The sequence below is a fragment of the Amphibalanus amphitrite genome, unplaced genomic scaffold (genome assembly GCF_019059575.1).
Source record: "Amphibalanus amphitrite isolate SeventyFive unplaced genomic scaffold, NRLGWU_Aamphi_draft 000007F_arrow, whole genome shotgun sequence".
NCBI lineage: Eukaryota > Metazoa > Arthropoda > Thecostraca > Balanomorpha > Balanidae > Amphibalanus > Amphibalanus amphitrite.
The window spans coordinates 1,438,073-1,559,968 of record NW_024881503.1 but is presented as its reverse complement, the minus strand read 5'-3'; the positions used below and the strand labels follow the sequence as shown (position 1 = coordinate 1,559,968).

Genomic DNA, 121,896 nt, shown 5'->3' with positions numbered 1-121,896 from the left:
CCCTCCCCCACGCACACACACACACACACCTCCACTAACGTTAACTACTGACGTTAACTACCCCACATGAATGCGACTCCCTCCCCCTAACACTAACCCACCCATCCACCCACCCACTCACACTCACTCACTCTGCCGCCTCGCTCCCGCCCTGTACGCCGCTCGCCCTCAGCAGCCGCCGCGCACCGTCAGCAGTCCCTGCACTGTGTCCGTCTAACTGGGCGGTGGTGGCGGCGGCGCGGCCAGCAGCGTCGGAAGGCCGGCCTGCGCCAGCATGCTCAGGTCAGACTGCGAGCGAGGCGGCTGCTGTTGCGGCGGCGGCGGGGGCGGAGGCGGCGGCGGCGGAGCGGCAAACTGCCCCCACGGCGGCGTACCGTACATGTTTGGCGGCGGCACTGAGGGCGGACCGACGGGCCGCGGCGGTGGCACCGGACCGGGCGGCGGCGCCGACATCGGCGGCGGCTGCTGCTGCCAGGGCGGCCGCCAGCCGGCGCCTCCGGACGGCGGCGGCGGCGGCGGTCCGCCCGACGGCGGCGGTCCCTGGAACTGGGACGGCGCGGGCGGCGCCGCCGAGAAGTTGGGCTGGCCGCCGGGCGGCGGGCCCTGGCGGCCGGTCGGCGGCGGCGCCTGGGTGTTGGCAGCGCCGCCCCAGCCCGGCGGCTGCCGGCTCGTGTTGGTGCCGCCCGCCGGCTGCGACTGAGATGGCGGCGGCTGCGACAGCGGCGGCTGGGTGAGCGGCGTCTGCGACAGCAGCGAGCGGATGGGCCCGGTGGGCGGCGGCACCACGGAGCTGGACCCCGAGCCGCCGCCGCCGCCGGCGCCCCAGCGGTTGTTGCCGCCGCTGCCCAGCGGGCTCGAGTTGCTGCCGGTGAGCGGCTCCATCAGGGGCCGCGGCGCGGCGCGCGGCTCGAACGCTGTCCGGCCGCTGTAGCGCGACAGGTTGCCGCCGCCGTACCCGCCGCCGCCGCCGCCGGCCGAGTCGTCCTTCTTGACCGGTGGCGGGCCCTCGCCGAGCTCGGCCATCAGTGACATGTACTCCTCGTCAATTTTCGCCCGGTCTCCACCATCCCCGGCACCCATACCGCCGAGCCCTCCGGCGCCGCCCAGACCCATGCTGCCGCCGCGGCGCAGCCGGCAGTCGCGGGCGATATGGCCAGCGCCGCCGCAGCTGTTACAGATCACGTTATTGGTGACGTTGGGCTTGTCGGGACACTGCCACGACTTGTGGTTGTTGGCGCCGCAGTTGCTGCAGCGCGGGGTGTCCTGCTCGCGGAGAGTGCCGTTCAGCAGGGCCAGCTCGCGCAGCTGGTTCTTCCGCAGGTCGTTCTGATCCTCCGGCACCTCCACGCCCTGGCGGATGATCTCCTTGATACGGTCCACGGCCTTCTTCACGCACGCCGGGTTGATGGAGGAGATGATGGCGTGAAGAGGCTCATCCTCCCCTGGCATCGAGTGGCCGTCCTTGCGGCTCACTTTGCCCTCCTTCACCGAGCCCTTACCACGAATGATGATCTTGGCACCAGACTCCTTCTCCAGCGCCTTCAGGGTGTTACCACGCGGCCCGATCAGCAGACCGAACAGGTTAATCTCGGGATGCTCCTCCTGCGGGATGACGATCTTCTCCGTGACGAGCGTGGTCGGTGGCTTGTAGTCGAGCGGCGGCTTGTAGTCGGCATTCAGCTGGTACATCTTCTGCACCAGCTTGTGCCGCTCGTCCTCGAGTCGGCGCCGGGTCCGGAACTCGCGCGTGTTCATGCGCTTGCCGTCACTGCTGTATATGGGCTCCGGCGACGGAGAGCGCTGCGCCGGGTCGGCCGGGATGCCCAGGTCGCCCGAGCGCAGCCGCCGACTGAAGTCCTCGATCTGCAACTGTATCAGATACGCCTCCTCCTGGTTCTTGTTGAGGTTGGTCGGCAGGATGGTCGGCATGCCCGGGATGAACGTCTTGTCGTTCTCGTCGCCGCCCCAGCGCGAGCGGCGCTTTCTCCGCCCTCCGCCGCCGCCGCCGGAGCCGGAGTCGCTCGAGCCGTAGTCCTTCCGTTTGCGGTCTCCGCCGGAGTCGCGGTCCCGGCTGCGGTCCCTGCTGCGGTCTCGGCTGCGGTCCCGGCTCCGGTCGCGGCTGCTGCGGTCGCCGTTGCTGCTGCCGCTGGTGATGGCTAGCGGCTGCTCGGGCTCACCGGTCAGGTAGCTGGGTTTGAGCAGAGAGCCGCCGGTCGGTTTGCGGCCGCTGCCCAGGATCGGGTTCAGCTTGGCCAGCCGCACGTTGTTGGCGCCCGAGCCGGCCATGGCTGCGTCGGTCGCTGGCGCCTGTACGGGCTGAGACGGCTGAGTCGCGCGGTCCGCACGCGAGCACGGTCAACTGCTGGGGGGTCACAAAGAAAAAAACACGACACACAAAACCAGGTTAGCACGTGATGCATAGACCTTCTCCAACACTACAAACTTACCTTTTCAGTTGTGACCTCAAGAGTCCAAATTTTCTTTTTCTTTTTAAATTTATGTTTGTTATTTATATAGCATAATAATAGCTAATGTTTTATTGAATGATGTGATGAGGAATAATTTGGACGGAAATGTACTCTTCCGTTACTCTGTTTATGCATCGTAATAACTGGGAACCGGGAGTAATTTTAGAGTACTTGGTCCCATACCGACCAGCCTGGAGGGGGGGGGGGGGGGGGGCAGAACGGCGACCATTTTGTAGGATAGCTTTTATTGAACACATCAATTGAAGGAGATTGATGCGCTATTTTCTCAATGCTACGTTGACGTTTCTTCTAACAGCGTTGGTTAAAAAACACCGTATGATGACCCAGGACTCGAATGGATAATATTCAGCAATAGCATAGTTAAATTTTTCAACCTTATGTCTGCCAATCTATCGTAGCAATCGGTTGTAATAAAGGAGACGATTTAGGGTGTAGAACGCCTAGACTGCAAAAGACATCGGCGCATCTGCAGCCCATCGCTCGTATCTGCCCATTCTTTTTTTCTATCAGTTATCACCTAAAGTCAGTGGTGAAATGGAAGCTTCTGTTGTGGTGTAACCTATATTAGGTGTTATAAAATGTAAGCGTTTGAAATACGGTTGACTTGCTTAACATTTAGCCTTCAATACGGGATGCTTCGACATTTCGACGGAGCTTTGAGCCGAAGTCTTGGAACTGGCTAAAAATGGTGGTCACTTTTTATATCCTGAAAGCACGGAACAAATAGTGCATGGACGCGTTTCGATTTTTTAATCTTCATCAGCATGACATAAGCACAAAGAAAACAAGATATAAGTTATGTCTTTTATTTGTGCTAATGTCATGCAGATGAAGATTTCAAAATCGAGACGCGTCCATACACTATTTGTTCTGTGTTTTTCTACTTGTTTCTATCAATATACAATTTCATAACCCTACCAGCAGACAAGTGAGTTAATAAAGAAATATTTCATGTGAAGGAATGCGTCTAATTGTTTTATGGCAGAAGTTATCGAATAGTTGATACATTGGAAATGGAAATTCAGCCCGTCATTTGCCAACTTCACACAATTTAGAAGACGATGCCGTGAGAGGGGTTAATGAAAGCTGCCACCCCCCCCCCCCCAAACAAACATAATAGCCGGATCTGTGGAGCAATTTCTTGATCAATAGGTTGGCTGTTTTCATTAGGCCTGGAAATGAACCAAAAACCGCACAGAAAGCAATGAGCGACCGTCAACAAGATTGCTCGTGTGATCAACAAAAGAAGTCTCTTGATATTTCTGCACCAAGCTCCAAACTACGGAGAAGTTTTACGATTTTTCATTGCCTGTAGTCGGGAGGGCCGTTGAAAAGAGAACACTGAACTGAGCTCTCGAATTTCCGACTCGTTTTACTATTCCCTCATTGATAAATGATACTTTGTAATAAAACAAAACTGAGAAGATGGTGAGCAGATGGTGGTGAGAAGAGATGAGCTTTCTTTTTAGCTGGCTATATTGTTTGACTTTTTCGACACATTTCTCTTCTCTGCTCTCGCTACATCCTTCACCAGTTTACCGGCTGGGAAAACATGGACGATATTCCGAGTACTTGATTAGAACGACGTAATCGTAAGCGTCAATCTTTTTCAATATAAAGGAAGGGAAATATGCCTAGCAGAAAATAACGAATGTCATCCTTACGCAGCAAGCATGCAACTCTGCCTGCAACTGGGATGAAATTTTAATAAGAGATTTTAACAACGTCCGTCGGACTGAACTAAATTCATCGAGGGAAGGACCATGTGAATTTTCGAAGAATGCTTTCGTTTATAAGGCATGCCCATTGGAAACAGCGTTACAGTAAGCTGTCGTCTGCAGCAATTTAGCAGCAAACAGTGTTTTTTTTTGCGAACGCTTCCTTCAATTCCACCCCTACAGCGACCAGAACAACCCCTCGATTTCATCCCTAAAGCTGACGTAAGCTGAACCGAGTAGCAGCTGATAAGGAAGTCCTGCAGCGCCAACCTGTGATCGCCGCCGCATGCTAAAGTCAAAGACTGTCGGGTTTGGCTGTGTCCACCGACCAGTGGCCGCCTCTAACCGTGTCGCCGCCAGTGCCAGGGCCCGCGTCGCTCGCTCCGGAGGCCGCCGGTCGCGGCGCCACTCGCCGGGGCGAGTCGGCCGGCCGGGCCGCGCCGCCGGGGCAGCGCCCTCTGAGAGCAGCTAGGTCAGCCGGGCCGTCAGTTAGTCAATAAGGGACGGACAGTACCAGCCAGCAGCCGGTTCAGCCTCCGGGTCATCCCCTGTAGCCGGTTTGAGTGGGTTTCTAGCGACTCCTGGTCAGGCAGCGGTCGACACGAGATCAAGACAGGACACTGGTCAGCGCACAGTTCACTTGGTCAGTGGAGCTGCGAGTCTCTGCCGGGCGGCTGGCGTTCTCTGCCGCACAACTTTGCAGGCTGGATTTGGAACCCTTTGGTCAGATGGTTGGCTATTTGTGAATGGTCAGTGGGTCATTCAAACACTCGTGGTCTAGACTAGCTCACGAGCTAAAAGCTGCGCTTTCCACTGAAAGGTTATCAGTCAATTTACTAGCAGGGGATCAGGCGGTGTTCGAAGCTTCCTCCTTGGTTAATGGTCAATTGAAGATCGCCGGGTCAACTCTGAATGGTAGGAGTCACACATTGAACATCGTTCAACAGCGACAGTCAACCAACAGCCGAGAGGGTCAGCCTAAGACGGATCGGTCAGCGGTGTCCATTCGGAAAATATGGTCAATCGGTTAGTGACTCCTTGGTCATCAGCTAGGCTGGTTGGTGAGCTGCGGGCTCCTGATACGGGCTGGCTGGTCCGCCGGTCAGTGCTGGCTGACGGTCGGATCTGCGTTCCCGGCGTGCCGAGTCGGCGGCTAGGTCGGCTGAGTCAGATTGGTGCTGCCACCGGCCGCCAGGTATCCGGCAGACCCGGCGGCCGGGAGACGGGCGGGCTAACGTGGAAGGTCATTCGCTGCGGGGTTAGGTTATCTGCATCGCTGCCAGCGGCCTGTCAGACTAGCCGGGCAGCTAAAACAGGGGGACTGTGAAGTGACTGCTGGTTTCCCCATACCATAAACTATACCAGGATGAGTGTCATAATCTGTCGGTACCCACATTCTGCAGAGCCACGCCCCAAGGGTAATGTCAATTCATCTTTATACATATGATGGTTGGTAGAGCACCGAGGTCGTATAAAAATGTTAATTGTCCAACACACTTTAGACACCAAATTAAAAGAAACCAAAAATAAAACTCATTAAAACCTAAATTCCATTCAGGAACATTGCTCAATAGATGTACTCAATAGATGTAGGTATGTAGAAAGAAGAGGTACACAAGCACTAGCAATTATTACTAAGAAAACAAAAATCTAAACATATTAGATATTGAACATTTTAAATTGAAATAAAAGGGATGAGAATATAAAACATGACATTAACCTTTTAGTTATAAGTATTATCAGTTTCAAACGCACTGTCTGGTTAAGATGAATTTTGTTGGTCATGCACTGGACATTGCAATAAGAATAATTACAAAGACTGACCAAACTTTTTCCATGTGAGAAGAACTGAAGGAATGTTCTAGGTCGTGTTTGGACAAAAAACTATGCATATTGCAATCAATTACCAACAAAATGATATCGATGTTGGATACATCAAGAAAAATAGCATTGCCCTCTAAAAAATTGTGCACCAAACATTTACAGGAAGATATTGCTAATGTCTGGCAGATTCTTCATACTAGGAAAAATTAGACTATTATATAGAAATAAATATGATATACAACTTTGATATTTTCTGCCCATCATCACTGCATAGTAATAAAACACACAAACATTGTTTCTGAGTCATTGACACCAAGCATACACAATTCATAAAGCAAATGTGAACACTTCTAAGAACCATTGAAGCATACACATCAAACTTGATATTGAAAAAATCACATTGAAAAAATGCAAGAAAGCAAGACACAGCAGCAATCCTATGATGAGCAATGCACTTGCACACTGCACATCATGAGCTCTTGCCACCGGACACAACCTTCATAGAACATGTTGCATATTTTTTAACTGAATATTATAAAAATTCAAACCGTTATACAAGAATTGCTGGAACAGAACATAAGACAAAATCAAATCATAAATCACACAATCAAAAGAAGAGAAATATTTGTACTAAATAACAACTTTAATTGTATACCAATTACAATATATGTATTAGAAATGGCTAAGTGACCATTACCAACATATTTTTCGAAGCTAGTGGATGACAACCTCACCTGGCAATAGTCAGAAACCGAGAAACCCAGCTGGGGAGGACCTTAGATCAACTTCTGGTACTGCAGGTAGGTGTAGCTCTGGAACATTGGAATTAATTGTAAATGCCGTGGAGCTGAACAGTTTGGCTTAGTTGCAATATGACTAAGGCATGTAGTGTAGGTACCCACAAGGGTACAAGTCAGACTAGTTGATAATACATACTGGTAAAGTTCAGCCAACATGAAGTGCACTGAGATAGCAATGGCACAACAGACATATCAATCACAAACAGGTTTTTCTCAGCCTCTCATTGGGGCACACCTTACCCCATATTAACTTCACAAATAAGAATCCGAGAAATGCCAGACAAATGACAAAAAATATTCATGGCACATGTAAGATTGAATGCAATGCTTCATGCAAGCAGATCAACAGTAAATTTGATTGGTACCAATTGAAATATGTTAATATTAACTAAATCACTTCAAATACCAAAAACACATCAAATGACAGGACCACAGGGGAGCACTGCCGCTTCAACCCTATTGGCCGTAGTGTCTAACGGTGGCGGCCATATTGCGCAGACCAGGAACCGGCTGCCGCCTGTGTTGAGGAATAGGGAATTCGGGACCTCGATTTACGTTTGCAGCCGCCGCATCCGTTACGTTTTAGTTACGTAGATACGGAACCCGGCATCTTACGCAGAATTGAGTGGGGAACACGATCGTATCTTCAGAATTCCTCAAATTCACTCGCCGGACCTACATTTGCCCCGGCCGAGGGGGTTGATTGAACCCACCTCACTAATGCGCCGCTAATTAAACTAGAATTAAGCGGTAAAGTGGTCGTTTGCGACAAAGTATAATGCAGAGTGACTGGTAGGAACCCACTGTAAAGGTCCTGGGTCAACCGGTGACCTCTGAGGTCAGGTCAAGTGATCTAAGGCACGGGTTCGGTTTTTGGTAAATAACTTCGCCAAAAATGGCCGTAGAGCCGCGATTTTGGCATCATCGTGTTCAGCTAGCTCAGGCGCATCGAGTGATATACTTTTTGTTCGGTTCAGGTCAACTTAGGGTGTTGACCTCAGGTCAAGGTCAGGTCAGCACCCCCAGGTCACGAAGTTGGTCGAAAGAGGTCATGTCGCATATCATTCGATTCGGCAGGTCTTCCTGAGTCCATTGGTGGCTTTTCCGACTCGCTAGCTCAATTTGATCGGGAGTTATTGAAGAAAAACTGTGACCCTTGTGACGTCACAAATGACGTCACGCAAGGGCAACAATGCAAATATGAAGCATAGAACCTTGCAAGGAGTGCATGAAATCATGATTCTATATGCTTGAGATAGTTTCAGATCATTCTCGGCGCCAAAATAGCAATTTTCATATTTCCCCATTGACTTATAAGGGTTTAACGTATTAGTTCCTTGTAGCTGATAATTTTTTAGGATTTCATCTTATTTTCCACTCAATTCTGCGTAAGATGCCGGGTTCTGTGTCCACATAGCTTGAACGTAACGGATGCAGCGACCGCTAACGTAAATCGAGGTCCCGAATTCCCTATTCCCCAACACAGGCGGCGGCCGCTTCCTGGTCTGCGCAACATGGCGGCACCGTTGGACACCATCTGGCGACCGATGCGCCTTCCACATTTTAGAGTTCAGTGGACAGGACAAGTAGCGTGCACATACAATTATGGCGCACCACGTTTATCTAAAAAGCACTCAATATTACATTCCAAGGCACCAATGTGACATTATTGGACAAACCTAAATTAATTGGGATAAGGTATTATCCACTCGTTACTCATCTGGTAGGAATAGTCCGGCAGCAAAGCTAGCCTTGAGAGACTTCTTCACAATTAACAGTGCTCTCAAATCATTCGCCATTGATTCTCAATCCAGGTACGAGCAGGACCTAATCAACGACCTCAAAACAGCCCCTAAACGGTTTCATGCTTACCTGAGGCGTAAAAAAGTTGGTTGTCCTAGTGTTGGACCCCTCCGCCTTGACGATGGCAGTCTTTCAGACGATCCTGGTGTATTGGCAGAAGTATTCGCCACTGCATTTGCCAGTGTTTTCTCTACTAACCAAGCAATCTGTCACTCTAACCCTCCAACAGCTCACCAGACAGCGTCGAGCCAAATGGCAACCATGGACATCTACCCACAGGATGTGCTGTCTGTGCTACAGGCCTTGGACATCAACTCAGCAGCAGGCTCAGACGATCTTCACCCCATGCTTCTCAGGAACTGTGCCACTGGGCTTGCCTACCCACTCTACCTGCTATTCCAAAGGTCCCTCGGAGAAGGCAAACTCCCAACTCTGTGGAAGTCATCGAGAGTTGTCCCGATTTATAAGAAAGGTTCAAGGTACGACGCACTCAACTACAGACCGATCAGCCTCACTTCTGTGACGTGTAAATGCTTAGAGAGAATCATTGTTCGTCATCTCTCAGCTTACCTGGAAGACAACGGCATCCTGACTGACCACCAGTTCGGATTTCGAGCAGGCAGGTCTACCATGGATCAACTGCTCCTGGTGTACAATGAGGTGTCACTTCATGTGGACAGTGGAAGTGTCGTTGATGTCGTGATGTTCGACTTCGCCAAAGCGTTTGATGTCGTTTCTCACCAAATCCTCCTAACAAAACTTCGTCTCCTTGGTATCCAGGACAGCCTGGTCCGATGGATCGAGGACTTCCTAGTTGACCGACAAATGGCCGTACAGGTGAAGACAAAGCTGAGCAGCCCTCACCGTGTCACCAGTGGTGTCCCCCAGGGCTCTGTTCTGGGACCCATCCTATTTCTGATATTTGTAAACCACGTTGCTAGCAACCTGTCATGCCGTTACAAGGTTTTTGCAGATGACCTGAAGATGTACATGAAAATTCGTTATATCCCGCATGCCAGCTATGACCTCGATTCACAGATGTGCCAGCGTGACATTGATATGCTGCAGAGCACTGCTGAGTCTTGGTGTCTTTCTCTGAATGTTAAAAAGTGTGTTGTCCTTCGTTTTCACAGGAAATTCCACGCTCTCCCCCCTCCATGTTATCACATCTCCAATGCCCCAATCCAGGTTGTCCACTCCCACACCGACCTTGGCGTTTTAGTTGATTCAGACTTGAAGTTTCACAATCATATTACAGCAACGATTTCAAAAGCCGCGGGTCTAACTCAGAACCTGCTTAAAGCTACTGTTTGCAGGTCCCCGGACTTTATGATGACACTCTTCAGCACGCACGTAAGGCCTTTGATCGAGTACTGTTCTTGCGTGTGGCACACCGGATACGTGGGTGACTTAAGGCTCCTCGAGTCAGTCCAGCGGCGTTGGACGAAGCGCGTCCATGGTCTCGGCAACCTAGATTACTACTCTCGACTTAAGGCCCTGAACCAATTTTCGGCCAAGGGCAGGCTCCTCCGAGCTGACATGATACAATGCTGGAAACTCTTCCATGATAAATGCTCAATCAAACCATCGGATATATTCGTGCTCTCGCCATCCTCTGGAACCCGAGGCCACCGCTTTAAGTTGCCACACGTCCGTCCCCAAACAGATTTACGTGCTAGATCATTTGGTGTCCGCTGTATCACTCCATGGAACTCTCTACCGGACGAAGTAGTGTCTGAACCAGATTTAACCAGGTTCAAATCCATGTTATCTGTGACACTGGGTGATACCCTGTTTGTATACTAATCTCTAGTGCGTATCTAAATGAATTGTGTCCCATGACCGTTAACTGTGTTCCGATTATAATGTTGCTGTTTGTATCTTGTCACTCTTGTAAACTCATTCATTTGGCACTTGTGGGCTCACTTTCCCGTTTGGATGTGTTCTCATCCATCGGGCGAGCTCTTTCTATGCGGGTTCCTTCCCTTCTCCCCATCCCTGCATTCATTTTGGCTACTCTCAGACCAAGGGAACCCCAAACAGGTGAGTTAAACAGGTGAGTTAATCAAACTGCCAGTGATCAATTAATTCAATTGATTAGTTCAATGGTCACAACCTTTCACAAATAATTACCAAATTTCGTGAAAACAAAAACTAACTGCGTAACGTAAAAACAAACTGCGGCAAACAGCGACGCAGGCACACTCGGCGTTACAGCCAGCAATGCGATGCGCATGCCAATAACTAAATATAAGAAAGCAAAAAAACATAGCAAACATAAAAAATACTAAGTAAGAAGCTCTGTTATCACGTACCTTATAGAATTCCAACGACTTCGCAGCCAGGCGAACAAAAAATGGCGGCCAGCGGATGACGCGCGTCAAGGCTGAAGATAAAGAATGGTATAAATGAAGCCAAACTCTTTTACTGATGTCTCACTCTTATGACGTAGCCATGGCAATCAAAATATGGCCGGTTGCGTAATCGACTCGTGGCAGGTAAGAAACGGTGCCAAGAGTCCATAGACTCTTCGGTATTCACCACCTGTGCGACCATGGAGCCTCTTGACCGTTTCATCACGAACCTCTTATTGCGTGACATGACCTTCAGGCTTCGAGTGCGTGACGGGAGCCCCAGAGCTACCGACGGACTTTCTGAGCGAATGGAGCCCTCCGATATGCCTACTGCCATCTCCTCACTCTTCAGAAATATGAGGAATCTTTATTTGATGAACATCAACATAGGCTTTCTTGTCAGAAGCCAGGCTAAAATATCCAAGTTGTCACTTCCCGTCTAAGGCGAGTCTTGAACACGAACCTGGCAGCCATTGCCTCGCAGTACCTATGAGAACCCTGGGCCCTGTTTCAGCGCGTGGCGCTACCTGACCCTACCAGGCATTGGCGCTCGATTTCCCTGGATACGTAATTTCCTGTTTTTGCTTACGTTTCCAAACAAACCGAAGCCAATACCCATGGTAGCGTTAGGTAGCGTCATGCGCTGAAACAGGGCCCGACTGCGAAAAAAAAAGAGAGGACGTGATGTTATTTGCCAAAAATTCGGACTGAAAATGGTATTTATTTACATCGAGGATGAAAGAAAAACACCCGCTTTGCTCCTTTCACCACCCCATCCAAAGTGCATCTGTACAGCAACGTCCAACTGACGAGGTAATTCACGCCTGCCAAGCAGATCATGCACTTCACTAGGCCAGCATGAGCATATAACAATATATCACAGAATCCAAAATATACGCCGACAATACCAAGAAGCTAGCAGAGTTGTGAACCCCGTGCTATCCTGGGTCTCTATGGCGTCAGACAATCCATCCATGCGCCACAAACCGGCGAGTACAAAAACACAAATCGTGTTGCAAGCGCATCTCACACCATCCGTTGGGAATGGAGCATTCACAGCGTCAGTCTTAACGCTGTATCTGGAACCATTCATTAAATGACGCGGTCGGTGCCGCTGACCGAGCTGACGTCACGACCTATCGCCGAGCACCTGGCGCACTGCGGCCGTCTCGGCGCGGCTCAGCGGCTTCAGGCCGAAGCCGACCACGTCGGGGCGGCCCTCCAGGTCGTTGAGGCGGTTCACCTTGCCGCGCAGTCCATCCCGCAGACCGGTGATCTCTTTGTCCAGCTCCAGCTGGTCTGAAATCGGCCCAGAACCGGGAACGTTGTCACAGGGTGAGAGATCTAACACTACTTCATACACAAGGCACTGATTTATAGTATAAAACGATACAATTAGACGACAGCAGTAACGTTACAAGCGCGTTTGGTGACAACTTAAACATATGCAAAGGCCTATACCTATGCAACCCATGTAAGTAAATACTGTAATATTTTGTAATGTAACACAATATACATGCATCAAATATACGTCTTAAGTTGAGGCGGATTCGTAGATGAAAGCAACAACATTGTTTTGCACACTCTTCAAAATTGCTTTGTGATCAAGGAAAACCCATCGATTGTGGAAGCATAAACTAAATACCGAAGTTTACCGTAACTAGACATCATTCCGCAGAGTCTGTAATCGTAGACGATCCCACCAACGAGTGTACATTCCGTCAAGGGACTCATATCGAAGGCCTGGATCATTCGATTTGCGCCTAGGCTTAGAGGTACTGCCGGAGTTCGGTGCTTATCAATCATACTACGGAACGGATAATGCTACCGAAAAATGAGTTCATTACAAACGCAACGAGCCGTATCTCTTTCACTTACCGTCTTCAAGAAGACTCTTCACCTTCGAAGCGGGCAGCTTGATAAAGGTGTTGCCGGCAGCCACCCAGGTTTTGCACTCGCCGCGTGATTTGATGAGTGAGCTGACCGCGCGAGATGCTTCACGCAAACCACTTTGCTTTCGTGACAGGTCCACGATCTGTAAATGATCAAAATACATTAGCAAAGCTTCCTCAATTCAGACTTCAGCAGACCAATGACATGCACATATTTCATAAAAGATGCAGGATACAGCAGGTATAAAACCTCAGCGAAATATCTGTGTCTCATCAATTTAGCTTGAATGTTTTGAATGGACAAATTGACAAAATCGGAGCCACTGCAAGGCATAGGTTACTGCACTCGCAAACGCTCCCACCGCTTGATCGGGTGAATTTCTGGTTATCGAGTGAGTTCATGTCCTCAATTTGACTGTGCGAATGAAATAAGAGGGCACATTGCACATGGTCAATACTCGCGAAGCTTGAAGAAAATGAGGATTTGCTACCATGTTTCATGTTGTATGAATAGCAAGTTCATTAAAAACGCTGTTTTTCACGTTTAGCATATGCATCGTCAAACATATCGAATGGTTAAGCATATCGTTAAAGGGAATAGTTCACTTTCACGAAATTAATTTTTTGGCTATGGATTTATGATTTTTATGCTCAAAATGATCAGTAAAGGAAATGAAAACTTATATAAAAAAAATATTTTTTCGATATTTTAATATAGGAATACTATTCAGTTTTAAAAGAGGGAAATGACCCCTGCAAGACACACATTCCTCAGCAAGGCAACTTTTTTCGGGACATTGACGAAGTGTCATTTCTAATCTTCCTCAGGTAAATGATAGTAATTCGTATTCGTTTCGGGCTACACTGAGGTAAAAAATTGTTAACAATTTTTAACAATTTTTTACCTCAGTGTAGCCCGAAACAAATACGAATTACTTTTTTCGGGCCGAGAAATGGAATATCTTTGCCTAGGGCAGTGGTCGGCAGGTCCTCTGGGGTCATGCCCCCTTTTCCGTACCCCCACCTACCAGACACCATTGCATACACAACCAAGTTTAATGCCATAACTTTCCGTGACACATTGGTAATTTGGGGTATTGTTATGTAAAAAGCGTCGGATCACGACAAAATTGTACCCTCGAGCCGATAATTTTTTAACTGCCCTTACACATTTCATGACCTTTGCACAAATAACAGTTGACTTGTTATTGAATTCATAAGTTCTTCTTGAGATCATGGTAGGCCATAGAATCTCAATTCAAGAAGTTAACCGGGTCCCGATTTTCTCGACAATCGTCATGGACCTGTTGAAAGTCACCCAGTGGCGGCCAAGGAACTTAAATTTGGGTGGCAGCGCTTCCTATCGTCACGGGTAGCACGCTCGTTTTTTACCGCAAATCTCCAGTTCAGAGGCCGAGAGGCTGGGGGTCCGATCGCCCCCCCCCCCTACATTAGCTGTTGTGAAAACGCCAATAGACGGGCGATGGTTAGCGTTCGGCCTGGACTTGTCTTTTCTTTGAATCCTGGGGACAATCAGTCGTGATGTCTGTCCCATCAAGGGAGCCATTAATTCTAAGATGAAGCTTTCTCAGAGGCCCTCATTACCCCCTGCCGAGGGACTCCATTACTTTGGGGGTAATGCCCCACCATTTGCCGACCCCTGGCCTAGGGTGATCGCTGGGCCGTAAAAGCTCCTGATTTGTGCTTGTCTCAGCTCATGCTACGGAACTGCTATTTCATTTCAAAACCCCATGCTAACAGTGAACTATTTCCTTCAGGGTTTCGAAGTCGGAATCGGAGTCGCCCGGAGCCGTGGCAAGCAGCCAGGAGTCGGAGTCGGAGTCGGAGTCGGTCCAGCTGCCTCGACTGCGACTCCGGAAAGTTGACTGAAGTCAATAAGTGCTCTAAAAAGTTAATTGTTTTCAAAACGGGCTTCGCTGAGGAAAACTAAATATTATAACCAAATATTTCGGCTTTATTGATCAGCCTTGTTCACAGGTTTGAAATACATTTGTATTTTCAAACCAGTGAAACCAGTTTCAATTTCAAAATGTATTTCAAACCAGTGAACAAGGCTGATCAATAAAGCCGAAATATTTGGTTATAATATTTAGTTTTCCTCAGCGAAGCCCGTTTTGAAAACAATTAACTTTTTAGAGATCTATTAACCTGAGGAAAAGAATAATGACGCTTTGGCAACATCAATCCGTGCTATCACTTTTCAGTTGTTTTTGACCAGTGGCCCCACGGCAAATTTCGCTTCCGTTGATCACAAATAAGGCATTTTTTCACCCACACATCTTGTTTTTGTTCTGAAAAGCTAACATTGCATCTTACAAATTTCAAGTTACGTCATAATTTAGTAGGCAAGCATTTTGTATTCGCGTTATAACTTCTACTATCCAGTGTCAAAGAGTAAAGACTTAAAGGGACTATCCCACCTTTAACATGGGGTTTGAGTTGAGATAGCCAAGTTTGCGGCGAGGTTCAGAAACCACTATCTATCTAGGTTGCAACCCCCGCGGCCTCTTGGTGTTGAAGAAATTCGTTCCCTTCATTTGAAAATGGGCCTTGCGCAAGGCCCTATCTTCAACATGGAGCGACCGTTAGTGTGACGTCACCTCGTTTAGTCATTCTGATTTAAATGGGTTTGTTCGTTGAAAAATCGCTTAAAACTTGGTCTGAACTTTGTTGTGGTGCCTACAGAGTAAAAAGAATCAGCTTTATGACAGTAATGTGGCCTGGGGAAGGAGGTACTTTTGGGCTGTGACGTCACATATTTGAAAGTTTGTGTTTGGAATATGGGAATCCTAAGATGTTTAATGAAAAATAAATGCCAGAACCGTGTTCCTGGTCATCCAATCTATAAAGTCGGGCACAATTTAACTGGTTTTAACAACATTTTAGAAGGTGGGATAGTCCCTTTTTAAATAGTCGTAGGCAATTTCCGCTGTTTCCTTCGGATTCTAGCGGCTCAACAAAGGAATTCCTCCAGCTTGAATCACAATCTCCCTCCAATGTATGACGTATATGTATGACGTCATCTGATCAGTCTCGATCTCAACGACAACTCAATCAGAAGAGCGGCCGCGTAAGCGTAGCGTCAATAATGTATTCTCTGCGCCAGTTCTGTAGTAATTTCGCAGGCTTCCAAAGTGGCGGCCATGCTTGTAGTGGTGGTTCGCTCATGAAAATGACTCGCTCATGAAAAAATATTTTTCACCGAGTTCGGTCCTCAAACTATGTTTTTCTGATTCAGAAAAATAAGAAATGCTAGTAAAAAAAAAATCAGCTCCATACATTTATTTTTTTTCGACGATACTGTCCCTTTAAAGGGACCCTCCCACCTTAACATTAGTTTTGAGTTGAGATAGCCAAGTTTGCGGCCAGGCTCAGAAACCACCATTTATCCTGGTCGCAACCCCCGCAGCTTTATGGTGTTCAAGAAATTTCTTCCCTTTACTTGCAGGGTGGGACCAGCGTGGTCCCTATCTCTTAACCATTACGGGAATCTGATGACGTCATCAGGCTTTCGAACGTCCGTTAAATGTTTGACTAAAACGTTTTGTAGCACGCGGTGGTATATGCTGCGTTGCGCGCAACAAATGCCGCACTTTTAAATAAAGTCGCTAGGAACGGCGGAGATCCCAAAAAGTAAACAAAAGTAAAAGTCTAATATCTTGAAAACCGGTGAATATTTTTCGGTGAAATTTGGTAGATATTCGTTTTCGCTCTTTCTGAACCGAGCGACATCACTTTCATGCCAATTCATAAACTTTTTTTAAGGTGGGAGGGTCCCTTTAAAGGGACCCTCCCACCTTAACATTAGTTTTGAGTTGAGATAGCCAAGTTTGCGGCCAGGCTCAGAAACCACCATTTATCCTGGTCGCAACCCCCGCAGCTTTATGGTGTTCAAGAAATTTCTTCCCTTTACTTGCAGGGTGGGACCAGCTATAGGGCTATGATTTGTATCGGAATTGTTTATGTAGAGCTGTGATTTGTATCGGAATTGTGTCGCGTCAGCGGCCACCGGGTCGGCGCAGACGGCGCCGTGCAGACCGGCTGTGAGCCGGCGGCCCGGCGCTAGCGTGTGCTGCGCGTTGTTTTTGTGCGGGTTAGGGAGGCGCATAGGAGGCCAGCGAGACCGGAACCGTGCGCCGCCGTCAACCGATTGGTTTAGCCTCGGACCGGCTGACGGGGGCGTATCCGCCTCGAGCTGGTATGTAAGCGCAGCGTGGAAGCAAAGTGGGGCTTAGTGTCTGCAACCCGAGGTGGTGGCAACACTGGGCACCCGACCGCTCTTCACGCTGCTGGCATCTGGCTCGAGGTAGGTTCCGACCCCGCAGGGATTGTCGCGGGCTCACGGACATCCCTTAGCTAGGTTAGGAGCATCCGGGAGGAGGGTTAGGTTAATTCGCGTGGCGTAGGGCAGCGTTAGGGTAAAGAGTCATGGTTGACGAATATTTCACTCGGCAGTCTTTTATCTTGATTTCGGCAATTTGATAAATGTGAATAAATGGGGGGATGAAGCGATAGCGTCTTTTGGTAATGAGATGAGTCGAAGGAGAACGGAGTTTGAGCGGAGTCAGATTCATTCGGTACCTTAGTTAGTCATCATCATGGCTCAGGAGCTTAGCTCCAAACCCACGAGGGTTCGCTACCAACCGCGTGTGCCCCAAAATGGCGGAGTTATTCACCTGAACCACGATGCATAGTTAGTACAATTAGTGTAGAGGACAGTGGCCCGGGTGGCAGACGGGTAAAAGGCTGGGAGACGTCCCGGCCGACCACTGATCCTGTAGAGTAAAGTAGAGATCCGGAGGGGAGGTAACGAAGGGCCTGCAGGACCGGCCTAAGCCCCCCTCACACAGCGTGGTCCCTATCTCTTAACCATTACGGGAATCTGATGACGTCATCAGGCTTTCGAACGTCCGTTAAATGTTTGACTAAAACGTTTTGTAGCACGCGGTGGTATATGCTGCGTTGCGCGCAACAAATGCCGCACTTTTAAATAAAGTCGCTAGGAACAGCGGAGATCCCAAAAAGTAAACAAAAGTAAAAGTCTAATATCTTGAAAACCGGTGAATATTTTTCGGTGAAATTTGGTAGATATTCGTTTTCGCTCTTTCTGAACCGAGCGACATCACTTTCATGCCAATTCATAAACTTTTTTGAAGGTGGGAGGGTCCCTTTAATGACAACTGTATATTTACTTTCTTCTTTTATCGCTCGGAAAAGTGCCTAACACAAACACAGACCGACATGATGGCGATGCCCATTGCCCGTGGTCATGATACGGTCACACTCGTGCTTCTCGGCGGGTTTTCAAGCTGGCCGCCGGCCGCTGGTCTCTAAAGGATTCAGCTGCGTCCACGTGGGAGAAATGGTGTCCGCATGAACGAAACCGGAGCGATCTCCCGGTGCGCGAACAGGGTGCCCGGAAAGTTCTGGCGCCTCTTTTGGACGTCGTCTAACGCGCGCTGTGATTATTGGACTTTCAACCAATCACCGCAGATATGACCCCTCGTTCACCGCTCAGCTACGGGTCGCGTAAATATGACCTTGAAACCGTTTTCAGTGCTAGGTATATGGGCGAAGATGCGCCTTATCGCTGAGAGCCCGCGCGCGGGGGCCCGGTGTGGCTTGAACGAGGCGCGAGTTACAGCGCGATGCGGCGTTTCCCGGCGAACGGTCGGGCAGGCAAAGGTGCATTCGGGATCGGAAATTTCTTAGAAAATATTCTCACTCAGGAACAACCACGGTATGCCAAAGCTGCTGAGACTGAAGCAGCATTTCAGCGGCAATCGAAGAAAATCTGGGGTCTGATGGACACAAATGTTCCATCATTTTCGTCAAGGTCAAATAAATGACTGACAGGCTGGTCCACGACGGGTTCCTGGACACGAAAATCAAGGCGACTTGCCCTAAGGGCCATTTCGCACTTCAACAGCACGGAGCGCCCTCCAACAACGCCGCTGCCGTCCAAACCAAACTCACAGGGAAGCTCGGCGGACCCGATCACCGTGGTGAAATGAGATTAGGCCACCTTATTATCCCAGCCTTAACCCGCTCGACTAAGGCGTGCTAGCGTTTTGCAGAATAAGCTCTAGGCCACCTCTCATCCCAGCCTGGAGTCGCTGAAGACTCGCATCATGACAGCATGGGAGGACAGGAGATGTCCTGCATCGTCAAAACCCGCAGGCGTTTCCGCCCTTGCGTCGAGGCTGTCGTCGGCACAGACGGTGGTTACAATGAATGGGCACTTAGCAGAAGCATGTGGCTTGGTGTTCCTGGTCATTGTTTTGTTCTATTGTTGAGTATTGATGGACCAAAGGCATTTATTTTAAAAATGTTGAAAAGCGCCAGGACTTTCCGGACACCCTGAAGATCTAACAGGGCGCGTCATATCACGCGGAATTTTGGCAGCCACCATTGCCCTTTGTATCAGACCCGGAGTCAGAGTCGGAGTCGGAGTCGGTCAGGACTCAGGAGCCCAGAGTCGGAGTCGGAAGAGCACTACCACGACTCCGAAACCCTGATTTCCTTTAAGAATTGTTCAGAATCAGAATAATTATCAAAGATCTGACATCGACTAGGATAATAATAGCTTGCTGCAAAAGGTATATACCGCATCGTACTCTAGTACACTCAGGGGCAGATTGAAGTTCCACTACTCCCTACCCATCGGGCTCCCATGGCTCAACACTGGCAGCGGCCAGTGGCAGCACTGGCAGCACTGGCACTGGCAGGCAGTGTTGAGCAGTGCTGAGGGCAGGCAACACTGGCAGCGGCCAGTGCTGACTGCTGTGCCATGGGAGCCAGCAGTCAGCACTGGTCCAGTCACGTTTCCAGTCAAGGAAACGTGCAGTTCCCGATTTTCCCGATGGTAGTGCTTTGTGACTGTAGGGCGCTCACCCGATTTTCACGACGTTTGGGTAATTGACCTGACCTGAAAGGTCAACTAATGACCTAGGACCTTAACATTGAGCATCATCGGCTTTCTGTCGTCGTGTGCAGCAGGCTGTTTTTTCTGCGTAGCTCTATCTTGATCGTGGGCCGAATGGCTGGGTAGTCCAACAACCTCCCCCCTCCCTCCCCTTCCTGTACGGTAGCGGCTGGGAAAACGCCCATACGGGCGAGGGTGATTCCAATAACATATCAAACTGTGTGGAATTCATTTTCAAATCTGCCCTTGTTTAAGGCCCCATGCAAACTCATTCAAGCTTTTTATGGGCTGATGGCTACTGGCTAGTGAATGACAAAGCATGCCAAACAATGAATATTGGCATGTTAGCTTAAAAAAGTGTGGAACAATAGAACCAACCTATGGAACTATCGTGGACCTAAAGGCGAATAGCAGAACCTTGGAACTTCCAACCTATAGACAATGGAGCAACAGGAACACAAGACTACCAGAAAATCTAGCACAAGTCACTCATCAAGCTTACAGCTAGGTACTATATGCAAGAAATCTGTGCCAGATCAGCTTAGGACTTAAGCTCATAGCCCTTCACTGACCCTTCCTCCCCTGACTCAGAGGGTAGTTGCAGATCACTGACTACAAGCCAGACTATTCCCAGAAAGACAAACAGAAGATGCCAAGCACTGCCATGAACTAGGTACCCATCCAATAAAAACCATGATCGTTATCAGCTGTTTGAACTAAGCGCCTACTGTGTGGCCCAGTAGATTGTTCACACTGAACTCACCTGTTGTTTATCAGTCAGGACATCCTCTGCAGCTGCCTCTACAGCCTCCAGTTCACCAACCACCTTCTGAAGGTGGGGATCCATTGTGGCTGTAACAAGAGGGTGACAATCAGCTCTGTCAAAGGAAGAAAAGTAATTGCACTTGTCACCTAGGCTGTCATAGTTATAGCTGGAGGATGATCCTCAGTTATTTCTTAAGTTTGTAGTGTCACACCTATTGTACCTATTTCAATAATTCAACAGAAAAAGCATCAACTACTACAAGCCTTTTGATCAGACATTTGCCACCAAGTTACAAAGCAGTGGACAGGGTCTTGCAGTGAGAACAGAGGTCATCAGATTATAAAGGAATAAGGAATAGGAGTGGCAGGGAATCCCCAGGTTGGCCCCAGGGAAGGAGGGTTCAGAGTAGAAATTGAGCATATCAATATAAAACAAAGCTTATGTAGGAGTAGGTGGGTAGGGATTAAGAGGTTCAATGCGAGTGGAAAGGAGAAGAGAAGGACTGAAGAGAATGTGGCTAATTAATAATGCAACAAAATGCTCATGGCTGGACTAGGAACATGAATAAGGGAAAACGCAGATGCGAGAAAACCAAGGTTGGTTGCTTTAGTTTAAGCACAATATCCAGTGGACCAAGTGCTAGCCGCCAGACTGCAAAGTATGGCACGCAGGTCGACAAGGCGCACCGGCCCAAGTTCAAAATCCGCACCAACCCTTCAAACTGAGCCGGAAAATCCGCACCGGGGCCCTGTTTCACCGGTGATAGCAGCACGCTGCTTTTACACGTGTCAAATTGGGTTTCCATTGAAACATCAACAGGACCATTGCTCCAACACTACCACAAGTGTGACGTCAGCTCGCGCAATTTGATAGCAGCGTGGTAGCAGCGTCCCGTGAAACACCGCCCAAAGCGCGCCGAGAGCCCAAAAAATCCGCACCGAACCCACAGGCAATTATAATGCAAGGGGCTTAATTCATCTCACTATAATTACTTCCCGTCCAATTTCAGTTTCACTTACCTCTTGAGCAAGGCTCACCACGGGACCACGCCGCGTACTTGTACCGGAAGCACTGAACTCTATAATGACCGGAAGTTTGAAATAGAGCAAATTGGAGCAAGTAGACGAACGCCGGCGAAAATAGGGCGCCAGAGGATTTAGCGTAGTTTAGCTTTCGCTTTAATTGTTTATTGACGGCGTCATAAGACCAAAAACACTTACCTTACCTTACCTTACCTTGAAGGTCATCGGGATAGAAAAGGCCACTTGGCCTATAGGTCCCGTTCTCACCGAGTTACTTGCAGAGACATTCAGGACTCGTAAGGTTGTGGCATGACATACATTAGGTGGGTCCAGTGATGGTCAAGTCGTGCCTTGAATGTCGAGAGTGTTTCGGCCGATACGACCTCAGCAGGTAGAGCGTTCCAGTCGTTGATGATGCGGACGCTGAAGCTGCTTCGTCGGGCGAGAGTCACGGCTCGGGGTTTGAGCAGCTTCCACCCGTGTCCTCTCGTCAGCTCGGTCTCGTTCTTGGTGAAGAAGGTCGTTGGCGGCACATCGATTCCACCGTGGAACAGCTGGTAGACCGTCAGCATGTCTCCCCTGCGGCGGCGGTAGAACAACGACGGCAGTCGGAGACGCTCCAGACGCTCGGGGTAGGGAAGGTGCTTGATGGATTCCACCATACGCGTGGCGCGTCTCTGGACCTTTTCTAAGCGTTTCTGGTCTCCTTTGCTGAACGGTCCCCAGACGGCGTTCCCAAACTCCAGAAAGGGGCGGACGAGAGCCTTGTAGAGCAAGGGTAGGGTCGTCTCCTCGATGTGAGCGAAGGATCGCTTGATGACCGCGAGCAGCTGCGAGGCTTTTGAAACGGCCGCGGCCGTTTGCGAGTGAAACTTCAGCTCAGAGTCGATTATGATCCCCAGATCCCTTTCTTCGTCTACCACAGCGATGGGCGTCCCGTTCAGCCTGTATTCGTGTGCAGGGTTTCTTGAGCCCATGTGCATCACCTTACACTTTCCTGCGTTGAACGGCAGCAGCCACCTTGAGGACCATCGTGCCAGAGCGTCCAGATCACCCTGCAGGCCAGCACCACGATCGGATGGATTTTTCAGTGGCTTGTATAGCTTCGTGTCATCCGCGAACATCTTCATATTGCTTGAGACCTCTAGTGGCATGTCGTTGACGTATATTGTGAACAGCGTCGGCCCCAATACTGAACCTTGGGGGATACCGCTGGAGACAGGTGCCCACTCCGAGTTGCAGCCCTGAATCAGCACCCGTTGACGACGGCCAACTAGGAAGGTCTGTATCCAGGTGAGAAGTTTACCTCCGACACCATACGACCTCAGCTTCTCGAGAAGACGTTTGTGCGGCACCGAGTCAAATGCTTTGGCGAAATCTAGGTAGACCACATCCACCGGGGTTCGGTCTTCCAAGGCGGCGGTCCAGTCTTCTAGTGCCTCAAGCAATTGGGAGCTACACGAACGCTTCGCCAGGAAACCATGCTGAGCTCTGTGAAGCAGGCCGTTTACTGACATATGGTGCAGGAGCTCATCCCTGATGACAGATTCGAGGACCTTACAACAGACGGATGTCAGGCTCACCGGTCTGTAGCTGGATGGTAGGCGGCGATCTCCTTTCTTGAATATCGGAGTCACGTTGCCGATCTTCCACTCTGGGGGGACATCCCCGGAGTCCAGCGATTTCCTGAAGATCCAGCTCAGTGGGTGGGAGAGGACGGCTGCATTCTCCTTTAGTACGCGAGGGTGAAGGCCATCGGGTCCTGGTGAGCTGTGTGCCCGCAGCGCTGCCAGCTTAGTGTGTACCCGTAGCGGGGAGATTTCGATGTCCTCCAGAAGCGGTCCGTGATGGGGGCGCTCCAGGACAGGGATGGTGTCTGACGCTTCTTCGACGAAGACGCTACTGAAGTATCTGTTCATGGCGTTAGCTTTTGCCTTATCAGAAGACACCGTTTCTCCATTCTCGTCTTCTAGGTCGCCGATGCCGTTTTTGGTCTTGAGGCGTGAATTTGCATACCGCCAGAAGCACTTCGGGTTATCTTTGATTGACAGTACCAGCTTTTGCTCATGTTGTCTCCGGAGGGTCATGTTCCTCAGGTCGTTTCGACACCTGACGTACCTGGCGTGATCAAGTTCATCGTGGCTTCGGCAGTAAGTGCTCCACAATAGCCTTTTCCTTTTCCTTAGTTGGAGGGCTTGGCGGTTCATATATATGTTATGGTCAGAGGTCTTCTTTCTGATGCTGGAGCATGACTCAATGGCTGCACGGATTGACGAGCTAAAGAAGGTGTGAGCTTCTTGAGTACTCATGTTCCTCATCACCGCCCAGTTGCACGATTCAAGCGCATTAGTCAGGGAACGATAGTTGGTGCGAGAATACATGCGTGGCAGCGAGGATGGCGCAGGTGCGTAGCACATCAATGTGAAGGTAAGGATCACATGATCACTTCTACCCAGGGCAGGGCCATACTCAAGGTTGCGAACCATACCCTCCTCATTGGTAAAGACTAAGTCCAGAGTACTTGGCCTCTCTCCAAGCCTGTAACGTGTGGGCTGGGTAACATGTTGGAACAGGTAACAGTCCTGGATCGTCTCCACAAAGGAGTGTGTGGCTGAAGGAGATGCACCAGTTGCCCAGTCAATGCCAGGAAGATTGAAGTCGCCAATGATGACAAGGTGTGAGAAGGGGGCTGCAGCTGCTTGGCAAATCAGCTGCTCCAGCCTTTTAATGCTTTCTTCTTGGGAACCAGATGGGCTTCGGTAGATACACCCTATCAAAAGGTGGTCTGTTCCTTGTAGCTTCAGTCCAACCCAAACATCTTCAATCATTGATTTGTCAAAGACTACCTCAGAGACGCTCAGATGCTGTGCTACATACACACAGATACCTCGTAATCCAGAGTTGCCCAGGTCCATCATACCTGGATTGAAGTTGGTGAATAACAGGTATCCTGGAATGTGCAGCAGTGATGGGGCAATAGGCAGTCTCTGAGCTTTTGGAAGGGTCTCAGTGAGCAGCACCACATCTGGCTCCTCTCCACATATCCTCATGCTTAGCTCATCCCTTTTGTTTATGAACTGGTCTGTGTTTGTATAGAGCACACGAAGATTCCTGACAGTCTTTTTCCTCTGGCTCCAGGCTACGTTTTCTTTATCTAGTCAGTCTTGCCGAACTGGCTCTCTAGCAGTGCCATTCTGGTTTTCAGGCTGCTGAGTGTCCACCACAGCAGAGCTGTCCTCCTGTTGGCGGATGTTACCTGTTCCAGAGCCCGCTGATCCCCCAGCGGAAGGAGTGGGTTGTACATCTGCAGAGTGTCCAACAGGTCTCTCCTGCTGCTGTCTATTCATCCCATGAGCAGGGTTTGAATCGGGTTCCCGAGCTCTATCAGTGCCTGTTGAAGATGCAGCATGTTGGGGCAGCTGAATCACTTTGCCACCCCTGATGACAAGGTTGTGTTCTCCCGCCTGCCTGCGGGTTGCAAGTTCCTCTCTCAGTTTTTTATTTGTTTCTCTCTCCTTCTGCGTCATGTCTGGGGAGATGTATATGTTACTGTAGTTCGCTGTGTTCCTGAGCCATGGCGCACTACGCAGGATGTCACCACGGACGGATGGGTTTCCGAGTGTGACTATGAGTAGTCTTGGTTTGTTGGGAAGTTTTTTGCCTGCTCTGAAAGAACCAACTGCTGTTACATTCAGTTTCATCACATCCTTGATAATTTTCACTACCACTGTAGTGTCCTTTGCAGATCTTTCTGTAACAGTGTCTCCTTCATGTTCAGGAAGGTTGTGGACCACTATGTTTGCCTTGCGCCTTTCCTTGTCGGCAAAGTCATCGAGTACCTTTGACATGTCCATAGCTGTCTTAGAGCTGCCAGTTGTAGGAATTTTTGGGAAAGAGTCAAGTTGTTGTTTTACCATATTGGTAACTTCCTCACAAGTTCCTTTCACTGCATCTGCATAGGATGACTTTTGCTGTTTCAGAGTTGTCTCAATGGCTTTGGCTTGGCTTTGAGCATTTCTTTCGCAAGTTTCTAAACACTTTTTGAGTGCATCAAGGTGGCCACTTGCCTCCTTGTCTCGGGTCTGAAGAGACTCTTTAATCAGGTCTGATTGTTTAGAGACTGATGCCTCCAGTTGGATGATCCTTTGCTCGAGAGATGAGACAAGATGGTCGCATTGCTTTTTTTGTTTCAGATCTACTTTGCATTTGTCACAGAGCCACGCAAGGGTTTCATACTTGTCAAGTGCCTTGACGGCTAGCTTCGGAACCCCCTGGCAGTGGGGGTGAAACCAGTCATGGCATTTGTCACACATCAACATAATGCCTGGTTCACCATCCTTGACAGGGTTTCCACATGCTTTTACGCTCGGTCCACCCCTGCAAATAGCCCCCTCACTGCCTGTATCACTGGATGACCGCGAGAGAGAGCTAACAGAGCCAGGCCCATGACCAAACAGTTTATACATGCTTTCATCCAACTTACCGACAGTTTTCTTGCTCTGTTCCGTGTCCATAGGTGGGCACGATCCGTTCCTCCGTTCCTCCGTTCCGGAACGCCGTTACAATTTTTAGGAACGGAGGAACGGACTCGTTACATTTTAAAAAGGGTAACGGACCAAGTAACTTCCGTTACATTGGTTGTTCGTTCCTCCGTTACAAGTTAACAGTTTAGTCCGTTCCTTCGTTCCTCCGTTACTTTTCGTTGTCCGAGCGGGTTGATCTTTCAGCTAACCCACAGACATTAATGCAGCAGCGGAATAGTGGATTATTGAGCAGCCCTGACTTGAAGACGGAAGATGGCCTCAGTGTACAGTGTACTGGCCTTCCGCAATGAGCCGGCGTTGCAGTATGTGTTCGCAAAGTTCAACACGGGCGTCCCTTCAAGCGCCTCAGTAGAGCGCATGTTCTCAATGGGAAAAGATGTGCTACGTGCAAAAAGGGCTACCCTCTCAGAAAGTGGCAGCGGAACATCTTCAATTAAGGGAGAGGGGGGGGGGCACTGCCGACTTTTTGTCCCATTCTTTCCATGCAACGCACATAGGGCTAATGTTAAAATGCCAAAATCAAAGGGGGCACGGTGCGCCGGTGCCCCCCCCCTTTCCGCCGCCTATGCTCTCAGATGCCAACCTGGAACGTCTAGTGTTCGTGAAGGGCAACCGGCATCTGGCCGGGGACAAGTGATGCGCATCAGTACCACCAGACGTTCCAAGGTTTAGTGTCCAATCAGTGCCCACTGTCTTGGAAGATTTGGTGGGCATTCCGCTTTCTCGGTAGGTTTAGTTTGTGTCAGAATGGTCTCAAAAATGTGTGAAATACCCAACATTTTAACGTTTTTTATTTTGCTGTAACGGAGTAACGGACTAAAAGAACTTCCGTTACATTATATGCAGAGGAACGGAGGAACGATTAACGGAAGTCACGTTTTGAGGGAACGGAGGAACGAGTAACGAAGTTACAATTTTGGGGAACGATGCCCACCTATGTCCGTGTCCATACCTGTATTGTCTCCGACTCCGCTCTCTTTCACTTCATTCAGATTCTCATCTCCACGGCTTTGATTCCCACCTCTCACATTTCCTCGTGGCGATGAACTCTCTTCGGTTTCGTCGTTCGTGTTTTCAGCGATGACCTTGGGATCGTCGGTTGCGGAATCAACGCCGGCTGCCTCTACGGTAGATATTTGTCTCGCGCGACGGGCGCGAACATTTGCCGGTGGTGAATGCTCGACGGGCATTTTGAGCCGTTCGTTGATGACTTGAAGATATGACGATGATCGCGTATTTGTGAAGAATGGAAGCTAGAAAAATGAGAAGGTTCCAAAAAGGACGCCTACCAGGCGTTGGTTTCCCGCCAAAAACACCAGGGACACCTATTGGCCAGCTGAGGAATCAGGAACCAGGAGCTCGGTGAGACACGTCCGACCCGTATCAAACTTGCTTGCCCTCTTGCCCACTTGCCCTCTTTTCAAAAGTTACGTTTCAAGTTACCTAGCAGCTAAACAGGTATGTATAATTTGAAAGGTCAATTGAACAATAAATAAAGAAATTGCTGTTTTTGAATAATCATTTTTGGAGTTAAACGAGGAAAGACGAGTTTTATTGATCTTACTGATGACTTACTTACTTACTTACGATGTACGAGAATTTTGAAGGCCCTTAGGCCTGTGGGACTCTGACTTATCGAGCTCCATGACGATATCACTGCCTCAGTCATTGGAGTGGATGGTGTAGAGGAGGTGAGACCAGTGGCGGTCGAGCCTGGACTTGAATTCGTTCAGGGATCGCGCTTCAACCACATGAGCAGGAAGAGCATTCCAGTCATTGACGACCCGGACGCTGTACGCGTTTCGCCTCGATCGGGAAGACGCTCTCGGCTTCAACAGCTTCCAGGGGTGTCCTCTTGTAGTAGAGTCAGCCAACTCAAAGAATGACTCAGGATCGAGGTCAACACCCCCGTGGAAAAGTTGGTACGTCATAATCATGTCGCCGCGGCGCCTTCGATAATAGAGAGACGGGAGTTTCAGCGAGCGTAGTCGTTGGTCATATGGTAGGCTCCTCAGTGATGGGATCATCTTCGTTGCTCGTCTCTGGACACGCTCCACCTTTTGCTGGTCAGCGCGATTGAAGGGGCCCCATACGATGTTGCAGTACTCGAGGTGCGGTCGTACCAGGGTCTTATACAGAAGCGGTAGCGTGGTGGCGTCGATGCGTTCGAAGGACTTGTGAATCACCGCGAGCATCTGGGAGGCTCTGGATACCGCTGCAGCGGCTTGTTCACGAAACTTGAGGTCCTGATCGATTTGGACGCCTAGATCACGCTCAACTTCAACCTCAGCAAGCTGGTAGTCTCCAATGACATATGACTCATATGGAATGCGCTTTCCAACGTGGATAACCTTGCACTTTTGGGAGTTGAAACTGAGGCACCACTTGCTGGACCAGTCGACAGCCGTGGAGATATCCGCCTGGAGCAGAGCCGCATCAGAGGGGTTCTGAACAGGACGGTAAATCTTTGTGTCGTCCGCGAACATCTGTATCCCGCCTTGCATAAGGCCTGGAAGATCGTTGACGAATAGGACGAACAGAAGGGGTCCCAGGACCGAGCCCTGAGGAACGCCGCTACTGACTGTGGCCCAGTCAGAAGATGAACCGTTCAGGACAACTCGTTGTTTTCTATTGCACAGGAAACTTGTTATCCATCTGAGCAGGTGTCCACCGATCCCATATGCCCTGAGTTTGTGGAGGAGTCTCTGGTGGGGCACAGTGTCGAATGCCTTAGAAAAGTCCAAATAGATAGCGTCCACTGTCTCGCCCGTCTCGATCGCCCTGCTCCAGTCCTCTAGAGTAGCTAGCAGCTGAGTTGCGCACGATCTTTTTGGACGGAAACCATGCTGAGCGTTGTGGAGCTGGCCAGTAGAGACCATATGGTTCATAATGAGGTCCCGAATGATGGACTCCAGTATTTTGCATGGAACAGCAGTCAAACTGACGGGCCTGTAATTTGTCGGCAGCTGCTTGTTCCCCTTCTTGTATATCGGGACAACTTCGCCCAGCTTCCATTCGGATGGAACCTCACCTGATGCTAAGGACATGTTGAACAGCCGTGCCAGAGAAGGGGCAATAGACTCGGCAGTCTCAGAGAGGATTCGTGGGTGGATGCCGTCGGGGCCCGGGGAGCTGGCGGGCTTGAGACCCTGAAGCTTGTTGATGACTGCCTCTGGGGTGATACTTACAGGCTCGAGTTCGGGACCAGAGTACCTCGCATGGAATGGAGGCATAGTGGAGTCTTCGACAGAGAAAACGCTGGAAAAGTACTGGTTAAGAACAGCTGCTTTGTCTCTGTCTTCAGTGGCGAGGGAGCCGTCCGCATGCAGCAGGTGCTCAACCTTGGACCTGGTCTTGGTTCGAGAGTGGACGTATCTCCAAAAGTGCTTGGGGTTCATTTTTATGTCGCGCGCCAGTCTGGTTTCAAAGTCAAATCTCAAGTTTCTGGTCATCCGTCTGAGGTCGTTTCTGACTCGAACAAAACGGGCATGATCTATGGGGTCTTTGGTGTGCAGATATTGAAGCCACAAAGATCTTTTCTTCTTCTTCAGCTTGAGTGCCTCTTTGGTCATGTAAATATTTTTCTTCACTATTCTCCGTGAGACACGAGGGACACACTTGCTGATGAGGTTCATGAGCAGACTCTTCCAGTGACTGCTCCTCAAGAGGCTTGTCCTGTCCAATGTCCCAGTTGGCATTTCTAATCTGGTGATTCAGAAGACTGAAGTCGATTTGGTGGAGGTTAAGACGATTTGATCCTGACACAGTTCTAACAGCATAGCATTCAAGATCGAATGAGATCATGGCATGGTCGCTGCGGCCAAGGCCGTGGTGGTACGTGACATTTTGAACCATCCCTTCTTCGTTTGAAAAGATCAGATCAAGAGTGCTAGGCACCTCGCCAATTCTAAAGCGGGTGGGTTCTGAGACGTGCTGATGAAGAAAGCAGTCCTGAATAACTTCAACAAAAGCATGAGAGATGTGGTTGGGTGGTGCTGATGAGATACCCATTTCCCAGTTGATTTGAGGCAGGTTAAAATCACCAGCAAGCAGTATGTGAGAGTAGTTCAATGATGTCACATGGTGGATGAGGTGATCAAGCATTTGCACAGAAGCTGTTGCATCACCTGAGGGACTGCGGTACAAGCAGCCAATGAGCAACTTGTCTGGTGCGGACAGAGCCAGGTCAACCCACAACTGCTCGCTGAAGGGGATATTACCAAAATTTATCTCAGTTGCCTGAAGGCTTTTGTGGACATATATACTTATCCCTCTCATGCCGCTGCTGCCCAGGCTGCTGTCTTGAGGGTTGAAGTTGCAGTACATAGAGTAACCACTGAGTGCCAAAAGTGCTTCAGGGATTGGTTTTGATTGTGCCTTAGGTATGACCTCTGTCAACAGAATCAGATCCATGACGTCATATGATAAAGTCGAGCGCAGGGGGGTTCGCTCCCGCAGCCCCCGTTCACGAGTCTCAGAATTCCTTTACCGTGACGTCACGTGGGCGGCAAAAATCCCTTCACCCCATAACGATCCATACAAATGAGGCCGAGTTTTGAGCTGGGCTGACGCCTAAGTTGAGGGCTAAAATATTATAAAAAGCATACCATTTGACTCAGTAAGGCTTGATTTTTCCAAAACCGGGCCTCAATAGGTCGAATTCGAATGAACCAAGCATTAATTTTGCCTTTTAGATGAGGCCTGCAAATTTCGATGAAGTTTTTTCTCGTGAAGGAAAAAAAATAGTGCTACCAAATGCGTCTTGCGCCGCTTTTGCAAAAGTTAGATACTAACGCCATTTTCTATCAATAATATGCAAATTTATTATGATTTTGGCCAAATCGAATGGCAAACATTCACTTAACAATAGCAAGACTTCTATGAGGTGCATTGTTTTGGCGAGTGATCTAAAGTATGCTTCAAAAATACCACTGGAACTTGGTATGCCTCATACTGCACTACCAAAGTAACTGAAGACTCGTATCTGAGCCACTTTGAATACAAGATAATGGGCTGAAGTGTGAAAAAGGCTGTGTTATGCCTTTCAAGAGAAGAAAACATGCCAGTATTGGTCTTTTTAGCACAAATATTTATTTCTAGTGAATATTAATAATGTGTAAAATCATAAAATGTTGAAGTTCACTTGATACGAGAACAATCAACAGATCACCAAAGCAAGGGACCTGGTTGACTGGTCTTGTTGAGTCCATTTTTTACATTTCTCTCATCCAATAAGTACCTAGTTAATTGAGTAGAGTATTGTCTACTATTATAATTTGTGGTTAATACCTTAACATAGAACATTGTGTGCAACTGTCGTGCTGCCGCAAGGCGCAAATGAGCAAGCACAAGTGCTACAGTGACATGAATCATGATGAATGTATTTCCAAGGTGGCATGTACAATAAATGTTACAAGGGTGGAGTATGTTCTTTTATGAAATGGAAACCATTTAGAGATACAAAAACATCACATGATTCAGAAGAATATTGGTGAGCTGATGATATTTAATGTTCGTACTTTAAAAGCACCCATAAAAATCATTTTCATTTTGTTGAGCAGTGCTCTTGAGAAAATGGGTGACCGGGACGGGTCAAGCAATTGAGTTGAAGAACTATGCTGAAATATGAATACAACACTAAACATTTTCAGCACAAAGAACCATCACCTTCTTTGTCCAGTCCAAACACATCCATTTTTGAGTGCATATTGCACACTCAGGAAACCTTAATGTAAGGCTGAAGCTGAACTGCAGGTTCATTAGCTATGTTAGACTGTGCCCACTGCCCAAAGTTCCTTACATAAGACCAGTGAGTGATGAAGTTCTAACTTCTAAATCATTGAAGTCACTTAGAAACATGGCCTGGCACATTTTGCACAGCTATTTCAATTTCATATAATCCAGCAAAAGATATATTGAATGTCATATGGAAACCATGAATAATGAATGTGTACTGGAGCAGCCAATCTGCAAATATGGTAACTTCGACGAGATCTTGTTGGTGCGGGCTTATTCGGCTGGTGCGGAGCGGATTTGGCTAATGGCTTGGTGCAGTGCGGATTTAGTGTGGTGGGTAGGTTAACCCAGTACAAAATACCATTAGAAATTACCAAATGGTTCCAAATGGGAAAAACCATTTGACTTATTGAACACTTTTCCAAATGGTTCCAAAGAGGTTCCATTTGAAATGTGTCCAATTGGCCACCAATTGGTACCAATTGGAACCATTTCATGACCATTTGAAATGTGTCCAATTGGTACCAATTGGTGACCAATTGGACACATTTCAAATGGTCATGAAATGGTTCCAATTGGTACCAATTGGTGGCCAATTGGACACATTTCAAATGGAACCTCTTTGGAACCATTTGGAAAAGTGTTCAATAAGTCAAATGGTTTTTCCCATTTGGAACCATTTGGTAATTTCTAATGGTATTTTTTACTGGGCAGCTGGATTACCATTTGAAGATCCTTTTGAAGTCCATGCATTTCATCCACAAAATAACAAACTGCACCGTGAATTATTTTTATTGTTTTACTCTTCAAGCATATACATTTTCATCAGTACGTACCTACCAACATTAGACATTAACTACACATGGACATTGTTGTTTGGTCAACACCACATCGATGAGGCGACCATAGGCGGCGGAACGGGGAGGGCACCGAGGCACCGTGCCCCCCTTTGATTTTGACATTTTAACATTAGCCCAATGGGCGTTGCATGGAAAGAATGGGACCAAAAGTCGGCAGTGCCCCCTTTAATTGAAGGTGTTCCGCCGCTACTGGAGGCGACTGCTATGAGAATCAAGAACAGAATTACAATGTAGTTTTACACTGGGCCATACGTACGCTACTCCACATAGGCACTATGAACGAGGTGATACAATATCATTCCGATCGGTGATACTGTCTGTTGTTCTGACAGATAGATTTCTTAATCTTCCGTGGCGATCAGAATTTTCAGAAGTCAGAACGTAGCTATAATGCAGGCATGCAGCCCATCTGGACCCGTGTAGAACCGGTAGACGGTGTTTGTTAGGTGTAAGTTCGTGCCTGCAACAGTATAGGACAGCACGGGTTAATTGGGCGATGGGGTCATATTAATTACCACACAGGGTCATTTGTCAAATTATCACAATATAGTAAGTTTAAGCTCATGCAACCTGCATTGTCATTTGGGTAGCCTGACCACAACAAATATAGCACTGAAAATCTTCTGTTGGCTAAATTAAATCGTGATCGCAAATTTTAAGCCAATTTCTCACCTCTGTTAAACTCAGCTACTCCTACAAGGATGCGAAATGCAACCGAATTTATTCAAAAAAACTATTTTCAGTATTTGCAGTCGACTAAAACGAATATCGGATACAGAGGCACAAGAAAAGTCACTCACCAGCCGCCTGATTTTGCTCAGCTCTTCATCTTCTACAGCTGGACTGGGTCGACCGCGGGCCGTCCCAAGGCCCTATATACCAGGTAGGGTCGTCCGGCGATTCTACCTTTTCGTGACGTCAGCTCGTGACGTCATTTGGAGTCAAGTCTCGAAGCCCCGTTCAATCCCCATGTAAATGAGCGATTTTCGAAGCACTGTTGAATGAAGTCTCTACAAGATATATCAAACCTAAGTATCGTATCTGAAAGAGCAGACAATTTTCTGCAAGTTATCTATTACGTGTTTTTCGCTAAATCTTTTGCTTTTTTCACAAAAGCGTAAAATGTCCCCTCATGTCTCCGCAGCCTCCCTGCCGCCGGCCGCCGCGCGGTCGCGGTAGTGTAGTGGTTAGCGTGCCCGCGCAGTATTCCAAAGGTCCCGAGTTCGAATCTATGCGGTGCGGAACTTTAATTGCAATTCCAAGCTGAATATACGCACATCCATAATAAATTATTATTCGTATAGCTAAACTGTCACCAAGCTATCCATATAAATTGACTTCATCCAAAATATCGGCAAGATTCTATTAAAATATAAATTCAAATATGGCGGCTTGGACTGCCGCGTGCGTTAGGCTCCGCCCATAGCTCCGCCCACATGCGTGACGTCATTCGTGTTAGTGGACACACGCGGAGATAGGGGACGACATGGGCCTGGGCCGTCCCGGCGAACGCCAAACCCGGTGGCGCGCCGGGCGCGCCGGCCGGCCGGCTGACGTCGCCGATTTGAACTGTGGCGCGGCGCGTCCGGCCGCCGCCGGCGCCAACGGTCGGGCGCCCCGTTAGCGCAGGCACACAGAGAAAAAGTAGTGCTGGTTAAATGAGCGGAAACGGCGCTGATTTTCCGAATAATTATTATTTAATGAAAGGCAAGGCCTTGTAGTGATGCTTATCAAGTATAACCAGTCAAATGTCTTCCCATTACCTTTAAGTCTACGATTTAAGTATATGTTAAAAGACCATTAAAAACCATTAGGGTACCAATTGGGAACTAATAGATACCCAGTCCATACTCACAACACACTTAAAACCATTAGAGACCATCAAGGTAGAAACACTTTTGAAGCACACTTGTCAGTTGTCACACATCTGGAAACGGGGCTGCAAAGTGATGGATTTATGACTCTGAAAAGTGCATGAAAAAGTGTCGAACACGAAATATCGCACATATATTATTTTCCATTTCTTTTGTCTATTATACAATGAGCCAAAGGCCATTACTTGCTTATCTTTTAATCATAATGGGGCTCATTTTCAAAGAAACCCTCAATATCATTCAAGATGAAATGGTTTATTCCATTTGGAACCAATTGGGATCAAATGGAAAACACCATTTGAAATCAAATGGGATTTATTTTCCAATAGGAAACCATTTCAAGACCAATTGGTCCCAAATGGAAAACACCATTTCAGACCAATTGGGAAATTACCAATTGGAAACCATTTCGATACCAATTGGGGACATACCATTTGGGATGAAATGGTTTGATTCCATTTGGAGACCAATTGGACACCTATTGGGATCAAATGGGAAAACACATTTGAGATCAAATGGGAATTTCTTCCATATGGAAACCATTTAGATACCAATTGGGATCAAATGGGAAACACCATTTGGGATGAAATGGTTTATTCCATTTGAAACCAATTGGGATCAAATGGAAAACACCATTTGAAATCAAATGGGATTTATTTTCCATTAGGAAACCATTTCAAGACCAATTGGTCCCAAATGGAAAACACCATTTCAGACCAATTGGGAAATTACCAATTGGAAACCATTTCGATGCCAATTGGGGACATACCATTTGGGATGAAATGGTTTGATTCCATTTGGAGACCAATTGGACACCTATTGGGATCAAATGGGAAAACACATTTAAGATCAAATGGGAATTTCTTCCATATGGAAACCATTTAGATACCAATTGGGATCAAATGGGAAACACCATTTGGGATGAAATGGTTTATTCCATTTGGAACCAATTGGGATCAAATGGAAAACACCATTTGAAATCAAATGGGATTTATTTTCCATTAGGAAACCATTTCAAGACCAATTGGTCCCAAATGGAAAACACCATTTCAGACCAATTGGGAAATTACCAATTGGAAACCATTTCAAATGGTTATGAAAACCATTAGAACCTATTTCAAACCATTTGACACATTTGAAACCAATTGGTAAATCCTAATGGTTTCAAATGGAATTTTTTACTGGGAAGGTGGTAGGTTTTAGGTTGTAGGTTTAAGATTGTAGGTTGTAGGTAAGGTCGGGCCAGGTTTGGCTAGGTTTAGTTCGATTTGACTTGATTAGCTGGCATCTCCGGGTAGAGCGCCTCTCCCTGGTTGGAGAAACAAGTGTGGGGCTTGCTTAACGACTACCACATTTTTTTCTAATGCATGATTTTACTAGATTTTACAATTTGAAACATGTCAAAAAAACTGTTTAAGAGGCAATTGGTGTACATTGCTCAGACCATCACCTTGTCAATATAGCCAATGCAGCATCAGCATTGTTATGAGGGCTAATTATTGCATATCTGATGGCCATGCTCAGCCCAAAATTTAAAAACATTCATAGCTGAATAAAAATTTAATCACTCATCAGCATTTCAAGACAATTTCATTGCGCGATACAAACCAACCTCTGATGAACAGACACTATAAAGGAAAATAATGACAGAAAACCTGGTGATATTATAAGCGATCTGATAAATAAAGCTAGAGTTGCCTGAATCCTCAATAGTCCGATCTAAAATCGCAAATTTGCCCAAGGCCCTATATACCAGGTAGGGTCGTCCGGCGATTCTACCTTTTCGTGACGTCAGCTCGTGACGTCATTTGGAGTCAAGTCTCGAAGCCCCGTTCAATCCCCATGTAAATGAGCGATTTTCGAAGCACTGTAGAATGAAGTCTGCACAAGATATATCAAACTTAAGTATCTTATCTGAAAGAGCAGACAATTTTCTGCAAGTTATCCTTTACGTGTTTTTCGCTAAATCTTTTGCTTTTTTCACAAAAGCGTAAAATGTCCCCTCATGTCTCCGCAGCCTCCCTGCCGCCGGCCGCCGCGCGGTCGCGGTAGTGTAGTGGTTAGCGTGCCCGCGCAATATTCCAAAGGTCCCGAGTTCGAATCTATGCGGTGCGGAACTTTAATTGCAATTCCAAGCTGAATATACGCATATCCATAATAAATTATTATTCGTATAGCTAAACTGTCACCAAGCTATCCATATAAATTGACTTCACCCAAAATATCGGCAAGATTCTATTAAAATATAAATTCAAATATGGCGGCTTGGACTGCCGCGTGCGTTAGGCTCCGCCCATAGCTCCGCCCACATGCGTGACGTCATTCGTGTTAGTGGACACACGCGGAGATAGGGGACGACATGGGCCTGAATTTGCCCACTATCACCACCTATTTTAAAGGGACCCTCCCACCTTCAAAAAAGTTTATGAATTGGCATGAAAGTGATGTCACTCGGTTCAGAAAGAGCGAAAACGAATATCTACCAAATTTCACCGAAAAATATTCACCGGTTTTCAATATATTAGACTTTTACTTTTGTTTACTTTTTGGGATCTCCGCTGTTCCTAGCGACTTTATTTAAAAGTGCGGCATTTGTTGCGCGCAACGCAGCATATACCACCGCGTGCTACAAAACGTTTTAGTCAAACATTTAACGGACGTTCGAAAGCCTGATGACGTCATCAGATTCCCGTAATGGTTAAGAGATAGGGACCACGCTGGTCCCACCCCAACACATCCTCGAACATAATTGGCAGCTGCCGGACATTGGTCACGTGACCACATTTTCCGTGTGACCTTGAGTTGGCACCAGATTTTGTCGACAGACGTGGCGCAGCTTATTTTACTGCATTATTTTAGATACTAAATATTTAGGCGTGTGGTGGTAAATGATACCGTGCAAATAATATTGAATCATCGGTGACATAGTTCAACCATTGATACTTGAAAAGCATCAATAAAATGCAATTAATCTATTATTACTCTTCCGTTGATTTTATTGTGTTTGCAGGCATAGGTAGAAACTGAAAAGCTGCCTGAGCCTGCAGCTTACAGTTGTTCTATACAGTAGCGGCGAAACACCTTCAATTAAGGGGGGGGGGGCACTGCTGACTTTCGGTCCGATTCTTTCCATGCAACGCCCATAGGGCTAATGTTAAAATGCCAAAATTATAGGGGGCACGGTGCCCCGGTGCCCTCCCCGTTCCGCCGCCTATGGTTCTATAACTCTTAATGCATAAATCAATGCTACTGAGGGCTGCAAATTTGTTTTTTACCTATCTTTAATAACTGATGCCCTACCTTCATCTACCATTATCTGTAAGAATCTTGCATCAATCATCACCAGACTTCTTAGTTTTTTTTTTACATACCTACGCCCCAGCCGCGAGAGTGGGCGGGTACGACTCCCTCGCCTTATAATTGAGCTAGCCTCGCGCGAAAAACGAGCATGTGTGCCGTTACGGGACCGGGGACGCAGCGATTGATGCACGGTTTAAAAGTCTCAGGTCAACTGATGCCCTCTGAGGGTCAGGTCAAGTGCCCCGAGGGCCAAAATACGATTTCGGGTTTTGAAAAATAACTTTGTCAAAAAAACGGCGCAGGGCTGCTATTTTAGTACCATCATGTTTGTCATGCTCCGGTGCGTCAAAATGGTACACTTTTGTTTGGGTGGGGTCAACATAAGGTGTTCACATCGGATCAAAGCCAGGTCAGAGGCACTCAGGTCACGAACTTGGTCGGAGGAGGTTATATCGCATATCATTCGATTCGGTAGGTCTTCCCGAGTCTATTGGCGACTTTTCCGACTTGCCAGCTCAATTTTATCAGGAGTTATTGACGAAAAACTTGTGACATTTGTGACGTCATGAATGACGTCACGCGAGGTTAAAGATGCAAAAGTGAAGCATTGGACATTGCAAGAATTGCTTGAAATTGCGATTCCATGTGCTTGAGCTAGGTTTAGATCATTCTCGGCGTCAAAATTGCAGTTTCCATATTTTCCCCATTGACTTGTAATGGTGACGTCGCGCGATCGGCCTGACCTCATGTGACCTCTAGGAGAAATCTGAGATATACAAGTTTTGAGACTCCTAGAGGATACTAGGTCCTGTAAGTATCATCTCGCTGTGACAGCTCCTCTGGCACCGAGGGCGTTGCGAAGTTTCGGTATTTTGGGACTATTGCAGAGGTTCACGTGTGACGTCATAAGTCAGTGACCTGACCTGAGACGGAAATGCAATTGGTTTCCAAAGATGCGTATGGAAGCAAAGATAAGGTGTGCCAAATAGCAGCCCTCTAACTGTAAGGTGTTTTGAGCTATCGCCAAAAGTCGTGAGTGGAGCGCTACTGACTCCTCCGGTCGGCCGCCGGGGGTAAGGAGGCGTGCAGGGTATCGGAAAACCACCTGGTACTTCGCGAATTTTGCCGATAAAAATACGTTTCTTATGCCAACTTGTAGCCAAAAGACTACTGAATCTCAAACCAGTCGTATCCTTGCACTAAATGGCTTGGTTTAGACACGATAGGTCTGAAAAGAAAAGGTCCCATGTATTCTCTATGGGCGCCGCGAGGCCGTTGGCACCAGAGTTTCGGGAAGTGCCCTCGCCACAACCGCACGTGCAGATTTGGTCACGTGACCAAGCGCATTTGCCGCCACTGTATTTATATACACTGTGATAATTGGTAAGGATGTCTACCAAGGGGGGAAGGATTTATTGGTGCGATGAGCGACCAATGAGGGAGCTCGTTGGTGCCCGATAGTACCAATGCGCAGAAAGCCAATGGGAACGGATAGGATGCGCATGTACCGCAGAAGGATACGAAATATGCGAAATAGTGGCGGGCGGCGGCGGCGCAGGTGCGGTGTGGGGTGTAGAAACGTGGGAGAGATGGTAGGTATGGGCAAGGCTATAGAACCGGCCTACTTCTCTCCTTGCTTTTTTGCTGCTGGCTGTATATATTCCTCTTGCAGGATTTCTGACTCACCTCACCTAGTGAGAAACATAAATTGTACCGAAAAACGGGGTGAAGTGATGCACTTTTTATTTTCATACCCCGGTAGTTTTGAACTTTTTTTTAAGAATGTTCCAAATGTAGAGTTGTGGTCTCTATTAATGATTCGTAATGATTTAACCCTATTGATGGTGGGCTTTTTGGACTACGTTAACTGGACGCTGGTGGGGGGGGGGGGCAATTCGGCCCCCCTTCGATATCTTGAAAACTAAACGTTCGATCTTGATGGGTTGAAGGCCATTTGATTCCTCTCATTGTGAACTTTCAGATTGACTAACAAGTAAAAAAGGGCTCCTGGAAACCAGAAAATTCGAAAATTGCATTTTATACCTCATCACTAAAAATGCTATAAATTCTTTCTTTTTTTACTGTTTTTGGTGAAGTTTTAGGGGACCCTTCTTCATGAACAGGGTCTTCATATTGATATATATTCCAGTATTTTGGATATTTTAGAAATCATAGGTGGATTCAGGTAAGCTAACTTGGGATGATGTTTTGAGATTTTGTCATGGGTGGTGTTTAACTGGTGATAGCAGCACGTTGCTATCATGTACATTTTGTGCCTACGTTGCTTATTTTGCATGATATAAGACACATCATGTCATAAGACACATGACATACCAGGGTGGTGTTTCAAAATTTCCAACAGCGCTAACATCTTCATTTTTTAAGGAATCAAGACGTAACAAAATATGCGATCGGACCGCCTGAATACAATTTTCTAGGTGAGGACGTATATATATATATATATATATATATATATATATATATATATATATATATATTTACAGTGTACAGAGTTTTGAAGTTTGTTGTAGTCAGGGTGCCAAGCCAAAGGTCATTTTAAGAAGTTTCAGATAAGGTCATTTTAAGAAGTTTCAGTGCTGACATGGCTTTGTTACTGGCCTTCAGCGAGCTAGACACCAAAACTCCCAGGTCTTTCTCCATCTGTTTCTATAAGCTTCAATGCCTCTCCATTTGGCTGTTTCAGATGCCTTTCTGTGGGATTTCAGGTGCCAAAATGCATTACTTAACACTTCATCGCATTGCACTGTAAGAGCCACTTTTCGGACAAGCAGGCTAGTGTGTCCAGGTCAGATTGGAGCACTTCTGCATCTTTCTTGCTTGACACCAGTCGATACAGCTTTGTGTCATCAGCATATAGTTTCATTTTGCTGTGGACAAGTCTTGGCAGTTCATTGATGATTTTCATTCAGCAATGAACATTCGAACATTCTAATATTTTCATTGCAAAATGATGTCACATAGGCTATAGGTGCATTACATATGATGGATGGTGCCACTGATCACCAGTACAAACCTAAGTAAGTCGCTGCTTAGCGGCAAATGTCTGAATAGTCAAGGCTGGACCAAAACTGTCCCTGAGAAACTCGTCCTGGACGCCTCTGTGCAAGCTAGAAACTAAAAAATTTGACACAATGTGCCCGATGAATAGCAAGGAAAAGTCACCATGAGGTGGGGTGAAGTGAGACACTGACTTTTTCATTACCATATAGCTCACTTAGTGGCATTTTAGACAGGCTGTAGGAACAGCATGCCCTAATTAAATCGAGGGAATCATGCAAAGGTATCCCTTTAAGTGGCAAGGGGGTGTTATGTGCCCATGCAGTGGGGATCTCTCAGACCCCTGAAAGCCCTCTGCAGTCTGATACTGGCCTTAAACATCAGTACTTAAAAGACTGCTTTTTAATAACATTACAAATTATGACATTGCCCTAAATATGCCCTGGTGCAATACATAGGTATATATGGGCGCAATTGAGAATTCATCACATGACGGGAAAATATTGATAATGCTGCACATGAAGCATGTAGGTGCTGTCTTGTCCTTTGTCTTTCCATGCTTGACACACTTACCAAAACACCTTACCTTACCTTACCTTACTTTACCTTACCTTACTGTTCGCGGGACTTTGGGAGGCCGGAGGCCTTTTGGACCCATTCTCATCAAGCCCTTTGGATCTCAGTCAGGTATTGCTCTAGCTTAAGTAGGAATGTGGTAGATATGATTGGACTAGTGACTATCAAGCTGGTTCTTGAACTCCTTTGTCGAGGTCGCCGCCACGACGTGGGAAGGCAGGAAGTTCCAGTCATTTAGTGCCTGGATGCTCCAGTTGTTTCTCAGAGCTCTTGTCCGTGCTGTTGGTTTAGCTAGCTGCATGGAGTAACCTCTTGTACCAGTAGAGAGAGAGAGAGCCGGCTGGAAGAAGTTATCCTTTGTCATGTTGAGGTGGTTGTTCATCAGCATGTACACCATGACGTCCATGCTGCGTCGTCTGTGTAGAGGAGAGTGTAGAGGAGAGGTGGAAGTTTCAGTTTGCTGAGGCGCTGCTGGTACGGAAGATGACGGACCTCCGCGACAAGACGGATAGCTCGATGCTGTACTCGCTCCACAAGAAGCTGGTCTTCCTTGTTTAAGGGTCCCCAGACAATGTTCCCGTACACCAAGTGGATGCGCACCAACGTCTTGAAGAGAAGGTGTAGGTAACGTCTGAGTGTCCAGTTGCTCAAAAGAACGCCTGATGATCCCCAGGATCTGGTCTGCCTTCGTCATGACATGACCGTAGGCGTAGCACCCTGCTTTCGAAAGTTCAACTGCCCATCGACAATGACTCCCAGGTCCTTCTCATCCACAACTTGTGCTATGGGGGCTCCGAGTAGGGAGTACTCGTGTATGGCATTGCCAGTCCCAAGCTGCAGGACCTTACATTTTTTTCTGGTTGAATGGCAACAGCTAGGTAGCGGGCCAGTGTTCGAGAGTTTCTAGGTCCAACTGCGTCTGGTTGCTGCCCTGGATTTCTTCCAGCCAAGACTCGCATACAGGGTGTAACGAAATTATCCGGACATATATTTTTTCGCCATATCTGCTCACACAGTTTCCTTTTTAATGTTAGAAGCTGGAAAATTGGATGAATGCGTGCCTTTGGTATCTGCTTTCAACTCAGCAGTGACCTGACCTTGCGAAATGACTTTTGCTCTGAGTAAGAGTCGAGTCGCCGACGGGCGACGGGTTCATTTGATAGTTTTCGTTTAAGGCAGTGGAGAGAAGGGAGTACAGTCTCGTTTCGTAGTAAGGCTACGTGTTGCTGGCATGGTGATATGAGGCAGAAGCTGGTCTGTCAGCAGCTGGACATCAGCAGCAGCCAGTAGCACATCTATCTGAGGCGTAATAAGCTGGGACTTGATGGCAGACTCAGACAGTCCTCGATCGCAAAAGGCGCCCTTTGCCAAGTGGTGAGGAGAGTTGTCGAGATAGCGACAAGGAAACGGCACCAATTAATCCGCAAACTGACTCGAATTCTCACCAAGGCAGATAATAAAAGGTCCCACATCATGATTCACCGTTACCCGCCCTGTAGCTTGGTTTTACTGCCCTTCAAACTGAAAAAGATAATGAAATTTACGGGAAAACAACCAGTCCCACCACCTTTGGCCTCAGGCCAGGGCGTGTCAACTGGTCGAAGGAAGACATGAATGAGGTGGCTTACTCGGATGGGAAGCTGTTCGAGCTGCGATATCCGTTGAACCGTCAAATCGGCCATGTGTGGGCTGCCAGCAGCTCGAACGTGCCGGCCGTCGCCGGCGTAAAAAATCCGGTCAAAATCCAGACCTGGAGCATGTTCAGCTGCTGTGTAATATTCAAGCTGTTCATGACGCCACAGAAAACCACTATCAGTGACGAGTATTACCGGCGCAACATCCTGGCTAGCGATTGGTTGGAGCCATTCAACCAGACGGCACAGGAGGGCTCGGTTTCTGAACGTGTACCGATGCCTGATTCAAGCCGCGCAGTCTTCATGCGGGGCGGCGCACCACCTTCAAGTCCCTAGCAGAATGAGAAGTGATGCCGAGATGACGTATTTTTCTTCAGGACTAACGGGCTATGGCTTGGAAATAGTTCTCATCCCAATTCCATCGATATCTTATGGACTATTGTCCAGCACGAGATGAATTAGGGGACGCCCGCCACCAGCGCCGTCTAACTGTGGGCACAGATTAGTAAGGCGCTACTCTACATGAAACCCACTGTGCTGGAAAACTCAGTGGCTGGAATGCTCCAAAAATTGAACCTGCGCTCTTCTGAAAGGTGGCGAAAATATCATATTGTTTTGATCCTTAATTACAGCGCCAAGAAAGATGTCTGGATGATTTCGTTACACCCTGTACAATTTCGTGTCGTCCGCGAATAGTTTGATGCCATTTGACACATTCAAGGAGGTCATTGACGAAGACAACAAAGAGAGTCGGACCCAGGACCGAACCTTGTGGGATGCCGCTCCTTACGGCACAAATTGTTCATTGGTCACAAACTGTTCACAAGCAGGAGCAGACCTGGCCCCGTTCACGACTACTTGCTGACTGGCGACTGAATCCAGTGAGGAAGACCTTGATCCATTTCAGCTGATTCCCACGAACCACAAGGTCGTGCAACTTCTGAAAGAGGCGCTGGTGGGGGAAAGAATCGAACGCCTTTTGGAAATCGAGGTAGGCGACTTCAGCTGACTCCTTATCTTATTCTCAATCAGTTGCTTCCAGTCCTACAGGGATGACAGGATCTGGATAGCACATGATCTTCTTGGGAGAAAACCGTGCTGAGCATCGCTCAGCTGTCCCGTTTCGGTTAGATGCTGAACAAGCCTGTCACGGTCTATTCCTTTAAGTATCTTTGACAAGACTGATGTCAAGCTGATTGGCCGGTAATTTGTGGACTCGTGCCTGCTGCCGCTCTTGAAGATAGAGACTACAGAACCCTTCTTCTACTCGGATGGGAGCTCACCGCTCTCCAGCGATTTCTTAAACAGTGAGCTGATGGGAACGCGCAGTGGGGTCGCTAGCTCACGAACGACCCTCGAAGGGATCTCGTCGGCGCCCGGAAAAGTTGAAGCATTGAGATTGAGGAACTTCCTTTCGACCATGCGAGGAGTCACCTCTACTCTCTCGAGGAGAGGACCTTCCCCTGGGATGCGAGGCCAGGAACATCCGAGCAGTTTTCACTTACGAACACGCTGGCAAAAACTCAGAGAGGACAGCGGCTTTCTCCTCTTCAGAGCAGGTCAAGGAGCCATCAGACTTCTTGAGGTCTTCGATCCACTGCGCCAACCTCAAGCGGAAGACTCACTTCCGCACCGCCCAGCTGCGGAAACTCACCGGGCACTCATGGGAACTCCGAGAGCACCCGCTGCGCGCGGTGGCTAATGGTTACGTCCGCAGCGCCATTGAGTATGCGGCGGCCGCGTGGCTCCCCGCGGGGGCCCGCTCAAACGCTCTCCAAAATGGACCAGCCTGTCGATCGTGAGTGTGACCCCTAGCAGCTTTACGGGGGGGGGGGGGTCGCGCGGACAGGTACCCCAGACACCTTGATGACGGTGTCTTTGGCGTCCCGGCTCCACTGTGACAGCACTATGAACTGGGCTTTCTGGCACGTGATTGGCATCTTGTTCCGCGTCGGCCATCTTGCCAGGAGGTCCGCCGAGTGCTGAGCCGCGGCTAGAGCTGTGGATTGTCGCGCCGGCGCTGAGGGTGGCAGTGCCATCGGCATACATGAGTATGTCCATTCTAGGGGCGCTGCGGAGGTCGGCGATGAGAAATGCAGCCCATAGGGTGTATAGGGTGGGGGCGAGAACCGAGCTCTGGGGGAGGCCTGCTCTGAAGGATACTATCTGTTTCGCACCCAGTTCACCTTCATACAGGCGCGCCGGTTCCTGAGCAGACGGCAGATCCATTGCGCCATGCAGCTGGGGAGGTAGCGCAACAGCTTGGCGTACAGCATCTTGTGGTCATTGTGTCGTACGCGCGCGCGAAGTCGTAGGCGATCAGGACGAATTTGTCCGCGGTGGCGCCCTCGACCGGTCTCTCGTGCCCTCGGCTTGCTTCAGCCGTCCTGGACCAGTCTGACCAGATTGTCCTCCGCTGCACGGCCCCGGCGGAATCCCACCTGCTCCGGGGGAATCAGCCGGTGGAGGTCACACAGGTGGGTTAGCCGGGCCGCCACCATTCGCTCGGCCAGCTTCGCAACGCAGGCTCGGGAACCCAGGTGCTGCAGGTGTTCCGCGCACACTCCTTCAGGGCCCGGGGCCTTCTTCGGCTTCAGCTTCCGAAGCTGGGCGTCGACCTCAGCGGCGGAGAAGGGCTGGCAGGCGTCAGTCCTTTGGTTTTGACAAGTGCAGGGGGCGCGTGTGCGTATCTTCAGCTTCGCCTCGGTAAGTTTGTCCCATTTCTTCCGTCTCGCGTGCTTAGGGCCTCCGACTTGCTGCGGTCCCCACAGCCTCGCGGCTGCGGTCACCGTTGACGGCTTGGCCTGGAGCAAATGTACGTACCGCACCCTTTATTGTTTATTGTTTACGGAGGTATGACATTGGTAGCAAAAAAACACACACACGCACGCACGCACGCACATTAACCCGCGCACCGACGGGGGTCTGCGCCAACTTCGCACCGACGGGGGGGGGGGGTGGATGACCGCCCCCCCCTGAGATCTCGAGAACGAAGCAAGATAGCGACAAGCGGTAAACGGCATCGAATACGCACGGTCAAGATCTACAATTTTTACGAAGGTCATTTTCAGGTCAGGTCAAAGATGACGTCACAGGGGTCGAAAAATTCAAAATGGCGGCGCTAGATAAGGAGAGAGTTTTTCTCGAATAACTTTCGAATTAGTCAAGATAGGAGCAAACTAAGGGCATCATCGTGATCCTCTCGTCAATCCGCATCGAATGATATATATGTTGACCTCGAAAGGTCAAGGTCAAAGGTTGACCTCAGGTCACGTGACCTCGAGGTCATCATGTATATCATTCGATGCGTCTTGACGAGCTGAACACAATGAGACCATCCACGCGGCTGTATCTTGTTCCTGTACGGAGTTATTGGCCAAAAACCTTTGGTGACCTTTGATGACGTCACATGACCTCACAGCTGCCCAACAGCAAAACAGACCTCAAGGTAGTGAAGGTTGATCGTATATGAGGTCATGTATGGTATATGGGGCCATTCCGACCCGTTTTAGTGGTAAAAATAGGGAGTTGATTTTTCCCCCATTGACTTATAATGGGGAGGTCGCGAAATTGACCTGACCTTAGGTCACCGATATCAAAATTCCGAGATATACAAATTGTAGCTACTAATGACCTTATAACATCCTGCGACTTTCAAAGGCCTCCGACATCTACTGTAGCTCTGGCACGGTGACAAAGTTGCAAAAAAGTGACTTGAGGTTGGGTCATTCAAAGTAACCTGGTGACCTGACCTTAAAAGGTAGGAGGTTCAAACTTGCACACCATGTGTAAAATTGATGAGGGAATAGTCGTACCAAATTTCGCGGCGCTACGCGCCGCGGTTTTCCCGCTATTCGCGAAAAACCTCAGGGGGGGGGGGCGGATATCCGCCCCCCCGTCGGTGCGCGGGTTAAATCTGTGGGAAACGCAAGGAGTGCAACTGTGCTCACAACACTGTATTTTCGACTGAATCTTGGACTATCGTCGATGCTTGGACGCCTCGAACACTGGCACATTATACCCTGGTTAACATGAACCACAGCCAAACGAATGCTCCCCGACTCGCATTCCCCGTCCGTCCTGAGCTGGGGCATTCCACGATAGATCGTACCTACCACTTTTTTTCTAATTTGACACCCTCATCTCTTGGATTTTGACAATTAGTCTAAGAGTTACTCACAGGCTTTCAATCCAATTTTACTTTTTAAAAAAACGTTTCCATTGACTTTCCATTTTATATTGATTCGTTCTTGTTCAAGTACCTAGTTGTACCCACTACCCACCACCAACCAGTAGTGTCAGCAATAGTGTCATCACGCTCAACTCACTCGTTTTTTAGGACTTTTAGGACGGAACGCTGCTGCATCAGTGTCTCCAGTCACACCGACCGTGTTGAGACCAAAAGTCATACTCTCAAAAGTCATAAGTTACGAAGGTTGCGTAGGGTTTTTCGAAGACTGAGATGGCGTGTTTTATTTTGCTGAAGTTATTTATATAAACTACCTAGGGGTTCAAAGGGGTCCGCCGCCCCCCCCCCCCCCGTCCATCCGGAAAAGGCGCCCATAGCCCGCTACAGGAGAGGGCGCCCCGGGCGGGCAGAAGAGCGACGCCACCTCAAAATTTGAACAGAAATAGGGCGCCTCCAGCTGACGTTGGGCTCGCCAAGCAGGAGAGGGGCGCCCCATTGGCCATTCCCAGCAAATGAGAGTCGCCCCAGCAGCAGATGGGCGCCCCAGAGAAGGAGAGGGGCGCTCCATTCCCAGCGGAAGAGGGGCGCCCCAGCAGGCAGCAACAGATGGGTGCCCCAGCAAAAAAGGAGAGAAAGAGAGAGGAGCCCGATAAGAAGAAAAAGGGTGCCCCTGGCAGAAGAGGGGCGCCCCCGGTAGTGGACGGGCGCTCCAAGCAAGGGAGAGGTTCTCTCTGCAGACGAGGGGTACCCGAGCAAAAGTGGGGCAGTAATGGGATGCCTCCAGCAGAATTTGGGCTCGCCCAGCAGGAGAGGGGCGCTTCATTCCCAGTAGAAGAAGGGTCTCCCCAGCAGCAGAGGATGGCCCTAGGAGAAGAAGGGTGCGCTCCCGCTAAAAGTGGGACGCACCAGGAAGAACAGGAGCGCCTCTAGCAGAAGTTGAGCGCTCCAGATAAGTGGACCGTCTTACAGACAGCAAATTGGGTGCCCTTGGAAGAAATGAGGCGACGTAAACGTGGGCCTCCCCATGAGGGATTAAGCGGTCCAAGCAGAGGTTGGGCGCCCCCGGGAGAAGAAAAAGGGATAAAAAGGGAGAAGAAAAGGGAAAGTAAGTCATCCCATCATATGTGAGACGCTTCCGGAAAAAGAGGGGCATCACCGGGAGAAGAAGGACGCACAAGCAAAAGAAGGGCGCTTCTTTTTCAAACCTCTTTTGCTGAGTGGCACCGCTCTACGACTTTATTACACTCTCACTACGCTTCACTATGCTTCAAGCTATTAGCAAACACGTAGTTTGACCCCATTTTAACCCACGAGCCGCTGGGGGGCATAAAGTTGCCCCCCCCCTTTACGTTTTGTGGAATATCTCCGAAACCTGATGAGCTACGAACGTGAAACTTGGCATAGCTTCTATATGAATACCTAGGCAATATTTGAGGAAAGTTTGGTTGTTGTAGCACTTATCATGACGTCATAAAGTTTTGTCGTTTTCCGATATGGACCGTTTCTGATGTCGCTAAGCATGAAACTCAACTGTAACTGAACTAGACTGCACCTGCTCTAACATCTAGTTCCTGACCAATAATCGGCCCTTTATATTCGGTCCCATGTACCTGATATATCGTGAGGAAACTGAGAGTCGCAAATCTATAATTTGACTTATGACGTCACTGTGACGTCATTTCAAATGAGATTGACACCAAATTTGGATACAACCTCGGCTAGGTATTCAGGAAGATGTGTGCAAAGTTTCGCTTCTCCATCTCTTTGCGTTGCGACGATATCGTCGCAGAAGTAAAGGGGGGGCAACTATATGCCCCCCCCCCCCCCAGCGGCCGGCGGGTGGCGCGGAGGCCCAGCGGCCGCCGGGTCAACCTCAGTTGACCTGACCCTAGCGTTTGCAGCTTACAAACACAAACTTGATCACGTATTGATATCAATTGAAGAAGAAAAGCACCAAAATGTTGAAATGGAGCGAATATCTGATATCTCTTATATATCTACAATCATAATTGGTCATCTCCTCTAGTTGGACTCAGGTCAGCCGTATGTTAAAATTCGGAATAGATGTAATGCCACTCGGTGAACTTTGCCCATCCTCCAAGTTTGAATCAAATCGATGCAAAACTCTGGGCTTTAAAGAATAAGACGTCATTTCAGTATCACTTTGACAATATACCGGTTTTAGTGACCTGGTGAGTGGGACCTTTCCTAAAGTTACTGGGACTCTAAATTTTCAGGACATGTGCCACCTTATTGTCCCAAGGTGTGTCTAAAATTCGGTGGCTCTACGTACCACGATACTCACGCTGTTTAGGAAAACCTTTGTGATTCCATCGCCGCTATTTAATCCTGACCTGACCTTGTACCGGTTTTCAGACCTAGTGGCCTGACCTAAAAGGACTGCCGACTGGGACTTTAGATTTTAAGGATATGTGCCCGAAGGATTTCCCAGAGGGAATGCCAGAGCACCACCATTTTTATGCTATCTGTGAAAAAATGTAGGGGTTAACCCTCGCCCGTATTGGTGTTTTTTTTTCCAGCCGGGAAAGCGTATAAGGGACCCCCCTTGCCGTTTCGCCCCGGATCCGAGCTAGAGCTTCGCGGAAAAACGAGCGTGTTGCCCGTGACGAGAGGAAGCCGACGATACCCAATTTTAAGGTCCTAGGTCATTGGTTGACCTTCCAGGTCAGGTCAATGACCCAAAAGTGGGGAAAATCGGGACCTGTTAGAACGTCGTAAAGTGTGGCTGCTATGGAGTTTTTCGGGATGCTGATCACGAATATCATGTTCGTTTTGATCACAGATGATGTCTTCATGCATTTAGGCCAGGTCGGGTCAGGTCAGGTCAGGTCATCCAGTAGGGGTCCTGCCGGGTATTCGTAGTAGGTGTCGACCGCCTCTGACAGCTTCGTAACTTGTTACGAAGGCACCAAAACAACTTCGTTAATGTTCATATGGTTGCTAAATTCGAATTCAGCTACAAAAACTGGCCTAGCAACATTTAAAACTCGAAAAAGTGAACCGAGGTCATCAAAGGTCAATGACCTGACCTGACCTTCACGTGACTTTGACACCCACTCTAATGCATGGGTGCAACATCATATCACATGTTTGAACGCTTGAAACCACGAAATGACTGCAAAAGCGCGGCTAATGCGAGCCGACATACGCAAAATCGCGATTCCGGCCAAACATGGTCTCAAAAAGTAGGTCACAGGTCAAAGGTCATTTGGGTCAGGGTCATGAAATTTTATAGTAGTTGTAAAATTGATCAACTCGAGGGTACTGAAAGTTTCGTCGTGATCGTCCGCTTTTACGCGAGTTGTTCGCTAAAAACCGAGGGGGTCCGTTCGACACCCTCCCCCTATACGGGCGAGGGTTAAATCAACCTCCTTGCCGGGGGATGATTAAAAGATGGTTAGAAACAAAGTGGTGTTACGCGTCGCCGTTTTGGGAATTCTCGAGGCCATGGGGTACAGAACATAAAAGTCCCTCGCAAAGCCCCGCTTCGTAAGCCTAAAGATCCTCATCGCGTTCAAATAAAAGTACACTGTGTTGTATTGATTTTGCTCCCCTCCAACAACATTGGTATGCTCCTTCCTCACCATTCCCCAATGCAATATCAGTGAAGCAACCAAACAAGCAAACAAACAACTGACAACATAGGTCCCTGCTTAGTGCTTTATGCGTAGGTATGTGGCGCCCCTTCGGAGGCTATCGTATAAAGCGCCCCCCGTATTGCCAAGTCGCCCCTTTCGATGTGCGACCCCCTCCCAAAACTTTCTGGATCCGCCCCTGAATTACCTATAGCATGTTTACTTTACTTATTGAACGACATAGTATCTCACCAGAAGCTATTACTTTCGTAAAATGGCTTATAATGCCAAAATTAAATAAACGCATCGACATGCGGTGTTCACTAATTTATGCAGGGATGTGTCAATCGAACTAACTGGCCTTTTGTTGCTGACTGGTGTTGCTGAGCTAAACTACTTAACTGACATGGCAACGAGCAGCTGGGTCACTAGGCTGCCACGTGATACGTGTTGGAATAACGTCATCTTTTTTTTAACTACTTGGTGATTCCGAACCTGTTGACGCGTTTTTTTTTCCAAACCCCACATCTGTTCTCCCGTGACTTTCCGGGAAGCACGAAATACCCCTTTAAACCCTCGCCCGTATCGGTGGTTTGCCAGCCACGAACGTCGTTTCGCCCCTGATCGAGCTAGAGCTTCGCAGAAAAAACGAGCGTGCTGCCCGTGACGAGAGGAAGCCGATGATACCCAATCTTAAGGTCTTAGGTCATTGGTTGACCTTCCATGTCAGGTCAATGACCCAAAAGTCGGTTTTTTTTCGGGGTGCTGATCACGAACGGCCGTGATCAGCACCCCGACGGCCGCTTTTTACGCGAGTTATTCGCGAAAAACCGAGTGGGGGTCCGTTCGACCCCCTCCCCCTATACGGGCGAGGGTTAAAAAGCGTCCAATCATCTGATACTGATTAAGTGTGGAATTCTTCTGGCTTTGCTTTGATCTGCCAAGATAAACAAACTTGAGAAAACCGAGTGACTGAACCTTTTAAAAGTTTCTATCCAAGTTGTTCCGCGGGAGAACAGACGTACAGGGTGTCTCAAAAGTTCGTTGACATATTTCCAACGCCAATAACATATAAGAACCAGCCGAAAATATAGGGTTTTGATGTATATGTATAAACTTGACAAAGATGCATGCTTTGGCAACTAATTAGGAGTGTTTGATACCAAATCCTGTGCTGTAGCTTCAAAGATATGTGCCCATACCGATTTGGGTCGCTCCAACAGCTGCCGAAGGCTGATAAAAGGTTTCCTGCTTTTAAACTCTTGCATTTTCATGCCCGACACATGGTCAGAGGTATGCCTTTTTTAGCTCTTAAGGGTCGAATGCATTTGAAAACAATTACACTGCTTGAGGGCGGGTGTTACCAATGCCCAGGCAAAATTTTGACGTTTAATTCCTTGTTGATTCATAATTATTGACGAAAAAGCAAGGCCGGTACCTACATATCAGCGAACTTTTGAGACACCCTGTAGAGTTTGGGAAACAATGCGTCGATGTCATGTCGATTTTGTGTTCGTGAAATTGTTATCGCATGATGATTTGTGTGAGCCCAAAATTTACTTCACTTTTAGCGCTGGATGCCGCAAGCATTGACCCTGCCTCGACGACCGGACAAACCTGGGCCGAACGGCAGGAGTCGGAAACGCACTCGTGGGCGGACATTCGACCGTCTTTATTTGGCGACCTTTCTGTCATCGCACGCGGTTTCTCAGTCAGGTGAGTGTGCTGATAAATTGACCTTCTGCTTCGACTGACCCTACCAGACGTAACGATTCTTCTGGATGCCTTCTGTATTATTTCTATTTAAATTTACAATGCCTGGAAACATATTTCATAACATAATGGAAGATTGGCCGTTTGTCAGCTTCATAATTTGACTTTTGCGTTTGGATTCGAATCTCCAGAAGTTTGAGAAGCGATTTCTTATATTCAATCAATCACGAACGTGCATGTAATTACTGCATAACTACATGCACCAGCTGGCGTGGACTTTGACGTTATTCATGATTTTCTGCAGGAATGAATTGTGGCATTCAAGATTGCGATGCCCCGGCGCTCATCTCGTGTCTGACTTGCGCTGTCGCCGTCTGTCACGACTGTGGCGTCGGTACCCACTCGTTCCAGCCAGTGCACAAACGTCGTCACTGGACTTCGGGTTACCTTGCGCCACTTGAACCCGTCAAAACTGTGACTGAGAATGGAGACTTCATATCATTCGGTATGTTGAAAGGAAGTACCTACGAGAGGTGTTCAAAAAGTTCCGGGCTTTACCATAGAGTTGAAATTTCGGCCTGCACCTCGTTGTGTTCACCGATGTGCTATTGGGATGTCCATTTACGTAGCCATTTGAGCAATCTGCCCTGTGCTTTGTTTCAGGCTGCTAGTTAATCGAAACATAGTTTGTCATTCCCGGTCAGGAATCGGGCGACGCCCAGAGAACAATGATTTGGTTCATTGTTTCGCAGTAAACGGCACCAAGCGTTATTCACGGTAAGTTTCTAGGCAACACATGTTGGGGTTTATCTTTCTTACAGTAGCGTCAAAAAGTGGGTAAGCCTGTTCAATTCTGGTCAACAGACCAGTAACCCGCGTCCAATTAAGGTCTGACAGGTTCCAAGTGCTGTTGAGGGGGGGGGGGGCAAAGGGTCTCTCCTGTCTTATCTCCGGAACCAAAAGTCGGATCAGAAAAATGGCTTAAACCAGGCCCTGGCTGAAATTGGTTAATCATTCAGTGGATATCTCAATAACACACCATTTTGCCGCCAAGTTTCATCCCGAAATTTCACCTCTTTCATGGTCGAGCCCGGCACTTTTTGAACGCCCCTCGAAATACGAAATGCTCGTATTCATAAACGTTTTCCAACATCTTTTCAGTTGAGCGACATTGCTCTCTCTCTCTCTCTCCCTCTCCCTCTCCCTCTCCCTCTTTCTCTTTCTCTTTCTCTTTCTCTTTCTCTCTCTCCTCCCTCCCCCGCTATCGAAACTGGAAGGGGAGCGGGGAGCCGCATCGTTGCCTAAGCTATTCCTATCCTTATGCTTGTTTGTCTCGGAATAGCCCAGTAAACAAAGGAAATAACTTTCCTGATGCAGTGCTGCTACTCCTTTCAGAGAAATGTGTTTGAGGACAGTGCGGCGGACATGTCAGAACAGCCGCTAGCGATTGGACATGACCATCAAAGTTCGCATCCGATCCCTCTATTCTATTATGTCCTCGTGTTACGCCTATTCCAGTCATCTGGCTCTCACCCACGTTATCCGGGGTGGTGTCACCCAAGATTATTTTATTAATAGTTTTAACGAACAAAAGGGGATTACAGGGAGAGCTCGGTAAGGCATTCCCGCTCTGGGAGTCAGGTAACCCGCGCCCTTTTCGGGGGGGGGGGGGGCTATTTGTTGTTCCCTTTCAAGTCTTTTCGCATTATCTCTGTAACTGCTGCGCCGATCGTCGCGAACCTTTCAGTACTCTCTCATACATCACTTTTACACCTTGTGTTCAAAAATTGTTTCAGAGCCTATGATAGGCTGGCTACAAATGACGTTAGAGTGACGTCATGTTCAGCCATTTTCGATCAAAAAAGTTGTGTGGGAAGAGCATCATGCCTACAGTTTTGAAGATACAGAACAGTGTTCAATATCAAAAAGATGTAAAATAAATAGGGCTAAAACTGCTATCTCGTGGTTTTTTAATTTTGATCCCCAAAATTCAAAAAGTAATGTTTGAAATAATACTTTAAAGACAAAACAAAAATCAAAAGACGGAATATATTTTTTGACCAATTAGTCTGCTATCGACATGCGAAATCTGAGCTTGGTAACTCTATTTTGGCAAAGTGTTGGCGAAAACAACTGCTTATAATGGATGACGTCGAATATTCAAACTCAGTGTTTAGCCGTTGTAAACCACGTAAAATGTGGTGTTCTTTAACGGCGACCCTCTCTCCGCAGCAACGCACAGTGCACACGCTGGCTTAGCTTGGGCCCGACTGATGTATTCAAACGACAGGGCAGCGGGACAGCGCTCAATTGGCCGCAGGGCACGGTCAGGCCAGACTGCGGCCAACGAACACCAATAACAGAACATCTGACCCAGCACCCGACAATAACAGAACGCTACACTGCTTCCTTTCTTACAAGGACAAACAATAAGAAAGAAGCGACTCCCCAAAACAACACCTCTGTTAACCCATCAGACACCAGCTTGGAAGAGGTCAGGCGGTTTCCTGATCCTACAGGAACGCCTCAGTGCAGTGGGTCCCCCATCTGTCTCTGCGGTGTAGGCGGCGCCACCGGTCCGGATCCAGTCATTATAGGTGGACTCGAGGGAGCACGCGGGCCCCGTCTCAGGTCGAGAAACTGACGGCGACGGCAGTCGGAGCAGCGGCTGACGAGCGCTGGAGTCCGGACCCAGGGTGGCGGACTCCGTGTCCGGTCTGCTCCCACACGCAGCGCTCGGCTCAGCCGGCTCGAGCGGCAGCACGAGCCGGACTCCGGTTTCCAAAATCTGCTCCGACTCCGACTCCAGACGTTACCATTAAAGTCCATATAATTATAGTAAATTTCATGTCTGAGATCTACTTAAATGATCCTTTGCGCGTTTAAACGCCTTACTTAGCAAATGTAACTTAAAGTAGTAGCAGACCTGCGATGTTTTGCGTTTTTTCTTCTTCTTTAAAACGCTCGTCCAAAACAGGAGCATGGCCTTTATTTCGACACAATAGGGTAAGGGCGGGTAAGAGGACGCGGGCGATAAAGAGTACGCATCAGCTGTTTCGGTTGCTTAGCAACGAGGGTTTGTCGAGTTCATGAAGTGACATGAAGCCGCCAGTGCGTGTTTGTCACCAACGGAATGTGGGGGTTGTGCGGCGACGCTGTTGAGTTTAAGGGTGCGTTTCACGCGTAACGCTATGAGGAACGTTTTTCGTAAATATCTAGAGCATCGTTGCTTCGATTGCCTTCGTTTTTGGATATGTTATGAAGGACGTTAAAGGGACCCTCCCACCTTCAAAAAAGTTTATGAATTGGCATGAAAGTGATGTCGCTCGGTTCAGAAAGAGCGAAAACGAATATCTACCAAATTTCACCGAAAAATATTCACCGGTTTTCAAGATATTAGACTTTTACTTTTGTTTACTTTTTGGGATCTCCGCTGTTCCTAGCGACTTTATTTAAAAGTGCGGCATTTGTTGCGCGCAACGCAGCATATACCACCGCGTGCTACAAAACGTTTTAGTCAAACATTTAACGGACGTTCGAAAGCCTGATGACGTCATCAGATTCCCGTAATGGTTAAGAGATAGGGACCACGCTGGTCCCACCCTGCAAGTAAAGGGAAGAAATTTCTTGAACACCATAAAGCTGCGGGGGTTGCGACCAGGATAAATGGTGGTTTCTGAGCCTGGCCGCAAACTTGGCTATCTCAACTCAAAACTAATGTTAAGGTGGGAGGGTCCCTTTAACCTCGTCATCACAGAGTGGTTACCGTTGTTCTGCAATCCACATATACTGAGCAATTGAGACAAACATATTGCAAAATCAAAATTTCAAACGAATAGAACTCAATAACGGATTCTCGTACGACTGTGATGTTTGCAGTTTTGGACTGAAGCAGTCAAGGAAAACATTTCCTAGCAAGCCTTTTTTCAAATTTTGTGCTATGTTTTGCATGATACAATTTTCATCTTGCAGTGCATTGCATGAAAGCCAAGACAACAATTTCAAAAATGTGGCTGCTAGGAATCATAAAGACATCGATTCTCTACACAATCCTGTAAAGTGAATCATCATTGCATGTATCACTATGCAGTTCTATTCATTTGAAACTCATTGCAGTTGAAAAATCATTGCCTGTCCCGTAGCTCAGTTGGTAGAGCATTGGACTCCCGGTAGTGAGAGCCCGGGTTCGAGACGCTCCGGCGCTCGATATTTGAGACTCCTGACGGGGATGGTTTGCGGTTGGTGGGAGCAGCCGCAGCCAGTTGAAGTCAGTTGAGTGGGGCAGGCCGTGTCCGGCTTTGAAGGGCACGTTAAACTTTGACATCTAAATTCTCCCGATACCCGGAATTGCGCGATCGGACGGTAGGGGTCGGGGTCTACGCAACAAGCTCTGCTTAGCGTGGGCTCCGGCTCTGTCAATCCGTCCATTCAAACATTCGAGCTAAATTTATAAAAAAAAATTGCACAGCTAGTTCATAAAATCGCCGAGAGATGTCTCTGGCTGTATGGCCCGCGCGTTTCGACGGTCCCCTCGGCTCGTCACTCAGCGGCGTTTGTTGACACAGTGTCACACCCATTAGTTACGGCGCTCCGCTGGCGTGCGGCCGCCGTCGAGATGCTCTGAACCCTCCCTGCTAAGTTTCGCCGTGACCAGACGGGTCGGAGACTCATCCCACGATCTATCCATGAGCGGCGCCCAGCCAGGCGTCTCCTATCACGCGCCTCTCACTCTTGATCGGGAGTACGCCGGGAAGAGCTTGTGAGAAACTGACAGCTTTGAAAGAAGTCAGTTTGTGTGAGTGGTATTACGAACAGCGAGCAGGTTTATTTTGACAATAGGTATTTGACCTGACCTGGGCAGTCGATACTGCATAAATAATGAAAATAACGCTTTGTGCGCAACATCCGTCGCACTTTATGGATGCCAAATTATTGATTCCAAATGACGTCGTAGGAACAGCGGAGGTCCCAAAAAGTAAACAGAAGTAAAAGTCTAATATCTTGAAAACCAGTGAATATTTTTTGATGAAATTTGGTAGAGATTCATTTTTGATCTTTCTGATCTTTCTGAACCACGGGACATCACTTTTATGCCAATTCATGAACTTTTTTAAGGTGGGAGCCGGGACGATCCCTATAAGTGTTCCTGATCATCAATCGTGGCCTTTTCTCCACAGTCGACGCGCAACAGACTGGCTGGAAGGATGAATATCACGGTCGCGTGATCTTGCGGACGGCTCGGTGGATGAAAATAGTGGAACCTACCAATCGAATGGTGGTCTACGACTCACTATGTATGTTTACTTAACATGCGAATCACTATGTATGTTTAACCAACTCATTCACCGACTCCTGACCAAGGGATTGAGCGAAGATGGCCTGCATCTCCACATTACGTTTGTGAGGAGTGTTTCTGTTACTCAGAACTCTGCCGGTTGCAACATTTATAAATTACCATAAACTCGCTCGGCTTGGCATGGCTGCCTAATCGACCATCTTGTGCAAGGGCTGACTCAAGCTTGACTTGGGGGTGTACCGGTTTTAGTTTCATTTGCTTGTAAGGTATTTTTATGCTGCCAGTGCTGGTCTTGTAATACTGCTTCCGTATGGTGTTTGTGCTGCGCAACCGTTTGTGCGAATGACGATGCACACTGTTCACTTATCTATAGGAATCCCATTGCGCAAGGTCAGGTCAAGCTGGTCACGTGACCTCGCCGTTATAAGTCGGAGGGAAATATGGACTGTTATTTTTGCCCTCCTTGCAAGGTCCAATATTTCGTTTTTGCATCGTTGGCTTACGTAACGTCATTTATTACATCTCTAAAGTCATAGGATTTTTTCATTATGACTCTCACGATTTTTTCATTATAAGTCCCGATTAAATTGAGTTAGCGAGTCGGAAAAGTCGCCAGTGGACTTGGGAAGACCTGCCAAATCGAATGATACGCAATATGACCTTCGGCTTCGACTGAGTCCGTGACCTGAGTGGCGTAAACCTTACCTTGACCTGAGGCATGCGTTACTTATGTTCATTGTTCATACTTAATTATTTTTGTAACATAATCGCGTAGATGCGCAGTAGCCAAAAGATCTTTTCATTCATAGAATAAAAAATATGGAGACTGGTCCCGGAAGTTAAGCTGTGCCGAAGAATGGATCCCCGTTCATTATCCAACTACACGTTAACCCTCGCCCGTATTGGTGTTTTGCCAGCGGTAAACTCTTCTGGTTGGCGGTGTGGATGATAATGTGTCCTTGTGTGTACCTGATTTCTGACAATAATTGGCTTTCGAGCGTGCAAATAAACTCTCTCTCTCTCTCTCTCTCTCTCTCTCTCTCTCTCTCTCTCTCTCTCTCTCTCTCTCTCTCTCTCTCTCTCTCTCTCTCTCTCTCTCTCTCTCTCTCGCTCTCGCTCTCGCTCTCGCTCTCGCTCTCGCTCTCGCTCTCGCTCTCGCTCTCTCTTGCTTACAACTTAACTTACCTCCATTACTACTCTCTCGACCTGTGTATGGAATAAAATTGTGGATACGGACCCACCGGTATAAATACAAACAACGTTGCAACTACTTTGTCTGGTTAAATATGTAAGAGGGATTGTATCCGGCATACTGCACTTCTATTATGCACATTGCCCTGTCTAGATGACCTGATTTGTTCAAGTAGGGAAGAAATAACATTATGCGTCCGCTGAAGAGGAAACACTTCCTGTGCTTTTACAATATGTGCAGCATTTTAGAGTTTGCGGAGGGAATTCCGGCGTCGTGGGACCGGGCCAGTCCGCTCGGCGCGCGGCGGGTCGGGAGTCGGGACCCGCCTGGCCCATCAACGCGTGGGTGACCGAGCGTCGCCGCGGGAGGTCCCTCGCCGCGCCGGCCGGGGCAGCCGAGTGGACGGCCCCCGCCGCTGAGCCGAACATCGTAGATGCGTCCTTTGTACAAGGGACCAGGCAGCAGCGCAAACCTCGGACCCGCCACCAGATAATACCTCATCAATCACAGACGACACCCCGGCCTCACGCATGTCAGGGACTGGGGAGGCCAGCCCCACCGAGAGGACCCGACGCAGCTTAACCCGCTCGGTGCCAACCGCGCAGGCGGGCCCCTTCAGGTCCGCTCCTTGGTCAACCATGGTTTGATCTGCAGCGGTAGCCCACGGCTTACTCGCACAAACAGCGCGGTGCAGTGGCTCTGGACCGACTTCCCCGTACGTCCCGGCGTCGGGACGGCCCCATTCACGATGACAGCGACAGGAGACGCCCCTCGACAGAAGATATAAAACGGAATAATGTTAACCTTCACAGCAGTACGAGAAGAATCATAGGTATATTTAACCCGGCGGCCGATGGGCCTCCGCGCCACCCGCCGGCCGTTAGGGGGGGGGGGGCATGTAGTTGTCCCCCGGCCCCCCCCTTTATTTCTGTGACGATAGCATCGTAATTAACGCGACGAGATAGAGAAACGAAACTTTGCACACATCTTCCTGTATACCTACTCAAGATTAGGGCTGCGGAGTCGGACTCGCCAAAATCTTACCGACTCCGACTCCGGAGGCGGAGTTAACCCTATTAGTGGCACGGGGGTTGTTTTCATCCACCCCTCAGGTTTTTCGGGAATATCTCCGAAACCGCTGAAGCTACGATGCTGAAATTTTCTGACTTTTCATAAAACTAAATTGGGCACATTCCCTGAAAATTTCAAGTTCATAACTTTACCAGGGGCGGCTCCAGAGCACTGGGAATTGGGGGGTCCTATTCGTGAAGCGAGTCATTTGGGCGAAGACCACGATGCTGATGTATTATCGTCCTGGAGACGCCTCTGCGCAAGATAGAAATTTAAAAATTTGACAATGTGCCCAATGAATAGCAAGGAAAAGTCACCAAATTTTGAGTCCCTAGCTTAGGTCGTTTTCCGTCGAGAAAAAAAAACAGGTGGGGGCCGATTCGCACCACCCCCCCCCCCCCCCCCAACCCTCACCAGTAATAGGGCTAAGGAACGGCAATGACGTAGGTACACCACCCACATAACACAAGTTAATCGAGCCAATGAGTTGATTAATGTTGGCCGTTAACTATCCGAGAACCTCGTTCGGCAGGGGTGTCCCCTACATCTCTTTGTAGGGGCAGCGGCAGATACACCCACAATCCTGAATTATGCCCCCACAATGATAAAAATGCAAACAGGCTCGAGGAAGCTGAGCGGCGCATCGAAGATCTGGATGCGTACAACCGTCGCACCAGCCTGCTGATCACCGGGGTGCCGGAGACGAACGGTGAGGCGACAGACAACCTGGTGCTGGACGTCGGCCGGGCTGCCGGTCTCAATCTGTCGGCCGACAGCCTGGACCGGTCCCACCGCCTTGGACGTCCACAACCAGGCACTGGCAAGGTACGGCCGATCATCGCCAAATTCGCCACAATAAACGCTCGAAAAAAACTATTCGATAAGCGAAAGGAGCTGACGGCTGAAAAGGTGGGTTGCCATCCGGTGCTGACCCGGTCAGTAATTAGCCGCATCTTTGTGTCAGAGTGCCTGACGGCTAAGAACCAGCACCTATTCTTCTTGGCTAGGCAGCTCCGGAAACGAAATTCTCTGTGGGCCGCCTACACGGCCAACGGCTGTGTGCGCGTGAAGAAGACAGAGGGAGACATTGCAGTCTCAATCAAAGAGCCAGCTGACCTTGAAGATATCGTGGGAGCCGACGCTTTTCGGGAATTCCGACCACAGGAGACCGAGCCAGCCCGCTCGGCGCGCCGCGGGTCGGGGCCCGCCTGGCAGGCCACTGACGCCATCAACGCGTGGGTGACCGAGCGCCGCCGCGGGAGGTCCCCCGCCGGTCGGGGCGGCCGAGGGGACGGCCCCCGCCGCTGAGCTAACCAGCCGACCATCGAAGGCACTATGAGGACGGTATGCGCAGCTGCGCAAATACTCGGACTCAGGCAACACCTCATCAATCAGCTGCTCACCCCGCCGTCTCCGACAGTGGGCGTGTCGACAGGGAACGATTCCCGAGCGGTGACCGTTAGGCGAGCCGGGCCTACGCTGTGAGTAGTGAGCACCCCACCTCCCAGACGGGCCGGCACCCCCCCCCCCCCCCCGGGCCTGCGCTGTGAGTAGTGAGCACCCCACCTCCCAGACGAGCCGGCACCGGGCCTACGCTGTGAGTAGTGACACCCCACCTCCCAGACGGGCCGGCACCCCCCCCCCCGCCCTCCCGGCTGGGGCTGGGTTTCCGGTGCCGGTTCGCACAGCGCCGGCCGTACATGCGTCCAGTGTTAACATAACCAAGTCACTCACTTTACATGACCTTGTGTATATTGCACTGGGGGCATTCCACGTCAAATCGAACAAAAATCGGCTGTTTTGCACCTTACCATCAGCGATTTCATTATAAATTTGTGAGCGAGTTCCTGTGTCGCCAAAAACATTACATTGATGTTTTTTGCACATTCTGACCACAGGTCTTCTAAATATAGGGCATCGAATTTTTACAAAATGTTGCATCTTTATATTTTTGAACGACCATAACTTTGGTTGTACTTGTTTGATTTGAATGAAATAAACCTTACTGTTTAGGTAATTTCTTAAGCATTTGTTTAGAATTGCACCTACTTAAATATATGACCTTGAAATTTGCTTAACTCTGTTCTTAAGCACAAAAATTGAAATAGCAAAAAACACGTCACCTTCGATTTGGCTAATTTTCATATATATTATTGCCTACGATATTCTTAACAACCTGTGAAAAAATTAGAGTGGGCCATTCATAAGTTTTGAAGAAAATGGCACATATGCAAACGAATGTTAGCACGCGCAGTGGAGGGGGAAGAGTGAATTTCGCCCCACCCCTCCTGTTTTTCGCCAATATCTCATAGTATTAATGCGAAATTAATTATAGCTACCTGTCCAAAATTGAATTGCACATCTCATCGTGCAAGCAAGAAGAAAATCGGTTCACAACTGGTCTAGTAATAGCGGTGTAAAGTGAACATCCTGTCGCCGCGGCGACTCGGCAGCCGGCGCCGACCGCTAGCCGCCGCCTGAATTGTAGACTGTGCCGGGACGGAACGGAACGGTTCCGTCTTTACATCGCGCTCCTTACCGCTGATTACGTTCGATTCGCGTCAAATTTTGTGAGAAGACTAAGAAATGTACAGGCAATCTTATGGTGTGAGAATTTTGAAAATCGGTTGGTAAACAATTGAAATATGAACGTGTAAACACAAAATTGTGATTGCTGCGTTTCCCGCGTCGGCCGATCCCGCCTCAGCCGGCGACATGTTACTCTTAGCAGGTCTATAACTGCCATATTTATTATTGGATTAACTAGAAATTCCCCATACATACTCAAAAATGTATATTCTTTCGTAAAGTGAAGATAAAAAGACGTGAAGATATCGTTGCGTGATAATGTTTTCGTTGAATTTTTGGCTTCATGATGCATTTCCACACGGCTCAAAATTCAACGCAAAATACCGTTTGCCTGATACACTTTTACTATGGAACTTGAATGCTTGACTACGATGACTATGTATTTCCATTCTCGCAGAGTTTGGGATATCACTAATCAGCAATAATTCATTTCAGAAAGTGTACACAAGCAAGCATGTCTTGACTCTGTCTTTCAAGGTCACGCGCGGTTGCGTGGTGTTGATGCATGAAAACGGCGTTTGCCGCGAGAGTTATGAATGGCCCACTCCAATTTTTTCACAGATGGTTAGGAACATTGTGACGGACATAATATGTAAAAATTACCCGAATCGAAGGTGACGTGTTTTTTGCTATTTAAATTTTTCTGTTTTAATTCAAGGTCAAATGCATTTCAAGGTCACTTCAATTTAATTTTATAATTAAATTGCCGAATCAAAGCCTTATCAATTGGCTACAAGACCCTGTTAATATCATTTTGATACCAGAAAAGGAACCAGAGTTATATACATTTAAAAAATTGATGTGTGGCATTTTTGGCTATATTCGATGACCTATATCTCAGCGATACTTTATCAAATTTCGAAAATATTATACGTAACTCAGTTTTGAACCATGCCCAGTCTGCCTACAAATTTTCAGAAAAATCGAAGGGGATGACGGATTTCGGTGTTTGATTTGACGTGGAATGCCCCACTGAGCAGTAATCGCCACGCACTTTCAGAATGTGGATCGCTCATGATTGTTCAATACAATACAATACAATACATATTGCCCATCATATATTGTCTTGTGCTCAGTTTGATATGATTTCCCACCTGACAACGATGCACGAGTTAACGATAGCTGTGCCCAGTCGTCGTAGTCATTTCTTCTATGCTTTAACGTTTCGGAGCTATCAATGTCTATCGTCTCCGCTTTCTTGATGCACAGAGACGAAAGTATGCGGATGTACTTGCTCATCTCTCAAAATCAGTGTCATCTTGCCAAAAGTTAAGCCATAGCCCACATTGCATATTGTCTTATGTTAACTGTTCTCTCACCACCCGCCGCCAGCCGAAGCGCCTTCCCGTGCCCACAATGCCACCAGTAACTGGCACGCTCCGAAGCGATGGTGTTAAAACATCTCCGCAATATCAACTCTATCACTGCCAACGAAAGGCTACAGGAGCTTCAAAGCTATACCTTGACATTAACGATATTAGCATACTAGCACTATCTGAAACAAAACTTGACACCACTATACATTCCAGTCTTTACTCTGAAAGGTTTTCATGCACCATTAGGGTAGCCTGGGGCAAGACGCCCCAGATAATTTATTTTGCTACATAAATTTTGTCCCACATCACCTGGAAGGCCAAATTTGTACTCAATGCGTTCTTTGGACATTTTACTTTAAATTGCACCCCTCAAACTCATTCACTTATGATCGGACTCCAAGCTAGGAAGTGATTTGTGAAGCAACTGCAAATGGGGCATTTTGCCCCAACCCCAGGGCAAAACGCCCCACGGCCTGGGGCAAGTAGCCCCATACTTTAGATTAAAGATTTAACATGGTAGTTGGCTAAATCTTATGTGAGAGGTCCGTTAGACCTCTGGAGGCACGGCACTGAAGTTAGCACATTCCATCCTGTCAGGTGTTCAGCTATGACACTATTGTATGAGCAGGTTTTTCACCTACCTCATAAGACCAAATAATAAATTATTGCAATGCAAATGTTAACAAAATACTTCCTTTGCCATCCAGTTGCTGAGAAAAATACACATAAAGGCATAGAAACGTACTGTTCGCCAGCTATCGAACATTAGAAAGTGGGTAGCCCGAACAACACATGAGGTAAAACGCCCCAGGGGCTTTTTGCCCCGCGACCTACTGGGGCGTTTTACCCCATCACGTAGTTCGGTCAGAGAACAACGCCTTGCACTCCAGCAAGACATAATTTAACACGAACCAACCCGGCATGATAAGCGTTAGACAATAGTTGTTCAAAACATATAAAAGTCGTTAACCTGATGTGGACCATAAAAGAACGCCATGATACATAATCTGACAACAAAACATAAAAATCACTCAAAAAACACATTTTTGGCTATATCTCCCGAAAGAGTCATCACAATTTCTTCCCAGTCTGCTCATATAGGTAATGATCATATAGTGCACGTTTTATAGAAGAGATGATGTTTCCCCAGAACTCTGCCAGTTCCGAGAAACATCGGTGAGGCGTTTTACCTCGGCGGGGCGACTTGCCCCGGTCTACCCTACTAAAAAACAGGACAAGGAAGGGCGGAGGACTGTATATGTCAGAGACACACTACCTTTTTCGCAAATATCACACCTTGAGTGTGAGCTCTTTGAAACCCTATATGGGTGAAAATCAAATTCCATAAAACGACGCTGCTGCTCTGCTCAATTTATCTTCCACCGAACACCACTAGCGACCGACAATCCCTCTCAATTCCTATAGATTACTTGTCTGACTGTGTCCTTGAAGCTAAACAGCATAGTCCCGATCTTCTGGTCCTCGTTGGCGATTTTAATGCTGGAAACTGCTGCCTGCCTAGTAATGCACCCAACCACTCCCCCATCACCGATATTTCGAACAGATTTGGCATGAGGGGCTGCTAGCAAAATGTGATAAAGAATTTGGTGTAAGAAGTGCACAACTTGATTGGCTAAACTCTGTTCTAAGTGACAGAAGACAAGTAGTCCAGCTAGGCCAAACTACGTCCACCCAGCGTGAGCTATCCGCAGGAGTGCCACAGGGATCCATCCTAGGCCCACTGCTGGCCATAATGTATCTAAATGGGCTCAGTAGCGTTACCAACAATGAAATGCTATTTTTGCGGATGACAGCTCTTTACATGCCGGTCACAGTCTTAATAATTTTCATGAAGTTGAAAAATCACTGCACAAATCGACTTAAATCGCATCAAACGCTATGGAGACGACTGGATAATAACATTTAATGCTACAAAAGCAGTCCAACAAACGCTGAGTAACAAAAAAAAAACACACACACACATTCCAAGCCTGGAATTTGGCGGTTCACCAATTCCCATTCGCGATTTCCACAAACATCTTGGAGTAACAATCTCAACTGATCTGAGATTTAAATCTCACGTCAATAACATCCTATTAAAATTTTACCGCACGACGAGTCCTCTCTTCCCAATAGCATCTCTACTTACACGACAAATCTTACTTCAAATCTTACATGTCCAGCCCCATCTTGACTACTGTGACTCAATATTTGATTGCCATCTGACAGCATTTGACAAGTCCCGACTAAAGAAAGCACAGAACAGGGCGGCACGCCTTATCACTGACACACCTCGAAGGAAGTCTACAGCGGGCCTCCGGAAAGAGCTGGGCTGGACCTCACTACCTCACGAAGTGACAGGTCAAGGAACAGTCACTTCAGTAGAGGGTGCGAGCTTAACCCGCGACGCCCGCGACCCGCTGGAGAAGGGGGAGGCACCCCTGTTGTTTTACGCTGAAACGACCGTAATTTTTAACTCGCCGATTCTAGTACTTCTCCGGACATCAATTTCACTGAACTCCTGAAAAATGCGTCCTAGGTCACCTCGGGTCATGAGTTATGGGGGTCAAGCTGAGGTCATACTCGGCCATTTTCCGTCGAAAAAGTTAAAAAGTTGTTCACGGGAAAAAATCACAAAATAGATTTTCAATCAAGAGGCTCAAAAATCAAAAAAAAAAAAAGTTTGAGGGTATTTTGGCCAAAAGAAGCGGATTTCAATTTTCTTCCATTGCCTATAGGGGAGAGTGGGGTGGGTTGTATCAGTTTTTACTCCGAGACCCATAACCTCGTAACTATCCGTGATAAACTCATTATTTCCATACTATCTCCTTCCTTGATTCTCCTGCTTTTTTGTGCAAAGTAACTTTTCCGCTACCTCTACCAGTTTTTCTGCTACGGTCTGCCGAATAGAACAATGTTTTTGATACAACTTGCCCCATGGCTTGGGTGAGTTGTATCACATGGTGGGGTAATTTGTATCACTAGGTATTTCACGTTTCAGGGAGTGTGCTTGCTACTGGTTTTGAACATAACAGCAACATTAAATGGTATTAATACAATGTATATGCTCAAAGGCTTCACTTTTATTAGACCAAGCTTAGGTCAATGCAATCCGAACGAAACATCGAAACGGACGAAACATTAACAGACTAGATGCAAAAGTGGCCCGTTAAGAGCAAAAAAGCCAACACATTGTGCCGAAATGGAACGAGTATTGACTAGCTACCTACAAACGCGAGACAGGGCTTAGCTTTCGCGATCAAAAGCAACATACCCATACATACATACACGTTACAACATACCCCACCCGGCTCTGATACAACATGTACCTCGCCGCCATCTTGGAAAAAAACATGCTCGTGCTCAAAAACAGCGGACAGCTGGAGAAATCCATTTTCACTCACGCAGCCTTAGAACCTACCCTCACCATGGCTACGGAGATCTTTCAAATTCGTGCACATCTAAATGCCCAAAACACACATTTTCTTGCAACTCATTTTTTTAGAATGACATTAAAAAAAACATAAAATCGGCTCTCAACTCGAGACGCGTCCACCCAGCCACACGACAGAACAGGGAAAGATGGCGCCCGGAAAACCTCGTCGGCTGGTCGTGTCACGAGCGCTATCTATTGGATAAGTTTGGCACAATTCGCCCTGATACAACTTGGACATGATACAACTCTCCCCGCTCTCCCCTAAAGTCAATGGAGAAGTCACAAAATCGACCTAACCTTAGGTCACAGATATCAAAATTCAGAGATGCAAATTGTTCATACTGACAAGCTCATGCAATAGCATGAGTTTCAAACTTCTGGGATGTACGAATATACTTAAGAAATGACTGAATCACAAAGTTTAAAGAGGCATTATCACTTAACTTGGCCTGTGACCTGACCTTATGTGAGCCGGGGTCGAAAATATTAGGTAGGGTAACTGTGGGGAAAACGCACCCCTGGGTTAAACGCCTCCCCTAAAAAAATCGTAGATCTTATCGACGGATAGGTGTTTTATCCTGTCTTTCAGAACAGTCAGCTGCTTGTTTACGTAGTTCTCTATTTCCGGTCCTGCGTCTTGAGGAGCAGTGTGGGTAGGTGCTGATGTTGGTTTTGGGTGTTGTTTTTGTTGTTTTTACAGAAGATTCCTAAGCTTTTGATGCCCTCTTTATATCACAAAACTTGCTATTGTGCACATCACTCAAAACTGCGTTTTATTGTCATTCTGTTGAATTTATTATGCTGCGGCGTTAGTGGCCCGTTTTTTGTCAATATTTTGTTGACCGGAAATGGAGTGGATGGGGAAAGACGCCTACTCGATGCATGGGGCAAGACGCCCCCAGTTTTCTGAAAGGGGGGCGTTTTGCACGGTGGTGAGAGTGCAGGGTAGCGCCCTGTAGGTCGGGGCCGAAAAGGCCTCTCCCTGTCCTTTTTTGCTGATATATCCTAAACGACTGCAGATATCGTCACCAAACTTTCAGGACTCCTCCGGGCATCCATTTTACACATTGCAACAACATTTTATTCCAAAGGCTATGATAGGTTGACCACAAATGACGTCAGAATGACGTCAAGTTCTGCCATGTTCATCATTTTCTGTTGATGGATGGGGTGGGGGCGCTTTGCACATGGGTGTGGGCGTATTACCCAGGGTGTGGGGCAAAACGCCCTTTTGTAAGGGTATGCGGAAACCTTTTTGGGGGGTTAAATACCACACGCAAGTGTCTTTTCTTGGTCTCAAAGCGTAGTAAAAAGAATGAGCTACATGATGGTGCCCAAAGGTTTGAGTAATCTGGGTTGGGTTGAGTGTCAGAAGGTTTCGCGCTTAATGGGGGCGTTTTTGACCTATTCACCCTACTCACGATGCGAAATTGATGTATTATAAGCTATAAGCTATACCAACTTTCGCAGCGCCTGGCCGCGTTTTTTTTTTACACTCGCAAAAAACTGGCAGGTGTGGCCAACCCTCCCCCCCCCCCCCCCACCCGTGCGAAAGTTAAGGTGTGTATCATTATGCCGTTCATTCATGCACTTCGTCATTTACTAACATTATTTCTTTCTTATTTCAGACACGGACCAGGAGAAGTTGGACGCTTTTTAGAATTTCTTCTCGTACCGCTAGTGTCATGGGCGGAGGGGAGCGAGGCTGCCATCTCCGAAGACAACACGCCTCTGAGTGTGCGCCTCCTAGTTTGAGCGGCAATGTTCCCCGCGTTCAATGAGAAAATCCAATGCCCCAGCGCTCAGAACTCCCATCTAGTATTGACGCAAGAGCTCTCCCAAATGTCGACCGCAAAGTCGTTAAAAAATAGTTGCGACGATCGGCTCGACAAGCTGAAGACCCCGCCACTGAATGCATTTGAAACGACACCTGTACTCTCCCATTGCCAGGCCCAAAGCCCAAAGACGTGTTGTTCATAGGTGTTTTTCACAATACTAGTGTTGCTGATCGCGGAGGACCACTGTCCACTGCTCGTCCACCGTGGCGTTACTGCTGATGAGGCTCAGAGCGCATGTTTACTGTGAACATTGAACAACCTGTTGAAATATATACCTAATGAATAGATTTGTACTCTGAGACTTAATGAACTTGGCTAACGAGGATGTGTGTTAAAGCAAAACGAACTGTGTTACACGCCTCAATAATTATGTGGAATTAATTGTATGAATGTATACTTCATGTCGATTTATTGCGATTGAAGACGTTACCTCTGTTTAAACGCGACTCGGCCTGTTACAGCCCCGTTTGCATCAAAGAAGGTACGCCTTTCATCGTAATAATAAGTCCACATGAATTATATATTTATATATTCATTCAACATGATCATTGAATCGTGTAATGCAGCTCATTTTGAGTTAATATACATTCTAAAAGGAGGTAGGTACTGGACGGGAAGTATATGAACACGAACCGAGCTACGAAACACGCACGTTTTTAGCGTGCTCAATAACATCTTATACTCCGATATGTTAACACTATTAGGATTCCGAAGCAGAGCACAGTAACACGAGTGTAGCTAATTAACACCTTACATGTTTAATGTGAGTATTGTAGCACGCCTTTCAATACACTAGAAAGTCAATGACGAGTTATCAAACTCGAAGCACGTCTTTAGCGAGTAGCGGAACACTGCAAACGATAGACTTAGAACTCGTTCTAGTGTTACCTAACACGGCCTTTCCGTGTAAGATAACATCACTAAACGTGTAACATCACACGGTTATACCGAGTCGTTTTTGTCCATATAACATAACACGAAGCGTGTTATGGTTTTTTACAGTGAGGGCTCTCACGATATTCACATTACCACCATGCGTGTTCGTGTCACGAATGATTTGTGGCAGATTATTAAAAGCTGTCACAGCGGAATATAAAAAGCGCCTCCTGCCTGATTCCGTTCTAATGGTGGTGACATTCAGCATATCGTCCTGTCGTGTGGTACGCTGACGGACGTGGCGCGCATGCATGCAATTCTTTCCATGCAACGCCCATAGGGCTAATGTTAAAATGCCAAAATCAAAGGGGGGCACGGTGCCCCGGTGCCCTCCCCGTTCCGCCGCCTATGCTAGGATGGTATCTTGGCTGGGGCCTAGGATGTCCCTAAAGAACAGGGATATTACTCAGATATGATGAAGTTTTTGTAACATCGCTGCGGTCACGGAATACACTGTACAGTGTGTAATTCTGAGCCGTCGATGTATTTTCTTGAATGCTGATTACGAGACAGGCCGGAGTTGTAGCATTCACTCCCGACTGCAGCAGTAACTGGCCGAGACTGACCGAGCCTGACCGAGAGAGTGTGCCTCATGAAAGCACGGGCTCGGCTTTTTTGCTCCCCTTTCCGGCTTTCTACGCTCCCCTCCCCTTCCTTCCGCCCCTGCTACAAAACTGCTTGCTTCAGTGCTCAGGAGTGGCAGAGCCGCCGCCGGCTGCCGACGCGACGGCCGGCGTCAGCGCTGCTAATAGCGGCCGGTGGCGGCCGGCGGAAACGTCTCAAGTCACCCCCGCACCAGGCTGCCGTGCGTCTGTTGACGGGGCGATTTATGTGTGTTCCTACGGTTCCTAGCTCCCCGTCCCACCCTCGGCTCCTGCCACGTTCGGTGACGGCCGGGCAGGGTCCTGACTCCTAACCTTCCATAGTCACGTCGCGGCTGAGTTGAATGATCACCTGAGCCACGGTGTCGTATTCTGAGGGGAGGGGAGCCACAGGCGGGCGCCGGCCGGCGGACGCTGCGGGATCACGGGTGCACGTCTGTTTGCACCAGGGGCGCGGAAACTATTGTCGGTCTGGGGGCCAGTCCTCAGCCTTGTGAAACGGTTCTACTGGTAGGGCGCCGGGGTCTGCCCCTCGTTCCGCCCCCCCCCCCCCCACCCACCCACCAGCCAGGGACTTCCCCCGCGCCGCTCGGTCACCCACGCATGAGAGTATCCGTGGTCGGCCCGGCGCCACGCTGTCCGGTACCTTGGACTGTACCTTTACTGTTTATGAAGTCTGCTCTGCAGATCGAGATGACCATTGATACGTAACCACAGAATGGTCACCCAGCTTTCTGCTGTCAGTTAACAATTCCTTTCTTTGTGAGAGTGTGTTAGCATTAGGTATAGGCGTACCAAACAATGCCTACATGGCGTTCCCATATTTGGGTTTATCGTTCCCAAACATGGGAACGAAAATGCGAAAATGCGAGAATTGTCATAATCCCAGCGGGTGCTTTTCTAGCACCTGGCGAATAGAATCGTCGAATTCTTGCGTAGAAACGCACATAGGTTCGTTTTTCAGCAGCATCACTCTCCTCGCGACTTACGCAAAACAGTTTGAGTCGCAGACGTAATTTAAGCACCCCTGGAGCACTATTATATGATGACTTTTGAATTTCAGGGGGTGCTCGAGCACCCCCAAAACCCCTAATTCTCCACCCCTGCTATGGGACCACCCCTGGCGGCTACCGCACACTCTCTCCATTCGGATAAATCCCGCCCCCTCAAGGAGACAGCCAATCGTGGACTGCGGGACCATACCGGGCGCATCTCGCGCGTTGGTAAGGCGTTAGCTACGACTTTGGAATGCAAGACGGTGCTTCCCTGCTAATCGGTGGTCAGTTCGCACCACAGCGGCATAAGCAGTGGCGGAAAGACGAAGTAATTGCGCAATAAGTGTACCAACTGGAAAACTCGAACCCGACCGCACCATCCAAGCTACAATCAAAAGGTCAGTACCCTAGACAGAGTCACCACATACTTTTTTAACGGTACCTATACTTGGCACGGCTGATGAAAGCGGCAGCAGCTCCCGAAAGAATATATTGATATACCTAAGTTGATCTGTTTTAATGTTTGTTGAAGGATCATTATTAATGTAAATAACGAGGGAATACCTCCAACTGACTTGTGCACGGCACCCTACTAACCGGTCTCTAGCGATGTGCCAAATTTGAGCACAATCGGCCCAGCCGTTCTCGAGATCTGGAAGCGGCACCTTGTTTTAAAAGGTACCTACCTACATGAAAAATAATGTCAGAATGAAAAAAACATCGATATCTTCATATTTCACGAAGGTAGCCCTTTTTCGCGTTACCTGTATCAGTGACATACGCGTACCTAATAAATATATACATTTTAGCTTACATGACGTCATTAGCAAACATTCCGTGACGTTTTTCTCTCTTCGCAGTGGCAGAGTGGGAATAACTCACGTTGTTCCAATCATTCGCCAGGAGTTGGGATAAGCGACCGGATCGGCAATGTCCGCAAGATCTACGCCGGGCAGTCAGATGGGGAGCGAACCCAAACGAGGTAAGTAACATAGATGCTTATTTACCGGGTGGTCCAGGAAATAAAACGTGCCCAACTTTAAATCAAAAAGTGATTAAGATACAACTTAGATTGAGCATTGAAACTTCGAATGGTCGATGCGACAAATATTTTCAGTAGGTAAGCGGTGTGACTTTTATGCACCTACCTACCTATTTAGTAAATAAATTTTTAACCTTCGTGTTTCAAACATGTCAATGCCATGTAAAAATTGTTTTTGCTAGGTTCTATTTAATCTTCACGACTACCTATAAGTTGGGATTTAGAGCGGGGCGAATTTCACCTCACACTATAGGTTATCACGTTATCAATTATCGTTATCAATATTCGTGCCTATTCAAAATCCCTATCATGAAACCTTAGTTCCAGGTCACAACGAGGTGATTATTTGACCCAGCTAGGAGACGAAATAAACTGTAACTGTGAATACATTTTCGCTTTTGTGTTATGGGCGGTAAAAAAGGTGAACAATGATTGACCTAAGACCGGTAATTAAACTAGTTTTGAGGGTACCCTGGGTTGATCGGTTTGAAACGATGCTGGGGATTGTCAGGTGTGCCCTCGGCTCCTCATTCAGGACATTGTTCCCGTGCCACTGCATCTCTCCCCCTGAAATTGGTTAACCCGCGCCCCGTTGGGGTCTGCCGAGCAACGCGCCCAGTGTTGGGGGGGGGGGGGCAATTTGCCCTCCCCCCTAAGATCTCGAGAACCACGCAACATAGCAACAAGCGACAAACGGTGTTGGATAGCCCCAAAAGGGAACTACCTTGTGACCCAATTTCATTGACCTAGGTCAAACCGATGACGTCACAGGTCAGGTCAAATGTAAAATTTTCACCGTTTACAGGCATTTCAAGAAATGCGTTTTAAAATCGAGTAAAATGCATTTCATTGAAAATCATCGATGGGGAAATGTTCGTCAAACACTTAATTTGCTATTTCAGGTCACTGATACCAGGTCAGGTCACAGAGGTCAGGTCACCGAGGGTCACAATATGAAAATATCATGTGATGCATGTTTCATGGTCCATTTTATATGCCAAATGCGATTATGCTGGTCAGGCAGCCTTTGGGGTCAGTTTAGATTATGTCCTGGTGAAGGTCAGGTCAAGGTCAGGTAAAATTTAGTCAAATTTCAAAGTTGATATTTTTGCATACAATGGGTATCGATTCGATGCAGCTCGTCACGGGGAGTTCAATGGTGGTCTTTGTTTTGCGCTACGTGGTCTAGAATTGCTAAAAATTGAGTTCAACAATTTTACGTCATCAATTTTGAACAGTTTTTTTGCTACAACTTGGCCAAAAAAGGAGGTATCGATCTAAAATTTGGTATGTATATAGAAGAGCGCAGGGGCTATCACATATATTTCGTTTTTTGAAATTCGGAAACATTTTGGGATTTTTTTTAGTTTTTCTAAAAAATCTACTTTTTGAAATTTTGGGGGTCAAAACCCCAGAAATTTGATAATCCGAGATAGCAGTTTTGTAGCGCCGTCTTTTGTCTGCATGACCATATAAAGAACTTTGAAATTGCATGCTAACTGTGGCTTTTGTGAGCGTTTCAAGATTTCATGTTTTTTGCTCATTTTTGCTTGAGCATGACCTCAATAACTCCTGACCTAAGGTAACCTAATACTTGAAATTTTGTGTGAAGATGTCAAATTGATGCTCGGGAAGGTACTAAAAATTTAGCAGGCGCTGCGCGCCGCCGTTTTCTTGCTATTCAGGAAAAAACACAGCGGGGCGGGGGTTAACACGCGCAGTGGAAGGGGGGGGGGCGGATTCCGCCCACCCCTCCTGTTTTTCGCCAATAACTCGCGCCGCAAACATGATATTAATGTGAAATTTCGGCTACCTGTCCAGAATGGAACTGCGGATCTTCTCGTGCAAGAAATTAGAAAATCAGGTCACAACTTTTCTTTTAATAGCGGTGTAAAGTCAAACATCCTGCCGCCGCGGCGGGGCGGCGGGGCGGCGCTCGGCGCTAGCCGTTACGCGCCGCCTGAATTGTAGACTGTGCCGGGGCGGGACGGTTCCGTCTTTACATCGCGCTCCTTACCGCTGATTATATTCGATTCACGTCAAATTTTGTGGGAAGACTAAGAAATGTACAGGCAATCTCATGGTCAAAGAATTTTGAAGATCGGCCGGTAACAACTTGAGTTATGAGTGTGTAAACACAAAATTGTGATTGCCGCGTTTCCCGCGTCGGCCGATCCCGCTTCAGCCGGCGACATCTTACCCTTAGCAGGCTTCTAGCTGCCACATTTATTGTTAGATTAACTAGAAATTCACCATACATACTCATAAATGTATATTCTTTCGTATAGTGAAAGAAAAAAGAAAATCGGCCGGTAACTTTTTGAGTTATCGGCGTGTAAACGCAAAAAAGTCGCTCATATGGCAGATTTGATCACATTTGACCTCATTTGACCTTGAAGATATTGACCTAGGGTCATGAAATACACACACAACAGAGTTCCCTAGGGCCTTCACCTACCCTCCAAATTTCGTCTTTCTAGCTCCAGTGGGAGCTGAGATCTTAGGGGGGGGGGGCGACATCCGCCCCCCTTCCACTGGGCGTAGTACTCGCAACCCTTCCACTGCGCGTGTTAAGCGCCCGGCTGGGGGTCCTGGATTTTTCTGGGGGTCCTGAAATTTTCACAACATGTGTAGAATTGATGTATGATAAGGTGTACCAAAAACGGCGGCGCGGAGCGCCGCCGTTTTTGAGATATTCGCGAAAAACCACAAGGGGGGTGTTCAAACACACACCCTCCCCCCTCCCAGCAGGGCGCGGGTTAAGGATCTGAACTTCACAGAAAGTCCCCATCCCTGACCCGTTCATTCTCGTTTCAGCCGGGAAAGAGTGTGCATCCTGTGGACAACGAGTTCGGGGGAGAGAAAGGATATGCTCATGTGGGCATGATTTGGAGGCACAACGGCAGGCTCTTCGTGTAGCTCGTCAAAAAGAGCAGCGGAGGAAAGGCAAGAAGCTCCGCGATGACAATCAGGACAAAGTGTTCGAGGCTATTAAGAGGAAGGTATGTAATTGGATTGGCTGTATCAACGAATTTTGCGTGTTTGTCTGAACAATGAACGTCCCCTCGTTAAAGTCGGCCCCCATGCACCGCGTAGTGACACGCGGTTAGCGGCATTCGAGAGAGCGTCCAAAATCGAGACGAAAACACTTCGCTCATGTTTTAGGTCATGTCAAAGGTCAGGTCGTCAAAGGTAAAATGTTGCCTGTTTCAAAAATTTTTTCAAAACACCGGCGCATAACTCGGTAAGCCAATAGCTACAGCGTTGCGGAAAAGCGCATTCGATAGCTCTTTTCATTCCGGGATGTGTCCTCAGATTTGACCTCAGGTCAACAGTTTGGCCTCCAGAGAGCAAAAGAAAAACAAAAAGTTTTGTGAACAAGGTTTTTTATTACCTTTGGACTAATGCAAGGCATAGCGTTTATTTTGCCAGCATCGTGTTCCCCTAATCAAGACGCGTCGAATGAACTATAATTTGACGTTAAAAGGTCATTTTGGAAATTCAACCTCAGGTCAAGGGCATGACCTGACCGTTGATATCAGTCGATCCGTACCGTTGACCTGAACGCATCTAAGGTTTTTTCATCGCTCTCGCATGTCTGTCAAAAGTTATTGCAAAAAGATGTTGGAGAACTTGAATGACTTGAGATGACCCCAGGCATAAAAAGGGTCACGCATGCAATTTTTCTACCCATGGTCGCAATACCTATGTGAAAATTGAAATTGATGTCCGAAGAGGTCTTGAAAGTTTGAGGATCGATATCTGCAATACTTAGGATATATTGAGAACGAGGGACATGGGCTGTGTTGACCCCCTAGGGGCTCGAACAGCGGATTCTAAAAAAAAAAAATAGGCCGTAGGGGTGGATGATAGAGGGGAAAATGTATGCGTGTGTAACGAACGCCTGAATCTTTTGTTTAAGGTGCACATCCTACAAGGAAGTGGTCACCACATTGCACTTCTTGGCGTGCGTCTTCACCCCAGCTCGTCAAGGCAAACGTTCCGTTTCGAGACGTTTGCTGACGAAGTTTTGGAAGACGCATTCACGGACTCCGCGATGAACAAGCGCGTGCCTAACGAGTACCAGGAGGCGCTGATGCGGACGTTCGCTCGGAGTAAGTTTCCTGGACGATTATACAGTTATTGTGTGTAATTCAACCTGTTGCCTGCATTATAGTGAGTTCTGCTATTTATTTTCGCCACAAATAACAATCGGTTGTGGATGTGTGTCACTGTCTACGTTTTTTTTTTGCTTACAGTCAATCCTAAGAATGCGAAAGGTATCCAATCTGGTACCGATCAGCCTGAGATGCCATATGCTTGTTTTTTTTTTTTGTAACGCAGCTTGTTGTGACAGTGTTGGTACCTACCCACTCAAATCAAGGACGTTTGGTAAATTCTAATAACCGAAACTTTCCCCTCAGGGATCTTACAAGTGCACCCGGCCCAGCCCAAGGAGCCCAAGAGCATCCTGGGAATGAGGGGCTTTGGTAGTTTCCGGTGTGGGCAGTGCAAGTGCGCCTTTGCCGGATCTGCAGTCAGGCCCGTCGCAGCCGCCGATACAGCCGCTACAGACACCTCTGCCACCGCCTTTGTCACCTCCACCGGCGACGTGGATCAGGATGGTGACCAGTCCCCCCCTCAAACCCATCTCGATCAAGCGACCGAGCTCCTGGCACCGCCACCCTCCGATTTCGAGACCATCCCTAACCCAGTTGTCCCTCCAGCTCCCCAGTCCAACGCCATCCAAACCCCATCCGTCCCTCCAGCCCGCCACTCCAACGCCATCCGAACCCCATCCGTCCCTCCAGCCCGCCACTCCAACGCTATCCAAACCCCATCCGTTCCTCAAGCCCGCCACTCCAACGCCATCCAAACCCCATCCGTCCCTCCAGCCCGCCACTCCAATGCCATCCAAACCCCATCCGTCCCTCCAGCCCGCCACTCCAACGCCACCCGAACCCCATCCGTCCCTCCAGCCCGCCACTCCAACGCCATCCGAACCACATCCGTCCCTCCAGCCCGCCACTCCAACGCCATCCAAACCCCATCCGTCCCTCCAGCCCGCCACTCCAACGCCATCCGAACCCCATCCGTCCCTCCAGCCCGCCACTCCAACGCCATCCAAACCCCATCCGTCCCTCCAGCCCGCCACTCCAACGCCATCCGAACCCCATCCGTCCCTCCAGCCCGCCACTCAAACGCCATCCGAACCCCATCCGTCCCTCCAGCCCGCCACTCCAACGCCATCCGAACCCCATCCGTCCCTCCAGCCCGCCACTCCAACGCCATCCAAACCTCATCCGTCCCTCCAGCCCCCCAGTCCAACGCCATCCGAACCCCATCCGTCCCTCCAGCTGGTGTTACTGCTAGTACTGTTGTGTGGATAACTGAGGATGGCCGCGTTCTGAAGTGCCCACGAGTGGAAGGGATCTAAATGGCTGGTAGTGTAGTGCCTGCAATTTGGTTGCGGTTTCTCCGCACTGTTTACATTCAGTTCAAGGTCGCGCCGCCTCGAAATACTCTCGGCTCGCAGCTCGCGGCGCGGTGTGATCGTTCGGCTGATTAATTAGTTTCTCTCTCTTTTATTTGATGTGTGTATAAAGTTAATATATCTAAATTGTATTTAACCCTTTCGGACTACACTACATATACTGCGCTGCCCGTGCCGCCTACCGCGCCGCCCGTGACGCCTACCGTGCCCTCCGTGCCGCCTGTGCTGCCCGTGACTCCTGCCGCGCCGCCCGAGGGTCAGCCGCCCCTCCCGGCGCGTGCCCCCCGACCGCCGTCAGCACCGCCCCCGGCGCCCAGCTGTGCCGGCGCCGCGTTCGATTTTGCGGACTCTAGCTGGACGGGAGGTCAAACGACCCGCTCGCTACCGTGTGACGCGAAATACTCTCGGCTCGCTGCTCGCGGCGCGGTGTGATCGTTCGGCTGATTAATTAGTTTCTCTCGCTTTTATTTGATGTGTGTGTTGTAAAGTAAATATATCTAAATTGTAGGTATTTAACCCTTTTCGGACTACACACTACAGTAGTATCATATGGAGCCAATGATTATAGCTGTATCCTGGAGCTCCTTTCATTATCGCGTTATTCGTTATTCGCGTTATTCGTTATCCAAGGGTCTTTATGATGATGGAGACGGTTAATTACTTTCCTGGCATTGTTTTCAGTCTCTGTTCTGGGATACATATCCCAACGGTATTTTCTTTTTCTTTCAGCGTGCATTAGTGTTTCACTTTGTTTCCATTTAGCTTCCTAGTATTGCCAATATACGTATCGTTTCACGTGTTTGATGGTTTTAATCCGCAAAGGAGAATTATGTTGATGACTTTTTCTCGCACACACACAGCAGAGGTTCCTCGAAAACAACGTGAGCGCAGCTGCACGCTGCGCTCAATATGGCATAGCTCAGGAGAGCCAAAAAACACCGATACTGTCTCCCCGGCCTGCTTTGTGGTGCGATTGAACCATCCAAAATGCGACAATATCACCACCGGTCTCGGAGAAAAACGTTTCCACATTTGATTGCAGAATTTCACTCGAGGCAAATATCCGGGGAGAAGTCATTGCCCAACACCGCAAGACCGAGTACACTTTCGAGTCACAGATGCTTAAAGGGACCCTCCCACCTTAACATTAGTTTTGAGTTGAGATAGCCAAGTTTGCGGCCAGGCTCAGAAACCACCATTTATCCTGGTCGCAACCCCCGCAGCTTTAAAGTGTTCAAGAAATTTCTTCCCTTTACTTGCAGGGTGGGACCAGCGTAGTCCCTATCTCTTAAAACTAACGGACTCTGATGACGTCATCAAGCCCATTGACCGCGCGTTATAAAATAAAAGTCTTATATTTCAAAAACGGGTGAATATTTTTCGGTGAAATTTGGTAGATGTTCATTTTCGCTTTTTCTGATTCACGGTACATCACTTTTATGCCAATTCATTAACTTTTTTAAGGTGGGAGGGTCCCTTTAAAAACACGCCTCGTATCTTCCACGGAGGTTTGACATTGGACACGAAAAACGCACGCACACAAAATACACAATACAAACACAAAACAAAAACTGTTCAGAACGTCCGTAGTACCTAATCATCGAAGTCACCGTCGCTCAACTAATCAATGCATCCATCAGCGGGGTAGCCATATATGACAAGCACGGTTCGCAATTATTAAAAACAACTGTAATGAAGAACCCAAGGAACCATATGGCCTTGGGAAATGGGAACCATGTCATTCTCGTAGCCAGTTGATAAACCCGCATAGACTATTAAATCCGTGGGAAACGCAAGGAGTGCACTATCACAACACTGTATTTTCGACTGAATCTTGGTCGATGCTTGGACGCCTCGAACACTGGCACACTATACCCTGATAACATGAACCACAGCCAAACGAATGCTCCCCGACTCGCATTCCCCGTCCGTCCCGAGCTGGAGCATTCCACGATAGATCGTACCTACCACTTTCTTTCTAATTTGACACCCTCATCTCTTGGATTTTGACGACAATTGGTCTAAGGGGTAATCAGGGGCTCTGAATCCTCCAGTAACAATTTCAGTCTTATCAGATGAGTAGTTTTTGAGTTATAGTGTATAATTGGATCTTGCGTTGCAGCGCGAAGTTGGGCAGTACCCGGTGCGCGCGTACCAGGTGTCCAGGATGGCAAAGCTGCAGAGCAAATCGACCCGCAGCAGGGCAGAGAACCCCTAACAGTAAAACTTGGGTGAGAACGAACTTAATGAGACGCCCTGTAAATGCGAGGGTTAAAACATACCGCGGCACTGACTTTCTAACACTCCACTAGACAGCAGCGGACGTCTGCCCGGCCCGTAACACTGCAATAGGCAGCAGCAGACAGACTGTCCAAGTAATCTTGGACTGTCCGGCCCCATAATACTACCAGTAAAACGCCTTTTGGGGCGACCAACGGAGCGAGCGAGAGGGTGGGCCGTTCTCGAGACTCTGCACGTGCGTACGCGCAAATGTGTCCCAGCTGACTTTTGCACTGCACCCTACTAACCGTTCCCTAACCAATAACCATGTACCAAATTTCAGCGCAATCGGTTCATCCGTTTTCGTTCTCGAGATCTGGAATCAACCCCTGCACGTGCGCACGTGCAGCAGCACCCCAACTGTGGCACATGGATATGCATTGCCTAAAGGGTGCCTACCTACATGCCAACTTTTAGCGTAATCTGCCCAGTAGTTACTGAGATATTGCCATTGTTACAAAACGGACACCTCTTCGTTTTTGGACGTGGCACGTGCATAAGGGGTCACCCACATGCATCGGGAATAGTCCAATACTCGGTAGGAATGAAGCTACCCTACAAAAATTACCGCATGTAAATCGGTCAAGTGGTTGCTGAGATATAAGCCTCGCAAAAGCGTCCGCACGACCGGCCGGCCGCTCATACTCAGAAATTTCCGTTAATCTACGAATGACTCCGCTCGCTCCGTAACCAACAGACAGGAGCTAGGCATACCTACGTGTGACGCCATTCTCCTGAACGTGAGTCACACAAATGGCCTATCCAGCGTGGCGGCGAGCAAGGCGAGGAGTTCGTTGCCGCTAACGCACAGAAGCTGGATGATCGGCAGTAGCCCCCGCCGCCTCTAAGCAGTCAGGCATGTTCTTCTGAATGTTCTGAAACAACATTGAAAAGTTGATGTCAATCTGTTCAAATAAGTCAGGTGGTTGCTGTATTTTCAGTATTATCCCGCACCGAAGACGGTGTTTACAATTGCCTCACGTGCTAAGAGAGAAAATTATTAGATGTTGTGTAACGGATTTGTTACACAGGCACCTAGTTTGTTAAAAGTCTGGTGACGATAACAAACTGTTATAGTTCTTTTTTTTTTAGTTTGCCCCTCACTGTGAACGTCTTTTTGAACATAGCACGAGAATTGCTAGCTGAATTACTGGGAAAATTGGTTGGCGCACATTGTACTGGAGATAATAATATTTTCAAAATAAGTTTTGAACACCGACGATGTAACGTTAATGTTAAACGCCGTGCAATTTATTAATTAGTTCAGACATAATTCCTGAGAAGTCGTCTATCACTGTGGAGCTGTAGGTATGGGCAAATACGAGCTATGAGTCTGTGAAATAGTAAACAAATTTGATGAAATTGATCGTCTGTGAAATCTGGTGAAATCAATGTGCGCCCAATGTGCGCCAACCAGTTTTCTCAGTAAGTCAGCTTGCAATTCTCGTACTGTGTTCAAAAAGACGTTTACAGTGAGGAGCAAATTAAAAAAAAAACGAACTATAAAACGTCTCGTAGACATTTCAGTCATTTGACCGCCTCAAGATATTTTCGCTGGTGTTCGCAGTAAAACGCAGTAAAACATCACTTTCCGTTTCTTTTTAGTTGACTTTGAGACCTCATCTTCGATGAGCTTGTCAATTTCAGACATTACTTTGCTTTGATCGCTTTTTTCAAAGCTCTATCCGTCACTGCTTCTCTTGGCCTCTGCTAAAATATGTCATACTTTTTATGTACGATGTATTTTTTACCCTTAAGCGCCTGAAAGATATCGGCGGTACCGGATAAAATTAGGTAGGTAGGTTCGCTCTAGGTAGAAAGATCTTTTAAAAGTCGCGCCTATCGGCTCGACGTTTAAAAGATTTGCTTTACCTACTTGCGGTTTAACATGTCTTTTATATAGCCACCCTTCAAATATAATCCCTTCCCTCTGAACAAATCATAGAGCAAAAGTGAATGCCTTCTCCACGTTGTATTTTAACTTGCTAAGCCTGAAGTTTATTATATATTAAACCGCGAGTAGGTAGAACAAGGCGAGACGTTTACAAAATTTTTCTACCTACGAACGGTTTAATAATTTTATCTCGTACCACTGATATCTTTCGGGCGCTTAAAGGCAAAAATATATTTGATATAAAAAAAAGAGATAACGTTGAACAGTATGTTAATCGTCTAGACGTTTAACAGATCGTTACACGACATCTGATGATTTTATCTCTTTGCATGTGAAGCAATTGTAAACACTGTCTATGGTGCGAGATAATAACGGTTAACTATTTCCTCTAGAACGCAAACCAATAGCCAATTGGCTTTAAGTGGTTGTGCTCGTGTGACGATTATCTCCGCCGGATCAGAGTCGCTGATGGGCCAGCATTCTGCTTGAATCGTGGGCTGGCACGCTAAAATTAAGAGAAAGAATGCAGGATGGTGGAAAATATGTCATTTCATTTAAAACGCAAATGTTTTTGGATAAAGGTGTCCACTGTTTATGTTATATATATGCTTAAACAAAACATGATTTTGTTACTATCATAGGTAATCAATAATGAAAAGCATATTAGGAACAGAACAATACCTGGCGTGAGGTATGTTCGTAAGACAGAAGAGGCCTCTTCCAGGTAGAGTCCCCGCTGTATGACGGCTTCAGTTAATAGGGCCTGAAGACCGTGCAGTACAGGCGTTGACTCAAGCCTGAGTGAGTAACGGTCACCAGCTGCGATCGGCTCCAGGACAGCCTCTCGCTCTTCTTCTGGGCGCGCAATCTGGTTCGTCACGACCTGGTAACGAATGTGTGAAATTGAATCAGACACGACAACAATGGGATATTATATGAATGCTGTAGGGGAAACGGGCAATAGTAAGAATCATTGTCCGATGTGACGTCAGAGTAGCCCGAGGGTGAAGACCTTCGCCTCGTGGACGAGGGCAATAATGCTTGTTTAGGTCTTCGCCCGAGGGCTACAGTGGTGTCACAGAGGGCAGTTTTTTAATTGTCCCTATCCCATGCAGTATTCGTTTTATTCCATGGCCTATCCCAACTCGCTGATAAATATCGTTAAATATGTTGCCGCTAAGAAGAAAATTGAAAAAGGATTCAAACACGCACGAATTACTTTGGCCGTTGCCATGGTGTCACTAACAAAGATATGTATTCCTTCAGAAGGAAATTAGCTCTGAAAATTGCGACCAAAAGTCAAAATCATTACACACCCCGTTATCTTACGGGTCATGTAATAATATACATTGTTCAATAACAGTAGGATGGTGCGATCCAGCAAGATCTAATGTAAACGCCACGATATGCACAGTTAAAGTACCTGGTAGCCAAATAAAACGTACCGTGAGGGTATGGCAAAGCCGGTCCACGACGTCCTTTGAATGAGCGACCAGGTTAAGCATTTCTTCTTGAACGATTTCTAACTCCTCGCGTGATCGTTCCAGACGCATGTGCAAGTCGCAGACGGCACGTTTCGCTGACAGTGAAAGCGCAATTCCACTGGCATTTCCAGTCTGGACGTGCCAGGGAAAGACGCCCTCAACAGCCTCCGTCATCTCGATGGTCGTACCATTTTCCCGTTCGTATTGGGCCAAGAGCTTAGATAGCTTCAGCTTGTCGGCAGATACGAGCCTGCGGTATCGCGCCCTGCCCTTCGCAGTGCTCGCTGCGTTCGTTGTGGCTGCGTGGCGAACTCTCACGCTATCGCTTACCATCTCGATGGCATTTTCCAGGTTGCCTCCGTGTGACTGGACGTCTCTGCTGCTGAGAGATGCTGCGAGGTTTCGCAGTTCGTCGACCAGAGAGTTGATATGGTCCGAAGAGATGCCGTTTTCTCGCAGGGCGGTGTCGAGCTGGGACTGGAGCATCGGGATCCTCCTTTCTGCCTCCTTCATCTTGCGGATCAAGAGGGTTGGCATGCGTCGGTGCTTTTCCTCGTTGTATTTCAGCACCATGTCGGTGAGCGCGTCGTTCCTCTGTGCTGAGGTCATGTACTTCGTCGTGTTGCACGCTCGGCTCAGGAACGCGTTTGCGATTTCGGTCGTTTCCATGACCGACCACCCAGAGCCTTCACGCCAGAAGCCGCCAAATGTGATCTGAAGAAAAACGAAACAAAATGTTTTGAAAAGGCTACAAAACAGTTTTCTCAAGCCAATTCGCAGTCAAACGCTGCAGCTGTGTATTCCAGGTGAGCATTACTTTGCTGTTTGAAATTCGGATTAAAAATAGCATTCGAGTCAGGGTGGCGATGCGAAAATGATCATTAAGACCAACACAGCAAAAGAGGAAAATCAAACACATACATTTTTAAAATGTAGTCTGGCTTTAAAAAAATAGCGTACTGATCAAACATGAACAAGATTCCAGAATGAGGGGCTTTATGGCATTCGTGGGCATGCCGAATATTTGTGCCAGAAATAGTAAAACTGAACAATGTTTGCACAAGTGATGCTGGAAGCCATTATGTTGGTGCTGTAAACCTATTCTCGGGCAAACCAGCTATCTAGCGTTGGTTGGTAAAGCGGCAGTGAACAGAGGAAATAAAAATCCACAAACCTGGCAGTAGTAAGCATGGCCAGTAGCGTGCATGACGCTAAGGAAGGGTTCCGAGCCATGGGTGTCGTATTCAGGCCAACGCCTCGAAACACGCTGAGTCCAGGGCCAGTATTTACACACTATGTCGCTTGCATAATACTTGACGTCTGGGAATCGCGACTGGTGTAAATAATGACTGTAGGCATACGACTCCCCGCGATACATGTTGCATCCCGCCAAGATGACACTGTGACGGCAGGTCGCCACAATCAGTCCAGTTTCGTCTTGAGACCGTTTCGACGGCGGTTTTTCAGGGTTGTTCCGCCCAGCAGCCCACGATGACAGCCCACAGCGGTTACTGGTCTGCAAAACATACATAAATGGTAATAAAAACACCTCAGTTCCATTTCTTTTTCTTTTTTTATTGAGCAGTGTTGCGCGATTGAAATAACTATAAAAATAGTTTTATAGTCTTCAAATTAAAACATGCGAATTTGTATTATTGTGATGAAAAATGACCTTATGCTCATGATATAATATGGTGAAGTTGAATTGAAATAAGACAAAAAAAAATCATTTATATATTTCGACTTGCGTCGTCTTCGGAATGCACATTTTCATAATTGTCGACGAACAAATTCAAATCACTTCAAATAGCGTGCAACATTTTTGTGACATCTCTAGCTACATATGATTACGGAGCGAGTGAAGCGAGCGGAGTCTTTTCTTAGATTAACGGAAATTTCTGAGTATGAGCGGCCGGCCGGCCGTGCGGACGCTTTTGCGAGGCTTATATCTCAGCAACCACTTGACCGATTTACACGCGGTAATTTTTGTAGGGTAGCTTCATTCCTTCTACCAAGTACTGGACTATTCCCGATGCATGTGGGTGACCCCTTATGCACGTGCCACGTGCAAAACGAAGAGGTGTCAGTTTTGATATTGTTGCAATATCTCGGTAACTACTTGGCCGATTGCGCTGAAAGTTGGCATGTAGGTAGGCATCCACTAGGCACTGCATATCCATGTGCCAGAGTTGGGGTGCTGCTGCACGTGCGCACGTGCAGGGGTCGTTTCCAGATCTCGAGAACGGCTGGACCGATGGCGCTCAAATTTGGTACACGGTTAGGGACCAGTTAGTAGGGTGCCGTGCACAAGTCAGTTGGGACCCATTTTGCACGTGCGCACGTGCAGGGTGCCGCTTCCAGATCTCGAGAACGGCTGGGCCGATTGTGCTCAAATTTGGCACATCGCTAGAGACCGGCTAGTAAGGTGCCGTGCACAAGTCAGTTGGAGGTACCCCTCGAAATTTCGCACGTGCAAGGCCCACCCTCTCGCTCGCTCCATTAGTCGCCCCAAAAGGCGTTATACTGGTAAATATTAGGAAAGCACTACCTTTAATAGATATGATGAAAAGTTATGCATCATTGCCTGAATAGTACATATCATAAACAATATCTATAAGCATAACATTAAGACAAGTGTTCTTTGTTTGGCATGTCGAACTAATATAAACACAAACATTTGCTATTATGTTTATATTAGTTTATAACATTTATGTTTATAACATTTGCTATTTGTTTATATTAGTTCGACATGCCAAACAAAGAACACTTGTCTTAATGTTATGCATTATAGATATTGTTTATGATATGTACTATTCAGGCAATGATGCATAACTTTTCATCATATCTATTAAAGGTAGTGCTTTCCTAATATTTATCATAGCTAGAGATGTCACAAAAAAGTTGCACGCTATATGAAGTGATTTGAATTTGTTCGCCGACAATTATGAAAATGTACATTCCGAAGACGACGCAAGTCGAAATATATAGATGATTTTTTTTTATCTTATTTCAATTCAACTTCACCATATTATATCATGAGCATAAGGCCATTTTTCATCACAATAATATTACTAACGATGCTCAAACATACCATTGCTTACATCCAACGACATGCGACTTTGAATGAATTTGTGAATTGACGAAAGATATAAATTACCAAAATTAATGATATTGAGCAACGTTACCACCAAGCGCAATATGCTATGGGGGGAATCCACAAAACGAGTATATTCTATACAAATTTTCAGTAACTCAACCATTTATAACCAGTAAAACGCCTTTTGGGGGCAACGAACGGAGCGAGGGAGAGCGTGAGCCCTGCAGGTGCGGAATTGCGGGGGGGGGGGGGGGTACTGGCTTGAGCACGGCACCCTACTAACCGGTCTCTAGGGATGTACCAAATTTGAGCGCAATCGGCTCAGTCATTCTCGAGATCTGGAAGCGGCACCCTGCACGTGCGCACGTGCATAAGGGGTCACCCACATTCATCGGTAATAGATCAGAAGGAATGAAGTTACCCTATAAAAAATTACAGCAAGTAAGTCCGTCCAGTGGTTGCGAAGATATAAGCTTCGCAAAAGCGTGACCATGGCAGGCCGGCCGTCCGGCCGCTCATACTCAACATTTTCTGTTATTCTACGTAAGACTTCGCTCACTCCGCTCGCTCCGCAGAAAGTCTGTTTCACTGACCTTTGTCACACCGCTCAGCTTTGTTACATGTGCATCGACGGCCGTTTTGTCCGCGATGAACGTTCCCACATGGTAGGCTGACGACACTTCGCTGCTCCCTGATGACCGATACCGGTACAGTTTAGCGTTGCCATCTAAATGGACGCACTTGGGATCCGCTCCGCAAGCTTCACACTCCATGTAGTCTGAGCCCTGGAGGCCTTGAAGCTCAAACTGCACGCATGTCCATTCGGTGAATGCCTTCTCCAGACGCTCAAGGTCGACGGGTCCTCGCTGAAAACAAGCAAATTACATTACTCCATTTAACGTTGTGTGACGAGGTGTGGTGAAGACTGACAACCGTCTCACGCGAATTTAATCTACCCGTCTAACCCGTGTAGTGGAGTTACCTTGATACGCATTCATAGATGTATAAGGACTCGTAAACTTGGAATTGGGCGTCAAAAAGCAGCAATAACCGACTCGTGGTTAACCATGCACCGAGGGTTGGGTGGGGAGGGGGAGGTGTGTGCGTGTGTGTGTGTGTGGGGGGGGGGGGGTCCGCCCCCATGAGATTTTTCATAAATAGCAGGAAAATCGCGGCGCGTAGCGGCGCGAAATTTATCCCGTCCTTTAAAAAAAAATGACCGAAATATTTCCGCCATTATTTTTGACGCACTTTCGATTGCCGCTTACCGCTCGACACTCTTTCGATTGCCGCTTACCGCATGTCGCTACGTGGCCCACGTGCCGATCTAGACAAGGGCCATGGTGTAAAGGCATCGATTAGATAATAGTGGATTGGTGTCTCGTGAAAATTACCACAGGAATCCGCGACATTGGGATCAGGCCTGCCATCTAGCGAGAGAATTATCGTTAGGTAGTGGCAAGCTGGATGGGCATTCGGAACAGGCCTGCCATCTAGCAAGAGAATTATCGTTTGGTAGTGGTAAGCAAGATGGCAAGCCTGAACTCGTCGCCAAAAACTGCCAAGACACCAATCCAGTATTACTTCATCCATGGTAATGGTCTGTATAATTTTACTTACGCAGCCATAGCGTTTCCCGAGTTCCTGGAGCGCCGCGACGAACGCAGTAAGCGAAGTTCCTGGAGAGTGGCTCCTTAGTTCCTGCCACGTGATGAACACGGCTTCATGGACGACGGTACAGAGCCGGACAGGGGATGCTCGATAAAAGCCGCATCGCACCAGGTCGACGTGCTCGACTTCCTGATCATTGTTGCACAACGAGCATGACCACATCGGAAGGTGAAGATCAAATCGGCCTGGAAATAAACATGGAAATTATTAAGACACATGTCTGCTTTAGAGTGGGCATGTAAATAATATAAGCACATACAGAGTGCCTTAAAGTTCGTTCTCAGCTAAACTTTACTTTTAGGCGCTCTGTTGTTTCACGACACGCTCAAAATTATTCATGGTGGGGCCGATTGAATTGAAACTCGGTACACAGCCAGGTCTCCATCAGATAATTCATCTGCATGTGTTAAGGTTGGGGTGCTACAGCACGTGCGCACGTGCAGGGGGCGCTCCCAGATCTCGAGAACGGCTGGGCCGATTGCGCTCAAATTTGGTACACGGTTGGGGACCAGTTAGTAGGGTGCCGTGCAAAAGTCAGTTTGGACCCCGCTTGCACGTGCGCACGTGCAGAATGCCGCTTCCAGATCTCAGGAACGGCTGGGCCGATTGCGTTCAAATTTGGCACACCGCTAGCGACCGGTTAGAAGGGTGCTTTGCACAAGCCCGTTGGAAGTACCCTCTCGCCCTTGCGCACGTGCAGGGCTCACTATCTCGCTCGCTGGTTCCTCGCCCAAAAGGCGTTTTACTGGTCAGTAAAACGCCTTTTGGGGCGACCAACGGAGCGAGCGAGAGAGCAGGCCTTCCACGTGCGAAATGCGAGGAGGTACCTCCAATAAACTTGTGCACAGCACCCTACTAACCGGTCCCTAGCGATATACCAAATTTCAGCGCAATCGGTTCAGCCGTTCTCGAGAACTGGAATCGACCCCCGCACGTGCGCATGTGCAGCAGAAACCCAACTGTGGCACATGGATATGCATTGCCTAGTGGGTGCCTACTTGTATGCCAGGTTTCAGCGCAATCGGCCCAGCAGTTACAGAGATATTGCAATTGTTACAAAACTGACAACTCTTCGTTTTGCACGTGTCACGTACAATATAACGGATCACCCACATGCATCAGAAATAGTCCAATCCTTGGCAGAAGGAATGAAGCTACCCTACAAAAAATACCGCATGTAAATCGGTTAAGTGGTTGCTGAGATATAAGCCTCGCAAAAGCGTCCGCACGGCCGGCCGGCCACTCATACTCAGAAATTTCCGTTTAAGAAAGAATACGCTCACTTCGCTCGCTCCGTAACAAAGGCAAAAATGAGTTTGGTGATGCCTGAGGCTCAAAAACTGGACCGCTGAGATCAGTCACTAAGTCAGGTCATCCGGCCTAGCTAGCTCATGTCCGAGATAAAGTACTCGTCTAAACCCCAAAAGGGTCTCAGGGAGAGGGGAAATGCCTCCGTTTCATACTGCAAGAAAACTGACTCAGATGCGACAGAACGCATTGCGTGGCATTTAATTATGCAATTTCCGCAGTGTGGCTCAGCGCATCCGTTTGCACTAGATGAATAGTTTTTGGGCACCGCCAAGGGCATCGCATTCTCGCATTACCGCAAAATTGCACGGAAAATCGCATAGTGGAGCCTGGGCATAACTCAATGACGTGACATAACACGGACATTTCTTTTCGGAGGACATGTCAAATCGATCAACTTGCTAACTAGTAGGTACTGAAAGAGTCGCCGTGATCCACTGCTTTTAACGCGAGCCATTCGCGAAAAAAACGAGAGAATTCATACGACTCCTTACAAGACGTGTGGGTAAAAGATACAAGCTAGAAACACAGCCCCAGTTCAGACCCTTGATCGGACGCAACAGAGCTGATATTTGTGTCAGACGGAAAGGTCGCGCATTGGAGAACCCGTACAGGGTGCTGAGCTGAACGTTACATGTACATGAACTTCACTGCTCTTTAAAGGTAGTGTGCCACCTTTGAAATATTTCCCATTTTATTTTTCCTAGGATAAGAAGCTTCTGTTTTTACCTAATATCGCAAAGAAAATCAAAAATGGGCCTGGAATAGTGCCTTTTTCGCCTAAAAGTTTATCGGTTTTTCGATATGTATAACAACTGTAGTGGGCTGACCTGCAAACAGGCGTCGGCAACAATCGCGAATGCGGCGCACATGTGACAATAAGCAAAGGTCATTATAGAGTTACGACGTACGGGAATGAGTTATCAGCTGTCTAATCGTAGACAACACAATGTCGAGCCTTAAACTGTAAGCCTGTATTGGTATTGTTTCTTTTATTTGGCTGTCGAACATTATTTATGGTTTGAAATATGATTTTATGTAAAATAATTGATATGAAAAAGCCGTCTCTTAAGTTATGACCCCATTTCACCACACGCAAGTGGCAGAAATGACAATGATCAGCTGACGCATTTTTCTTGGCCGAAGTCAGAGCGCGCGGCCCGACGCACCACCACCGCACCACAAAGTATGAGCAGAAGCCGCGCCCAAAGCCAGGGCCCCGGTAACGTGAGGTAGCCGAGTCGGGGCAGCGTGCGCTGACCCAAGCCGGGGCCGCAGCTTTGGGCGCGGTCTACCGCATCCCCGCGGGCAGCCCCGGGCTATCACATGACACCGGGAGGACGCGCGGCCCCGGCTTGGGTCAGCGCACGCTGCCCCGACTCGGCTACCTCACGTTACCGGGGCCCTGGCTTTGGGCGCGGTCTACCGCACCACCTAACAGGCGTGTTCGAAACCGCAGGAGATGATGATGAACGGGTTTATCGAAACTTGATTGGATGAGCATATCGGTAATAGCGATTTCAGTGTGTGCATTTATTGTTCATAGTGGTGTGAAATGTGGTTGGGGTACGACCGACAACCCGTCGGGGCGAATTTCGCACTGGGGTACTCAAAATTTGAAGAATTTAAGACGTTTCCATGAGTTTTGAAGGTATGGATAAGTTCTAAAAATCCGGTTCTCCTTATCTGGGCCATTAACTCCATACGGTCCAGGAAAGCTGGCACACTACCTTTAATTGACGACTTATTACGTACGTTATCTGTCACTGGAATATCCCTGGCTCAAAAAATATCATTCACTTAAGTGGTGTCAATCGGAACTTGGTATCGGAAATAAAATCGTGAATAGCATTGATTGACAGCTCAGCTCAGGCTCTCGATATGATAGCTTCTGGACGGCTAAAAGTACATTAAAAACAACTTTAATGACAGTGCTGAGTGTTAATTATTGCGTTGTTTTCGAATATCTTTGGACAAATGGCTGGCTTGAACATTTTTTGGACAGAAAGTCGACGAAAATGCCGTAATGCAGTAAATGCAGTAAAGCATTAAATATTTGAAGGCCCGGAGCCAGACACTTGCCCCTGCCTATTATGACGTCATGGACCCGAATGACCCATGGGCTAAGGTTGCAGATTTCGATGAGAAAAGATATTTTCAATATTCAGTTGGTGTTCGTCGTATGCGAGGCACGAATATTTGAACATAACAGTTGCATTGATGCAAACTCTCTTCAATGTTAGACAGCCAATGTGAGCACGCACACAGCCGCGTTAGCGTACCTTGCAAGGTGATGACAATGACTGTTGACGAAGAGGCTCGAAGGTCGCATTGCCCACTGCAGCGGAAGCACTGTTTCTGTGATCCATGCAAGGGTAGAAGAGGCGCTGAAAAGAAAAAAAATCGAAAGACGTCACTACGCCATTGGATTTGATCCACAGCTTTGATTTGATTATCCACCCCCCCCCCCCTAAAAAACGCAAGTCTAGATCCGCCAATGACGATATGATGCAAGGGATTCTTGCGTGAAAGCAAAAAACACATAAAAATGCAACTTACCAAACTCCGAGTATTCACCAGTTGCCGAGACAGTAACGCTAGGATGCAATGCCTCCAGAAATCCACGCGTCCAATGCCGCCGACGATGGAACGGCTGTGATGTATGCCGCCCTACATCACAGTCTCGGCACAAGGCAAGTACGGGACAGTTGTCGCACATCACGCTGGCACCACTACCGCAGATGGAGCACAACGATCCTGGAAAGCATGATATAATGAGACATTGCTACTTGTATCAGTAGTACGAGCAGCGGGTAAATTAAGGGAAGATATATCGCCATAAAAATATCTGCAGGTTATATACCATGACAAATCAACTCCAAAATTAAGAACAGCAAGTGCTTCACTCATTTGTCATTTCTTTTTCAGCCAGGCAATACTTTAACATTGTGAATATTGGCATAAATCGCATAAATAACGTGTTGATTGAAGGAGGAAATCACTATCAGCATATGAATACACAAAAGTGGGTCATTGCAACAACGAGTTTAAAAACCTGAAATCATTTACATCTGTTTTGAGAAATGGTGGTAATGCTGGTGAACGAGTGGCACCTGTTCCATCATTTCTTTCCTCAGGATAATCAAATCTTTCTCCTCCACGCCGCAACCCCCGATCTGGGCTAGGCAGGCAACTTAATCCAATGCGGCCGGCTCCCATTGGAGCGCACCGCAGCTCCTAAGGCAGCACACCCGTAGCCGGGTGCATTTGTAAGGGGCTGGTCGGCCTGTCCTTTGGGACGGGATCAGCCCCGGTGATTCACTAGGCCCTAGGGAGCCTGCCCAGACCAATGTCTCCCCCTAATTCCCATCATCCTTCCAGCTCTGCAATGGTCTCAATGAACCGAAAGGGCCTAACCCAACAAAACGAACGAGTGCAATGTGCATGCTGTTACGGGCAGAGACGTGCAGCGGGCCGGCCGGCCTACCCACCAACAACCGCCACCTAGAACCTACAGTGGGGAACTGGAGGTTCAGCGAACGGCCGCAGTGGCGCTGCCGTCGCCACAACCGACTAGTCTGGTGTGATGGCTGGATCTTCTGCTGTGGTCATATGACAGCGGTGAGCGGACCGATCATTAGGACGGTCTGGTTTGATTGACTTTTAATTTCAGCTTGTATCAATATCCTAGGATCAGGGAGGCATACCTAGTTATCACAGACCCGATTTAACCCGCTCCCCATAAGGGGGGGGGGGGGTGTGAAACGGCCCTCCCCTCTACTTTTCAGTCGGTATCTCCATAAGTATAGCAGATATCGCCACCAAACTTCCAGGACTTATCCGAGCATCAATTTTAAACCCTGTGACGAAAAATTCCAGACCTTATGAATGCCATTTTCGACAAAAAAAGGATTTGCGGGATGCGCTGTCACACTTACAGTTTTGAAAAATAGAGAACATGTTCAGCATCAAAAAGGTGCAGGATTAAAGGTAGTGTGCCACCTTTGAAAGATTTCCCATTTTACTTTTCCTAGGATAAGAAGCTTCTGTTTTTACCTAATATCGCAAAGAAAATCAAAAATGGGCCTGGAATAGTGCCTTTTTCGCCTAAAAGTTAATCGGTTTTTCGATATGTATAACAACTGTAGTGGGCTGACCTGCAAACAGGCGTCGGCAACAATCGCGAATGCGGCGCACATGTGACAATAAGCAAAGGTCATTATAGAGTTACGACGTACGGGAATGAGTTATCAGCTGTCTAATCGTAGACAACACAATGTCGAGCCTTAAACTGTAAGCCTGTATTGGTATTGTTTCTTTTATTTGGCTGTCGAACATTATTTATGGTTTGAAATATGATTTTATGTAAAATAATTGATATGAAAAAGCCGTCTCTTAAGTTATGACCCCATTTCACCACACGCAAGTGGCAGAAATGACAATGATCAGCTGAAGCATTTTTCTTGGCCGAAGTCAGAGCGCGCGGCCCGACGCACCACCACCGCACCACAAAGTATGAGCAGAAGCCGCGCCCAAAGCCAGGGCCCCGGTAACGTGAGGTAGCCGAGTCGGGGCAGCGTGCGCTGACCCAAGCCGGGGCCGCAGCTTTGGGCGCGGTCTACCGCATCCCCGCGGGCAGCCCCGGGCTATCACATGACACCGGGAGGACGCGCGGCCCCGGCTTGGGTCAGCGCACGCTGCCCCGACTCGGCTACCTCACGTTACCGGGGCCCTGGCTTTGGGCGCGGTCTACCGCACCAGCTAACAGGCGTGTTCGAAACCGCAGGAGATGATGATGAACGGGTTTATCGAAACTTGATTGGATGAGCATATCGGTAATAGCGATTTCAGTGTGTGCATTTATTGTTCATAGTGGTGTGAAATGTGGTTGGGGTACGACCGACAACCCGTCGGGGCGAATTTCGCACTGGGGTACTCAAAATTTGAAGAATTTAAGACGTTTCCATGAGTTTTGAAGGTATGGATAAGTTCTAAAAATCCGGTTCTCCTTATCTGGGCCATTAACTCCATACGGTCCAGGAAAGCTGGCACACTACCTTTAACAGGGCTATAAAAATTATATCTCGAATTCTTATTTTGACCACAAAACTTGAATGCTTTTTTTATTTTGTTGGACCCCAAAATAAAAATAAATATTGAAAAACCGGAATATATGTTACAGAAATATTGGTATGCTATTAAGATGCAAAATTTCAGCTAGACAGCATTTTTTTGGCAAAGCTATGGTGAAAAAAACTACTCAAAATATATGACGTCAAATAGTCAAACTCAATTTGTAGCCGTTCTAAACCACGCACTACGCAGAGTTAAACGCAAAACACCATTGGATTCTCCGTGATGAGCCGCATCTCTTTAATAGATGCCCTTTCTGTGTAAAACTATCAACTCGGAAATTTAACCTTTTTTGGCCTGACATTGAACTAACTTTCACCAGAACGTAACCTAAACCGGCCCCAATGGTCGTCCACCCACACCATTGAATTCAAAATGTAAAATTGGCAATAAAACATGCATCACACGACCCTAGTATAGTTGGGTTCATATTATGACCCTTAGTGACCTGACCTCTGTGGCCTGACATGGCATCAGTGACCTCCTAAGCAGCATATACATTATGCAACCAACGTTCCATCGATGATTTTCGATACCATACCGTTTATTCGATGTTATAACGCATTCCTTACAAAGCCCATCATCGGTGAAAAATGCGACCTTTGACCTGACCTGTGATTACATCGGTTGCAAGTAGGTCAACGAAACTTCGTCCAAAGGCAGTTCCCCGTGGGGCTATCGAACACCGTTTGGATTTCCTAGTCGGTCGGTAACTTTCAGAGATCTTAGGGGGGGGGGGGGCGACCTCCACCCCTCCCAACCGTGGGACCGGTAGGGTCCGCCAATAGCCCAACGGGGCGCGGGATAACTGACGACAAAACGGTTCCAAACTTTGGAAAATATTAGGTGCAAGCAACTCACCAGGTGGCGGTACTGCATGAGCAGTAACAACATCCTGAAAGATTGCACTTCTGATGCCATCCCAATTTTCAGCTTCTGCTGCTTGGCGAGCGCTCCATGTTTGCACCCCTGGTACTTCATCAGTCTCAGGTAGTTGGTCCTGCTCTGTGAAGAAATGGTGATATTCACTTTGTAACAATCTCATTAGGCAATGATCAATGTGGTTGCTCCACCACCAAAAGAAGAAAAAACCTATAGGTGCTTATGTCAAATGACACGTACAGTTATGGGGATAAATGCAGCCGTATAATTTGATGGTGACATAAATTTTATCATGCTAGTGCTTATTTAGAAAACAAGTTCAAATTTACTAGCACATCTATCATGGCTGTTAAGTGATGTTGATCAATATCCAAGATTCTTTATTTTTTAAACTGTCACACTAAGCTTCAATAAATGTACTACAGGTATTCATTTTTTTTCACGAGCAGCACACATTTGTGAGTTTTAACAGGGTGAAAAAGGCGCAGGCATATAACACCTCCATGCCCCTCTGCAACAGCAATTTGCTGGGCCCTGTTTCACCGGTGATAGCAGCACGCTGCTTTTACACGTGTCAAATTGGGTTTCCATGGAAACATCAACAGGCCCATTGCTCCAACACTACCACAAGTGTGACGTCAGCTCCCGCAATTTGATAGCAGCGTGGTAGCAGCGTCCCGTGAAACACCGCCCAGGTTTCGAGTCAGTCAAACACTGAACATATCAATAGGAGCCAGACACTGGGCATCTCATTTGCCAAAATCTCCTGCCAGGGGCAGGGACCATATTATTGGTTGGTAATTACCTGCACTGTGAAGCTCTGTACTCGCTGGAGCAGAAGCTCCCATGGAAGCACCAGCATTCGATCTGCATGCTTTGCCACGACCTGTAAAAGAAAACCTCTGTAGTTTCTTGACAAAGTGTTTTATGTGTAAAGAGAGGGAGATACCCCCTCTGTGTGCCAGAAATGGAAAAATATAGGTGCAAAATGACATCCTGTCAATATAAATATTCCACTCTTTCACAAGTCGCATCAGCTGTTTAACAACTTAGCTTTTTCTATGCCGCCACCAATGACCACATGACCAGGAGTGCCCTCCTTCCATCCCAGCAACACGTAGCACCTTACATTATGCTAACCTATATCTTTAAATTTCAGAAGCTTATAGGTACCTATTTCATTTATATTGGGTTTATGTGAGATATAGGCTGTTATGCCGTTAACTGGGAGGATAAATTTCCAGATTTACATGTTAACCAATGTATAATGCAGAATCATTTCAGGGCACAATAAATCTTTCTAAACAAAACTTGACATAGTGGTACATACCATCTGCCTGCTCCAAATCTTTACAAAAAACAGAGAACTCAGGACCTTTCATTGCAAGACATTGCATTATCATCCACTTACCTTTTCTGGCTTTTCTTTTGGAGCCTTTCCCTGCCTTGCTCTTCCCTTTTCCATTATTTAAGAAGACGCCACAGCTTTGCACGGGTTGGACATTGTCATCCTCCGAGTCACCAAACAGGAAAGTGTCTGACAGAAAAGAAAATTGGATTGAATGTCAAACCAGCAATGGAAATGATACATGAAAATGGAATGAATAACACAAGTATGAGTACACTCTTTGCTCATGACTAAGTTTTTCTTTGTTTGACATTCTTTTTCCCGGATGGGTCAGGTCAACTAATGTAGTGTGAGGTTAATGAATGTTTTAGCCAGTAACTTGCTAACAAATTAAGCTAGAGCCTAAAAAATGGCACCTGTTCATCTTGACCAGGCAACTCAAATGATTGGTATGCAATATGATGTACAGGTGCCTGAATCAGCCTAGCTGAACAAAAACGCATATTTTGTGCCTGCGTTGCATATTTTACATGATATAAGACACATCATGTCATCATTGCTAAAACAGACCAAATATTTTAATACTCTCTTAAAAATTTAAATTTGCGATCATCCATCCTACCTCCCAAGCCAGGGTATCACACCCCATTCCTTACACCTGATTCCTTATTCTTACGTCTTACCCATAGTAGCTTGTCAGATTAGGATGCAACTGATGCAGCGATGAAACAATACAACAATTTTCAACCGATCAAACTTCAACCAAGCAACCGATCTTGTGGCACACGCTGCCCTAGACTTCAACTTCGTCCACGATATAGGTACATATAAGGCCTTGCACGGTATATAGAGAACTTGACTTCGTCTAGGCTGAGACGCTTTTGAGCATACTTTTGAGGACTCTGCTAACCAATTAGCTAAATATTCAAATAAATTTAGAGGAGGATTTGGACCACTATCAGGAAGAGGAACCCTATAACTTATACTTATACTTAAAAAGCGATAAAAAATCACCTTTTATAATAAATTATTGAATATAATGCCAGTTGTGGTCACACTATGAATTTGGATTATTTAAGATGTTTTATGCATAACGGCGTTACTAAATTTCCATTACTATCACGGAGCAATCCGCAAAGGTACATGCGCGTCCTCCTCCTTTTTGGTTTCTGCGCATTGGTACACCCAGGCACCAACGAGCTCACTCATTGGTCGCTTATCGCACCAATGAACCCTTCCCCCCTTGGTATACCCCGGTACCAACCAGCTCCGAGGACGTGTTGCCCACCCTGCAAGAAAAGGGAAGAAATTTCTTGAACACCATAAAGCTGCGGGGGTTGCGACCAGGATAAATGGTGGTTTCTGAGCCTGGCCGCAAACTTGGCTATCTCAACTCAAAACTAATGTTAAGGTGGGAGGGTCCCTTTAAGGCAAAATCCACAAACAATACCCTATCAGGGCTGTCTCATCCCTATCTCCGTAACGTGTCGTGTGCGACCAATGACGTCACGGCATTGCGGCGTTCTGATTGGGCGGCAGCTCTGAATCGCCCGACTGGTGGTCCCCGCTCGACAAGCGCACGTGCACCGACTAGACATTTGTAGTGGCATTGACGGCAGAAAAAGTGAGGTAATGCAGAGCTCTGAATATACTTGAATAGAGTCTAAGCCGTTAGTAATACGTAAAAACGTCAGATAGGTTTCTTGTTCGTCTTGATTTGAGCTTTTATGTGATATAACTTTTACCTTAGTGTCGAGGTTGGCAGCTATGTGGGAGAGCCCTTAAGTTGGGTCATTTTCCATAGGATTGCATTACAGCCGTCCGACCCTTCGTACCAGTGACGTCACGGAAATCGCTGCTTCGGCCTAATGAGCATACCTTCTATATAGGGCCTTGATACCCTATATACGGCCTTGAACAATACCTTGCATTATAAATGTCTCACGCAAGTCATTTATGTATTTGCAAACGGCTACCAAATCGCTACCATATTATGTGACGTCACCTGGGCGGCAAAAATTCTTTAGTGAACTAACCTTATAAGTAAAGTAATCTTGCGCTCCCGTGCCTTCAGCATTACGAAAAATGGCAACAACCCGTGAGCAGCATCAGCGCTCACGCACATGTTCAAGGAAAACAACGTGTAATGGACTGCTAACGACGGCCCTCTCCACCAATCAGCGTTCGGCATCTCGAGCGCTGATTGGCTGGTAGCAAACGCGTCATATGTGGGTCTCATTTTTTGCTATCAGTGAACGCGTTATTTAATACACAGTGGCCTATGGAGAATGGCACGCGGAATTGAAGGTCAGTGTTTTATTGCTTCGTACATGCGAATGGGGGTATTTGAGTGGCATTTGACACCATTTTCGAAATCTACAGTGAATTTCTGATCGACTTATGTATATATTTTTATGAATTTGACAGTATTAGTGCTACATAGTCGGTGTTTTATGTTGGTGTTGTTTCTCTCGACCTTTGTCTTGGACTTTAATCATATCTTTTCTCGAAAATGCTTGCCATAACCAGGTCTCTAAACTATATCTGTATAAAGGGAATGTGTGTTGAATATGAGGAGAAACTAGTAATGACCATTCTGCCTATCAAACTGCCAGAAGGTGTGCTTGTAAGGTGATTGAAACTGCAGTATGGGTTGCAGATGTGGGTTTGACATCAGCATTGTTGTTGTAACCCCACTTGCCCTAATAAAATGGCAACATGGGGTTATGTACACACTATTGCACTGCCTGGTATCAAGCTGGTTAATATGTGGAGGATAATGAAAGCATAAAAACCTTTCTTAAGTGAATAGGAGCGTTGCGTCTTGTGACTTGTCAAGTCATTTTAAATCAAATGATTGTGATTGTAACTTTTACTTCAAATATTATTGCAAGTTTTGACCTTTTTAATCATCAAGTTTTATGTGTACCAATTTCATATCCCTGTGTAATGTCTGTGCGGCTTTGTGCAGTGCGCGTGTCTTGAAACAAACCAATTTATTTTGTACCTTTTTGTACTTCAACAAATGTATGTCAAAGGACAAAAATGTCATGTCTATTATCATTGACACTACTACAGCTAACTTTGCCTGTATTCTATCTTTCAGAGGCATTCAATTCAATCTGCTTTCCAGTGCAGTACCCAGGAGGCTGCAACTGAAACTCGCACAAAGGCAATCAAGTGTCACTTCATCAGCCTACAGCAACAGCCCATCTGTAATCAAGATATGGATGAAGTGGCATTGAAGAACAACCAGTTCAAACATGAAAAGATGTATTTTGTTTTGGACTATTTCTTAGCATAACAGAACAGCACACTTGCTGCTTTTTATGTTTGCCCTGTGTGCAGTTTTGAATAATTTTAACTATGAAATGCTTTTGCCAACTCTTCTCTTTGCATAAGCTTCCTTTGTCATGCATGTGTAATTTTGAGTTTACATGCATGATGTAGGCACATTTCCCTTGGCTTCATAAAACTACTTTGCAAGCTTTTGTTATGGACGCTTCCTCAGATGTGTCCAGTGGTTGATGAAGCGAGAAGAGGAGTAGGACAGCTGATAGCTATTACCAAAAATATGTGCTTGTCTGCACTTCGGGCTGTTCCATCATATGCAACCTCTATTTACCTTGAGTTAAAAACACCTCATCTTTTGTTTCTTTCCTGTGTGGCCATTGTTTCCGTGGTGCTATAAACTGTAATGTCAGCGACGCCTGGGTAGGACTCAGGTGCAGCCGCCGTCATGGGACGGGGCCGGCCGCTACCCCGGGCCGGCCACGTCGCATGCTTTCGCCTCGGACCGCTTAAAACGTAGCGCTCGCCGTCTATCGGGGCGCTTCGTGGCTGGCAGCGTCCGAGGTAGGTGACTGCTCCTGTTATTTGGCTTGGGGGTTGCATTCCCCCACAATGGGTAATTCTTGTCCAAATTTTAGTTGCGCGTCTGTTCTTTAACTATTGCAGTCTGTTTTAATGTTTTGGCCCTGTGTTATTTTGAATAATAACGTCTTCTAAATCTTGTACATCTTTTACTACGAAGAGCCGGGAGTATGCAAGTATTTGACGGAGACGCTAAATCTCGCACGGTTCACCGTTTATATTTGGCTAAATCGGAATTAGCTGTTAAAGAGCCTGAGAACTGACACCAGCCCGAGGGGACCGCTACCCACCGAGTGGTTCAAAAGGCGCAGCATCCCACTGGAACCAGAACCGATCGATTGTTGTGCGCTGCACTGGGTGGCAGACGGTGCGGCACACACTGTTATTAGAGTTGCAGGCGTGTCCTAGACATGAGCCTCGTTGAGCAACAACGTAGTATAGTAGGAACCCACCTTTCGTGTTATTACATAATGGTGCGTCGAGCCGGGAAATCGAAGGTGTCAGCATTCGATGACGGCACAGCTAGCAATGGAAGGCTATGAGCGATCACCCTTCCTTGTGAACCTGTGCTCGAGGTGTCGCACTGGATGATGGACAGCTTGTGTCAGGGGCTATGAGCGATCATGTCTCTGTATAAATCTAAGCCTGAGGTGCCTCGTTCATTTCTCTTAGTAGATCACCGCCAAAATTGATGTGTTCGACTGAAAAACCCTTAGTAGGTCCGCCCTAATGGACATTTTGCAGAGAGGGTTCAAACTCGTCAGGTCAGGCGTCCCTCGTCCTAGACTATATTGGGAATGCACTTAACGACCCCTCTCATTAAGTCAAAGCCTTAGAAGCCGTCCCTGAGCGTCAGTAAGTCGGACACTAAACCTCCGTTAAATACACATACTTCCTCAGGGAAGGGAGGGAAAAGCGCTGCCAGCCGACCAAATTATTAGGAAAATTTTGCATTGAGACTGCTTGGGCAAAATTGGGAGTGAATGAGTGAGCGAGTGAGTAAGTAAAGATGTAACGATCTGTGTATTATATTTGTGTATATCTGTGTATAAGTATTATGTATTAATGTGTAACGTCATTGTTAATTTCATATTCTACCTTACGTTGCTAAATTTCATTTCATCGCTTTATTTATCGTTGACTTTCTCGACTGTAACAATGAATTATTGATGGTATATTTAATCTGTCTTTGCACCACGATGATCGTTGCAAAAAGAACTTTGTCTGCCGATGCTTTGTCCCCTCTGCAGGAATTCATCGAGCCGTCTTGTTACTGCTGTCATCTCAGCGGTTAGTTTTTTCGTCACTTCCTGGGTATTCATTGCAGATGTCAGGCCAACACTGAGTGAGTACCGCAGGGATTTACGATTTACGATAAATTTGTCTTCATCAATCCGCTGCGTCAAAACAGTCATGTCTCTGTTTCAATGGACCGTTTGAAGAAGTAAGCTGAGCACTACTCATGTCTAGTTTACTTGTGTCAAAATTAAAATAACTTTTCTGGCTCGTCATGATTGTTTGCGCTGCATCTTCGCCGGACAGAGCTCGATCAGATCACATTTCCATTGAACGTTTCACTGCCATCGTGGTGGAAAATAGCTACTCGCTCACTCTTGACTGGTCGCAGACCACCCTTTCAGTGGGAGAACTCTGCCATAACCTTTCCCTTTCATTTTCCGAAGAATTCTATGTTTTGTGTTTTGACTTTTGCAATGAACAGACGGTCATCAGATGTTTCAGTGAAATTACTCCGTTCACCGTTTAATCTGGGCTAATAGCAGATCGGTCATTGCTAATGCTAGTTCCTTCTTTCGGTTTAGTGCCAATTCAATTGCACAAAAACCGTCTAACCGTTTCAAACGTTTCTATTTTCTAAATCTTATTATTCGTCCCTACTCCCTTGCCTGTAATTGCTCGCCGACGGATTAGCCTGTGGTCACCGAAAATATCGGTAGGAGAAAATTGTTCTCGTGCGACGTTTAAATTAGCCCATCTGTCGTCTCCCGTGATATCATCACTGCATATTCACTTTAAATATACGTCGCTACTTACTTTGGGTTTGCAGGGGTTAATATCAAACAAAAGGTGCTGTCTTTAACCGTCTAATTTTGAGCCGTTTCCGGACCTAAATCGAATTGCTAAATAATTTCATATAGGTACGCCCATACCTTTAATTCGAAATGTTTCCGAATCTAGACGGCATCGTTGAAAAACTTAATATTATACGTCCATGTATTCAATTAATCTGTATGAACCATGGATATTCGCCCTTATGGATTTAAACAAATTCGAAATAATATCGTCAAAAGGTAGCCGTTTACGATGGCTTTAGCATTACTTACTTCAGTTACCAAACACATGGGCTATTTAACCGTTTAAATTTGGACTGTGTTGGAACCGTAACCGTCCGTTAATGACTTATTCGTCCGCGCAACTGCCAAACCGGTAGGTACTTGAGTCATTCTGAGTCACTTCCTTGGTTTACATAGCCTTGCATCTGCCCCAAAATGATGTCACTAACGATACGATAGTCATTTCAGCTCGAGTCGCTCGCAACGTTTCTTCCCGGTAGTGTCTGCTAAGCCGTCATTTCTTGGTTGGCTTAAAACATAAACGAATATTACTCAACCAGTTTAAATGATTCGCCCATTTTAATTAGCCAGCCTAAAGAGTCTTGCTCGCGCTTCCGTTGTGCAAGCCGAAGCATTGTTCCATCAGTGATTTAGTTTATCTCAAGCCTCTTATAAATAATCGCCTCGCCGCCAATCGTTGGTAACTCCGCCACTGAAATTATCGAGGTGCCCTTTTACAGATCACAACTCTTGCTGATTTTTGCGGACCGACCAGTCATTTAGTTTCAAGACCTTTCGCTTACAACTATATGACGTCTTTTTCGCAGATAAAAGTAACAATTCTCAAACATGCCCTTCCAGTATTTTTATGTGCTTCTGATGCCGATAATCACTTCAAATACATTCAGACGGAATCGACATCGTTCAATCTCTTCTCTCAGCTTGATTATTTTATCTTTGTGATTTCCATTTTATGTGACTTCCTCCCCTCCGCTTGTCTAGTACGGAAGTGCAAAAAAATTATTGCGATCTAGAAAATTATTGCGATCTTAAGAGTCGTAAACAGATTCTTCATTGCATCATATACTCATCATATATAAAAGGCTTAACCATTTCTGGATTTAAATTCTGGGCGTTACATAAATTTATGGCATACCAACCATTTTGAATGACGGTAATGGACTTTTAACCATCTGTCAGGTCGGCACCATCATGTCTTTAGGGACAGCTTTCAGTGAGGAATCAATATTTGGCCCATTTGACTTCTGGTAATCGTCCCGCTATATTATTAGACGTGTTCATTTTGATTTCATGGCAACCCAAACTTCCTGGCATTACCTCATCAAGTTATAACGTTAAGACATTGAATTAATGTGAGTCCATGACTTTCGCTGACGTTATTGCAATCGCTCATTATTCTTAAAATTCATTTAAAAGTAATTTTGCGTATCAAATTTCACCACCTGCAAGCCACTCAAATAATTGAAGCTCCTTCGTGACAGCTGTCGTTTTTTTTTAATGCGCCAGACATACAATTCAGCATTCTACCGTGTGGCTCTATCCTGGAGCTATAGCGCTTCTCTCCCCGTTATCTGGCATCAAATAATCGATGGGTTGGTCCCGCGCCATTCGCTCCACTGACGGTTTCAGAGGAATCGAGTTTCACCAGCTCTCTCACCCGGTCCGACGCGACCCAGAGTTGCCTTTTTACCGCTCGTTTCTCGGTCACGGACCAGAAAAACCGGTCTCAGTGCCCGCGGCGCCCAGCCCGACCGGACGGGCGGGCCGCTAACCGGTCCCGACCGGTGCGGCTAAAGAATGTGAACACCGGCCGCATAATCGGTCAAACTGAGTCAGCACATTTTACCTTTGCTCTGAATTAATTAACCAAATGCCACTTTAGGCCTCGCATAATTCAGTCTCTGGACCTCTTCTCAGTCGTGAATACGTTGTATATTTTAAACAGCCTCTCAGTCTCCCCACCGGAGCGGGTGGCACTCTCCACCTAAGCCCAAACTGGCCGTTTGTTGGCGGTTCTGGGAGCTGGACCGCGCCACTCTGCCGCCGCATATGCTGACTCGGTCGGAACGATAACGATAACGGTCTAGCCGACCTCGACCAGTTTACGGTCGCCAGGGATGAGTGACCTGGAAACCTTGGTCTGGTTCACAAGTCGGGTCGAACTTTCACAATTCGAGGCTGTGCTCGCTTATATAATTTCTGGCGACATTCTCCTAAGTACAAATGCAAGCTCTTCCTGGGTAATCTCCCACTCTCACATTTATCAGTTACCTTCCGTTCTCTCTTTCAAGCCATCTGCCCTTTGTATTCAAATGGTGGCTGCTTCTTTCCAATGGCCACCCTTCAAATAATTTCTATCCTCACACAACCCTTTTGCGATCCGAGCCAATCCTCTGCCAATCCGAGTAAAGTACAAAGTAAGTTCCTAAGAAATGTCCTACAATATCAGGTAAGTACGTCTACGGTCCGCTTCACGGTCTGACTGCTGCCTGTGCAATCAATTGAAAGAGGTACATATTGTCCTCGACTTTCGGTAAGGCAGTCAGTCACAAAATTGTTAAGTTTTAAAAGAAATGGTTTGAACCGGACCAAGCCCTACGTAGCGGTTTGTCGTTCACTTTGTCGCCGTTAATTCTCGGCATAAAGTAGCTATTAATTCCCTTCCCGGCTACTGTTCAGGCCTTCAGTAAATTCTCCTGGGGTTTGATCCTTATACCGCTACGTTCGGAAAATGGTATTTAATGATTTCTCTTTCAGGTGATCTTCGGCGCTTCCCAGGCCAAATATTAGTCTTGTGATTTGTCAATGTCATCAGTCTCGACTCTGCACTTCCAATGTCAATATGTCTCTTCGGTCTTCAGTTTCATGTCGCAGGTGTCTTAACCCTCGCCCGCACATGCCATTTTCCCATCCTAGAACGCACATGGGGGGGGGGGTGGTTGCCACCCCCCCGCGCCATTTCGTTCCTGTTGGAGATAGAGCTTAGCGGTAAAGACCAAAAAGATTCTTTGGGAAGAGACGAATCCAATGATACCCAGTTTTACCTTCTCAGGTCAGTCATTGACCTTCCAGGTCAGGTCAAACTAAAAAATGTTGCTGTTTTTGGTCAACGTTGGATATCAAGTGCGCTGCTTATCATATACCGATGACGATGCCGTTTTCTGGTGCCAAGCCAGCTAGAACCTCTTTGTCACACTACCCGACCAGCTTTTTGCTGCTGAGGTCATTTCAGGTCAAGTTAGGTCAAGGTCAATTATATGTGTTTGTATGTCTGTGTGTGTCTGTGTGTATACTGATGTGTGCACCGATTGTTTATGTGTCCATATTACATGAAATCATGATCTGAGAAGCTTTTACCAAAAATGCAGTAAAAAAACTTCACAAAAAGTAAATTTCGCTTGCCTAAAACGCAATTATCTTAGATGACCTAGGTTGACCTTGACCTTGACCTTGACATCTGTACATCGTCGAACAACATGTTCCATGATAGGTGGGAGGTAAGACTGGCGAAAAAGGCCGAAATCAAGGTGTCAAAAGCTCACAAGGCCCATAGCCAACGCAAGATGTTGAGAATTGGCCATTTGGGTCATGACATGACCTGAAAACCAAGGTCATATCTCCGAAACCAAAAACCACAGAAACTTGAAATTTTTAGTGGACATCAAGAAAGGATAGAGGAGCAGCTATACGAAAAATCAGCCTTCTAGCTCTAAAAATGTTGAGTGCAGAGCAGAAAGACTACCTGGGGGGGGGGGGTGGCAACCACCCCCCCCCCCCCCATGTGCGGGCGAGGGTTAAGACACCTCTTTCAGTATTTCGCCACTGTGCTTTCTCCTACTCGAAAACACTTTATTCACAAGTCTTGTTGGTGTATGTTGATGTGTGTAAGGTATATGTATTGTGTGAATATGTATTGTGTGTAATGTTTTTGTGTTAGATGGTAAAGGAGATTTCTAGCCCGCAGACTTTTGTCATGACGGTTCTTCAGCGGCTCGTCCTGGTTGGCTCCGAGACTGCTGCCAGCATTCGCCGCGGATCTCGCCGGGCGGCTCCGAGGCTGCCAGGCCGGTGGCTGACGAGCAGGCCAGCTGCCGCGGGAAGAGAGAGAGAAGCCGTTACGCCGTCCGCCGTTCGCCGTCCGCCGCCCGCCGCCCGCCGCGAGAGAAGAGAGAGAGAGAGCGTCAAGTGTCGCCCTGGAAGCGCCGCTGAGAGAGAGCGCCGCTGAGAGCGCCTCCCGATGGAGTGAGCGCCACCGAGCGCTGCTGGCAAATATCGCTGCCACCAGCTCGCCGCCGACGCGCTGCCGCTCGCCGTTGCCACGAGAGAAGGAGCGCGCCGCCACGAAGAGCCTCGCCACCAGCGCCGCCGACAAAAGGGCGACGCTGAGAGCGCCATTAGATGAGGTGTCGCCGAGAAGACGCCACAAGAGGAGGCGTTACTGATGTGCCGTCAGTGTCACCTGCAATGGGGTGTGACTCAGCGACGCTCGGCACGCTGCTAGCGCCTCTCGCGGCTGCTGCAGCCGCGCTCTCTGCACTCTACAGCGCTGCGGCGCGCGGATAGTGCCTCACGTGGCTGCTGCCGCCTCGCCCTCTACAGCGCTCCAGCCGCGAGGAAGAGAGAGAGAGAGGGAGAGAGAGAGAGAGAGAGAGAGAGAGAGAGAGAGAGAGTCCCCACGAGAGAGCCTCTACAAGTGATGCCATGAGGGCGCCGCCCATAAAAGGCGTCACGAGCGCTGAATGCGTCTGCACGAGCGCCGCCAAATGAGACGTCGCTGGAATCGCCGCCGACAAAGGGCGTCGCTCAGAGAAGTGTTGCCATGAAGGCGTCACTGAGAGCGCCGCCAGATGAGCGTCGCCAAACAGAAGGCGCCGCCACCAGTGTCGCCAACAGAAGGCGTCACCTCCAGTGCCGCCGAGAGAGGGCGTCGCTCTGAGGGCGCCGCAACGAGAGGGCGCCGACACGAGTGCCACTCCTAGGTGGAGCGCTGATTTCGTCAGCGCCACCTGGATCCGCGCTGCCACGCCGCCAGCGCCAATGCGCGGACCTGCGCCCGGTAGCGCCACGCGCGGCTGCTGCCGCCGCGCCCGCTGCTGCGCTGCTAGCGCCACCGCGCGGACCTGCGGTGCGCTGATGGCGCCTCACGCGGCTGCTGCCGCCGCGCCCTCTACAGCGTTGCGGGCGCTGATAGCGCCTCGCGCGGCTCCTGTCGCCGCGCTCTGTACAGCGCTGCGGTACGCTGGTAGTGCCTCGCGCGGCTACTGCCGCCGCGCTCTCTTCAGCGCTGCGGTGCGCTGATAGCGCCTCGTGCATCTGCTGCCGCCGCGCCCTGCTCGGCTCAAGGGGGCGACCGACCCCGTCCGGGGCCTGGAAGCTGCTGGAGCTGCGCTCCTCCCGCGGGGCACCGGGCGCTCAGTGCGGCACCAATGCGGCTGGAGGTCCAGTGGCGGATCCTGGGGGGGGTCCACGGGGTCATGACCCCCCCCAAAAGGTCTGAGAGGGTCATTTGACCCCCCCCAAAAGCCGAAGACCTAAATGCGTTATAGACGCCGTCTTGCATGCTCAAAATCACCCATGGGTGTAACTTTGGAAACGACATTGGGGGTGCAAACTAGGGAAGGGGCCTCCAAGTGGCGGGGCCTCCAGTTCGCAGGGGCCTCCTAAGGAGCATGTACAAATTTACATATGTACATACATAACGAGCGAGCGAAGATGGACAGTGCTCGACGAGTAGGGTAGGTTCTTTCGAAACTTTAACCCTCGCCCTTGTAGGGAGGGGGGGGGGTCGGATCGACCCTACTCAGTTTTTCGCGAATAACTAGCGCAAAAAGCGGCTGATCGCGACGAAACTTTTAGTATCCTCGAGTTACTAAATTTTACACACACCCTTAAAAATCATATGACCCTACCTAAATGACCTTTAACCTGTTATCTATTACTCGAGACCATGTTTGGCCAGAATCGAAATTCGGCGTATGTCAGCTCACATTATTCGCGCGGATCCAGTCTTTCCAGTCGTGCATAACTACTGACAAAATATCATGAGTGCACTTGTTTTATTTCACCATTTTACATTGAATATTCTTGCTCTGTATTTGAAACAAAGAATTTTGCGTATTTTATAATTCTTAGTGCCAATAAAGGGATGACACATTGGGGGTGCAACATAAACATTGAGGGTGCATAATTTAACTTTGGGGGTGCAACTGCACCCTCAAAAGTATACAAAGTTACGCCCCTGAAATCACCTGTCAAACACTTATGAGCTAATACCTTTGTTTTTCTGGATCGTGTTGCGTGAAAAGGCGTATTGAAGGCCAGAATCTTACTCGTTTTTGTCTCAACCGTGCGAGCACCAGGGGATGATCCAGGAAAACTCCAAGGGGATGGTCATGAATTTAATTCCTGGTGCCCCTACCTATACCCAAAATTAAAAACTCAACGGATTTCGGCCACACACCACTCTGAAAGGGAGAGACCCTCAGTAGAGAGGAAGCCCTCTGTAGAGAGGAGGCCTTCTGTAGTTGAGAGGCCCTGTGAAAAGAGGAGGCCCGCAGTAGAGAGGTGGTCCTTTCTAGAGAGGAGACCACCCTGTGTTCTGACAAATGTTTTTGCAAATTTTTCGCGGCGCTTCGCGCCGCCGATTCATGTACGTACAGGTCAATACGAAATCGTGACTGTACAGGGTGTCCCAAAATTAATGTCACACCCTCTCACAACCTTTATTTTGCCTTCTACGGCGCAATATCAATATAATTTCGCCGTTACTGGCTCCCAGACCATATTGGCTACATTCTAGTCACGTGACCTTCAAATTTTTGTGACCCTGACCGGTCAAGGGGTGGACGGAGGTCATTTTCGGGGCAGTACCCAGCGCGCGCGGACCATGTGTCCAGGATGGCAAAACTGCAGAGCAAATCGTCCCGCAGCGGGGCAGTCGACATGGTTGGCGGCGGAATGACCCACGGCCTGGTAGCCGAGGCACTGGGCACGAGTTGCCGCACGATTTGGCGCTGGTTGTCTTGCGACAGAAGCGGATAGACGTCTGGGAACAAGCTAGGTCGCGGCAGGAAGACTTCCGCCAGCCGGGTAGTGCAGCTCGACATCGCGAACTGCGGAGCTAAATACGGGCTTATCCACAAGGAATCTGGCAAGGGGGCTGATTGCTAACAGTCATCCAGTCTCCAAATTGACAATTCATCGGTACTGGAGGCTGCTTCTAAAGCTGAAGCCCACCAAGTCACGTTTCCAGCCGAAAACCTCTGCTGAACATGTCCAGGGCCATCTTTCAACAGGTCGGGGTCCCGGCTCATCGAGCTAGAACGACGCAGGACTGGTGCAGATCGAACTTCCCAGCATTCTGGGAGAAGGACAAATGACCGGGAAATAGTCCCGACCTGTCGCCGATAGAAAATCTTAGGGCGATCGCCCGGTAAGAGGTGATCAAAATGGCACCAGAATAATCTGAAGGCACGCTGACCAGGAACGTTCGATCTGTCTGGTCCAAGATCAGTCCACAGAAGCTGGACATGTTGATGTCTGATGTTCCGGAACATATCCTTGCCCGTATCAGGGAGAAGGTGGGATACATATGTAAGAAAAGCGCACCTCTCATGTTTGTTATTTTCATGCAATTGACGCTGGACAGGTGTGACATTATTTTTGGGACACCCTGTAATTACACCAACCAACCGTGTCAAATTCAATCAGAATTTATGTGTACTGTGAAGGAACTCCGGCTTGTACTGCCATGCTAAAAGGGTGGTAAAATTTGTGTTTTGGAGCTGTGTTTTGACAAATGCTTTTGCAAATTTTCTCCGCGCTTCGCGCCGCCGATTCATACACCAATCAATAAGAGAGATCGTGAATGTAAACCAACCGTGTCAAATTGAGTCGGAATTCATATGTGTACTGTGAAGGAACTCCGGCTTGTACTAGCATGCTAAAAGGGTTGTAATATTTGTGTTTTAGAGCTGTGTTTTGACAAATGTTTTTTTTTGCCTAATGCATTAGGCTAAAAGTGAGGTAACTATGTCTACTTCTGGGTTTTTAAGTCGGTTAATCCGCCCCCCCCCCCAGTACAAAATTCCCGTGGCGACGCCCCTGTATAGGTGGGTTTCACTAACTAAAACTACTGAGTCGAGTGACTTACGATGATAAAACTTCATCTTAGAAACGACGAAGATCAAATGTCATTTGATCTCGAGATACTCGCTCCCTACCCCCCCCCCCCCCCCGGTCGTCAGAATTCATCTATCAGACCCGGCATGTCGGCCGACTTGTGACCCCCCCCAAAAAGTTCCCCTAGATCCGCCCATGTGGAGGTCCGGCGGTGTACGGAGACTGCAAACCGCGCAGCTAGTGGGACGGCAAAGTGGCCGACGGGCGACACCGAGGAGGACCCACGCCGGTTGCCTCGCGCAGTCGGTACTGACTTGACATCGGATATTGTTGCTAAAAACAAAACAAAAAAAGGATAGCTAAATAATGTCATTGTGTGTTTGTATTTTTCACGTTTCATTAAAACAAAAAAAAATGTGATAGCTAAATAATGTGGTCATTGAGTGTCTGTGTTTTTCACGTTTCATTAATATGCTTCATTGATGTGTCATTCACTTGCATTTCGTACTTATCGCTTGTCATTATCAGTTGTATGCTATATTAATTTGTCTTCATTTGGCGTCATTTTATAACGTTCTGCTTCCGCTCTCACTCGCGAAATCAATGATTCTTGTAAACATTGCATACATGCACCCTCCCCCGGAGTAAGGGGATTTAAGCCCCCTCCCGGAGAAGGTGGTATGTATGTAATGTCAGCGACGCCTGGGTAGGACTCAGGTGCAGCCGCCGTCATGGGACGGGGCCGGCCGCTACCCCGGGCCGGCCACGTCGCATGCTTTCGCCTCGGACCGCTTAAAACGTAGCGCTCGCCGTCTATCGGGGCGCTTCGTGGCTGGCAGCGTCCGAGGTAGGTGACTGCTCCTGTTATTTGGCTTGGGGGTTGCATTCCCCCACAATGGGTAATTCTTGTCCAAATTTTAGTTGCGCGTCTGTTCTTTAACTATTGCAGTCTGTTTTAATGTTTTGGCCCTGTGTTATTTTGAATAATAACGTCTTCTAAATCTTGTACATCTTTTACTACGAAGAGCCGGGAGTATGCAAGTATTTGACGGAGACGCTAAATCTCGCACGGTTCACCGTTTATATTTGGCTAAATCGGAATTAGCTGTTAAAGAGCCTGAGAACTGACACCAGCCCGAGGGGACCGCTACCCACCGAGTGGTTCAAAAGGCGCAGCATCCCACTGGAACCAGAACCGATCGATTGTTGTGCGCTGCACTGGGTGGCAGACGGTGCGGCACACACTGTTATTAGAGTTGCAGGCGTGTCCTAGACATGAGCCTCGTTGAGCAACAACGTAGTATAGAAGGAACCCACCTTTCGTGTTATTACAAAACGTCAAGTTTGAAGCTGGTATCCAAGTGAGCAAAATGTGCATTATTTCAGTCCGTCTTGAATCATTCGTCTTGAATTATATCCCTAACTGACATCCTGTTATTTGTCCTGCAATGTCTGTGCCTGTGTCCGCCCTTACCTCCGGCTCCCGCCTCCAACCAGCCCTGCTGAGCTCTGTCGCCGGCGCGGTGTGTCGCAACGTGCTGTTTCTCCACTCCAGCCGACAGCTGCTAGGAATCGTCCTGTGCCATGCGCCATGCGACACAGCAATTGTAAGCTGCAGGTCACATTCGGACTGATTGGCTCCGCATATGTGCATCCGGCCGAGTGCTAGTCGATATCAGGGACGTTGGTCGGACTCGGACTGTTGTGGCGGCGTGCATTGTGCTGGTTGAAGTTGTTGTATTTCTATTAGTGAAAGGCATTAATACATAACCATGGCCGCAGCCCAATGTTATTGTGGATTTCAGAGGGAGTGGCCAGTCAGGAGGGCCCCATGTGGGTATGGATCCATGTGCGTGAAGTTGGCGTCGGATTCGGATTCGTATTCAGCGTCGAGTACCGAATCACTTGAAAACGTCATATCTGGTCAATTCGGGGACGGGGAGCACGAATATGACATTAATTTTGCCCTAGCAGGTATCCCTTATCCCTTAATCGTCCCTTAAACGACGGGGCGCGCCAAAAGTGCCTCAGGGGCTCTTCTGATCGCGAAAATAATGGTCCCAGGCGATTCCCCGGGTCGATATCTAGCCGCACCACCACTAACTTCACACGTGCCTCATATCCCTTATCCCTTAATCGTCCCTTAAATGACGGGGCGCGCCAAAAGTGCCTCAGGGGTTCTTCTGATCGCGAAAATAATGGTCCCAGGCGATTCCCCGGGTCGATATCTAGCCGCACCACCACTAACTTCACACGTGCCTCATATCCCTTATCCCTTAATCGTCCCTTAAATGACGGGGCGCGCCAAAAGTGCCTCAAGGGTTCTTCCGATCGCGAAAATAATGGTCCCAGGCGATTCCCCGGGTCGATATCTAGCCGCACCACCACTAACTTCACACGTGCCTCATATCCCTTATCCCTTAATCGTCCCTTAAATGACGGGGCGCGCCAAAAGTGCCTCAGGGGTTCTTCCGATCGCGAAAAGAATGGTCCCAGTTGATTCCCCGGGTCGATATCTAGCCGCACCACCACTAACTTCACACGTGCCTCACATCCCTTATCCCTTAATCGTCCCTTAAATGACGGGGCGCGCCAAAAGTGCCTCAGGGGTTCTTCCGATCGCGAAAATAATGGTCCCAGGCGATTCCCCGGGTCGATATCTAGCCGCACCACCACTAACTTCACACGTGCCTCATATCCCTTATCCCTTAATCGTCCCTTAAATGACGGGGCGCGCCAAAAGTGCCTCAGGGGTTCTTCCGATCGCGAAAAGAATGGTCCCAGGCGATTCCCCGGGTCGATATCTAGCCGCACCACCACTAACTTCACACGTGCCTCATATCCCTTATCCCTTAATCGTCCCTTAAATGACGGGGCGCGCCAAAAGTGCCTCAGGGGTTCTTCTAAGGGATAAGGGATATGCGGCACGTGTGAAGTTAGTGGTGGTGCGGCTAGATATCGACCCGGGGAATCGCCTGGGACCATTATTTTCGCGATCAGAAGAACCCCTGAGGCACTTTTGGCGCGCCCCGTCGTTTAAGGGACGATTAAGGGATAAGGGATATGAGGCACGTGTGAAGTTAGTGGTGGTGCGGCTAGATATCGACCCGGGGAATCGCCTGGGACCATTATTTTCGCGATCGGAAGAACCCCTGAGGCACTTTTGGCGCGCCCCGTCATTTAAGGGACGATTAAGGGATAAGGGATGTGAGGCACGTGTGAAGTTAGTGGTGGTGCGGCTAGATATCGACCCGGGGAATCAACTGGGACCATTCTTTTCGCGATCGGAAGAACCCCTGAGGCACTTTTGGCGCGCCCCGTCATTTAAGGGACGATTAAGGGATAAGGGATATGAGGCACGTGTGAAGTTAGTGGTGGTGCGGCTAGATATCGACCCGGGGAATCGCCTGGGACCATTATTTTCGCGATCGGAAGAACCCTTGAGGCACTTTTGGCGCGCCCCGTCATTTAAGGGACGATTAAGGGATAAGGGATATGAGGCACGTGTGAAGTTAGTGGTGGTGCGGCTAGATATCGACCCGGGGAATCGCCTGGGACCATTCTTTTCGCGATCGGAAGAACCCCTGAGGCACTTTTGGCGCGCCCCGTCATTTAAGGGACGATTAAGGGATGAGGGATGTGAGGCACGTGTGAAGTTAGTGGTGGTGCGGCTAGATATCGACCCGGGGAATTGCCTGGGACCATTATTTTCGCGATCGGAAGAACCCCTGAGGCACTTTTGGCGCGCCCCGTCATTTAAGGGACGATTAAGGGATAAGGGATATGAGGCACGTGTGAAGTTAGTGGTGGTGCGGCTAGATATCGACCCGGGGAATCGCCTGGGACCATTATTTTCGCGATCAGAAGAACCCCTGAGGCACTTTTGTCGCGCCCCGTCGTTTAAGGGACGATTAAGGGATGAGGGATGTGAGGCACGTGTGAAGTTAGTGGTGGTGCGGCTAGATATCGACCCGGGGAATTGCCTGGGACCATTATTTTCGCGATCGGAAGAACCCCTGAGGCACTTTTGGCGCGCCCCGTCATTTAAGGGACGATTAAGGGATAAGGGATATGAGGCACGTGTGAAGTTAGTGGTGGTGCGGCTAGATATCGACCCGGGGAATCGCCTGGGACCATTATTTTCGTGATCGGAAGAGCCCCTGAGGCACTTTTGGCGCGCCCCGTCGTTTAAGGGACGATTAAGGGATAAGGGATGTGAGGCACGTGTGAAGTTAGTGGTGGTGCGGCTAGATATCGACCCGGGGAATCAACTGGGACCATTATTTTCGCGATCGGAAGAACCCCTGAGGCACTTTTGGCGCGCCCCGTCATTTAAGGGACGATTAAGGGATAAGGGATGTGAGGCACGTGTGAAGTTAGTGGTGGTGCGGCTAGATATCGACCCGGGGAATCGCCTGGGACCATTCTTTTCGCGATCGGAAGAACCCCTGAGGCACTTTTGTCGCGCCCCGTCGTTTAAGGGACGATTAAGGGATGAGGGATGTGAGGCACGTGTGAAGTTAGTGGTGGTGCGGCTAGATATCGACCCGGGGAATCGCCTGGGACCATTATTTTCGTGATCGGAAGAGCCCCTGAGGCACTTTTGGCGCGCCCCGTCGTTTAAGGGACGATTAAGGGATAAGGGATATGAGGCACGTGTGAAGTTAGTGGTGGTGCGGCTAGATATCGACCCGGGGAATCGCCTGGGACCATTATTTTCGCGATCGGAAGAACCCCTGAGGCACTTTTGGCGCGCCCCGTCATTTAAGGGACGATTAAGGGATAAGGGATGTGAGGCACGTGTGAAGTTAGTGGTGGTGCGGCTAGATATCGACCCGGGGAATCAACTGGGACCATTCTTTTCGCGATCGGAAGAACCCCTGAGGCACTTTTGGCGCGCCCCGTCATTTAAGGGACGATTAAGGGATAAGGGATATGAGGCACGTGTGAAGTTAGTGGTGGTGCGGCTAGATATCGACCCGGGGAATCGCCTGGGACCATTATTTTCGCGATCGGAAGAACCCTTGAGGCACTTTTGGCGCGCCCCGTCATTTAAGGGACGATTAAGGGATAAGGGATATGAGGCACGTGTGAAGTTAGTGGTGGTGCGGCTAGATATCGACCCGGGGAATCGCCTGGGACCATTATTTTCGCGATCAGAAGAACCCCTGAGGCACTTTTTGCGCGCCCCGTCATTTAAGGGACGATTAAGGGATGAGGGATATGAGGCACGTGTGAAGTTAGTGGTGGTGCGGCTAGATATCGACCCGGGGAATCGCCTGGGACCATTATTTTCGCGATCAGAAGAACCCCTGAGGCACTTTTTGCGCGCCCCGTCATTTAAGGGACGATTAAGGGATGAGGGATATGAGGCACGTGTGAAGTTAGTGGTGGTGCGGCTAGATATCGACCCGGGGAATCGCCTGGGACCATTATTTTCGCGATCAGAAGAACCCCTGAGGCACTTTTGGCGCGCCCCGTCATTTAAGGGACGATTAAGGGATGAGGGATGTGAGGCACGTGTGAAGTTAGTGGTGGTGCGGCTAGATATCGACCCGGGGAATTGCCTGGGACCATTATTTTCGCGATCGGAAGAACCCCTGAGGCACTTTTGGCGCGCCCCGTCATTTAAGGGACGATTAAGGGATAAGGGATATGAGGCACGTGTGAAGTTAGTGGTGGTGCGGCTAGATATCGACCCGGGGAATCGCCTGGGACCATTATTTTCGCGATCAGAAGAACCCCTGAGGCACTTTTGGCGCGCCCCGTCGTTTAAGGGACGATTAAGGGATGAGGGATGTGAGGCACGTGTGAAGTTAGTGGTGGTGCGGCTAGATATCGACCCGGGGAATTGCCTGGGACCATTATTTTCGCGATCGGAAGAACCCCTGAGGCACTTTTGGCGCGCCCCGTCATTTAAGGGACGATTAAGGGATAAGGGATATGAGGCACGTGTGAAGTTAGTGGTGGTGCGGCTAGATATCGACCCGGGGAATCGCCTGGGACCATTATTTTCGTGATCGGAAGAGCCCCTGAGGCACTTTTGGCGCGCCCCGTCGTTTAAGGGACGATTAAGGGATAAGGGATATGAGGCACGTGTGAAGTTAGTGGTGGTGCGGCTAGATATCGACCCGGGGAATCGCCTGGGACCATTATTTTCGCGATCGGAAGAACCCCTGAGGCACTTTTGGCGCGCCCCGTCATTTAAGGGACGATTAAGGGATAAGGGATGTGAGGCACGTGTGAAGTTAGTGGTGGTGCGGCTAGATATCGACCCGGGGAATCAACTGGGACCATTCTTTTCGCGATCGGAAGAACCCCTGAGGCACTTTTGGCGCGCCCCGTCATTTAAGGGACGATTAAGGGATAAGGGATATGAGGCACGTGTGAAGTTAGTGGTGGTGCGGCTAGATATCGACCCGGGGAATCGCCTGGGACCATTATTTTCGCGATCGGAAGAACCCTTGAGGCACTTTTGGCGCGCCCCGTCATTTAAGGGACGATTAAGGGATAAGGGATATGAGGCACGTGTGAAGTTAGTGGTGGTGCGGCTAGATATCGACCCGGGGAATCGCCTGGGACCATTCTTTTCGCGATCGGAAGAACCCCTGAGGCACTTTTGGCGCGCCCCGTCATTTAAGGGACGATTAAGGGATGAGGGATGTGAGGCACGTGTGAAGTTAGTGGTGGTGCGGCTAGATATCGACCCGGGGAATTGCCTGGGACCATTATTTTCGCGATCGGAAGAACCCCTGAGGCACTTTTGGCGCGCCCCGTCATTTAAGGGACGATTAAGGGATAAGGGATATGAGGCACGTGTGAAGTTAGTGGTGGTGCGGCTAGATATCGACCCGGGGAATCGCCTGGGACCATTATTTTCGCGATCAGAAGAACCCCTGAGGCACTTTTGGCGCGCCCCGTCGTTTAAGGGACGATTAAGGGATGAGGGATGTGAGGCACGTGTGAAGTTAGTGGTGGTGCGGCTAGATATCGACCCGGGGAATTGCCTGGGACCATTATTTTCGCGATCGGAAGAACCCCTGAGGCACTTTTGGCGCGCCCCGTCATTTAAGGGACGATTAAGGGATAAGGGATATGAGGCACGTGTGAAGTTATTGGTGGTGCGGCTAGATATCGACCCGGGGAATCGCCTGGGACCATTATTTTCGTGATCGGAAGAGCCCCTGAGGCACTTTTGGCGCGCCCCGTCGTTTAAGGGACGATTAAGGGATAAGGGATGTGAGGCACGTGTGAAGTTAGTGGTGGTGCGGCTAGATATCGACCCGGGGAATCAACTGGGACCATTATTTTCGCGATCGGAAGAACCCCTGAGGCACTTTTGGCGCGCCCCGTCATTTAAGGGACGATTAAGGGATAAGGGATGTGAGGCACGTGTGAAGTTAGTGGTGGTGCGGCTAGATATCGACCCGGGGAATCGCCTGGGACCATTCTTTTCGCGATCGGAAGAACCCCTGAGGCACTTTTGTCGCGCCCCGTCGTTTAAGGGACGATTAAGGGATGAGGGATGTGAGGCACGTGTGAAGTTAGTGGTGGTGCGGCTAGATATCGACCCGGGGAATCGCCTGGGACCATTATTTTCGTGATCGGAAGAGCCCCTGAGGCACTTTTGGCGCGCCCCGTCGTTTAAGGGACGATTAAGGGATAAGGGATACCTGCTAGGGCAAAATTAATGTCATATTCGTGCTCCCCGTCCCCGAATTGACCAGATATGACGTTTTCAAGTGATTCGGTACTCGACGCTGAATACGAATCCGAATCCGACGCCAACTTCACGCACATTATGGATCCAGTGTCCAGTGGGATTGGCCAAGGCCCTAAATACAAGGTTGCACGGACTAATTTGTACTAAACCTACTAGAATATAGTTTTACTGTCGGGTATTTTAATAACTATTCAATCAAAACTTCTTTATTATTTTCTCGTTATCATTTATAAGCAATTTTATAAATTGACTTTCAATTTGCTTGCCTTTTACTGGCAAAGTAGCTTTCTAGTTTTGGGTCAACATAGTTGTGTAGCAGTAGGAACCATATCTGGCAAAACCCCAATGCCTACATACAGCAGAAAAGCAGCCACCAGGTGTCGCCACAGTCGCCACTTGGTCGCCACACAGATGTCGCGCGCGTCGCCAATCGCCACACTACCGATTTCCATAAGGACGCATATGTAGGGATATGTATTGGAAAGTCGCCCTTAAGGATTACGCTTACATCCTTTGCTTATGAGGTCGGTGGTTGGAAATTGGGAGGGGCTCAGCTATTTTCGACCACGGATATGGCTTTATCACATGATGAGGAACATGCTGATAAGCGTTTTATGTGTCATAACAGCACAAAAGTATTTTTAATCATTTTTCAAAAATAGCCGTTCTGCCGTATCTTTCAGTGCAAGGTGCCGTCGGTCATCCCCGACGTTACGTCACGCCGGGGATTGCCAGATTTTCCTACTAGACTTCGACGCCCCCTGGGATTGGCTAAGATTTCCGGCGATTGATAAACGCTTCTATGATAGTACACCTAGTCCTACTGAGTTATGAGGGGAGGTGACGTGAGGGACCTGACCTTACTAAACTCTTGTGAAAACACGATACATACGAACGGTAAGAAACCGACAGCCATTCTTTCCGCCAAGTGTCATCTTTCTGTGAAGGATTTCTTGGCACTGAGTGTTGAGAAATTGCGTTGTTTTTGGACTGGGTAGAGGCTCACGAGCGACAACATAGCTCAACAACCTGACGTACCTTAAATATGCGACTTGTACCAGAAGATCCAGCTTGATCAAAAGATTGGACATGTCAAAATTCAGCTCTTTAGCTGAAAAGAATTTTGAGCTGTCGTAAAAACCGTCAGTGTGGCACCATATCGCCTCCCCGCGCGGTCGGAAGGTAAAAGTTCGCCGGCTCTAACTAAACAAATAGTCGTCGTATCGCAAATTCATTGACGGCGTTCGAAGCGTCGTTCAATTTACTTTCGAAACATATCCTAACATTAACATTTAACTGCCTAGCGCAATCTCCAACAAGCAAAAGTTCCGTGCATTCACCCTCATACAGTGTTAGCGGCCGCCGGCCGCCGGCCGCTGACCCACATTCGCGTCATCAGGGAATGCCGCAACTAATTTATTGTTTCCAACTTTTTTCCCGGAGCGTTCTACCTGGTTTATATAGCCTTGGTCGAGCGGAAGGGGGACTAGTTGTGTTTTGGCTGTGTTTCGACGTTTGTGGCGCGTAGCACGTGTTTTATGTAGTGGTTGTGTGTGTGGTGTTTGGTGTTTTTTTCAGGAATTGTCGGAAATGCCTTGAATTTCTGCTCCGCGAAGCTGCTAGCTACTGAATTTAAATTACTTGAAACCTTCACTGTAAGCACCAGATTGAGATAATTCGGTTTGTCAGCATGATGCACGAGGCTGAGACTTGTCATCGTACCAGTACATCAACATTGAAATCCAGTTATCAGTATGGATTGGAACTAGCATGAGCATGGGCCAGTGGAAAATTGTCTGAGATAGCTAATTGGTTGGTTTGGATTTAAAGGGACTATCCCACCTTCACATTAGGTTTGAGTTGAGATAGCCAAGTTTGTGGGGAGGTTCAGAAACCACAATTTACCTTGGTCGCAACTCCTGAAGCCTTGTGGTGTTGAAGAAATTTGTCCCCTTCATTTGAAAATGTTCCCTGTGCAAGTCCTCATCTCTGATGGCAATCTGATGACGTCATTTGCATTTTGAACGCCTGTCACGCATTCAAGTGAAGTTTCACTTGATTTACGAAAAGCCAATCAGAGACACTTTTTTATTGTATGAGCTGCGTCATATTTGAGAGCAAATACCTTCATACATTTGCTGCCAAATTTCCCCCACATTGAGGACGACGGTGAAAACAGGGCGCCTGGGGCGATTTGATCAAGGTTCATTAAATTTACACGTGACGTTTGGCATATAGAAGGCCCATAGAGCGGGAGAAGTTCCAAATGTCACGTGACTAATATGCCCTCCGGCGCCCTGTTTTCACCGGCGTCCCACATTGACATGAAGTAAATCCTTTGTTACGTCACTGATCCGATCTAAATGACGTCACGATGAAATATAAAAGTCACAATATCTCAAAAGGTATACAATGAAAACGCGTAAAAACTTGCAGAATTTGTCACAATATCATGAGTAACATTTCCGAATACTAAATGGTATTTTTATGAAGATGGAATCATAGTCCCTTTTACCTTTAATAGGTTA

The 121,896-nt window shown here is 47.9% G+C and overlaps 4 protein-coding genes and 3 long non-coding RNA genes across 25 annotated transcripts in view; 4 read left to right on the top strand and 3 right to left on the bottom strand.

Moving 5' to 3' along the window:
* Nucleotides 1-213: 213 nt before the first annotated feature.
* LOC122378527 (splicing factor 1-like) lies at nucleotides 214-11,022 on the bottom strand. The gene is made up of 4 exons (XM_043359681.1): nucleotides 10,950-11,022; nucleotides 6,766-6,843; nucleotides 525-2,359; nucleotides 214-395 (listed from the first exon to the last, which is right to left on the bottom strand). The coding sequence occupies exons 3-4, from the start codon at nucleotides 2,284-2,286 to the stop codon at nucleotides 214-216; spliced, it is 1,944 nt and encodes a 647-aa protein (XP_043215616.1). The 5' UTR covers nucleotides 2,287-2,359; nucleotides 6,766-6,843; nucleotides 10,950-11,022.
* A 739-nt stretch (nucleotides 11,023-11,761) lies between these two features.
* On the bottom strand, nucleotides 11,762-36,352 carry LOC122378813 (p53 and DNA damage-regulated protein 1-like). Of its 7 annotated transcripts, XR_006256086.1 has the most exons (5): nucleotides 27,180-27,315; nucleotides 20,590-20,678; nucleotides 12,867-13,023; nucleotides 11,954-12,287; nucleotides 11,762-11,873 (listed from the first exon to the last, which is right to left on the bottom strand). XR_006256086.1 is itself a non-coding variant. In XM_043360351.1 (4 exons), exons 2-4 carry the CDS (start codon nucleotides 20,671-20,673, stop codon nucleotides 12,118-12,120), a joined length of 411 nt encoding a protein of 136 aa, XP_043216286.1. In that variant the 5' UTR covers nucleotides 20,674-20,678; nucleotides 36,241-36,352; the 3' UTR covers nucleotides 11,762-12,117. The 7 variants fall into 7 exon arrangements, 6 of the variants coding, with proteins under 6 accessions (XP_043216286.1, XP_043216309.1, XP_043216294.1 ...); XM_043360351.1 differs by lacking the exon at nucleotides 27,180-27,315 and adding an exon at nucleotides 36,241-36,352 and having other exon boundaries at nucleotides 11,762-12,287; XM_043360374.1 differs by lacking the exon at nucleotides 27,180-27,315 and adding an exon at nucleotides 36,284-36,319 and having other exon boundaries at nucleotides 11,762-12,287.
* Nucleotides 36,353-39,389: 3,037 nt separating this feature from the next.
* On the top strand, nucleotides 39,390-59,041 carry LOC122378799. 5 transcript variants are annotated; one of them, XR_006256078.1, is made up of 5 exons: nucleotides 39,466-39,520; nucleotides 39,910-40,113; nucleotides 52,513-52,657; nucleotides 52,959-53,159; nucleotides 57,832-59,041. It is a non-coding gene; the product is annotated as an uncharacterized LOC122378799 (long non-coding RNA). The 5 variants fall into 5 exon arrangements; XR_006256083.1 differs by having other exon boundaries at nucleotides 39,470-39,486; XR_006256081.1 differs by lacking the exon at nucleotides 39,910-40,113 and having other exon boundaries at nucleotides 39,390-39,520.
* A 6,368-nt stretch (nucleotides 59,042-65,409) lies between these two features.
* Nucleotides 65,410-69,677, top strand: LOC122378796. The gene is made up of 2 exons (XR_006256077.1): nucleotides 65,410-65,446; nucleotides 69,183-69,677. It is a non-coding gene; the product is annotated as an uncharacterized LOC122378796 (long non-coding RNA).
* A 2,542-nt stretch (nucleotides 69,678-72,219) lies between these two features.
* LOC122378792 lies at nucleotides 72,220-76,946 on the top strand. Its single transcript, XR_006256076.1, has 4 exons — nucleotides 72,220-72,323; nucleotides 72,786-72,907; nucleotides 75,785-75,969; nucleotides 76,890-76,946. It is a non-coding gene; the product is annotated as an uncharacterized LOC122378792 (long non-coding RNA).
* Nucleotides 76,947-81,340: 4,394 nt separating this feature from the next.
* Nucleotides 81,341-98,337, bottom strand: LOC122378784. The gene is made up of 12 exons (XM_043360275.1): nucleotides 98,242-98,337; nucleotides 97,622-97,747; nucleotides 97,016-97,096; nucleotides 96,190-96,333; nucleotides 92,755-92,952; nucleotides 92,478-92,582; nucleotides 88,837-89,072; nucleotides 87,810-88,082; nucleotides 85,294-85,635; nucleotides 84,081-84,833; nucleotides 83,317-83,518; nucleotides 81,341-81,616 (listed from the first exon to the last, which is right to left on the bottom strand). Exons 1-12 carry the CDS (start codon nucleotides 98,243-98,245, stop codon nucleotides 81,594-81,596), a joined length of 2,487 nt encoding a protein of 828 aa, XP_043216210.1. The 5' UTR covers nucleotides 98,246-98,337; the 3' UTR covers nucleotides 81,341-81,593.
* Nucleotides 98,338-120,131: 21,794 nt separating this feature from the next.
* LOC122378732 (DNA-directed RNA polymerases I and III subunit RPAC1-like) overlaps nucleotides 120,132-121,896 on the top strand; it is a 16,952-nt gene continuing 15,187 nt past the window's right edge. Inside the window, exon 1 of one of the 9 annotated variants that reach the window (XM_043360229.1) lies at nucleotides 120,132-120,265. In XM_043360229.1, coding sequence (XP_043216164.1) covers nucleotides 120,199-120,265 — 67 coding nt within the window. In that variant the 5' untranslated portion in view covers nucleotides 120,132-120,198. The other 8 variants (XM_043360198.1, XM_043360244.1, XM_043360261.1 and 5 more) reach the window with 8 other exon arrangements.

Coding starts and splice junctions, on each gene's coding strand:
- LOC122378527 (XM_043359681.1), bottom strand. CDS start 2,286: ATGGCCGGCTCGGGCGCCAACAACGTGCGGCTGGCCAAGCTGAACCCG. Junction 396..524: donor CCAGGGACCGCCGCCGTCGG/GCGGACCGCCGC, acceptor GTCCGCCCTCAG/TGCCGCCGCCAAACATGTAC.
- LOC122378813 (XM_043360351.1), bottom strand. CDS start 20,673: ATGGATCCCCACCTTCAGAAGGTGGTTGGTGAACTGGAGGCTGTAGAG. Junction 13,024..20,589: donor TCCTGACTGATAAACAACAG/GTGAGTTCAGTG, acceptor GATCATTTACAG/ATCGTGGACCTGTCACGAAA. Junction 12,288..12,866: donor GAAGAGTCTTCTTGAAGACG/GTAAGTGAAAGA, acceptor GGCCGATTTCAG/ACCAGCTGGAGCTGGACAAA.
- LOC122378784 (XM_043360275.1), bottom strand. Junction 89,073..92,477: donor CATTGTCATCACCTTGCAAG/GTACGCTAACGC, acceptor GTTTATTTCCAG/GCCGATTTGATCTTCACCTT. Junction 83,519..84,080: donor GGCTTTGCCATACCCTCACG/GTACGTTTTATT, acceptor ATTCGTTACCAG/GTCGTGACGAACCAGATTGC.